Source organism: Bidens hawaiensis, unplaced genomic scaffold (genome assembly GCF_021521415.1).
Source record: "Bidens hawaiensis isolate Kalapana, Puna unplaced genomic scaffold, B.hawaiensis_p1.1 tig00014826_1, whole genome shotgun sequence".
NCBI classification, from domain to species: Eukaryota; Viridiplantae; Streptophyta; class Magnoliopsida; order Asterales; family Asteraceae; genus Bidens; species Bidens hawaiensis.
In genome coordinates this window covers 1-144,179 of record NW_027492308.1, presented here as the reverse complement: position 1 = coordinate 144,179, position 144,179 = coordinate 1, and the positions used below count along the sequence as shown (strand labels likewise).

The 144,179-nt window shown below is 35.9% G+C and overlaps 5 protein-coding genes, 1 long non-coding RNA gene and 6 pseudogenes across 9 annotated transcripts; 5 read left to right on the top strand and 7 right to left on the bottom strand.

Moving 5' to 3' along the window:
- Window positions 1–10,046: 10,046 nt before the first annotated feature.
- Window positions 10,047–11,756, bottom strand: LOC143547772 (salutaridine reductase-like; annotated as a pseudogene). The gene is made up of 5 exons (XR_013137841.1): window positions 11,740–11,756; window positions 11,414–11,657; window positions 10,937–11,007; window positions 10,638–10,826; window positions 10,047–10,565 (listed from the first exon to the last, which is right to left on the bottom strand). The product of XR_013137841.1 is annotated as a salutaridine reductase-like (transcript).
- A 4,850-nt stretch (window positions 11,757–16,606) lies between these two features.
- Window positions 16,607–27,690, top strand: LOC143547773 (uncharacterized). The gene is made up of 23 exons (XM_077039108.1): window positions 16,607–16,800; window positions 17,344–17,632; window positions 18,145–18,213; window positions 18,295–18,432; window positions 18,525–18,642; window positions 18,716–18,798; window positions 18,870–18,965; window positions 19,044–19,212; window positions 19,281–19,423; window positions 19,521–19,607; window positions 19,669–19,854; window positions 19,924–20,091; window positions 20,157–20,277; window positions 20,364–20,433; window positions 20,518–20,605; window positions 20,684–20,804; window positions 26,047–26,240; window positions 26,333–26,441; window positions 26,543–26,698; window positions 26,770–26,872; window positions 26,943–27,116; window positions 27,203–27,348; window positions 27,422–27,690. Exons 1-23 carry the CDS (start codon window positions 16,655–16,657, stop codon window positions 27,613–27,615), a joined length of 3,168 nt encoding a protein of 1,055 aa, XP_076895223.1. The 5' UTR covers window positions 16,607–16,654; the 3' UTR covers window positions 27,616–27,690.
- A 5,329-nt stretch (window positions 27,691–33,019) lies between these two features.
- LOC143547753 (uncharacterized) lies at window positions 33,020–35,539 on the bottom strand. The gene is made up of 8 exons (XM_077039096.1): window positions 35,393–35,539; window positions 34,506–34,916; window positions 34,296–34,416; window positions 33,897–34,206; window positions 33,742–33,814; window positions 33,569–33,659; window positions 33,405–33,484; window positions 33,020–33,323 (listed from the first exon to the last, which is right to left on the bottom strand). Exons 1-8 carry the CDS (start codon window positions 35,456–35,458, stop codon window positions 33,189–33,191), a joined length of 1,287 nt encoding a protein of 428 aa, XP_076895211.1. The 5' UTR covers window positions 35,459–35,539; the 3' UTR covers window positions 33,020–33,188.
- A 25,769-nt stretch (window positions 35,540–61,308) lies between these two features.
- On the bottom strand, window positions 61,309–65,978 carry LOC143547771 (uncharacterized). Its single transcript, XM_077039107.1, has 14 exons — window positions 65,918–65,978; window positions 65,703–65,751; window positions 64,942–65,185; window positions 64,810–64,851; window positions 64,653–64,724; window positions 64,421–64,556; window positions 64,168–64,325; window positions 63,996–64,080; window positions 63,747–63,916; window positions 63,061–63,222; window positions 62,791–62,940; window positions 62,435–62,695; window positions 62,082–62,354; window positions 61,309–61,990 (listed from the first exon to the last, which is right to left on the bottom strand). The coding sequence occupies exons 1-14, from the start codon at window positions 65,976–65,978 to the stop codon at window positions 61,760–61,762; spliced, it is 2,094 nt and encodes a 697-aa protein (XP_076895222.1). The 3' UTR covers window positions 61,309–61,759.
- A 1,397-nt stretch (window positions 65,979–67,375) lies between these two features.
- Window positions 67,376–70,648, bottom strand: LOC143547756 (pectin acetylesterase 8-like). Its single transcript, XM_077039100.1, has 12 exons — window positions 70,052–70,648; window positions 69,870–69,952; window positions 69,251–69,383; window positions 69,073–69,152; window positions 68,922–69,008; window positions 68,726–68,850; window positions 68,569–68,629; window positions 68,398–68,451; window positions 68,227–68,304; window positions 68,041–68,146; window positions 67,802–67,950; window positions 67,376–67,713 (listed from the first exon to the last, which is right to left on the bottom strand). Exons 1-12 carry the CDS (start codon window positions 70,191–70,193, stop codon window positions 67,615–67,617), a joined length of 1,197 nt encoding a protein of 398 aa, XP_076895215.1. The 5' UTR covers window positions 70,194–70,648; the 3' UTR covers window positions 67,376–67,614.
- Window positions 70,649–72,408: 1,760 nt separating this feature from the next.
- On the top strand, window positions 72,409–75,555 carry LOC143547752 (calcium uniporter protein 2, mitochondrial-like; annotated as a pseudogene).
- Window positions 75,556–105,421: 29,866 nt separating this feature from the next.
- On the top strand, window positions 105,422–106,921 carry LOC143547751 (uncharacterized). 2 transcript variants are annotated; one of them, XR_013137835.1, is made up of 3 exons: window positions 105,422–105,953; window positions 106,356–106,481; window positions 106,677–106,921. It is a non-coding gene; the product is annotated as an uncharacterized LOC143547751 (long non-coding RNA). The 2 variants fall into 2 exon arrangements; XR_013137836.1 differs by lacking the exon at window positions 105,422–105,953 and having other exon boundaries at window positions 106,030–106,595.
- A 6,509-nt stretch (window positions 106,922–113,430) lies between these two features.
- LOC143547770 (uncharacterized) lies at window positions 113,431–114,189 on the top strand. Its single transcript, XM_077039106.1, has one exon. It carries the CDS (start codon window positions 113,431–113,433, stop codon window positions 114,187–114,189), a length of 759 nt encoding a protein of 252 aa, XP_076895221.1.
- A 1,158-nt stretch (window positions 114,190–115,347) lies between these two features.
- On the bottom strand, window positions 115,348–119,856 carry LOC143547768 (LEAF RUST 10 DISEASE-RESISTANCE LOCUS RECEPTOR-LIKE PROTEIN KINASE-like 2.1; annotated as a pseudogene).
- Window positions 119,857–122,915: 3,059 nt separating this feature from the next.
- On the bottom strand, window positions 122,916–126,220 carry LOC143547767 (LEAF RUST 10 DISEASE-RESISTANCE LOCUS RECEPTOR-LIKE PROTEIN KINASE-like 2.1 pseudogene; annotated as a pseudogene). Its single transcript, XR_013137840.1, has 2 exons — window positions 125,440–126,220; window positions 122,916–124,138 (listed from the first exon to the last, which is right to left on the bottom strand). The product of XR_013137840.1 is annotated as an LEAF RUST 10 DISEASE-RESISTANCE LOCUS RECEPTOR-LIKE PROTEIN KINASE-like 2.1 pseudogene (transcript).
- A 616-nt stretch (window positions 126,221–126,836) lies between these two features.
- Window positions 126,837–128,366, bottom strand: LOC143547766 (uncharacterized; annotated as a pseudogene).
- A 14,788-nt stretch (window positions 128,367–143,154) lies between these two features.
- LOC143547750 (LEAF RUST 10 DISEASE-RESISTANCE LOCUS RECEPTOR-LIKE PROTEIN KINASE-like 2.1 pseudogene) lies at window positions 143,155–144,137 on the top strand (annotated as a pseudogene).
- The last annotated feature ends 42 nt before the right edge of the window (window positions 144,138–144,179 follow it).

The following is a 144,179-nucleotide window of genomic DNA, read 5'->3' as shown; positions in this document are numbered from 1 at the left end:
GAATTTCAAGATGTATTTCCTGATGAGCTACCAGGAGCCCCGCCTGATAGAGAGGTAGAGTTTAGAATTGACCTTATACCGAGAACTTCACCGATAGCCAAATCTCCTTATCGTCTGGCACCTACGGAAATGAAAGAGTTAAAGAAACAGTTAGATGAACTTTTGGAGAAAGGATTCATACGACCGAGTTCGTCACCGTGGGGAGCTCCAATTCTATTTGTAAAAAAGAAAGATGGATCGATGAGGATGTGTATAGATTATCGAGAACTTAACAAAGTCACAATCAAAAACAAGTACCCATTACCCAGAATCGACGATTTGTTCGATCAGCTTCAAGGAGCAAGTTGTTTTTCCAAGATTTACCTTAGATCGGGTTATCATCAATTGAAGGTACAAGAGGAAGATATACCTAAAACAGCATTCAGAACCCGATACGGACATTATGAGTTTACCGTTATGCCTTTCGGACTCACTAATGCTCCGGCAGCTTTCATGGACATGATGAATCGGATTTTCAAGCCTTATTTAGACAAGTTTGTTATTGTCTTTATAGATGACATTCTTGTTTACTCGAAATCCAAAGATGATCATCAAGTTCACCTTAAGATCATACTTGAAACCCTCAGGAACGAGAAATTGTACGCTAAATTCTCTAAGTGCGAATTTTGGTTGTCCGAAGTGCAATTTCTTGGTCATGTTATAAATGAAAAGGGTATTCAAGTAGATCCAGCAAAGATTGAAGCCATAAATAAGTGGGAGAAACCGAAAACGCCGAATCAAGTCTGAAGTTTCCTAGGCTTAGCCGGATATTACAGAAGATTCATTCAAGACTTTTCCCGAATAGCTGTTCCATTAACTTCACTCATAAGAAAAGCAATTAAGTTTGAATGGGGACAGAAGCAAGAGGAAGCATTCGAAACACTAAAACAAAAGTTAACCAATGCACCTATCTTGGCTTTGCCAGATGGACTAGAAAACTTTACCATTTACTGTGATGTTTCGCACACGGGAATGGGATGTGTTTTGATGCAAGGAAAGAAAGTGATTGCTTATGCTTCGAGACAATTGAAAGTTCATGAAAAGAATTACACCACGAACGATCTTGAACTAGGAGCTATAATTTTCGCCTTGAAGTTATGGCGACATTACTTGTATGGTGTAAGGTTCACAGTATATACTTATCACAAGAGTTTGAAGCATATATTTGACCAAAAAGAATTAAATATGAGGCAAAGGCGTTGGAGGGAAACACTTAATGATTACGACTGTGAGATTGTATATCATGAAGGAAAAGCCAACGTAGTGGCTGACGCCTTAAGTAGAAAAGAACATGAGAAACCAAAGAGAGTACGAGCTCTTAGATTGGAACTTAAAGTCGATTTATCAAGTCAAATCAAAGAAGCTCAGAAGTTGGCACTGGAAGAAGGAAACATTAAGGCCGAAAAAGAGAACGACACAATTGATCAATTAATTAAAGGAAGTGACGAAATTCTTAGACTTGGTACAAGAATTTGGGTACCAATGGTCGGAAATCTAAGAGATAAGATTCTCGAAGAAGCACACAAGTCAAAATACACGATGCATCCGGGTAGCGACAAGATGTATCACAATCTAAAAGACGATTACTGGTGGATCGGAATGAAGAAAGACATTGCTTTGTATGTAGCTAAATGTCTAACGTGTTCCAAAGTGAAAGCTGAACACCAAAAGCCGTTAGGACTACTACAACAACCCGAAATTCCAATATGAAAATGGGATATGATAACTATGGATTTCATTATTAAGTTACCTAAAACTTCACGCCAAAATGATGCAATCTGTGTTATTGAAGATAGACTTACCAAGTCTGCTCATTTCATTCCAATCCAAGAAACATTCAGCATGGATAAGTTAGCACACTTATATGTCGAAAACATTGTATCCTTACATGGTGTGCCGCTATCCATCATATCCGACAGAGATAGTCGTTTTACTTCAAATTTTTGGTCAAGCTTTCAAAAATCCATGGGGACACGACTAAACTTAAGTACTGCTTACCATCCCCAAACTGATGGCCATGGTGAACGCACGATTCAAACCTTAGAAGATATGCTTCGTTCTTGTGTTGTTGATTTAGGATGAAGTTGGGACCCCCATCTCGCGCTGATGGAATTCTCGTACAACAATAGTTATCATACGAGTATCCAAGCAGCACCATTTGAAGCATTGTATGGTCGTAAGTGTAGGACGCCTGTATGCAGGTCAGAAACAGGTGATAGTCAGTTGTCAGGACCTGAAATTGTTCAAAAGACTATTGATCAAATAATACAAATCCGTGAACGATTGAAAACGGCAAGGGATAAACAAAAGAGTTATGCGAACATTCGCCGCAAGCCATTGGAAAGAAAGGAAAATTGAGTCCACGATTTTTCGGACCATTCAAGATACTCGAAAGAATTGGACCAGTTGCATACTGACTGGAATTACCTGATGAAATGAAAGGTATTCACGACGTGTTTCACGTATCCAATCTTCGCAAGTGTTTAGCCGATGAAACTTTTGCTATGCCATTAAAAGATGTTAAGATCAATGAGAAGCTTAAATTTGTGGAACAACCAATTCAAATCGAAGATAGTATGATCAAGTTCCTCAAGCACAAGCAACTCAAACTCATAAAAGTTAAATGGGATTCAAGACGTGGGCCCGAGTACACATGGGAACTCGAGTCAGAAATGAAGAAGAAGTACCCCTATCTATTTCAATAAATCTCGAGGACGAGATTATTCAAAGGGTGGGGAGGATGTAACACCGCGTCTTTTACCCTTTACAATTAAGGCTTAAAAATAGTAACTTAGAAAGTACAGGGACCAAAAGTGTAAATTCTAAAACTCTTCTCCCATTGCGGTACGAGACGGGGTAACAATCAACCCATCGCGTAGCGCGATGGGCTTGCTGAGTCAGTGGACACGTTTCCAACAACGTGTCAACACGTGGCACGTTGTGACAGGCCGCGTGTTACCACCGCATAAGGCGGCGTCTTTTTGCGGCGCCACGATACGCGATAGGGCACAAGGAACCCATCGCGTACCGCAATGGGGTCCAATTTTGGCTATAAAAGGGGGGTGATGGGCATGGGCTCCATTCATCCCAAACACACCTCTCTTTACACACACACAGCATTGGAAAGCGTGCCCCATTGCCGTAGCGAGCTGACGTGCCATTTTCTCGAAGTTCGTGCAAGAAACGAAGTTATAATCAAGTAGCACTCATAGAAGCGAGTAAATCAAGATTCTGCCTTATTTTATTATCAATCTAAGTACCCTCATTGAGGTAGGAGTTACGTTTAAGTTATTTGAACTATTGCTTAGACTATCAATCGAGGCTATGGCCTTTAACCTTGATCGTATTTTACAAATCAATCACAATTATGTTTTCATAAACGTTACTTCCTGATGAAGTAATGTTAAACGAAAGATATATTTTGACACGCATGTAGTAACTGGAAGCGGGATATCACTAGTAATAAGTTTCTTGCCTAAGGAAAAGTAATTCGTACAAATCCCAATCAACCGAGGGACCCGTTTACTTACCTGGAGAAACTTACCAACGTGATAGAACCTATTAGGCCAAAGCATGCTATATCAAACGTCACATAAAACAAGTGTTTTCATTCACAATCAAAGATAAACGATTTCAAGGTTAAGCTTACAATCATAGCTTAACATCATTTAAAACATTCATACGAACCTCTTTATGTATAGGTTAATATCATTCACAATCACTCAATCAATCAGTCAAGGTTTTCAACACCGACGGTACAGGTGAATACGTTCAAACCTTTTATAACGTGAATACGTTAACCTTTTTAATCAGTCAAAACATATTTATACTCAATGAGACGAACGGGCGTTTGTCTTAACGAGTCATTCAACGTCTACATGAGATAATGAAATCTCTAAAACGTTATAATACAAAGTAGAGAATAATATCAACTCAGACCGAATACGCATGTGTATGGATCCAAACATAACTGTTAAAGCTCAAATCAATCAATCAAAGTCAATGAAGCCGCGAGCTTAAACGGTCATGACCAGTTCTCAGTTCAGGGCCGTTTGGCTCGGGGAATACCGTTGTGTGTGTAGGGCAGTGGTACATATACCGGAAGTAGAAATACTTCCGCTGAGGTTGTCAAGAAAACTATATTTGTATTATAATCGTCATTCAAAATGTTTTATCGAGTCATACGTGTTCACCAGCATATAGCCGACGTATTTTTCCAACCCATTGCAAGTAATTAAGCATTAGTAGCACTAGCAAGGATTGGAGTCTTTTGAATATAGAAGCGCGTACAAGATGGATCCGTTTTTTATAACTAAAATCCTTGTAATATGAAACATATGTAAACTGATACTCGGGTATTTAATTCCCGAGTAAATTTTCAAAATAAATTAATATTATATTCAACCTAAAGTCTTCCGCTAAAATTAAACCATAAACTCTTATATATTTACAAAACAGGTACCAACGTGTGGTCATACTCCTCGGCCCTAAGCCGGGGTGTGAAAATTCTAAATATACGTGCAAGCGTCAAAGTGCTGCCCGAGGGTCTAGAAAACAATAAGCCAAACAAGGTAGGGGTTCTGCCCAAATAAAATATTATTATTCCAAAGGCTTAGACCCTAGTCAGGGGTATAGCCTAGACATTGATCAAATCAAAAGATAACAATTAAATAAGAATTCTTTATAAAATACAAATATATAAACAAAGGTAATAACTAAAATATAATTTCTTCATAGTTAAGAAATGTAAGTATTCACATACATGAGGATATAGATAAAATAATAATTCTTCAAGAGTAAGAAAGATAAGCTTACAAGAGGTATACTAAAAAATAGTGTTTCTTTATGATTAAGAAACATAAGATTTTATATACAAAGGTAATAGACAAATAACGTTTCTTCTTGAAGAAGAAACATATCATAGACATTTCTTCTTGAAGAAGAAACATAATAGATGATTGGCAAATAAAGAGAAAGAAATCATGTCGGATTAAAAGACGATCAAGGTTTAAAGCTATCAAAACCAGATTAAAGGTCTGTAGTCGGATTAAGAGACGATCCGGGTATTTATAAACCTATTTTATTATAGGTCAATCATTCATTCATTCACAAAGGTTTTCAAACGAGATCACCACATCATTCAGAACAGACAGTCACAGGTGAATACGTTAAACCTTTTTCAATCAAGATAAACGGGTTGTTTATCTTAAAAAAAAGACAGTCAAATAAAGATTTATGGGATTACGTGATCCCTATTAAAATACAAGATAGAAAATAAAAACAAACTCAGACCGAGTGCATATGTGTCTGGATCCAAACATAATCAATCTAGTCTATCAATTAAGGCTACGTCGCCACAGACTAGAGATCATAATAAAAGTTCTCCAGAAAGGGCGTCAGTTCTCGAAGAACCGCAATTTGTGTGTGTATGGCAAGTGGTACAAATCCCAGAAATAAAAGACGTTTCTACTGAGATTGTTCAAGAAAATTATCTTGTCATTCAAAGAAAGATTTTATAAAATATTTTTAGAGTCAACGATTCAACAGCATATCGTTGACGTATTTTCCCCAACCTTACAGGAAATAAAGTTAAGCACATGTAGCAAGGAATTAGAGTAATTCAAGAAGATCGCAAGGTAGAGATGGCTTAGTTTTAAATTATTAAAATATTGCAAATATATTTAAACAAGTTTTATAAAATCAAACAAGGTTTATAAACCAAACCCTCGAATATCTATTATTCGAGAAGCTTTCTAATAAATCAAATATTTTATTATATTAAATAAAAGTTTACAAATAAACTAATGTTTAAAAATAAGACTTCCGCTAAAACTCTGATATATTTACAAAACATGTACCAACAATTGGTCACACGCCTAGGCCCTAAGTCCGGATTTGCAAGGGTCAAAAATTGAAAATTCCAACTTCAAATTACTATATCACCACTATACCACATGACAACACTACCAAGAGAATCTGGTTCAATATTCAGAACTTGGACAATTTAGTGGATGTTTACTTGGCCAAAAACAAGAAAAAGTTTGGTAGCACCTTTGGGTTTGCTAGACTTGTAAATCTAAAGGATTCGTTGATGCTAGAGGATCATCTAAATCGGTTTATCTTGGTAATACGATATTGGAGGCAAATCTGTCTAGGTTTGGTAGAAGGAAGACCTTTGTTATTGATATGAGATCTTAACAGCTCAGTAGTTCATATGTGTGCGTTGCTCCGATCTATCATGGGACTACCAATAATAGGTACTCTGTGGATGTCACGATAGGAAGGCCCGCAACACACGGAGAGACGCCTATAGGGTTGAGAAGAATTTATCTGCATATGACATCATCTACATACCAAATTCCATTACTCCTAAATATGCAGATTTGTTAGTTTTTTGTGTGGTGGCTGAAGTGAAGAATGTGGATTTACTTCCCAACATTAAGTAAAATGAGTATTTTGTTCGATTTAAACAATTAATTATTATATGAGCTTACTTGATTACGATTTGGGTTATGTAAAAGGCCAGTGTATAAAAATAGTATTAAGCATGTCTCAAATAAGACTAGAACCAACAACCTTTTGGTTGGAAGTCATACCTTTTGCCACTAGACCAAGTTAGTTGTTATGTAATTGAGTTTAAACATTAAATATACATATTTTTTTCATAAAAATAGACGTATATTTTAAAATTCCGCGCCTAGCGGGGTGTAGGGCCAGGGTTCGTTGACCCTCCCCCACCCCCTGCCTGGCCCTGGCTCTTGACCACCGAAACCCCATCAACCATAGAACTTGATTTAGGGAATTCGTTTAGAATGTAAAAATGAACAACTTTGATGTTCAACACTTACTTGGAAAATGAATGGAATGAGCAAAAACCGAAAAGTCAAAGGCTTTGTCTATAGAAAGCCAAACCTCCAAGAACTTGGAAACTAACAACCAACGAACGAAATTCAGGGTAAGTTAAGGTGGAGTAAACATTTAGTAGAAGACAAAGGGTCATTTATGTACGCTCAACTTGGCTTATTGATAAAGGATTCGTCAATGTTATGAATTAATTGAATATTGGATTAAAAATGGAAGAAATCAACAATCAACCAAACTTAGCACCATTTATTGTTCTTACTTCAATGAATTAATGGAATATGCTTAGGTATGATGCCAAATCATATTCCAATCGCTCCATAAGAAAGATACACGAAATTGGGCTTCCAAAATTAACGAAACCGACAGTTAAACGAAGGAAACACGTTTGTTGATCTGATGCTCCTTTGAGCTACGCGAAGAAGAAAGGGTGCTCCCCTAAGTACGAAAAAGAAAACTGACTCTTGTATATTGACATGTTTAGCCCATGGGCTTTCTAATGTGCAAATTTAAGCCATAATTAAATATTAAGCCCGAAAATGGAACTAAAAATACCCAAGTAATATAAAAAAATAATATTACCATAAATAACGAACCAAAAAATTAAATGGGTCAGGTTTCGATTTCTGAATTTGACGAATGTTACAGACATTGCTTGTCTGGGTGACGGAGGAGTAGGAAGAATGGGCTACTGTGTTCAGGGAGGATTTGTCAGTCTCCGATTGGAGTGGCTTCGTAAATAATAAGATCTAAGATTCTGACGAAGACGATGAGGATATCCTGGATTCAAATCGTACGAGAAAATCTTTGATCAGATAATGCAAAGTTGACGGCTGCTCTACGTCTCAGAAAAGTGTTGCGTAGGTAGGCGAGTCTGAAGTTTCGTCGATAGGCCCCAGGGTCTAGATGCACCTTGGGCTCAAAGACTAGGTCAATCTGACATGGGGATATATTAGTCTCAATATTCAGAGGTTAATCGTGCTCAGGTATGTCGGTTACCAATTATGGTAATGGAATTAATTTGATTGGACTGAATTCAAATGGGCCGATTTTGGGCTCTGATACATTAATGAATCTGTTGGGTATTAATCCAGACATGCCCTCTTTTTGCGGTGGGTTTGACTGGGTTTGGAAGCAAATAAAGTTGGGCCTACTATGGGTTGTAAGAATATAATGTTAGGTTGTTAGGTTGTTGTTGGCATGGAACAATATGCTTTTATCAAAGATCGATAGATCTAGGATAAACCTCTCATTATTAATGATTTGATTGATTGTAAAGAGGAAGAAACAACTTTCATAATTTGAAATCAACTTTGAAAAGACGTATGATTCTCTTAGTTGGGGTTATATTTTTTTTTGTTATTTTGTAATTGTGTTTTTTGTTTATTTTCATCATTAATTGTCTAGATATTGTATTATATTACTCAATATTGTGTTATATTTTGTTCGGAATTGCGTTATATTTTGCGATATATCGTGTCCTTTTTATTCATTATTGTGTTTTTTGTTTATTTTCATCAATGTGTCTTTTTTCTCGACGACACAATGTATTTTCATCAATTATTTTTTTAACGGAAATGACGTGGAACACGTTCTAGTTTTTTCTTTTTTATTTATATTTTGAGTTATGATTTTTTTATTATTTTGATGAATTTTGTTTTAAGAAACTTTTGTTTACCATAAATTCTTCTCACACTTCTAATTTTTATCTCCCTTTGCATTTTAACTTTTCCCTATGTTATATTGTTATAATAGCTACTATTTCAAATTTTATATTTGATTTAAATGTAGGAACTAAAAATAATGTAAATAAAACCACTAAAAAAATTAAGTGCTCTCACAATGTTGAAATATTCTTAAGACGTCATTCCCCTGTAATCAAAGCATCGTCAACATAACTCGGGTGAAACAGATAAAATTTTCCTTACCTACCTTTACTCCAATAATTAAACATTTTACTTTAATATATGGGAAAGCAACATGTCACCTTGTTTGAAGTCTCTCTCCAGTTAATACTCACATGAAGGACTACCATTCATTAGAACAAACTAGTTGGAAGACACCAAATACACCCTAATCATATGTTTCTAATTGATCCCAAAACAACTCCATCTCTTTTCTAGATAATCACAACTAAGAGAATCACGTCTTCCAAAATTCTGTCTTTAATAAAAGTTGTTTCTTCCTCTTTGCAATCAATCATCTCATCAATAATGAGAGGTCTATCCTAGATCAGTTAATCTTTGATAAAAGCATATTGATCCATGCTAACAACAACCTAACAAACTACATCAATCTATTTGCCAATAAATTTGAAATGACTTTGTACTGAAAACCAATCAAGTTAATCGGTCTAAACTCTATCACCAGCGTTAGACTAGCTAATTTAGGAATCTATGTAATAAAATATGAGTTTCTTAACAAAGGCCATAATTAATGTCTTCATTCGTTAAATCATTGTATCTTTTAAAAAACGCAAATGAAAACCTATTTGGACTCGACGACTTTACTTCTCCCACGTGACCAGATGACATTCTTCACTTCCAGGATAGAGGGATTATATCCCAACACAAATCTGGGAAATTACAGTAAAAGATCCTTTTAAAACTGAAACTAACCGAACAAGAATTATTGATTAATTCCTCCCCTAACTCTAGCTATGGAGAAACTAGAGTTAAACGAGTGTTGGTTCGCGTCCGACCTGGATGTCGGTATGAGACCGGATTCGGATCTAACATGCTATGTTCAACCCATAGAGATGGGAATAAAATGGAAAAGAGCCAGTAGCCCTACATTAAACTAACATAAATCCTAAATGAACCAATTAAGATGAAATTGACCACTAAAACCCAATCAATCATCGAAAGTGATTGAAGGCTTTCATTTAGAATGTAAAAAATGAACAAATTTGAAATCGTTATGAAATCAGTTTATTTTTTTTTTTTTACCCCTTTTGCATTTGCAAGTTTGATTTCATTTACAAAATGTATTAGCGAGGTAGTTTTGCATCTAAAATGAAAGCCGTCAAAATAGGAATTGGGGAAGATAACATAAACGATCTAATCCATGAAATGTATCAAGTCAATTACCGTAAATATAAGAGGGATGGGAAAATGATTGGGCAACCCTACATGCACACAATACTCAAAAAAATAAACATACCCCAATAATATCACAACTATCAAGTACCTCTCAAGGAGAATAAGATAACGATAAAGCTTACAGTATCAAATGAGACCCCTTACTTATAACTAAAACCAAAAATTCAAATTTTTACATGATTGGCTTTTCTTCTAATGTGAATGGAGCTATTTCCATTCTATCGAAGTAGGCACCAGAAGGTCCATCGTCCGGCAACAAAGCAGCCAATACCACAGGTTTAGCACCTTCTTCTACAGTAAGGAATCCTGTCTGATATGTCATATCTGTTACCACATATCCGGGATGCACGGCATTCACAAGAATATTTTGAAACTTTCGTGCCATTAATCTTGTGTAAGCATTAATAGCTACTTTCGAAACTTTGTAAGCAGAAGCTGTTAAAGGCCATCCATTCTCCCTCAACTTGCCATCCTTAAAAACCATTGAATGATCTCATTTATTCTTTCCTCGGTTAAGTTCTCGTTATCATGCAACTCTTGTTTCAACTCTTCATTATGAAACCACTAAAACAAAAAAGAACTTGTAAGTAAAAATTTCAACATTTTAAAATGGACATATGTGATTAATGAACTTACATGAAAGTCACCATAAGCAGAGCTAACATTCACAATTCTTGGTGATTTAGAGAGTTGAAGAAGAGAAACAAGTGCATCTGTAACTCTTTTGGTTCCATAATAATTTATGTTCAAACATTCTTCTCCCAAATCATAAGGTTCCTCCATAAAGGCTCTTACAAGGCCTACACTCTCATCGGTCACTTGCATCTAGTTATATCAAATTAACATTATATAACAATGTAACAAGTTTGGGGAGAAACAAGATGAGCGAAAAAAAGGATGACTATTTAAAGAATTGTATAGAGAGAAATAGTTACATATCCTCCTTTGTCTTTAAATTTTTTTTCTCATCAACAAAAACAACTCTGTTTATAGCTGCATTGTTGACCTGTATACAAGATTTATAACTTCTTTAAATTAAAAATGCATTGTATATATGTTGACGAGTATACAAGATGCATAACTTCTATAAATTAAAGAAAAGGAGATTATTTAAACAAGAGTATTGTTCAATATCTTTATTTTGTAGTTTAATTTACTAAACCTAAGATTAATTGTGAATCTTCTTATATGTCACAACAACACATGGGTGTTGATATCTTTTATAGTAATTAAGACACCAAGTTATGCAATTGGATTGTCACCTTTCCAAAGTAGCCTGGTTGGATTTTTCAGGTTCTATTATTTTTGTAAACGGATTCTATTAAGTTCATGTGTAATAGTGAAAAAACATGATTCATGGTTAAGATAAAAAGAGAGCTAGTTCACATGTCCATGTATGAGGTTTTACTTACCAAGATATCGAGTTTTTTGAAGCGTGTTTCAATGAATTTTATCAAATTTGCTATGCTTGTTGAATCTTCTATGTCAAGCTGATGAAAAACAACATTCAGGATGCCAGAAGCGTTGAGTTTTTCTACAGCTTGAACCCCTCGACTCTCGTTTCTAGCCTTTAATATGACTTCGACACCGTTTAAAGCTAGTTGCTGACATACTTCAAATCAAATTCCTTTATTTCCTCCTGTCACAACTGCGCATCTGAAATTTTAAAATGAACCAAAAAAGTTATTTCTTCAAGCCTTTTGAGCTTAGCTATTTTATGAAAAAAGATTAAATTTACCTTCCTGTCTCCTCCATATTTGCTCATATGAAGTGGGACAATAAGATGAAAACCTGTTTTATGTTGCATTAATAAAATTCGCAACCACATAAGTTTTATCTAGATGGGATAGGTGTGTATGTGGCTCATGAAAAAGCAAGACTAACTGAAAAACTTGGGTTGTTCATTGGTTGGTTACACATGTAGAGTGATGTGCATATAGTTTAATGTCTTGTTTGTTTGATGCGATGTGAGCTTTCAACGAGTGAGCTTTTTTACTTAAAACACAATTTGGATACATTCTAATTGGAGCACTCACGTTGGAAGCTTTATTATACTTAATTCTTTAAAATTAGAGTAATAAAGAATAGTTAAAAACTACCTAAATTATTCCCTCATCTCATTCTCTAAAATAAAAGGAAAATTTTAGAGACGCTATCTCTAGACATAGAGACTCACTATTCATTCTTGTTAGGATATCAATGTTTAAAGTTTTCTTAATGATCCAAAGTTTTGATGATGATTGAATTTATGCAATTTGTGTTATTAGTTATATATGTATTAAAAAGCAAGTTAGTTAATTCACAAAAGTTACTATTCATAAATACTAACCATCAAAGTTATCTTTTCACATGGATAGTTAAAACATTTATTTGTTTTGTACATATAAGTCTACAAAAAAATTTTGTACATATATGTCATTGTATGCGTGTTTAGTTTGTTCGTACTGTGTGATAATGGTTAGCAGCTTCTATTATTTTCTACTTCTCTAGGAGACGACAACAACCAGCCGTTTCCTATCAACCAGCAAGGCAGCATCATCTGGCGGTTCGCCGGTAACAACAAACAACACTAGTTTCGCAACTCCCTACCAAGTGTTTAATTCCTTTTTTATCCCTTTTCATTGCCTTCAAACCTGCTTCTCTTCTACAAGGCCCAATACTGATTGTCGTGCGTTGTTCACTTGTTTGGAGGTTAGACCATGTGTACTGCAAACGTTATGTTTGCGTTATGGGTTGAAAACGCGGGGGGTACACCGCCCCCCTGCGTTATGTGATGTTGTTTTTTTGGTGCGTTGTATACAAAACGCACAAATAGCACACAAATCAAAAAAATATTACCGTTAACCGTTGAGAATAAAAAAAATTATATTTCTTTATATATTAAACCAATTAATTCCCAATCAAAACTCATCAAATTTATAAAACTTCTCTTTTAACTCTACAACTCTATAATTCCTTTACACAAAATTTACTATATATGGATCCTCCATCTATATATAAACAGTTTTTCGGGCCCGACCAACAAGCCGAGGACGTGGAGGAGGAACAGGCGGTTACGAGTGCGATTATGCTCGCGACACAGTATATGAGTTCCGTTACGGGTAACAATGAAGACGATGATGAAGACGACGACGACGATGGCGAAGATGATGAAAACGACGACGAGGACGACGACGAAGAGGGCGAAAACGACGACGACAACAACGACGAATAGTTTTTTTTTTATTTTCTTGTAATATTTATTTAATAAAATATTATTGTTATTTGATTATTCTTATTAAAAATTAAAAACAAAAAACAAAAACTGTAAAAGTGACTGGGCGCCACGTGGCGCATAACCCCTGGATGTGGAGAGTTATGACTACAGCCTGTTTTTGTATAAAACCATAACTCTGACTGGGCGCCACGTGACTCATAACCTCTGGATGTGGAACTTTATGACTACACATGTTCTTAGTCTTTGTTTTTCTAAGGTGTTAATTGACTTCTACATCTCTCAACAATTTGGGTTAGAGTTCATATATGTTGTTTAGGCCTACTAAGTTACGTATATAGTAGCCACAATTATATTAACCATTCAACTCAAAAATAAAAATAAAACAAATTTTCTTTTCGATTGCTATTGTATACTTGATTTTTTATAATTCAAAGTCCTGTAAGTATCAAGCGGTTTGGTATACGGTTTTAGAATTTTTAAACCGCAACAAACAGTTTGATTTACGGTTTATATTATAAACCAGCCGTATAAAACCGGACTGGACCATTAGATTTGACCATATATATTTTAGTTTTTTATATATGTTTTATATTCAGTTGCTTGTTGTTTATAATGAGTTTAACTAAAATAAATCTAAGGCTAGTAGTTTATTTGGAATGTACTGGGATAAAATTTGGCAATATCTATTTTAGCTTTGCATGTGTATACATTGTGGTTACTTCAAGATTTATAATTAGTCATTACACTATTATTGTTTTTTTTCTTGTTTGATTCAAATAAAAAGATAGATGTAATGTTATGGCAGCTAGTTGACAATTGATTTTATATAAAAATACTAATGAGCTTAAACCGTGAAACCAAACCGTTAGTAACGGTGGTTAAGTTCGGTTTTAATTTTCAATTGTTCAGTTTCGGTTTTTGAAGATAAAAAACCGTCACTAATGGTTTGGTTACGGTTTGACCTAAAAACTGTAAAAACCAAAGTGTGAACACCCCTCCACTGATCATTTTTACATCTCATTTAAAAATTAAAAACAATTTTAAACATCATTTAGACATAATAATCTATAGTTTTGATTACGATTGAGATTATGTTATCTGTGTTATTATTTTTTTATTAAATATAAAATACATGTTCTTGTGCACTTAAACAATCATCACAAGTTAAAAAGATCAACAAAGTTCAAGTACGACAACTATCATATAATTCAAGTCTACAAAGCTCTGGCAATAATAACCGACATCGACAAGTATAGATCAAGACTTATCTGACAACATGAATATGCTATGGTATTAGAGATATTTCAAACTAACTCATAATAATATACCAATATTTATAAAAACAAGATTTTTATTAAAACTATGGTCACTTCCTAAAAACATTTTATTAACCGGGCTAAGTTTTATAAACTTAAATCTTTACTAAATGATTAACAAATAATAATGTTAATCTTTAGATAAATTTGATATATGAATCTAATCTATCTAATCTAATTAACTATATAATTGGCTATCATGAAATCCTACGTGTCACTCTCAGGTTGTTCCCCTCATTCTCTAGAGCCACTAGATTGTTTAGTTTCTAAATAGAGACTTCTCATGCATTTGACCCATATTTGCGAGTATGGATCTCACCAAACCCGGATAGTCTTTAAATGGGTTATAACATCTCATTTATTTGTGAAATTCTTTCATAATCAAACAATACTTTCTGCGGGTTATGGGTCTCACCAAACCCGGATAACCCTTAAACGGGTAATAACATTTCATTTATTTGTTAAATAACACCTTAATTATCAAAGAATAATTTCCACAGGTTATGGGTCTTACCAAACCCTAACAGCCCTCAAATGGGTTATAAGATCTCATTTATTGGTAAACACTTTCATCATTAAACCCTAACTTAATTTCTCCTTTACATGTTCTCTGTTGTTGGGTTATCATCTCCATCGCCGGTTAACTTTCGATATTACCCACCATCGCTAACTACATCAACAACTCCCCATTTTTCATTAGACAAATATTTGTGTTCATGTTTGTTCATTTAAAAAAATCAACATGCTCGTGTTAATTTATGTTTATTCGTTAAAAATACAAAAAACCTACACATCTCAATTGAAAAACCTAAACGCTAATAAATATAATAACAAACTAATATATATGTATTAAATTAAAACAAAACTTCATTAAATAATAAAATAAATCATCAAAAAATAGCAGAACGATTAAAACAAAAACTTGAATAAACTCCCGTAACACGGGATGATCAAACTAGTAACTTATATATTAGTATCCTAAGTTGTTTCCTCATCGGAAATACGACCTTGGACAACCCAAATTGTTTGGCTTTTGATCTACTTACGTGTCTATAAATTAAAACTGTGTCCTCCTATTTCAATCACTTACATTTTTTTTTCTCTTAACACTTCACTATACTTCTATAAAATATCTCCATCTAATTTCTTTGATCGATATACTAACATTATTTGAAAAGGGATAGATAATCAAGATCAAGCAAAGATCAAAAAGTAAAACTAAAAGTTGTTCTACAACTTACATCTTTTTAAGGGGAGTTTGATAGCCTCTTAATCTTAGAGGTAGGATGTGTTTGATAGACATGTTTTTTTCTAATTTTTCTAAAAGCTTGTGTTGGTGATCATTACCAATGTCTTATCCCTCGTTCATGTTAGCTTATAGACTCGTTAGCTAGTAAGCTTTATGCATTTTTATATACGTGGTGTTTATGAGCTTTATACACTTATATACGTTGTACGGTACTCACAACCTTGTGAATAATAGTTTGTGTTGGTTTATTCTATGTTATGCTTATACTAAAAGTATTTTTTAATCACCAACAATCTTGTGTTTTAGTTCTTATGTTTATGAACTAGTGATTTCGTTGTCACTATATGAGTATAAATTCGATGACTTTCCTATCACTCATGATGTATATGTTATAAATGCACGTCATGAATCAACTATGAATGATTAATGAATGTATTTAATCCAGTAAGCTTATGTAAACGCAACTATGACTCAATGTCACAGTATGAACGGTAATGTTTGGTAGCTTTCGTGAAGAGTAGATTCCAGGATGATGAATAGTCACCTGACAGTTTACAAGTCTTGTATACAACAAGAAACACAGCGGTTCCGACAATTTTCTGTCAACCAGTAGCCAGTTTTGACAAATTCACTTATAAGACGCATTTACCTAATTCATTAGTGAGAATAAAGTCCGCTACATTATATTCAACAAAGTTAATAATGAACATAGACACGACTTTTTTAATGTCTAAAAATAACAAATAAAAGAAAAAGAGTAGTAGATTCGTGATTCACTATAAACCAAACACTATAGTGTGTCTTGTACACGTGTGTATGTTACATCGTCCTGTCGTACAACGTCCGATTATAAATATTAATATTAGCACAAATGACAAGAACAACAGCAATCATCACACCCTCAATTCACATCTTTCCCACTTCAGTTTCCACTCATACTTGTGTCCTCAATAACCAATTCCCAAAATCTGTCAATAACACCATTTCAATCTCACCCAATTTCTATAATATTATCAGGTACCGGCCATTAATATCTTCATTTACATTACATGATCATTGTCCAAAACCTTTATTATTATTATTATTATTATTATTATTATTATTATTATTATTATTATTATCTATGTGATCGATATCATCCATACGTCAGTGATATATCGGTTATCAGTAACCATAATATTGGCAATATTGACCGATATTCCCAACATCTGTGTTTTAAGTCTTAATTATTAATTTTTAGCTGGTGTTTTAAGTCAGTTACTACTTGCTACAATTGTTAGTGTTTTTCAAGTTGTAAAAGGTTAATTAGTTAATGGTAGGAGAGTATACTGAACTATTAGTGTTAAATTGCTATATATTATATATATTAATTTTACATGATATTAAAATTGCCGATATCTCACTGTGATAATCGATATCTCAAATATCGGTCAAGGACCGGTATCCGATATTTTTCCGCATTAACTACTTAAACTGTTATTATGCATAAGAAAATCTTGAATCTTGATGTTTATAAAAGGCATAATTTGTGATCAATATAGTTTATTAACTGTTTTGTAGAAACAAGAAAATTAACAATAAGAAGACAGTTAAGAGAATATTATTAAGGGCTAAGATGGGAGAGAGTGCAGAGGTCAAAGGTGGTCAAATGGTGTTTGAGCCAGTTGTAGAAGAAGGTGTTTTCAGGTTTGATTGTTCTGCTGATGCAAGAAACTCATCATTTCCCAGTCTTTCTTTTATTAATCCTAAAGTTAGAGACACACCCCTTCTTAATAATAATAGTCATAAAACTCCATCATATATCCCAAGTTTTGTAGTTGTGGCACAACAACAAGCTGTGTGTTTTGAGGTTAGTCATATGTTATAGAAATTTGTTTATGTTTTGTTACACTTTTGTATTATTAGGGGTGTAAACGAGCCAAGCTACTCGAGATCGGATCAATAAAAAACTCAAGCTTTTTTGAGCCTGAGTTTCAAATAAAGCTCATATAGTTATTGAGCCTGAGCTCGAGCGTTGTGCGGAAGCTCGTTTAGGCTTGTTGAGCCTTAACGGGCCTTGAGAATTTTTAAGTTTTACCTCTTTTGGACTACTATGTATTAACTCACACTGCACACCCGAGCTCGAGCTGAGCTTTACCTTGTTTAAGGTACTACATGAGCTTGAACCGAGCTTAGGCTTATAAAGGTTTTTCTCAAAATATATAAGCATAATTAAAAACGTATATAAATTAGTTTATAAATAATAAAAATTAGCCAAGTCTTAATAAACGACTTACCAGTCGAGCTCGAGCTTGGCTCGTTTACACCCCTAGCATTTATGTAAGATTTATAAGCTAGTGAATAACTGAATATGCTTATTAGTTTCCAGCAGGAACTTCATTTTATGGAACAGGGGAAGTTAGTGGACAGCTTGAAAGAACAGGCAAAAGGGTTTGTTTTTTTAACCTTTTTTGTATCTGTCATTTGTTTATTTTAACTTTTTTCATAAATTAATGGATGCAATAAATTTAGGTTTTTACTTGGAATACTGATGCATGGGGATATGGAAGCGGAACAACATCCTTGTACCAGTCACATCCTTGGATTGTAGCTGTTCTTCCTAATGGAGATGCATTCGGGATTCTTGCGGATACAACTAAACGTTGTGAGGTGCTTAATATTAGTTTATTTTTTAATTATTTTGCTTAATACTTGTCATAATTCCTAAACATATATATAATATTATGAGTTATTGTCAACAGATTGATCTGCGTAAGGAGTCGACAGCAAAGCTGATTGCGCCTTCGCATTATCCTGTTATTACATTTGGTCCATTTGCTTCGGCATCCATTGTTTTGACAACACTGTCACGCGCAATTGGTAATTTTTTGAAATTTTTTTTTATAAACTTTATGGATGAAATTTGAATATGGTTTTGTTCTTTTTATTTTAGGAACTGTTTTCATGCCACCGAAGTGGTCACTAGGATATCAACAGTGTCGTTGGAGCTATGACTCTGATTCACGTGTCCGTGAGGTATGTTAGAAAGAATTTCTATTCATCACATTAATTTGATTTTTAATATATCTTTAGTTTGATTTATGCAGATTGCGAAGACTTTTAGAGATAAAGGTATTCCGTGTGATGTCGTATGGATGGATATTGACTACATGGATGGCTTTCGATGTTTCACGTTTGACAAGGTAAATATTGTTGATTATTAAAGCTGATGATTTATTAAACAACTTGTGATTATAATGACTATTGTTTTTGCTTTTTAGGAGCGTTTTCCTAATCCAAAGTCTCTAGCGGATGATCTTCATAATGCTGGTTTTAAAGCTATCTGGATGCTTGATCCCGGGATCAAGCATGAAAAAGGTTATTTTGTTTATGAAAGTGGATCAGAAAACGATATATGGGTTCAAACTGCAGATGGAAAGCCCTTTATTGGTACGTTTACTGAATTCATATTAAGTTGTTTTTATGTCAATTCTCATAAGTTACATTCATTTTTACAGGAGAGGTATGGCCCGGGCCGTGTGTTTTCCCTGATTTCACTCAAGAGAAAGCTCGCTCATGGTGGTCAAACTTAGTCAAAGATTTTATAACTAATGGTGTGGATGGCATATGGAATGATATGAATGAACCGGCTGTTTTCAAGGTTATATTTACATTACACCTATTTTAAAAGTTTTCTTTGTGGATTTATTATTATTATTATTATTATTATTGACTGGTTTTTGTTTTCAATTTGTCAGTCGATAACAAAAACAATGCCCGAGAGTAACATTCATCGAGGGGACGAAGAACTCGGTGGTCAACAGAATCATCTACACTATCACAATGTAAGCTAGTTCATTTGACCAACAAAATATCTCAATTTGACTAACATAATATCTTATTTAGGTATATGGCATGTTAATGGCAAGATCAACATACACAGGAATGAAGTTAGCTAACCCAAATAAACGCCCGTTTGTCCTTACACGAGCCGGGTTTATAGGTAGCCAAAGGTACGCTGCAACGTGGACCGGGGATAACCTTTCCACTTGGGAACATTTACATATGAGCATCTCCATGGTACTCCAACTGGTAAGGTTATATTATCAGTTTTAAATCAATTAATATTATTTGATTTACATTTGCTCGGTTGCTATTTAGGGGCTTAGTGGTCAACCGCTTTCCGGGCCTGACATTGGTGGCTTTGCTGGCGATGCAACGCCCAAATTATTTGGAAGATGGGTTGGTGTTGGAGCCATGTTTCCGTTTTGTCGCGGGCATTCTGAGAAGGGGACCGCTGATCATGAACCATGGTCTTTTGGGGAAGAGGTTGGACCCGTTTTTGAGTTTAGTTTGTTTTAAACATGTTTATTTAATTTGTGCACATTTTATAGTGTGAGGAAGTGTGTCGGTTGGCGTTAAAGAGGCGGTACCGACTCATACCGCATATATATACACTTTTCTACTTGGCACATACAAAAGGTTTACCTGTGGCGGCTCCTACATTTTTTGCTGGTATGTTTTAATTTGACAAAATGAACTTTACATTTATTATGTTTAATTTAGTTTCGGTTGCCTAATTTTTATATTTTATTTTGCAGATCCAAAAGAGTCTCAATTAAGAACAAACGAGAATGCCTTCCTGTTGGGACCTCTTCTTGTATATGCAAGGTTTTTATGTTATATAATTGTGCATTCGACTTTTGATTAATAGGTATGTAATGAACTTTATGATATAATATTGTAACGTGACAGCACCATGAGTCAACTCGGAGTGCATCAAATGAAGCATGTATTGCCTAATGGCACATGGAAGAGTTTTGATTTTGAAGATTCCCATCCAGTATGAAAAATGTCTTCTTTTGTCGGTTTAATTTGCATTATGTAAATAAACGGTTTCATAATTTTGTAAATTTTTCAGGATTTACCAGCACTATATCTACAAGGTGGATCAATTATCCCATTTGGTCCACCTCATCAACATGTCGGTGAAGCTAATATTAATGATGATCTCTCGTTGCTTGTTGCTTTGGATGGAAACGGTAACAGACTAGTAATAAGCTTATGGACTCAACCGCCACATGTAACAGACTTAACAGATTTCATAACTGAATTTGTTACTGTTGGATTAATTTCTATTCCGGGTCACAAGTCGGTAAACCGGGCCTAAGAGGTTTTAACAAGTCGATTAAAGTCTAAGGGGTATTATGAAACATTCCATATGCTTGGTGGCCAAGTTCACCTTGTTGGTCAAGTTGATCTTGTTGCCCAAGTTCACCTTGGTGGCCAAGTTGAGTGGTGACCACATATTATGTTTGGTGACCAAGTTGGGTTACTAGTATAAATAGATGTACAAAGTTAGTGTTAGATACAACAACACAACAATCACCACCAAAGATATTGTAATCAGTTTTTTGAGTTATATTTTCTGGTTATAATATAAGTCGGTTATTTATAAGTTGTGCGTTAATTATCGTTTATCATTCTTGAATTGGTATCAGAGCTCGGTTCAAGAACGCGATAATTAACGGCCAACAAAGAAGGTGTCTCAATCGAACAAGTTGGTTTGATTTCCTGAAGAAGTTGTTATCATGGTTGATCGAACAAGTTGGTTTGATCTCCCAAAGAAGTTGTTGTCATTGTCGATAGCATAGTTCGTTCAGTTGTTACTTTATTCAAACAAGTTGGGTTTGAGTAGCCATGGGTGACACGACTCCACCGCCGCCGCCAAAGGGGAAAGAGAACGGACCATCTTCCGTTCAATGTCCAATGTTAACTACAACAAACTATACCGTGTGGGCTATGAGGATGAAAGTCGTCCTAAGAGTTCACAAAGTTTGGGACACCATCAACTCGGGTGTCTCTGATGAAGACAAAAATGACATGGCTATGGCCTTGTTGTTTTAATCCATACCCGAAACCTTGATCATGCAAATTGGAGATCAAGAAACTGCTAAAGCCATGTGGGATTCAATTAAAACCCGACACTTAGGTGCCGAACGAGTTAGAGAAGCACGTCTCCAAACCTTGTCAATGGAATTTGACAATATGAAGATGAACGAGTCAGATTCCATAGATAACTTTGCGGGCAAGTTATCGAGCATTGCCTCGAAATCAGCAGCTCTCGGAGAAGTTATAGATGAAGCAAGGTTGGTAAAGAAGTTTCTCAAAAGCCTCCCAAGATCGAAGTATATTCAAATGGTTGCTTCGCTTGAGCAAATGTTGGATCTCAATAAAACGGGATTTGAAGATGTTGTAGGCCGACTCCGAGCCTATGAGGAGCGAATCCGAGAAGAAGAAATTCAAGGGGGTGACTAAGGTAAACTTTTATTCGGTAAATATGATTCATCAAGTCATAGAAGTTTTGAATCTAATGGGGGACAAGGACGAGGAGGTCGAGGTCGCGGTCGAGGCCGTTTCAATGGCCAATACCGAACCCCTAGTACCGAACAAGGGTCATCAAGTCGGGGAAAAGTAAGGGTGAAGAAAGATCGGTCAAAGATTTTATGTTACCGATGTGACCAGTTTGGTCACTTTGCATCAGGTTGCCAGGACCGAGTTCAAAAAGGTCAAGAAGCAAACAAAACCGAAGCCCGTGAAATTTTTGATGATGCGGCATATATGCATCAAGTTGTGTTCTTAAATGACCAAAACCTAATACCAAAGAAATACGAGACCGAGCGGGTCGAAGATGATATATGGTATTTGGATAATGGGGCAAGTAATCATATGACGGGAAACCGGTCGTATTTTTTAGAGTTAAACGAGAACATAACCGGGAGGGTTAAGTTCGGAGATGTGTCATTTGTTCAAATCAAGGGAAAAGGCTCAATTCTTTTCCAAAGAAAATCGGGTGACCAAGACTTGCTAACCGAGATTTATTATATTCCGGAGTTAAAAAATAATATTATAAGTCTCGGTCAAGCAACGGAGTCCGGATGAAACACGATCTTCTGACCATGTACGATGAGAACGGGAGGTTACTCATGAAGGTCAAGAGATCCGAAAACCGACTCTATAAAATACGAATGAAAATTGGAGCTCCCGTGTGTTTGCAATCAAAGATTGAAGATGATGCATGGCGTTGGCACGCAAGACTTGGGCACATCAATTTCGAGTTAATGAAATCGATGGCTAAGAGGGATCTTGTACGAGGTTTACCACATGTTAAACACGAAAGTCAGTTGTGTGAATCGTGTTTGGTGGGTAAACAAACGAGGCGTTCGTTTCCGGCTACATCCTCGTTTAGAGCATCCCAACCTTTGGAGTTAGTTCATGGTGACTTGTGCGGTCCAATAACCCCATCCACTATCTCGGGTAATAGGTATGTGTTTGTTATTATAGACGATTACTCACGATATATGTGGACATTTTTATTGAAAGAAAAAGGTGAAGCGTTTGAAAGTTTTAAGAGGTTTAAAGCCCTAATCGAGACGGAGGCGGGTTCACCAATGAAAACTCTCCGAACCGATAGGGGAGGAGAATTCACTTCACGTGATTTCAATCGATTCTGCGATGAAAGTGGAATTATTCGGCATTTAACCGCCCCGTACACGCCACAACAAAATGGCGTGGTAGAAAGGCGAAACCGGACATTAATGGGGATGGTTCGGAGTATTCTAAAGGCGATGCATGTACCGAATTATATGTGGGGAGAAGCGGTTCGGCATTCAACCTTTTTAATCAATCGGGTCCCAACCCGGGCCTTGGTTGATCAAACTCCATATGAACGGTTCAAGAAAAAGAAACCGATTATTGAACACGTTCGAGTATTTGGGTGCATGGCGTATGCTAAAGTTGATAGTGTACATCTAAAGAAACTTGATGATAGGTCAAGACAACTCGTTTATCTCAGGTCGGAGACGGGTTCAAAAGCATACCGTCTCTTCGATCCGAACACCCGGAAAATTGTTGTTAGTCGAGACGTTGTGTTTGACGAAAACAAAGGGTGGAATTGGGTAAAGAAAGTCGAGAAGAATGACTACGAGCCGGGTATGTTTTCTTTTGTTTTGGGGGGGGGGTGCGGTTGACAATGGAACTGGTCAAATCGAACCCACTATTGAAGAAACGTCTAGAAGCAACCCGGGTAGCCCAAGCTCTAAACCTACATCATCAGTTCAACCCGAGTCCAACGACTCAGCCGAACCAAGTCATATCGGGCCTAATTACTCAACCCGCTCTCAAGTTCAGTCGACGAGTAATGGGTCACAGGTCCATTCGGGTGAAAATGAGGCCCAAACAGGTCTTAAGATGTTCAACCCGAGTCTCGGTTTTACCAAGAAAATTACAAGAAGATTATGTGTTACATATTGACTCTGACTATGAGCAATTGCTTCTTACAGCAAGTGGTGAACCGAGTAGCTATTTTGAGGCTAAGTCGAACCAAGAATGGGTTCGTGCTATGAATATCGAGATCGATTCGATAAACAAGAATGAAACATGGAGGTTAGTCGAACTTCCAAAGGGTGCAAAATGTATCGGGTTGAAGTGGGTGTTCAAAATCAAACGAAATGCGGATGGAACGATAAATAAGTACAAAGCTCGGTTGGTTGCAAAGGGTTACGTGCAACAACCCGTGATTGACTTTGATGATGTTTTCGCTCCGGTAGCCCGAATCGAGACCGTTCGGCTACTAATCGCATTGGCTGCATCTAACGGGTGGGAAATCCACCATCTTGATGTAAAAACGGCATTTTTACATGGTGAATTGAAAGAAGTTGTGTTTGTTTCTCAACCCGAAGGATACGAGAAAAAAGGCGAGGAGGTAAAAGTTTACAAGTTGTCAAAGGCCTTGTACGGGTTAAGGCAAGCTCCCCGAGCTTGGAACACAAAGCTCGATAACATCCTACGAGACATGAAGTTTCAAAAATGTTCCAAGGAACAATCGGTTTACCGAAAGGCGGATGGGAAACATTTTTTGATCGTAGCCGTGTATATGGATGATTTATTTGTGATAGGTACAAGCTCGAGTATAATTTCCAATTTCAAAAAGGGTATGGCGACCAAGTTTGAGATGTCGGATCTCGGGAAGTTGACCTACTATCTCGGAATCGAAGTAGTCCAACAAGAGGACGGTATAGTAATTACACAAGAAGGATACACCAAAAGGATTCTAAAGGAGACCGGTATGCAAAACTGTAATCCGTCTCAAGTCCCGATGGATCATGGTGTGAAATACTCAAAAGTCGAGAATGAAGTCGAACTCGATGCAACCGAGTATCGAAAGGTAGTGGGTTGCTTACGGTATTTATTACACACTCGTCCGGATATGGCGTACTCTGTGGGTATTGTTAGTCGATATATGCAAAGCCCACGAGAATCTCATGGTATGGCAATACGACACCTATTGAGATACTTGAAGAACACGACGAGTTACGGGATCAAGTACGGGAAGAACGGGTCCAAAAGACTTGTAGGTTATAGTGATAGTAGTCACAACATAGATGAGGATGATGGTAGAAGTACCACGGGGCACGTGTTTTATTACGGGCAATCTCCAATTACATGGTGCTCACAAAAGCAAGCGACAGTTGCACTCTCATCGTGTGAAGCCGAGTACATGGCAGTTTCAGCAGCTGCATGTCAAGCTGTATGGCTCCGAGAGTTGTTGAGCGAGTTGACTGGAGAAGCATTGCAGAAAGTTATGTTGAAAGTTGATAACACGTCCGCAATAGCCCTTGTGAAAAATCCGGTTTTTCACAACCGAACAAAGCATATAAAGTCTCGCTTTCATTTTATCCGAGATTGCTACAACGACGGCGAGGTCGATGTTGAGCACATTAGCGGGAAAGAGCAACGAGCCGATATCCTCACTAAAGCACTCACAAGAATCAAGTTCACGGAGATGCGCGAGTTACTTGGAATTGAAGACCTTTCTAATCCGAATCAGAAATTAGGGGGGTGAATGTTGGATTAATTTCTATTCCGGGTCACAAGTCGGTGAACCGGGCCTAAGAGGTTTTAACAAGTCGGTTAAAGTCTAAGGGGTATTATGAAACATTCCATATGCTTGGTGGTCAAGTTCACCTTGTTGGCCAAGTTGACCTTGTTGCCCAAGTTCACCTTGGTGGCCAAGTTGAGTGGTGACCACATATTATGCTTGGTGACCAAGTTGGGTTACTAGTATAAATAGATGTACAAAGTTAGTGTTAGATACAACAACACAACAATCACCACCAAAGATATTGTAATCAGTTTTTTGAGTTATATTTTCTGGTTATAATATAAGTCGGTTATTTATAAGTTGTGCGTTAATTATCGTTTATCATTCTTGAGTTACTGCAGGTAAAGCTGAAGGTGTTCTGTTTGAAGATGACGGTGACGGCTATGAATATACTAATGGCGGTTATCTCCTAACGACATACATAGCCGAGCTCAAATCTTCAGTTATTACAGTTAGGGTTTCCAATGCTGAAGGATCGTGGGCCCGGCCAAAGCGTCGGTTACACGTACACATATTACTAGGTGAAGGAGCCATGGTATGTGTTTTATACTTTTATTTGTATCTAATTTGTCTATATTGTTATTTTATTTTTTTTTATTTTCCATTTTTTTTAATTTCTGTTTTCAGGTCGATGCGTGGGGTACTGACGTAGAAGATGTACAGATTATTATGCCATCAGAAAATGACGTGTCGAAACTAATTTCTGCTAGCAAGAATAATTACAAGATCCGAATGGGTAACATATAAAATAAAATCTGTTCAATAGATACAATACAAAGAGTGAAAGTTGGTTACATTCTGTTGTAGCAAACTCCTTATTTATAATTTAAAATGCAGAAACCGCGAAGGTTATTCCCGATGTGCAAAAGGAATCTGGAGATAAAGGGGTTGAGCTTTCGGGAACTCCTGTGGAAATTAAAAGCGGTGAGTGGGCCCTCAAAGTGGTCCCGTGGATCGGAGGCCGAATTATATCTATGGAACATCTTCCTACTGGTAAATTTAATCAACTCATAACACTTGATGCTCAAAACATTTTTTTATAAACTAAAAGATATAAAAAACAGGAACTCAATGGCTTCATAGTCGGGTTGATATTAATGGGTATGAAGAGTATAGTGGCACCGAGTACCGTTCTGCTGGCTGTACCGAACAGTATACTGTTCTCGAGTGAGTTAAATTTAAATCCTAAATCTTATATAATATTGAAAAAAATAATAATAATTTCATTGTTGTATAGTCGAGATCTTGAGCAAGCCGGAGAGACGGAATCTCTAATTATGAAAGGTGACATTGGAGGCGGTTTAGCTATCGAAAGAAATATATCAATTTCACAAAATAACCCTAAAGCTATTAATATTGACTCGAGCCTGGTAGCGGTCAACGTTGGTGCTGGTTCTGGAGGTTGTTCCAGGTTTGTTTTGTATTTTGACAGAATGGTTTACTTTTTTTAGTTTTCATTTTTACTAATTTTTGACAATTGTTATTATAATTTCCTAGGCTTGTTTGTTTAAGAATACATCCAACATTTAATCTATTGAACCCAAGCGTGTCATATATCACGTTTACTTCCATCAACGGGTCAAAACATGAAGTGTGGCCAGAATCTGGTGAGAAGATGTATGAAGAAGATATTCGTCCCAATGGTAATATTAATAAGTTGTTTTATTTTTTTAATTTAATTTTATATAGTGCTGATTAATATTATTATCTTTTCAGGTGAATGGATGCTTGTTGACAAATGCCTTGGGTTGGGTTTGGTCAACAAATTTAACGTTGACCAGGTTTACAAGTGTCTTATTCACTGGGATTTTGGGACTGTGAATTTAGAGCTTTGGTCAGAAGACCGACCCGTTTCGAAGCAATCTCCGCTTCGTGTTTCTCACAGTTATGAAGTTAGGCGGATTCCATAGTGGTCTGTTTTGTATGTTGCGTGTTTTACCAGTGTATGCTTGTTGCTTCTAGTGTTGTACTTGACTAGATACTGGATATGTTGCTTCCTAAAACAGTGCTTTATATCTCTTTGCATGCAATAATAATTGATGTTGAAGCATGTTACATGGTATAAAAATAATTACAGACAAATGAGACAACTACATGTTTTAAGGTCACTTGACAAAATAAAACCGACTTTTTCATTTATTTTTACTCAATATTTTTTTCTCTTTTAAGGTTAGGAAAGTGGAAGGTTTCATATGTCGTTCCACTCTGGTGGTGGCGATCGTGGCGGTGGTGTTCAAGTGGTGGCGGCTGCGGTGATAGTCAGGTAGGGCTGAGCACGGTTCGGTTACGTTATTAGGCGAAACCTACGTTATTAGGCGAAACCGAAACCGAAGTACTCGGTTATTTGAATATACAAACCTTTAGGTTTTCCAGTTTTCCAGTTATTTTCGGTTTCAGTTTGGTTATTTTCGTTTTTTTTCCAATTATGTGTAGACATTGCAAAAAAAAAATTTTAAAAATTGAAAATGCATATTTTAAGCTTGTATAAGAAAGTATTAGAGTGGTACATATATATTTAATTCAAAAAACAAAAATAGGCACGTGTTACGTGGAACTATACGAATAGATACTTGCTAAATATAGTTTAAAATTCAACATCAATCGGTTTGGGTTTTTAAAAATGGATAACCGAATCAAAACCGAAAATTCGGTTTTTTAAAAAAACAAAAAATTAAATGTTGGTTAATGCTTCGGTTCGGTTTTTTCAGTGCGGTTTTTCGATTAATTCGATTTCGATTCGGTTAATTCGGTTTTCTGCTCACCCCTAAGTCAGGTGGTGGTGTCGAGGAAATAGGGTGGAGGAATTGAATAAAAAAAATTCCATTAACCAATCAAATACCACCTTTTGGATTTCCTTCATAATAATTCATTTCATTCCGTATGTTATTTCAATATAGCAGACGCAACCTTAAAAAATCAGAAAGTGAATCCACATCCCTGTTACTCATAACCGGCTTAAACTTATTATATATTTCTACTATATATAAAGAGTGAGTGAAGGACCTCTTAAAAGTTAAGAGGTCCAACACATATTGCTAAGTTTACAATGCTTAATGCATGTCTTAACTTCTTTTTAAGGGTAAAGATGTCTTTCTATCAATACTTACATTTTGGCCCCTCAATTTTTATCAATTTTTACTATATAAACAATAATTATATTTTTGGCCCCTCAAGTAAAACCAACTACCCCTCACGATTTTTAAAAGATCATAACTATTTCATATGTTAATATTTAAAAAACGAAACTACACCATAAAAACGAGAATTTTGTTCTCTTTAATTTGAGTATAGTAATGTTATACTTTGTAATTTTAAATAATTCGCATGTTACACGAATACGATTTACGACCGACAACCGGGTTCTGGCAAGACATTTAACATCGTCGGGTTACACCGACACTAGTTAAGCGCTTGATGTCGGGTTACATGCGTACCGACATCGGTTACGAGTCAGATGTCGCGTTACACACGTGGCGACGTTAGATTTCATGCGTTCAAGCGCGGGTTACCCAGGTACCGAATCTGGTTACGCATCCGATGATGCATTATGCGTTTATGGTCGTCAAGTTACGCCCGTACCGGTAACAACTATGTGGTCGATGTGCCTTCGTTACATGTGTATCGACATTGATTACAAGTTTGATATTGCTTTATGCGACAGATGTGGGTTTGTGTTCGTTCCAATGTTGGTTGACACGCATAGCGAGCCTGACGCGCCTACTAATGTCGGGTTGTGCGTGCCATATCAACCTATTCTGATCAGTTAGAAAATAACACCACCTAATTCTAACCTGTTTGAAAATAAAACCAACCCATTTTAACACGTACATAATCACGCAATATATGTTGCAATTTTGCATGCACATAATTACGCATAAAGAAAGATAATTACACACTTTCTATGATAATTACACAACATATTTTCATTATTACGCATGACTATAATCACACTTATTATACGCACAACACACCTAGGTATAAAGAAAATCATTTTTTTTCTTTAAAAAAATAGTATAGGAAAAAAAAGTACGTAGTTTGTTTTTTTAGAAAAGAAAATACTTATGTAATTTTTTTTAAATGCTTGATTTTATGGTGTTGTTTTTTATATAATAATGTCGTGGAGAAAAGTTATCAATGTTTTAAAAGTTGAAAAATTATGCTTAATTTAGGTTCTCGTATAAGGATGAGAAAAATATAAATTCATGTAAAGTTCAATAGTTTAAGTAAATACAAGTGTTAAAACACATTAGAAATCTTATAAATAATTTATCTTTTTGTTTAACGTTAAACATTTATTATTGTTTCTCTGTCCATATGAATGGAGAAACAATATAGGAGAGACTATATATTCTATAAACACAAGTTCAGTTCTTATAACAAGCAACTGACTTACTCAACTTTTTGGTTAAGTAAAGTCTTAGAATTAATCCATCGACATGATTAAGTTATATATGTGATATTTATGATAATAAATTGTAAAGTTGAGCCAAATTGAGTCAATGAGAAAACGTATGGTCCTCTTGCAAGATCTAATCGCATAACATGATACGTACACGAGTCGATTACGTTAACAATATTTTATTGATACACGTTGTTGTTCATACATTACATAAGTTAAGCCTATAGAGAATTCTGCATGGTAATTTTACACGGAGAATAAATATGGCATAGATATATACGTATATTCATTAGGAAATGCCTATTTATAAGCTACCCTCATTCGTTAATCATCACAAATGAATGAGGTCTCTTATTCGTTAGACACACCTAACGAATAAGGTTTCCCATAGAGAATGACCTCCCATTCGTTAAACATCCTCAACGAATGGACATTACATTAACGAATGAGCCTTCATTTGCTAAATCCCTTAGCGAATGAGCTTAATCTATAATGAATGGACCTCATTCGCTAAACATGCCTAGCGAATGAGCCATATTACATTAAACATAAAGACTAAACTACCCTTAACTTATTCGATCAGCTGTAGACAACAAATCATACACTGACAGTCAAGCATACCATCTCAAGTTTAATTTGAAGCCTAGCCAATTCAGCTCGGAATAAAGTTCGAGTCCAGTTCGAGCTAGCCCTAGTTTGGATTATATTAGCTCGTTAACAACCTTTAACTATTGTTCGCCGCTGCATCGCGCGAGTTAGTTTACTCCCATATGCATACTATTCATCAAGAGTTCAAGTTTTGTTGCAAGTCGTATAAGCTGTTTGCTGCGTGACGGTTACAAGTCATTATGATTTCAACACGTGTATGATGCAGATCAGTTTGATAAATAGTTTTGCTTGATAGACTTTATGTGAAGGTGTAATCGCAACCCTTGGTGGTGTTAAACGGCGGAGGAGCAGTTACATAGGGTTCCGACAAAGGGGTTTAAGCGATGGCGGAGCAGTGGCCCAGGGTTTCTTCAACTTTCAACCAAGGGATTCGAGTGTTGCACGATGACCGAGACTGATTCTATTATTTGCTCTAAGTTGTTAAACATGACACAATTCTTTTGCATAAAAGTTGCCTACTTTGTAATGCCAAAATTCAAAACAAATATATGATAGGGCCTTCTGTGGTTCTTAATTGCATACATTTTTGAGGTTTGTAATAGTAAAATACTTGCAAAATAGCTATAATATGATTTCCGGTAGCATCAATACTAAATTTTCACCTAATTTAGAACACCAAATAAGACCAAACACTTAAAAGTTATGTTTTTAGCTCACTACATAAGAAAAAAAACTTGTAACAAAGAAATAATATATTACATCAATTAAACATGAACCACTAAGTAACAAATAGGTTAATAATCATATTACCTAATGATAATAATACGACACCGTCTCCTCAAAACACTTCTGATTTATGTTTCCCACTGTTAATAATTGTATCAATCTGTAATCTGTTGTTGCATGATTATCTTATTGCTGACCTTTGTAATTCTGATCAATTGATCGAGATGAAAACCAAGAAATTTAATATACGCACCACAACACATGAACTAAATGAGTAGATTCACACATCATATACGATTAAACATGTATGATTGTGTGTAAGTTAGTTAGGTTATAAATCTTAATTTTTTTTTCCCAAATCATTGATAATTTGTTCTGTTTGTGGAACGATAAATTTTATACAGATTGGGATTAGGCATACTCAAGTTTCAATAACGAGGCCATTACAGAAGCAGAGCTCATTTGTGAAGCCCAATATGTTGCCTCCTGATGTTATCAAAGACAAAATTCTGCAGTGGCCCGGAACGCATGTACATTAGTGCAACTTTCTTTTCCTTTATTAGTAAGTTGATTTGCCATTTTCATCTTCTATCGATATCCAGAATTCCAGGTTCGTTAGTTGGATCTTTAGTTATTTTTAATGCGGGTTTGGAGACATAAAATAGGCATAATGGTTGAGCGACTTTGGCATTATATGGCGTTGTCATCAATCGAGTTGTTTGGAATTTGAACAACAGAATGGCAATTATATTTTATATATTTTAAGTAAGTATACAAAGATTCAATTAATTGTTGTTTTGATGGCTTGCTTTTTTTTGACATGATTATAATGTAAGATGTCCAAAATGTTCAAACAAGGGGTGCACTATCACACACAACAGGTAATTCCAACACCTTTTTCCATTATTCATATAACTTTGGTGTATACAGGGTCATAAAAACAGAGTCGGTTTGTTGGTTTCGAGAGTAGCAATCACTGGCCAGGGTAGTTTGTAAGCGGGTCTGCTGCCAATTTAATAACGACTCAGATTTTTCATGAAGGAAATTTTGGTTGCATCTGCAGTTTGTTCTGATAACCAGATGTAGCATCCAAATCCATACACGTATGACCATACCGAAGGTGAGTTGTTATATGAACTTGAAACAACTTTAGATGAAAGAAAGTGACTCATGAGTGTCACATCAGCTAGACTTTATGGAAGAAATTGGAAAGACCGCAGAACTGGGTTGTTTTAAAGAGTTATCATTGCCATTTGTAATTTATTCGTTTTTGTATCTTTGATGCTTTTTATAAACAATGTAATTCAATACATATTTACTAAATTTAAATAGTTTAGTTAGTATTATACTTTTATATTAGTTAAGGTGGGTAGTGGGTAGACTAGAGATGAAAGAACTGAACCACAAGTCTAAGCATCGGCGCAACACACATAGGTCTGAGCACCAGCGCAATTCGATTCAATTTCTACCATGTTTTTATGTTCACTTCACAGTCCTACTTTTATATTCTGATGTTGACTAATTTAGAAGTAAACAAAATGCATATTTAAAAGTCATCTTCCAGTGAGCATCATATCTAGACACCACAACACGCAAAGCAACCCTCAAATGCATCTTCTTTTTAAAAGATAATAATTCATCTTGGATTCCTATCAACAAACACAACTAAGTACAAACACATTAACCTCTTAATAATCCGAGTGCCAATATATTTACAATGATACAAAATCTATAATATATTTCTCTTAATCAAACCGCGTTAGATCCCCGAGGCACTTGAACTCGCCAAACATAGTAGCGGATGTACAACGCGTTGAGAGTCATAGCCAATCCAAACCCCAAAACCGACGATAGCATTAATGCATAGATCGCCTTCAACTGAAGCTGCAACAAACAAAACAAAACTATTAATTAATATATTTTATTTTATGTATTATGTATTTTTTTATATATAGTGCAACTTACCCAAGAATAAAACAAGTGCAGAATTATAGCCACAAGTGCAAATTCAAGAGCTGCATATGTCCAGATATACTCCTTGATTGCTGCAATTGAACAAGCTCATAATAAGTATATATTATTGCAAGTTTGAAACATTTAATAAGGCGGAAATTATAAACAGATCATACCTAGAATAACCGCAAATGTAGATGATAAAAGACCAAATGTAAAAGCGAACGGCGCAGCTATCACCACAGCTTGAGTTTTGAGGTCATGAATCTGTAAAACAAATAAAAATTAAAAACACAAAACATGTTCGGTCAAATATTCAAGAACAGAATTGATAACTAAATAAACGCACCAGAAGCTGCTCGAGGAAAAAGAAGTAACAAACTGTACTAATCAAAACTAGCACCACAAAATCATGCCAAGCACTGTATAAAGTATAAACAAATAAATTAATATGATTTAATAAGTACATAAAAATCTTAAAACTTATGAACAAATCAAACCGACTTTACGGTTCCTGAATCCAAATTCTGATGATTTTGTGCGGTTACGTTTTGCCTTTGAACATGACTCGACATACGAAGCAAAGTAACCGGTAAATTTGAAACTTCCCGACCACAAACGTCACAATTTTTATTCCCTTTGACACTAAACCATTTGATCGCACATTCTTCGTGCACGAGTTTAAGTGCACCTTTGCAACTGCACTCCATTTTAAGCTGATTTCCTTCATCACACGTGTCAAAACAAATCCTGCAAACCGCTTCTTCCTCATCAATCTCCTCATCATTTTCCACTTGAACCGGACTGATTTCATCTTCATTTCAACATAGGATATTATCTCTAATAAGTTAAAAGCAAATTAAAAAGTAATAATTTTAATTCAAATACGAGAGTTGAACATACCATCATGATTATCAATTTGATCATCATCTTTACGGACTGTGAACGAAACCGATCTTACAATAACAATATTTCTCCCGGGCACAGAAAGCGACCTCGAAACCGAAGGTTGCACCGTCCTTGTCTGCAAACAGTCGTCGCAATTTATTAACTTTTAATAAATAAACGCGAGCATATCATATTATATTAAACGAATTGTAAGGAATATCTTACCTGTGTTTTTTGTTGTTCACTATATGTCCTAGCTGAAACGGGGGTAGTGGCGGAAGGGGAGGGGTTTGACCCGTGTTTGACCGGAAGAGACGTGCATCTTTTCCCATATAAACTCGACATAATATTGGTAACCGCAGGGCTGTCGGGTGGTTGTGCGTTTGTGTCGGGATGAAGAAGAGAACTACTTTCACCATCAGCAGGGTGTTTCTTTTTAAAGCTTAAACCTCTAAATATGCCCCGAGAGGTGGTCCCGCCATTGGATGAAATACCGGGAGAGTGAACTGAAGCCTTCCCATTTCTACTACCAAAATTCGAATGTCTCGGGGGTATGTTTAGGGACAAATCCGACCGACGTGTGGTTTTTTCGGCACTCTTCGTTTCGTTTGCGGGTTCTTTCACACTAATATCAATCTGCAAATACCAAAAGTTGTGTTTTTTATTGTTTGTAACATTCTAAACATATACATCTGGTGTTGTATTTGATATTATAGATTTTGTATTGTAACTAAGGAATGGTGACAAGGATGAAATAAAAAAATGTAACATTTGACTATTTAATTAAAATTTTAACATTTGACTATTTGCAGTATAAATTCAACAAATTTATACAGTTTAAACATATCATCAAAGAACCATAATCAAGGTACAAAAGGGTTTCTTTAAATATAAAAAAATCAAATAAATTATGAATTTTTTTTAAACCCTAAAAGATATAGGGTCAATCAAGATTCAACCCCAAAAAACATGCAAGCAAAGATCTCATAAATTTGAGCTAAATCTGAATCTGGGTAATTGATAATACTTCAAGATTTACCAAAAACATAAAACCCAGAAGCAAAAGTTGCAAATTTATAAGAAAAAGTAATAAGAAGAAGACAAAGAAAAACCTCTGAAGCATTTGTGTTATCGCCGTTAGCAACCTCGGTGATATTTTCATGGGATGTTTGCATCATCGGTAAGAGAAGAAGCTCTGGTGGTGGAGTGCTTGCTGGAATTAATGGTTTATTATTATTATTATTATTATTATTATTATTATTATTTATACTTACTCACTATGGGTGCAAACGAGCAGAGCCGAGCCCGAGCTCAATCATGCTCGAGCTCGGCTCGTTTAACTTACATAGAGCTCGAGCTCGTTTCGTTTCGAGCTCTATTTTCAAAGCTCGAGCTCGGCTCGTGAGTAGATTTTTTAAACTCGAGCTCGGCTCGGGCTCGACTCGTTTACATTTTATAAGTTATTTATTAAATAATATAATTATTATTATATATTTTTCTATTATAATTTTTTGTATAAAATAATATATAGTATTTACTTATATTTTTATAACATGATATATATATATATACATATATTAATAATTCTTAAATATATATTTTAAAAATTATATAAATAACAGGCTCGTTTAGGCTCGCGAGCCGGCTCGAGCTCGTTTATTAAACGAGCTTACTTTTAGGCTTGAGCTCGGGCTCAGGCTCGATTAAGCTCGGCTCGTTCGAGCTTTTTGACGAGCCGATCTCGAGTAGCTCACGAGCAGCTCGGCTCATTTGTACCCCTATTACTCACCGGCACCAAAGAAACTTAGAACCCCCTTTTTTTTTTGTTAAATAATTTAATGCTTTTAACTTTATGTTTTTTAAGAATATTTTTATCGGTCATTTTATCGTGTCATGATTATGGATGTGTACTAGGAACATGAAAAACAAGTGAAATGACAATGTTGTTTCGGAATAATATTCGATGTTCCCCAATTTTCTTTTTTATTTTTTTAATAGGGTGTTTACTATGGAGGGGCTTTAAAGCCCTTTCAATCACCGTCACATAAGAAAATTGGGCTTCGAAATCCTTTAAGTCTCTTTACCGTCCCATTATATAAATACACATATATGGAGAAAATATGGAGAAAAGAAGGATCCCAAAGAAGCAATCTTTCTTTTAGTTGTTGATCTCTCTTTAATTAAGCAATGTGTGGTATTTCGAATCCTTATTATTAATTGAATCAAAATGATCTCTAAATTGATCAGAAGATCCTTTCAATTGGCTTACGAGGCAACTCATAATGTTCATATCGATCTATTTTGCGCCTCAGCATCTAGCACTAGATAGACCTCATACAATAACTGTCCTAGCTTTACCATATCTTTTATTTCATTTCTTCTGCAATAATTACAAAAACTTCTTTTATTATGGATCAACTACCATAAATTCAATGCTTAATCTTAACATTCAATGTGTATTCCTGAATAATCTCATTTTTCTATTATTGAATCATTTCATTTTACCAAGTTCAATGTTAGCGAGAGTCAACATTTTTAGTTTTTTACGATCCTCCAAATGAGCTACTGGCTTGTAACATCACGTAAATTTCGGGCCAAAAATGTCAAGTTACAAAAGTCAAAGGACCAAATTCGTCAATTTCCAAACTCAAGGGGCTAAAATGTAAATTCTGATTTTCTGACCCATCGCGCTACGCGATGGATTAGAAGAAAGCCCCATCGCGTATCGCGATGGGTGTCTGACACGTTGTGACACGTGTGCCACGTGGCACACGGTGGCACCGTCTGCCACCACGTGGCAACACGTTCGCCACGTGGCGCGGCGCCTGCCACGTGGCAGGTCTAACCTGTGACACAGCAAGCCTACATTGCGCTACGCGATGGGCTTGCCAAGGGACCCATCGCGTAGCGCGATGGGATCCAAAATCAAGTCTATAAATAGCAAGGTCCGGGTTCTCCATTTCCACACACCAAAACTCACATACTACTCTCTCTCTAACATCTCTCTACACCTCGAAGTTCGTGCCCTCGATCCACCTCGATAAACGTGCCCGAATCCTCGTTTTCCGTGCCATACCTCAATATTCGTGCCACTCCCCGACGACATTCCAAACAAGAAGGAGGTGTTGTCCCGACGTCCCTACAATCATCTCGAAGTGCGTGCCGTGAAGAGTTGGTGTCTCGATTCGCGTGCCCAAGTGGAATATTGATCAAGAAAGGTTGATAAAGAAAATGGCGTCGAAGTGTTGTCCAAGTGTGTAGGGTTTATTAAGCCAAGAAAAGGTAGGCATAATGCCCGAATAATATAATAATAAAATATTATAAAGGCTTAATACCCCAAGTCGAAGTTATTCTCGATAAACAAAGAAATATATAACAAAGAAAATAAAGAAAAAGAAAAATGAAATATACATGTGAGTATATATATGTACATGATTATTCTTTGTTATAAAATATATTATTTAGGTATAATGAGTATACTTAAATAATAAAGAAATAAATACGTTTCTTAAAGAAGAAGAAACGTAGGGTTTCTTATAAATAAACTAAAGGTTTATAAAGATTACTTTTTAACTAAAGGTTTTAAAGTAAAAAGAGATAATGAACTAAAGGTTCATCGAGATAAATGAGACTAAAGGTCTTAATTCGGATCGTGTATCCGACTAACAAAAGTTATACTCGTACTATAGGTGTGAGATAGCAAGAGAAAGACTCACGGACGGTGTTGGAAGCCGATCCCATTGAAAAGGTGAATACGCCCCACTTTTACAAACTTGTTTTCAAACAAACAAATGTGTTATGTGTAAAACTTTACATGAGGCTACGTGTCTCTAAAAACATTATAAATAAGAGTATAAGCCTAGCCCTCAGGCTGTGGTATACGTTTGTCTGGATCCTTACATATGTGGTGTGACAACTGCCCAAATCCGACCCGACCCAGGTACCCGTTTTCGGATCCGTTTTTAAGATTTAAAATATGTTTATAATCTTTATAAATTTATAGTATATATATATTACTAATAATAATAATTCCTTGTCGCCGTCCCGCCCCTTTGTCTCTCTTGTCGCCGTCCCGCCCCTTTGTCTCTCTTGTCGCCGTCCCGCCCCTCTGCTTAACCCTTAAGCCTTGAACCCCTTTTTCTTTTAACTATTTGCTTGTCCTTTGGTTCTTCCCGCCTAAGGATGTCTGCGCAGCTCCACGCGCCAGACTCCTTACAAGGAAGCCTGCGTGAAGACCAGCTGTTCCTGCGATACGCGAGACGAACTGTTCCCGCGGCGCGCAAAGGATTGTAGTTCTTCCCGCGGCGCGCTAAGAATTGTAGTTCTTCCCGCGGCGCGCAAAGAATGGTAGTTCTTCCCGCGGCGCGCTAAGGATTGTAGTTCTTCCCGCGGCGCGCTAAGGATTGTAGTTCTTCCCGCGGCGCGCTAAGGATTTGTAGTTCTTCCCGCGGCGCGCTAAGGTTTGTTCTGTCTGCCTTCGCCCTCGCGCACTCAAGCCTTCTCGCGCTAGACACTTAAGTCTTTTCTCCGGTTTAAGCCAGCCTGTATGCTTTTGAAATATCTTATCTTCTGTGCTATACCTACCAAGGTATAGGCACAGTAGGCCAGATCTGACATCGGCCCGAAAGGTCACTTTCGGCGCAGCTTGCTTACCAACCCTCTTGGTTGTCAGAAAAAGTAACTGGCATAATCTTTTAAAATCTTCTTTTCCTTGTCTTGAACAGTACTTTGTCTGACCCCTCCCATGCTATGAACAGTAACCTGTCAGCCTTCCCCATCCCCTGCAGCTGCCACCATATCTTTTGCTTGTGATATCTTTTGCTTTTGATATCTTTTGCTTTGATTTGTTAAGATCTTTTTCCCCTTTTCAAGGGATGTGTTCCCTAGGGTTTTCCTATAAATAAAACTAATTTCTTTGTTAATTAAACACTACACTCAAACACTTAATCACTCCCCAAAATCTCTCCCTTACTCTCTGCCGAAGATCTTCAGCGACGCCTCCACTCCCCTCTTTGCAATCCGTCTTCTCTTCTTTCTGCCCAGAAATCTCGGTAAATATATATTTTGTTTAAGTAACTTGCATATATTCAAGACATAAAAACCAATCGTTAAACCAATAACCTCTTATTTATAGGTTAACTTTCGCTTGTTTAAAAGTTGGATCTTACGTTATCTTTCAACGCACCTTTTACAAGTGAGTAATCTCGTACCTAATCCCCTTTTATTTTTAACGTTTTGGGATGTTCATGTGTTCGTACAACTTGAGTCTTAAACTTGTTTATGAAATTATGTGCGCAAAACCCATGTGTTATGGACGTTTACTAGTGTTGTATATTTGTATGTGTTGATCATTAACCGCTTTGATCGGCCTATTCCGAAGTTTTCATGGATCCATTAGATGAACACGGGAGACCTATTGTTACGATTTTCTTGGTTTCTTTGCACATACACGAATGATTATTTGTTTTTGCTCGATTTGGAGCACGTTATGAACTATGAGCTATGATCTATTTAGGCTTGATCACAATCTGTTTACACACTATGTTGAACACCAGTTATACACATGTTGCGCGCAGTGCTTTGTTATTATCTATTTATATCTATTAATCTTGATTTCTCACCGACACGCAAGTGTTGACGTTTTATTTTAACACATGTTCAGGTTTGCTGTAGCTGCATTTGGAACTCGAGGACACGTAGGACGTTTTCTTTTACTTTGGACCTAGTTTAAAATATAAAGACAAATTTATGTATTTGAATATTATGATTTATGTTATGTGATTTATGTTACTTTATGGTGTGTTATGCGCATGCGCAATGAAATGTATTTATTAAATATTGACACCCATATAGTGTCACGAGTAATGAAACAATTGGTAGCGCCCCGATGTATAATCCGCCATCGGTCGGGGTGTTACAGATTGGTATCAGAGCTCCGTGACTTTAGGATTAGGTGGTTAGACGTAACGACCTAGAATACCTAAGAGTCCCTTCTCGCGCATGAGAAAAATCTCATGTTTGCGCGCTAATTGTTAATTACTCGATATTTATAAAATATGCTTGCGCATACGCAGCACATGATTTCATGTTTTATCCGCGATCTTTCGATTTTTATTGTTAAATTTCAGTTCGTTCTTTACTTACATATTCGTTTGTTGTTGGGACTTAACATTGAAAATCCGAAAAGTCATGGTGATACATGAATAGTTGATTTTCAATCCCCATTAACTTTATGTTCAAAAATTGAAGATTTGAAAAGTCATGGTGATACATGAATTGTCAACCTCCAATATTCATTTACTCGTATATTTTAAATTGAAGATTTGAAAAGTCATGGTGATACATGAATTGTCAATCTCCAATATTCATTTACTCGTATATTTTAAATTGAAGATTTGAAAAGTCATGGTGATGCATGAATTGTCGATTTTCAATTCGAATTCATTACCTGTATTAAGTTTGCATTTAAATTCATATTTTACTTCAAAATTTGATAGCATTTAACTCCGCGAAACAAGCTTTTCAATGATATACTTTGCGCTGAAACGATTTCCCATACCAAGATATTAACAAAAACTAAAACTTTTATAGAATGCCTCCGATATCAGCTCGCCGTCATCAGAGGAGAGAAGCCTCGCGCAGACGTATGCAGCGTCGTTCCCAGGAAATGGCCGCCGCGATAGCCCAAGCCTTAAATCAAAATAATACCAACCCCTCCGGATACAATATTAAGTCCTTTAATGCGGGTAACCCTCCGAAATTCACAGGGCTCGAAGGAGCCACCGTAATGCTCCAATGGCTCGAGAAAATTGAGAACACCTTCCTCCATACCCATTGCCCTCCAGACCGACGAACCTTATACGCCTCAAGTGTCCTGGAATCAAGGGCGCTTACATGGTGGAACGGAGTAGCTCACGCGCGTGGCGCAGAGGCTGCTTCTAGCATGCTCTGGGAGGAATTCAAGGATCTTTTGACTCGAGAATTCTGCCCTCCCAACGAAGTAAAGCGCCTTGAGGAGGAATTTTGGAACTTGAAACAGTACAGTGGCGAAGCCCGCGAGTACGCTACGCGCTTTCACGAACTTAGTTTGCTTGTCCCGCACCTAGTTACCCCTTCCCGCCGCGCCAACGAAAAGTTTCTTGGGGGTCTCCCCATGGAAATTCAAGATTCTGTATGGGCCAGGAACCCAGTAACCCTCTCTGACGCCATCGAGTTGGCCGCTGTGCTCAGCGACAACCATGTCAGGGCAGGAACCCTGTTCCTGCGTGGAGCCGAGAAGACCAAACTCACCAAGACTGTCACAGAACCAACAGAAACCAAGCCAGAACCCTCAAACCGTAACAACCTCAAACGCAGGCGCAAACCCAATCATCAAGCCTACGCGCTTACCAACCCGCTCATTGTCCAGCAACCCGCCTACCAACCTCCAGTATACGCTCCTAACCCACTGTCAACCTACCCAACACCCCCTGTAGTCCATAACTATGCCTTAACCAATTCTGCACTTCCTGCCCCGTCAACTAAGAAACCTTACACAGGAAACCAACCCTTTTGCCCAACCTGTAAACTTCATCACCCAACTCAAACCCCGTGTCGACAATGCAACCAATGTGGCCGTATTGGTCACACTGCTGAGTACTGTAGAGTCCTTCCCGCCAACCCAATCGCGCAAACACCACCAACCTACCCGCAAAACCCACAATCAACATACCATAATCCACGACCCAGGTCGTGCTATAACTGCGGTGACCCCAGCCATTTCCGGAACGCGTGCCCGAGACTGCAAGTACAAATTACACAAGCTAATCCGGTTAACCAAATTTCAAACCAAGTGGCGCGCGGACGAGCTTTTAATATAACCGCGCACCAAGCACAAGCGAATAATGACGTGGTTAATGGTACATTTTTACTTAACGGACAATATGCATCTATACTTTTTGATACTGGCGCCGATAGGAGTTTTATTTCTCGCGCATTTGAACAAAAACTTGCGCGACCGCGAATAAACTTAAACGAAAACTTTACAGTTGAAATGGCTAACGGTGAAACAATTATAATAAACTCCGTGATCAAAGATTGCACGCTTAACCTTAATGAACACGATTTTCTAATCAACCTCATTCTCATGCCTCTTGGAAGTTTTGATGTTATTATTGGTATGGACTGGCTCTCGCAAAATCGCGCCGAAGTAATCTGCACCAAGAAATTGATTCGCATTCCTCGGGAAAATGGTCAAGATCTTCATATCTACGGCGAGAAACCATCTAACGGTCTTAAACTTATGTCATGCACTGAAGCCCGAAGACTTTTGCGAAAGAAATGTGTCGCATTCTTAGCTCATGTGGTCAAACCCGATGAAGGAAAGAAGAAACTTCATGAAATCCCCATCGTGCGTGACTTTCCTGAAGTCTTTCCCGAAGATCTTTCTGGTTTACCTCCCGCTCGGGAAGTCGAGTTTCGTGTTGATCTTGTTCCTGGTGCATCCCCTGTAGCCAAATCTCCTTATCGACTTGCACCCACTGAAATGCAAGAATTAGCAAGTCAACTTCAAGAGTTGACCGATAAAGGATTCATTCGCCCTAGCTCTTCGCCGTGGGGTGCTCCGGTTTTGTTCGTTAAAAAGAAAGACGGTTCGTTTCGCATGTGTATCGATTACCGCGAGCTGAACAAGCTCACCATTAAGAACCGGTACCCCTTACCGCGTATTGACGACCTCTTTGACCAACTCCAAGGTGCCTCTTGTTTCTCCAAAATCGATCTCCGTTCTGGCTATCACCAGTTGCGTATCCGCGAAGAAGATATTCCCAAAACTGCCTTTCGAACCCGCTACGGTCATTTTGAATTCTTGGTCATGCCCTTCGGTTTAACCAACGCACCCGCTGTCTTCATGGATCTAATGAACCGGGTGTGTAGGCCTTTCTTGGACCAATTCGTGATCGTGTTTATCGATGACGTTCTGATATATTCCAAAACCAAGGCCGAGCATGAACAACATCTTCTGTTGGTGTTGCAAAAGCTTCGAACCGAACAACTCTATGCCAAACTCTCCAAGTGTGAGTTTTGGTCTGACGAAGTACAGTTTCTTGGTCATGTTGTAAACAAGATGGGTATTCATGTCGACCCATCCAAAGTTGAAGCAATCAAGCACTGGATTACACCGACCACTCCTACCGAAATCCGTTCCTTTTTGGGCTTAGCTGGTTACTACCGGCGATTCATTTCGAACTTCTCAAAAATCGCCTTGCCTTTAACCGCATTAACGTGCAAAGGCAAACCGTATATTTGGGGCTCGAAGCAAGAAGAAGCCTTTCAAACGCTCAAGCGAAAGTTGTGCGAAGCTCCTGTTCTAACGTTACCAGAGGGTACTGATGACCTTGTCGTTTATTGTGATGCCTCCAACCAAGGTCTCGGTTGTGTACTTATGCAACGAGGCAAGGTTATCGCTTACGCGTCAAGGCAACTCAAAATTCATGAAAAGAATTATACGACTCACGACCTCGAACTTGGTGCAGTTGTATTTGCCTTAAAAATCTGGAGACACTACCTTTATGGTACTAAGTGCATCATTTACACCGACCATAAAAGCCTTCAGCACATTTTTGATCAAAAGGAACTTAACATGAGACAACGCCGATGGAACGAACTCATCAGCGATTACGATTGTGAGATCCGATATCATCCTGGAAAGGCTAATGTGGTAGCCGATGCGCTCAGCCGTAAACCCAGTCAACTCAACTGTATTTTGCCGCACACGCAGCTTCACTTCGCGCCGATCCTAAGCAATCTTGAATCGCGCGTTCGCGACGCGCAGCGCGCATCGATCAGCCAAGGCAACCTACGCGCCGAGTTAGCGTGTGGTGCGGAAGCGCATCTAGTCCCTAACCTGAATGGAACTCTCTGTTATCTCAATCGCATCTGGATTCCCAATGATGAGATTCTTCGCGCTGACATACTGAGTGAAGCGCACAAAACCCGGTATTCCATTCATCCTGGCGCTGACAAAATGTACAAAGATTTGCGCCTTACTTTTTGGTGGCCCGGTATGAAAAAGGATATTGCAGTGTTCATAGCTAAATGCCTAACTTGTTCTAAGGTAAAAGCTGAACATCAACGCCCATCTGGTTTGCTCGAACAACCAGAAATTCCTACGTGGAAATGGGAAAGTATAGCAATGGACTTTATCACCAAGTTACCCTTGACCGCAAGCAAACATGATAGCATTTGGGTAATAGTGGATCGATTGACCAAGTCTGCCCACTTTCTGCCCATTCGTGAAACCTACCGTGTTGAACAACTTGCGCATCTTTATGTCAAAGAAATTGTCTGCCGTCATGGTACTCCCTTGAGCATAATATCCGATCGCGATGGCCGTTTTATATCTCACTTTTGGAAATCTCTCCAATCTGCGTTAGGAACTCGTTTGGACATGAGTACTGCATATCATCCTCAGACTGACGGACAGTCTGAGCGAACCATCCAAACCCTTGAGGATATGCTTCGATCTTGTGTTCTTGATTTTGGAGGTAATTGGGATTCACACCTACCTCTGATCGAGTTCTCTTATAATAACAGCTATCATTCCAGCATCGGTATGGCCCCATTTGAAGCACTTTACGGTCGAAAGTGCCGCTCACCGATTTGTTGGAACGAAGTGGGTGAAGTTCAAATCACAGGACCCGAACTAGTTCAAGAGACAACCGATAAAATCGCCAAGGTCCGTGATCATCTGCTGACTGCCAGAAGCCGACAGAAGAGTTACGCAGATCGCAGGCGGAAGCCTCTCGAATTTCTAGTTGGTGATCTTGTTCTCATCAAAGTGTCGCCCTGGAAGGGTGTTGTCCGCTTTGGGAAGAAAGGTAAGCTTGCACCTCGTTATGTTGGTCCGTTCAAGATTCTCGCAAGAGTGGGAAAGGTTGCCTACAAACTGGACCTGCCGCCCGCGCTCAGCAATGTGCATCCAACGTTCCATGTATCCAATCTCAAGAAATGTTTAGCTGACGAGAACCTCCACATACCACTTGATGAAGTTCAAGTTGATGAGTCTATGCATTTCGTTGAGAAGCCTGTTGAGATTATGGATCGCGAGGTGAAGCAAACCAAGCGCAGTCGCATCCCTATTGTCAAAGTTCGCTGGGAGTCAAAGCGCGGAGCCGAGTTCACTTGGGAAAGGGAAGATCAATTGAAGATCAAGTACCCACACCTTTTCTCTGCGCCTCCTACTTCGAGATAAATTTCGAGACGAAATTTCTTAAAGTAGGGAAGACTGTGACAACTGCCCAAATCCGACCCGACCCAGGTACCCGTTTTCGGATCCGTTTTTAAGATTTAAAATATGTTTATAATCTTTATAAATTTATAGTATATATATATTACTAATAATAATAATTCCTTTCCGCCGTCCCGCCCCTTTGTCTCTCTTGTCGCCGTCCCGCCCCTTTGTCTCTCTTGTCGCCGTCCCGCCCCTCTGCTTAACCCTTAAGCCCTGAACCCCTTTTTCTTTTAACTCTTTGCTTGTCCTTTGGTTCTTCCCGCCTAAGGATGTCTGCGCAGCTCCACGCGCCAGACTCCTTACAAGGAAGCCTGCGTGAAGACCAGCTGTTCCTGCGATACGCGAGACGAACTGTTCCCGCGGCGCGCAAAGGATTGTAGTTCTTCCCGCGGCGCGCTAAGAATTGTAGTTCTTCCCGCGGCGCGCAAAGAATGGTAGTTCTTCCCGCGGCGCGCTAAGGATTGTAGTTCTTCCCGCGGCGCGCTAAGGATTGTAGTTCTTCCCGCGGCGCGCTAAGGATTTGTAGTTCTTCCCGCGGCGCGCTAAGGTTTGTTCTGTCTGCCTTCGCCCTCGCGCACTCAAGCCTTCTCGCGCTAGACACTTAAGTCTTTTCTCCGGTTTAAGCCAGCCTGTATGCTTTTGAAATATCTTATCTTCTGTGCTATACCTACCAAGGTATAGGCACAGTAGACCAGATCTGACATCTGCCCGAAAGGTCACTTTCGGCGCAGCTTGCTTACCAACCCTCTTGGTTGTCAGAAAAAGTAACTGGCATAATCTTTTAAAATCTTCTTTTCCTTGTCTTGAACAGTACTTTGTCTGACCCCTCCCATGCTATGAACAGTAACCTGTCAGCCTTCCCCATCCCCTGCAGCTGCCACCATATCTTTTGCTTGTGATATCTTTTGCTTTTGATATCTTTTGCTTTGATTTGTTAAGATCTTTTTCCCCTTTTCAAGGGATGTGTTCCCTAGGGTTTTCCTATAAATAAAACTAATTTCTTTGTTAATTAAACACTACACTCAAACACTTAATCACTCCCCAAAATCTCTCCCTTACTCTCTGCCGAAGATCTTCAGCGACGCCTCCACTCCCCTCTTTGCAATCCGTCTTCTCTTCTTTCTGCCCAGAAATCTCGGTAAATATATATTTTGTTTAAGTAACTTGCATATATTCAAGACATAAAAACCAATCGTTAAACCAATAACCTCTTATTTATAGGTTAACTTTCGCTTGTTTAAAAGTTGGATCTTACGTTATCTTTCAACGCACCTTTTACAAGTGAGTAATCTCGTACCTAATCCCCTTTTATTTTTAACGTTTTGGGATGTTCATGTGTTCGTACAACTTGAGTCTTAAACTTGTTTATGAAATTATGTGCGCAAAACCCATGTGTTATGGACGTTTACTAGTGTTGTATATTTGTATGTGTTGATCATTAACCGCTTTGATCGGCCTATTCCGAAGTTTTCATGGATCCATTAGATGAACACGGGAGACCTATTGTTACGATTTTCTTGGTTTCTTTGCACATACACGAATGATTATTTGTTTTTGCTCGATTTGGAGCACGTTATGAACTATGAGCTATGATCTATTTAGGCTTGATCACAATCTGTTTACACACTATGTTGAACACCAGTTATACACATGTTGCGCGCAGTGCTTTGTTATTATCTATTTATATCTATTAATCTTGATTTCTCACCGACACGCAAGTGTTGACGTTTTATTTTAACACATGTTCAGGTTTGCTGTAGCTGCATTTGGAACTCGAGGACACGTAGGACGTTTTCTTTTACTTTGGACCTAGTTTAAAATATAAAGACAAATTTATGTATTTGAATATTATGATTTATGTTATGTGATTTATGTTACTTTATGGTGTGTTATGCGCATGCGCAATGAAATGTATTTATTAAATATTGACACCCATATAGTGTCACGAGTAATGAAACAATTGGTAGCGCCCCGATGTATAATCCGCCATCGGTCGGGGTGTTACATGTGGAACGCGGTGGGCACATCGTATCACGCTTGGTCACGACCTCCAGCCACGATAGGCCGGACCTAAGTTATGTCCGAGTAAGACTGACCATGTGTATATTTATGGTACCAAAGTTATGTCGAAACGCTGCGGTGTTTTGCGGAGGTGACCTAGTGTAGAGACTCGAGTTTATGATGATTGTTTAACTTGATTATTCCTAAGCCAAGATGGGCCGAGACTTACGTGGTCTCGAGGGGTGATTAAGTAAAGAAAATATTTTAGCGTCAGCATATTCACCAGTATTCGTTGCTGATGTATTTTATTAACATTTTGCAGGTAACCAAGATTAGAGCTTGAAAGACGAAGAAGCTCAAGAATCCGATGGCTCGGATAATTTTGTTTAAATATTAAAATATGATGGTTATGTAAAATACATAAACAAGTAAATACTAAACGAGACTTTCGTCTCGTCTTTTTGTAATGTAAATATTTACAAGTTTGATCCTTAAAGTCTTCCGCTATAACCCGTTACTCTGATTTATTTACAAACATGATACCAATTGTCGGTCACACTCCTAGGCCTGAGATGGGGGTGTGACATGGCTGAATTCATCATATCGGGATACACTCATATTTCGATCCGGGAAAAACTTACCTAAGGCCAGCGCCTATGAACACCCGCCCGAAGGCATGAGAGTGCGATGAGATAAAACCCGTTGAGTTAAGGATCTAACTAGTGAACGTCACCTACTTGCCCAACCTCTCATCATCACCCTGATATCTCTAAAATTAAATGCTGGGAACATGAATTAAGCTTGGATTACATGAATACTAAGGTGCTGTTTGTTTTTGAAGATAAAAATTTTCTGCAATTTGATTTCATCTGATTTAATGTCTGCAACTGAAGATGTGGTCTGAAGGTCTGCAATCTGAAAATATAATACTGTTTGTTTTATAAACTGGAAATCGTTTGCATAAGCTGAAAATTAGTTATCTATCATATATATTACAGTAGATAAAAGTCATTTAACGTTTGTAGACTACTAAAATAATTGGTAATGGTGTACGAACTATGGAATTGGGAGGTGGTAGACGATTGTTGTGACATTCATCAATTTCGGGTCTCGTTTGTATTCGTTTTTGTATTCGTTTATCATGTAAACCGATCCATTTTGTAAACCAAAGCTTATGATATAATCAAAATGATGGATTTTATGTTACAATATTGTTTTGCACTTGTTGGGTCTTGAAAACATTCTTTTTGGTCCTTAAAACTCTTTAAAAATGACTTAAACCAAACTTTGGGGACCATTATTGCCATTGAACAAAAACTTGTTTGGCCATTTCAACCATCACATGCATCTTTACCCTATTTGTATGAACCATACTCTTACCATTATAAAAGCAAGGCTTCATACACCATTTTGGTTGTTCATCTTCTCCAAATCTCTCTCAAATCCAAGTATTCATCTTCAACATTTTGTTATTTTGATTTCTTAAGGTCAACTAACTATAGTCTTTCATTTTAACTTGTTCATCTAATATTACTAACACTTGAATATGGTGGTACAACATATATATAATACACACCCCTTGTTTCCTTTATTTGTTACTTCACCGACTCCGGTTGGTTAAGTTTCGAATGTCATAAGGCAAGGCTTCATGAAGGACTTCGTATTCTTGATATATATTTACACACACATAACTTATTATACATATCACTTATGACTAACTTCTAACCCTTTTTAGTTTGTTCATCTTATTTACAAGTTCCATGGTGTGGGTTTGTATAAGACTAACCTCGGTTTAACCGAAACTAGTCCAAACCGGAAACCAAACTTTTGTTTACTAGTTTTGTAAAATAGTTGTTTAAACATGTTTATTGCTAGATTTGAGTTTCAAAAATCATTTTTACAAGTTCTTTGATATTAAGCATATGGAATCCATCTATGAACTCGTTGGGAGATGGAAACCGAACTAAACTGAAATTTTTGCTTAAAAGACTTGTAGTTAACTTTTTAGTTGTAAAATTTAAGTTTTCTTCATTTATAAACCAATATACAAGTTCTATGATATTTTGTAACATCCTACTTTCGGTTATTATAATAAAAATAAATTTCGTTATTTCATAGTGGGTCGTTATCGGTTTAGATAAATAGAATACGAGTTGGGCCAGTGCTGGGTAAATGAATATGGGTTATGGACTAGGGTTAGGAAAGAAAGAAGGAAAGACCATGGGCTTAAGCCCATGATCCATAAATATATAAACCCTTAATATCCATTTAATCCTCATTCACACATATTCCATACACCACCCAAAACACACACTTAAGATTTCTCTCTAGTTCTTCCTTATCTCTAGCCGAAATCAAGAAGGAAACCGAGCACCGATCCGAGGTAACGATAGTTTAATATTGTATGAGCTTAACCCGTTAGATAAAGTTGCGAAACAACGAGCCGACACCGTTAAACCTTTTAAATCACGAGATCCGGGTGGAATCGGGTATAAACCGAACCTATGATGAGCTTAGGGATCACCCTAGCTCAGATCTGGATCGAACGGGGCGAAAAAACAGTGAAAACCGAGTTAAAAATCGTTTTTCCGGTGAGTTCGCGTTTTTCCGGCGGCTTTCCGGCAATGACGGCGCCGGAAAGGCGGCGCCGGAAAAGTAATACGAGGTTAAGGGAATGTCAGGGAATGTTCTGACATTCCCTGACCTAACCCTAGTTCGTAAACGGGAATTTAGCGAATTAAGGGTGATTCGTTAAGTAGATTCGCTGAGGAAAGATAACGAACTAGCCTTAGTTCGCGTCCTGATTCGTTAAGGAAAAGATAACGAATTAACCCCCCCCCCCCCCCATTTCCTTATAGCCATTCGTTAAAGGAGATAACGAATTAGAAGGTCCAATTCGTTACTTGAACTGATTCGCTATGTGGACTGGTTCGTACAAGGACGGATTCGTCAGAGGTCCAGTTCGTTAGAGGGTTCAGTTCGTTACAAATGACCAGTTCGCTAAGATAAGTCAATTCGTTAAAGACTGAATAACGAACTAGGAAGTTTAATAAAATGACAGAACAGTCCCTGGACTTAGAAAAGAATGATTTAATTACAAATAAGCCCTTGAACTTTTAAGTAACATATTATTCAATGATTCAAAATGCTAATGGAAAATATGTTAAGACAGTTAATGGAAATAAAATTTTTCCAAGCTGACCTGGCAGCTCGACCCCAGCCAGGGGCTCTTCCCTTTGGACCCTGCTAGGGGTTGCCACCCCTAGACCCCGCTGCCAGGGGCGCTGCCCCCGGACCCCCGTTCGTTGTGGGTTATATAAAGATAGAAATATAACATGAGTAGTAGTAGTTAATTGATACATGTAAATATTATACAGTTAGCCGTGCACAGCTCAAGAAGGGAATAACGATTAACGGAGAGCGTAACAGGATTCAGGTGAGTTTCTAGCCCTATTATGTGTTATGTTTTCGGGGCTGTGTGTATACTCAATATGTTTGTTAATACGCTTATCCTAAGAGATAAGTGTATGCCTTATGTGAATAATGTGAATGTATGGATGATTGCTTGATGTTACGTGAACGATCTTCGGATATTGCACGTACTGTCAGGTTGTAACGCTATGTATAAGGTAAGTATGATACGTATGCATATGTGTATGAACGTGATAAAGTTAATAAAAGAAGGAAAGGATGGTTGTATGGTTGTATGGTTACGAAAAGGGTACCGAGCCCTAATAATACTCGAGGTATGATGTATGGTTGTATGGTAACGAAGAGGGAATCGAAACCTACTAATATTCGAGAACTAGGGAACCGAACCCTACTAATATTCGAGGAAGGAGGGTACCGAGCCCTAATAATACTCGAGGAAGGAGGGTACCGAGCCCTAATAATACTCGAGGAAGGAGGGTACCGAGCCCTAATATACTCGAGGAATGTAGGGCGTAATGCTCTTTATAATATAAGATATGAAAGCAAGTTAGTACAAAAGAAAGTATGAAAGTATGATTGAAAGGATATAAGTTTATGTGTATTGTATAATGTATGATTAACTAGAACTCACTCAGCGTAGCTGAGCGTAGCTGACTTTTAGTATGCACGCAGGTGAGTAGGATGAGGCAGCTCGCTTGAGGAGACACGTGGCACTGAATAAGAGGCTGGCATCGGAAGACTCAAGACGTTTAAGTTTAATGTTTTGTTTATTTTGAAAGACAAGATGTTGCTTTAAGACAAGATGTGTTGTGCTATGAAATGTTTTACGAAAGCTTTTATATTCCGCGAATGTTTTAATTAACTCTGATATTTAGAACTGTGTTTATGAGTAAATCAAGCACGAAAGTAGGGCTACCGGGAACGGGGCCTTACATATTTGGGCATCTAGAAACCAACTATGAACTATTTGTGAGATGGAGACCGAACCAAACCGAACTATACCGACTTTTACTCGCTTAAGACACACAAGTACGTTTTTAGCTATCAAGACTTGTATATTTCTTTAAAAATAGTTTACAAACTGATTTTAATTATTTTCTTAAGTACTTGGAATTGTTGGATCCAACTTGATCTCCTCACATAGTTTGGACTGACAAAACCAAACACATGCTTAACGTGTGTTGTTAGTTCTAAACAATAGATCTACATACTTGGTTAAGTGTTAGTATATTTTAATGAGTTATCTCATAACAATTAATATGTTGGAAAGTTGAATTTGGGTTTGACCATTTGTCAAGACCCGAATCGACAACCCGAACACTCGTTAAAGACCCGTTTTAGTATCTTTGTCCCAAAGGAACTTGCAATTTAGCATTTTTCCCACCTTATTACTTAACATTGGTTAAGTAAATATTAAGGTTAGATACTTTAACCCGGTTTCGAGCAAACTTACGTTTTTAAAGGATTGTTATTATAAATTCTTAAATAGTTACATTTTAAACCTTGAACTTTAATTGTTTACTTTTTGCAACAATTATTTTATTTAAAGATCTTCAAGACAACCATTCTAAATCCAAGATTTTATTGTCATTTAAGCCTTGCTCGTTAAACTTCATCCATCCGGTTATTCATCTTTTACCGATCAAGTTTTATACTTGAACGTGAGTAACTTCATACCCCGTTTTCTATCTTTTGTTTAGGGTTGACATTTCATATTTATTCAAATCAAATGCTTTATACCTGAGTCTTAAACCACAAACATTGTTGTATACTTTACTTGAATAATTGCTATGCTTATATGCCTATGTGTTCATCACTTTCGGTTGGTGGAATCTATAAATCCTAGGCTACTTGGCATACCCTTGTAGCAAGGTGTCGTTAACGTAATGCAATTAACGATATTCTATTAAATCCTAGACTACTTGGCAATCCCTTGTAGCTAGGTAGCGCTAACGTAATTCTATTAGCGATTGTCAATTTATCCAAGTTTATAGCTATTATTTATGGTTTTGTATACTAGTTTTGTGGCTTTTCATACTATATATCTATTGTTCAAACTTATGAATTGCTCACCAACCTTATTGTTGATAACTTTATTTTATGAAATGTTACAGGTTTGCATCTAGGTTGATTTTGGAGTTCGGTGAAGAAAACATCACAAATACCGTTAGGATATTAGCAAAAATGAACAATATTTGATTTGCTATATTTTCTTATATTTTTTTGTATTTGACTTATGAATATTTGGTTATGTGACATTTTCGATGTTGTGAAATGAAATGAGTTTGTTAAATATTGTCGCTTTAAATAGTGTCATGCGCTTATGAGCAATCGTTGCACCCCGGCATGTTCCGCCGCCTTTGGTCGGGGTGTGACAGATTGGTATCTGAGCCATGACAATTAAGATAGGTGGTTAGACGTAACGACCTAGAATTTTTATGCTTAGGGTCCTATACGTGTGTTCATACGTGTTTACTCTATTTAATTGTTCATATCGCATGTTTATTTATAAACTTGTTTAAAATTCACCAATATCCTAAATGTTCACATACACACACTTTCATAGTATTTCCAAGGTATCCTTACCTTACAACGCAAAAAGTAGATTTTCATTGTGTTTTATGGATTACAAGATTAACTTGGATCCCGTTGTTTCAAATCCCTTAAAGGTTGCGTTTATATCGGGTTTGTAGCCATCATAAAAAACGAGACATTATAAAATGACCATTTGACAAAAAGATTCCAAGGATCGAAGGTGATTTACTTACCTGGGATGGTTGAGTTATAATGCTCGTTTTCTAGGCCATAAACCGTGTTATAAATGTCAATTCTTTAAGTAGTCGAATGCGAGCGTTCCGGTCGCCATCCTAATTTTCGGTGTTAAAACAATAGTACTACGGTGGTTCGTGTGCTAGTGTTTTGACATGACGTTGTATCTCGATTTATTGTGTTATCATTGTTATTTGAGTCTAAAACATGAAAAAGTCGCAGTGATCTCGTGCACATGTTTAGACTCCAACGTGGTGTTTTATAAAACCTTTTACTTAGTGTTGGAATATCAAGTCGTGGTGATTTCACGCGCGATTTTTCCGACTCTATAAAATCTCAAATTTTCAAGCTTTAACTATCACAAAATCATTTACGTTTTGTTTACGGTTTTGTTATTTATAAACAAAGTTTTATATTTTATCTAACACTAACATCTTCTCCATACTAACTCTAGGATTCACAAAAATCAAAAAAATCGAAATCTTATTTGATTTTATACACCTTGGTATTCATTTCCTTTACCCAAAACTTATCCCATTTTCTTTATAAATTTTAGCATGCCTCCGCTAAGACGCCAACCGCGATGGGACTCCACCCGACGTATGGCCGTTCTTTTCGCCAAGCAAATGGCCGCTGTGATTCCCGAACTTATGACCCAAATACAAGCAAACCAACCCGCACCCGTTGTTGCACCTATTGAACCCAAACCCGCATTTTGGAACCAACTGTGCGACTACCTTGTTGCAATGGTTCGAATCTGTGGAGAATGTGTTTTTACACAGCGAATGCCCCGAAGCAAAAAAGACAAACTTCGCTTCAAGCATGTTTAGGGGAACCGCCCTAACAAGGTGGGGTAGTGTTATGCACCTCCAAGGTACGGATGTGGCCATGGCTCTTCCATGGGCCGAGCTAGAATTATGTCCCAAACACGAGCTCCAAAAGCTTGAGGAAGAATTTTGGAACCAAAAACAAGAAAGTGGTGATAACGCCGCTTACTCGCTCAGTTTCCACGAGCTAAGCGTTCTTGTATCTCACTTGGTTACCCCACCCGAATGTGAAATTGACAAATATATTGGGGGTTTACCGATGAAAATCCGGGACTCGGTCATGAGTAGCAAACCCGCGAACCTTGAGGAAGCCATCACGTTAGCCGGTTGGCAATCGGAAAATCACGTGAAGGCGGGTACCCTAACCCTCAAGAAAGCAAGTGAGAAAGACAAGCCCGAGCCCGCACCGCAAGCCAAGGTTGAACCCGCACCACAAGCCATAAACTACTCAAACTCTTCCCGACACAACAACAACAACAACAAAAAGAAACCCAAAACCAACTACCGAAATTATGCCGTCACCCAACCTCAACCACCACAACAAACCCAAACCCTCCCTCAAAACCGAAAACCTTATGTTGGGAACTCCCCGCTATGTAACACTTGCCAACTTCACCACCCAACAAACTCGCCTTGTCGTCAATGTACCATTTGTAACCGACTTGGCCATCTCAACACCACATGCCGATTCCCACTAAGAACCCAACCCAACCAACCAAACCAACCAAGAACTTTTCCCCAAAATTCCCAAAACCGATATGCACCCTACCCACCAAACCAACCCCAACCACCCCGAGCTTGTTACAATTGTGGAGATCCAAACCATTTCTGCAACAATTGCCCTCGCCTCACCTTTGCTAACCAAACCGTGACCGTACCTTACTACCAAACCCAAGCTTACCAAGTTCAAACCTACCAACCCCAAATTCCCCAACTCAATGCATCACTCATCCAACCCATCCAAGCAATCCAAGCACCACCTCCACCTCCACAACAAGCACCTCAAGTCAACCATGGTAATCAAGGGCGAGCTTTTATGATGAATGCAAATCAAGCTCAAGTGGCAAACGATGTTGTGAACGGTATGTTTTTGGTGAACTATCATTTGGCTTCTATTTTATTTGACACCGGTGCCGATAGAAGTGTTATTTCTTTGAAATTTGAGTCAAAACTTGCGATGCCTCGAACTAAACTTTCCTGACCGTTCTCTGTTGAAGTTGCCAATGGAAATTCTATTACCATCAATTCCATCGTACGCGATTGTTCTCTTATTCTTTCTAAGCATAAATTCTCCATTGATCTCATCCCGATGCAAATGGGTAGCTTCGATGTCATAGTAGGCATGGATTGGTTATCTTTGCACCGTGCCGAAGTCGTTTGTTTAGATAAATTCATTCGCATCCCGCTCGTCAACGGTAAAATTCTTAAGGTCTTTGGTAACACAACGTCACAAAGACTAAACCTTATGTCGTGTGCTCAATCGCAAAAGTACTTACGCCAAAAGTACGTTCCGTTTCTAGCTGTCTTGGTGACAAAAGACAAAAAGGAAAGGAAGATCCAAGATATTACTATTGTTCGTGATTTCCTTGATGTCTTTCCCGATGATGTTACCGGTCTTCCTCCCGTTCGTCCGATTGAATTCAAAATCGATCTTGTGCCCGGCGCGATGCCCGTGGCCAAGGCTCCTTATCGTCTAGCCCCGTCGGAAATGCAAGAACTATCAAACCAACTCGAAGAACTTTCCGATAAAGGCTTCATTCGTCCAAGCTCTTCTCCTTGGGGCGCTCCCGTTCTCTTCGTGAAAAAGAAGGATGGTTCGTTTCGTATGTGCATTGATTATCGTGAACTCAACAAGCTTACTATTAAAAATCGTTATCCATTGCCACGTATCGACGACTTATTCGACCAACTTCAAGGCGCAACTTGTTTCTTCAAAATTGATCTTCGATCGGGTTATCATCAATTGCGTGTTCGCGAAGAAGACATTCTAAAACCGCTTTCCGTACTCGATATGGACATTTTGAATTTTTGGTTATGCCCTTCGGGTTAACAAATGCACCCGCGGTATTTATGGACCTCATGAACCGCGTTTGCAAACCATTCCTTGATAAATTCGTTATTGTCTTTATTGATGACATCCTTATCTTTTCAAAATCCAAAGCCGAACATGAACATCATTTGCGTTCCATTCTCGAACTCCTTAGAAACGAGCAACTCTATGCCAAATTCCACAAATGTGAATTTTGACTCGAGGAAGTTCAATTTTTGGGACATATCTTAAACGACAAAGGTATTCATGTTGATCCCGCTAAAATTGAGGCTGTTAAGGATTGGAAAACTCCAACGACTCCCACGGAAATTCGATCCTTCCTCGGTTTGGCCAGATATATCGGCGTTTCATTCGGAATTTTTCCAAGATCTCTTTCCCTCTTACCTCTCTCACTCATAAGGGACAACCCTTCGATTGGGGTTCGAAGCAAGAGGAAGCCTTTTGTACTCTCAAGGACATGCTTTGCAATGCTCCTATTTTAACTCTTCCCGATGGAAACGAAGATTTTGTTGTATTTTGCGATGCCTCCCATCAAGGCCTTGGTTGTGTTCTCATGCAACGAGGTCAGGTAATCGCATACGCATCAAGGCAACTTAAGGTCAACGAGAAGAACTATACGACTCACGATCTCGAACTTGGTGCCGTCGTTTTCGCTCTCAAAATTTGGAGACATTACCTTTATGGTACAAAATATGTGGTTTTTACCGATCATAAAAGCCTTCAACACATTTTCGACCAAAAAGATCTCAACATGAGACAACGACGATGGGCCGGATTACTTAGTGATTACGATTGCGGATTCGCTACCACCCCGGTAAAGCGAATGTTGTCGCTGACGCCCTAAGTCGAAAGGTTAATGTTAAATCCGTTCTACTTCTAAGCGTCATTGTTCAAACCGATCTTCAAATTCGTATCTTTCAAGCTCAACGCACCTCCGTCGAAGAAGGTAATATGTACGACGAAATGTCATGTGGAGCCGAACTTCAACTCAAAACCAAACCCGATGGCCTTTCGTATTTTCTCAATCGTTTGTGGGTTCCCGATAGCGATGACCTTCGTACTTGTATTCTCGACGAAGCTCATAATTCGCATTATTCAGTTCATCCCGGTGCGGATAAGATGTATTTCGATCTTCGTGCTACCTTTTGGTGGCCGGGTATGAAAAAGGACGTAGCGTTGTTTGTATCTAAATGTCTTACTTGCTCGAAAGTCAAAGCCGAACAACAATGACCTTTTGGTCTACTCGAGCAACCACTGATTCCCGTTTGGAAATAGGAAGACATTGCTATGTACTTTATTACCAAATTACCCATAACCCAAAAAGGCAAAGATAGCATTTGGGTGATCATCGATCGATTAACCAAATCTGCTCATTTCATTCCGATCCGCGATAAGTATTCTGTCGAGTAGCTTGCTCAAATCTGTGTTCGGGAAATCGTATGTCGACACGGTTTGCCATTGTCTATCATCTCCGACCGCGATGCCAGTTTTACCTCTCATTTTTTGCGTTCACTTCAAGAAGCTTTGAGAACACGTCTCGATCTTAGCACCGCTTATCATCCTCAAACGGACGGTCAATCCGAACGTACAATCCAAACACTCGAGGATATGCTATGAGCATGTGTTCTTGATTTCGGTGGGAATTGGGATTCTCATCTTCCGTTCATCGAGTTCTCCTACAACAATAGCTACCACTCTAGCATTGATGTGGCTCCTTTTCAAGCTCTTTACGGTCGTAAATGTCGTTCCCCGATTTGTTGGAACGAAATCGGTGAAGCTCAAATCACGGGACCCGAAATGGTCCAAGAAGCCACCGATGTTATTAATCAAATCCGTAAGAATCTCCTAGCCGCTAGAGATCATCAGAAGAGTTACGCCGACAAACGGCGAAAACCGATCGAATTTAATGTTGACTATCTTGTCCTTCTAAAAGTATCCCCTTGGAAGATGGTAGTTCGTTTTGGAAAGAAGGGTAAACTAGCTCCTCGTTTCGTTGGTCCTTTCAAAATTCTTGAGCGTGTTGGGAAAGTAGCGTATCGACTTGAACTACCTCAAGAACTTTCCGGTGTTCATCCGACATTTCATGTTTCGAATCTTAAAAAGTGCCTAGCCGAGGGTAATCTCCATATACCTCTCGACGAAGTTCATGTTAATAAGTCTATGATTATGGTTGAACGACCCGTTGAGATTTTGGATCACAACGAGAAGAAAACCAAGCGTAGTCGTATTCGGTTAGTAAAAGTTCGATGGGAATCACGGCGTGGCGCGGAGTTTACTTGGGAACGAGAAGACGCAATGAAAGAGAAGTATCCACATTTGTTTGCATCATCATCTTCATCTTAATTTCGGGACGAAATTTCCTAAAGTAGTAGATACTGGCAAAAATGAACAATATTTGATTTTAGAGTTCGGTGAAGAAAACGTCACAAATACCGTTAGGATATTAGCAAAAATGAACAATATTTGATTTTCTATATTTTGTTATATTTTGTTGTATTTGATTTATGAATATTTGGTTATGTGACATTTTCGATGTTGTGAAATGAAATGAGTTTGTTAAATATTGTCGCTTTAAATAGTGTCATGCGCTTATGAGCAATCGTTGCATCCCGGCATGTTCCGCCGCCTTTGGTCGGGGTGTGACAATTGTGGTACGCGATGAACGGTGGGTGGTGGTGATGGACGGTTGTGGTGGTGGGTGGTGGACGGTGATGGTGGCCGACAATGGGTGGCGGTGGTGATGAACGGTGGTGGTGGTTGGTTGTGGCGGGTGGTGGTGGTGGTGGCGGATGGTGGGTGGTGGCGGTGGATGGTGGTGGCGGGTGGTGGTGGTGATGAACGGTGGGTGGTGGATGGTGGTGGTAGTTGTGGCCGACGGGGTGGGGGGGTGAGTGGTTAACGGTGAGTGGTTAACGGTGAGTGGTTGACGGTGGTGGTGGCGGAGGGTGGGTGGTGGTGGACGGTGGGTGGTGGTGGCGGCAAACGGTGGATGGTGGTGGTGGTGGGTGGTGGTCGCGGCAGACTGTGGATGGTGGTGGTGGTGGCGGACGGTGGGTGGTGGTGGTGTTGGACATTGGGTGTAGGGATGGCAATGAAACCCGAACCCGATGGGAAAACCCGAAACCCGACATAAATGGGATGGGTAATACCCGACCCATTAGGGTTTGGGACGGGTTTGGTATTAGTTTTAAAATTTTTCGCGGGTTTGGGATTTATAATATACCCGATTACCCGACCCAATTACCCGATAACATAAACCCATTTACCCGATTATATACCCGATGTACCCAATATAGCTTATTATATTGTATATATACTATATTCCAAATATATTATTTGTCAAAACTTGTTTTTGTCAATTATTTGAGATATCTTATCTTTATGGTAGCTATCTTTATAATGAATTAGTTATATTTTGTCAAAACCCAGCGGGTTTTGAGCCGGGTATACCCGACGGGTATTTTATCAAAACCTGATAGGAAACCCGAAACCCGATGGAAAAACCCGAAACCCGACGGGTAATTACCCGATAAAAACCCGACGGGTTTGGGACGAGTTTGGTATGGGTTTAATAATCGGGTATGGGTTTGGGAATACCTAAACCCGTCCCAAACCCGACCCATTGGCGATGAACGGTGGGTGGTGGATGGTGGTGGTAGTGGACGGTAGTTGTGGCCGACGGGGGTGGTGGGTGGTTAACGGTGGTGGTGGTGAGTGGTTGACGGTGGTGGTGGCGGACGGTGGGTGGTGGTGGTGGTGGCCGGTGGTGGTCGCGACAGACGGTGGATGGTGGTGGTGGTGGCGGACGGTGGGTGGTGGTGGTGTTGGACATTGGGTGTTAGTACTTGGCATGATGTTAAGAAGTGTGAAGATGGTGAAAAAAACTTATTTTTTAAAACAATAAAAGCAGTTTTCAGATTTTTTTTTAAAACAAACAGTCTTTAAGAGCTTATGTCTGCGCGCCCGCAGACATAGGCTCCTTACAGACCTTATAAGCAAAAACAAACAAGACCTTAAGTCTCTCCATTCTCTGGATTTTACTAAAAGTATTTTTTTCTTTTAAAGTGAGTCATTTCACTTTGTATATGAACGTATAAATCTGATACAACATTTATAGCTTTGTTATATAGAGACATAGGGGGTGTTTGGGATTGCTTCTTTAAAATATTTATTGCTTTTTGGATAGGCAAAATGTTCAAAATGCCCCTACAAAAGCACCTAAAGCACCAATTTGATGCTTTTAGGTGCTTTTGGAGGGGTATTTTGGACATTTTGTCTCTCCAAAAAGCAATAAGCATTTTAAAGAAACAATCCTAAACATGCCCATAGATCTTGAATACCCTACGGTATATGGGCGTATAATAGTTTTCAAATCAATAGTAACTAATAAGCAGAGTGAGGATGTGTGTATAATCTATTAATCTCTCATAAATAATTTTATGAAAAATTAATAAACCAGTTATTTTATATTTTAAGTATGATCAATTTTGCATTTATTTAAAAATAAATGCTATATATCTTGAAAGTTCTTATAATAAATTTTATGAAAAATTAATAAACTAGTTATTTTATATTTTAAATATGATCAATTTTGCATTTATTTAAAAATAAAGCATATACAAAGTTGAATAAACTCCACCATAGAATTCAAAAAAAGAATAACAATAATTTCGTGTAGCCTACTACGAAAACAATATGAGATAGATGCGAAAATCAAAGGAAATTACTCATACCTCTCAATTCTCATAATAACTTACTAAAAAGTCACACTGGGCCCAAAGGGAACCCTCCCTACAATTTAAATGTTATGACCTGGATATTAAAGAAAAACAAATCTTGAAATAGTGGTTTTGTTTTTATCATATATAATGGCCAAGCATATAGCTCACATGATGTAACGTTACCAAACAAGTCAATTTTAAACATCAACACTTCTACAAAACAAAATTTTAATTATCTTATTATCTCAGTTATTTGTTTCTCAACACAAAAAGCTGTCTCTAACTAGTCTTTACATATTGAAATGACTAACTTACCATCAATCTCTATAAAACCTCATTTCATCATAATGGTCAGTTGACTCCTATAAAAATGTACCATAATCATCAACATGTACACACTTTCATAATCGCTAAGATCTCGCTAATTTGTGAAGAAATCTGGATAAACAAATCCACATTGTGTCGGGAATCCTACGGTTAGAATGCAAGAACAAGGCCGAAACTACATCAAAATAAAATCTATGAATCTCGGGGTTTAATGACATCCGAATGATCATAGCCATCCATGCATCCGGTGCCATTTTCACCGCTTGCCAAAAGTAGAAAAATCCATTAACCGCCCTTTTCAGAGTAGCATGCCCCTGTAAAACATTTATAATAATAATAATCAAAATGCAGCAAAATATATGAACAAATACATTATACATATATTATTCAAAAGTCAAAACTAACCTCAGATTCCACTGTAAACCTTGGCTCAAGATTCTCATCAAACATGCAAGATGTAACTTGATCTTGAAGAAATATATCCGCCACTTTGACTATATCGCGTATGATAAAAAGACGCACACGAAACGCCTTATCAGATAAGATAAACTTTATAAGATCTTCAGTAGCAGCAACAACCGAATGCATATCGAATGAATTCCCCTCAAGTGGACTCGTAGACGGTTTCTTGGCATCTTTATCAGATTCATTATTCGACTGTTTAGATATTGCCGCCACCTGAACCGACCAAAATGAAAACATTACACATGTTTAGATAAAAATTTAGGTGTTTCGACTCTTGGGATTAAAGAAGTTACCAGGCGTTCTAGGCGGTTCCATCTTACGGAACCATCATTACGGATGAGAAGTTCTCTTAATATTTTCCGCATGTCGGGACTGGGGTCCACCAGAAGGCGTCCAATGACAAAAGGGTATGCACTTTCAACAACCTTAAATTTAGGGTCCAGTGTTTTTGCGGTCCCTTCGAGTGAGCCGAGTGCCCTAATTACCAGTGCGTAATCAGGAGGAAGCGCGAAGTTGAACTCGTACATAACGTCATAAAGTTGGTTCATTATCGCCTGCCAAAACAAAAAAGTAAACCTTTAGATCATTAGCTAAATTTCACAAACACAAACAAATACTATCAGAATATAATATAATATATAATTGGAACCTGGAAATCTTGGGACTGTCGGGTGCCATCACCAAACGATACTTTAAGTGCATCAGAAACCAACTGCATATCGACACCTTCCGGAAGAAACCCCAAAGATAGAAAATCATTGGCCAAACCAAGAGAGTCACGATTCACGAAGTGTACAAGCTGATCATAGATAATTAAATAAAAAAAAGTAACAGGAACTGAAACAGCGAAACTTGCCAAGAAGACAATAATAATAATAATAATAATAATAATAATAATAATAATGACAATAATAATTACCACTTGAATAAGACCAACACGGTAATGACGTGGAATATCCCCCATCATCCCAAAGTCAAAGTAAGCAAGAGCACCCTCTTTTGTAGCAACAAGGTTTCCCGGATGCGGGTCCGCATGAAAAAATCCCACCTCGAGTAATTGCATCAGCGAGCAGTACAAACCCTATAAGGCTAAATTCAGTGAACAAAATAAACATTCGGGTTCAACTGAACCTTCATGAAATAATGCACTTAACCAAACACAACATCAATTTGCACACAATAGAAACAAAACTTTGTACCTTTTCCCTGATGTTAGCAACAAAATTTGAATTGAGAATAAAACAAAAACTAAGCTACAACCGATCCCTAGTTGTTTTTACCATCTTATACTTGTGGATTGCTGACATGGCACTAGTTCGCAAAAATGCTTAGTGAAAAAATAAATTTGTTTACAAATTCTAAAATATGATCCTTTTCTAACTTATATTCAAAAAATATATATTAGATGCCATATCAATTGCCATGTCCATATATACACTAAAATAACAAATAAGATGCCATGTCAGCATGTTAAACAGGTCATCCATTGCTTCAATCTTAACGAACTAGAACCTGGTTTCTAAATTCGGTAATAGACTTTTAAGTTAGTATTTTATGCCTTATTTACAGCTGGTTGCTAAAAACAGGAAAATGTATTAAGTTTACCTTATCTATTAATTCTTTTCGGTTTAAAGAGGCCGCCTTCAACGCAGCATCATTATTAAGCTTGATACCATCCAACCATTCCATTGTAAGCACAGCTTTTCGTGTATAGTTCCAATATATCTTTGGAACTTTAACCCATTTTTCTTGAGGGTAGGTGTCTTCCTGTTGAGCTGCAATAATCATCACAAAACTAGCTTTTATTATAATGGCACATAAGATGCTGCAATATTATAATTAGAAATCACTTACAGTCACGAAAACCGTAGAGAGAAGCAAACCGCTCAGCATTTTGTCCCTCGAGTATGTAATCAATTTCTTCAAACATATGTCTGACCTATTTAATCAAAATCTTAAGTCACGAAAATTAACATGAATTTATTGAAGTAAACTTGTTGCATTTGCATACGACTCACTCACTCACCGTCTCATTAACTGCGACAATTATGTCCTTTCTTGCTTTCGCAAACCGCTTTAACTGACCCCCGATCATGTTAAATAACAAGGCGTCAAGGGTCAAAGAAAGCGACATACCGGGCCTTTGCACTTTCACAGCTACTAACTCCCCTGTATGCAAATGAGCTGCAAACTTGAAGTAATCACAAAAGCCTATTAGATCAACAAATACAACCGCAGAGTATCTAACTACTTCATTTCACAACCTCAAATTATCTAACCTTTATACACTTGCCCTAAAGATGCCGCAGCAACCGGCTCTGGGCTGATGTCAGCAAAGATTTCTGATATTGGAGCACCTAACTGAGTTTCAATAGATCGAATTGCAACCTTTGTTGAAAATGGAGGTATTTGATCCTGATAGACAATCAATTTATTTGGCAACTGTAATTTGTAAACCTAAAAGCAAGAAAATTAAAATTCTTAAAAATGTTACAGTTTTAAGGTACATACCTGTAGTTTAGCGAGCTCGTTACGGTATACGGATGGTAATATATCTGGTCTTGTGCTAAGAGCCTGTCCTAGCTGGCAGTCAAAACGCAAGTAAACAATTGATATAAGTACACGTAACTGCCAAACTGCATAATAACTAACATTACAGAGTACTTACTTTGATATAAAAAGGACCCAACCGAATAAGGGTATCACAAAACTGCATCAAACACCGCTCACACGCGTAAGGATACATGAAATGTTATGTTATCTAACTGCTAAATACAACATCTAGATCAACTATTCATACCTTTGCTGAACGTTTTTTAATATCATGAATGAAAAAATGGCCCAAAGTAAGCTTGAAGACCTCATATGAAATATACGCAGCCCTATACAATGCCAAAAATGGGCCAAAACTGTAGTACATCGAGAGACGTTTGGACCGAGACGTAAGTGCATTTCCAAATTCACTTTCAAGTGATTCCTTTCTTAACTTGGCATACTCTGCTGAGGGTTTTTCCCCATGTACACTAGAGAATCTTGTTGAATAACTGTAACAGAAGCTAAAATATAAATCAATATGAACTTAGCAGTTAACACAATCCATACTAGGGGTGTCCAAAGTCGGTTCAGTTCAGTTATGTGACCTTAACCATAACCAAATGGTCATTTAACCGTCGGTTTCGGTTAAGTTTGGTGAAATTTCCAATGCATTTTAAAAAAAAAATTATTTTATTCCGGTCAAAAATGGTTTAGTTATGGTGTTCCAAGGTCAATTATGAAGTTTGGAAGCAGATATATGCCGGTTCCAAGCTTGGTTATAGACAATTGCAGCATAATTTAACTATTCAAAGTTGGCAATGGAGGTATGAAAGATGGAAACAGAGGTATTTAAATTGGAAAAAAAAAACAAACATACAAGGTTCGGTTTCGGTTAATCAGATTCACTTAATGCATAACTGATCAGTTTGTCCGGTGATGGTTAATTTCGGTTAAGTTCTTTTTTTTATCACTTAACGGTTCCCTAAATAAAATTACAAAGACAAAAAGAATGAATCAACATCTGACCTTGTGTGGTGAGGATGAGTCCCAAATGAATGTGCATTATGTAAAGCTGCTGCAAATTCAATTAAGCATTCGACATAAAAAAAGTTTTCCCCAAATGAATTAACTAATTAGACGTATCTATCTATCTATGCACCGACTATATAATCCAGCACTGTCAAAAGGAATTGCCAATTATACATTGATGGATTAAAAAAGAAATGGAAGCCTAAGCATACCTGTTGTTCTTTTTGTAATTGCTGCAGCAATTTGACGGTTAAAGCGATTATTGTTTCTCATGAGTGGGAATTGGGTAGAAACTACAAAGGATCGATGATCTGCGGGCGGGCGGATAAAGGAGTTGGGTTGGGCGGTTAAGTTCTAATACATTATTTATAAGAATTGAAATTAAAATTGAAGTCAACTGATCGGTTAATCTTTGAAATCGATTCAATTAATCATCAATTTGAAACTTCAATCGATCAATTTTGAGTGATGGGTATTAACCTTGGATTTATCAGGATTTAAGCCTGAACGTTTTAAGGTTGGGAATCTGGCTTGACTTTTTTTAACCTTGATCATATTTCGCGTACCTAATGTATGTTAAGCAATTATTGCACATTAACGCACCCCAAGTTAGTCATACATATGGTAGGACTTTTAGCAATTAATGTCAGTTATTTTTTTGTCAAAAATCTATGGCATCCAGTCCATGTGATACATCAGTGATGTTTGTACAGCTTGTCATTGATGTTTGTTTTATTTTCTCTTGTTTAAAATGTGTTTTTTTATAGATGAGTCATTTACTTATTGAAGTATTTTAAAAGGAATTTATTGTTTTATGATATTATAGTTTTTTTTTTGTTATGAAAGAAACCAGATTAATACTTTATGTTTGTTAAAAAAATTTCTATGTTTAATAATTAACTAAAACAATTTTCAATCATGAGTTTATGTTTAATATAGTTAATTTTTTTGAGTTGTTGAATCATTTTGGTAATAGTTATATCATGTCCAAGAAAAACAAATAATAACTAAATAATGTATTAGAATGAACAAATGTATACACTTGCTTTATCATCATCATCGTCCGTCAACATGATCACATATGTAGTCGTTATCACCTTCGTTAGGCTCACCTATCAGTCGCGTCAGTGTCGCTCACCACCACCTCCCAATCGCTACAACCACTTCCACCCGACACCAACATAAAATAAATATATATAGATAGGGGTGCAAACGAGCCGAGCCGAGCCCGGGCTCGAGCTCGGCTCGTTTAACTTACACAGAGCTCGAGCTCGAGCTCGGCTCGTGAATGGATTTTGAAGCTCGAGCTCGGCTCGGGCTTTACTATTTATCAATTATTTTTTTATATAATTATAATTATTTTATATATTTTTTCTATTATAATTTTATGTATAAAAGAATATATATTATTTAGTTATTTTTATTTATTTTTTCATAACATTATATTTATTAATTAATAATTATTAAATATATATTTTAAAAAAAATTATATAAATGGCAGGCTCGTTTAGGCTCGCGAGCCGGCTCGAGCTCGATAAGTAAAGCTCGGGCTCGTTTATTAAACGAGCTTATTTTTAGGCTTGAGCTCGGGCTCGATAAAGCTCGGCTCAAACGAGCCGATCTCGAGTAGCTCACGAGCAGCTCGGCTCATTTGCACCCCTATATATAGACGGTGTCTTGGTGATTTTGTTATGACCAACCGGCCCTTTTGACATGTTTAAAAGCAGCTTATTTTGAGCCAAGGCTAATTTGTATTCTTTAAAATAGTTACTTGGATGGTAACTTCAACTAAAATTAACAACTTAAAGCATAACACGTGCATTAGTCATGATCAATAATAAGTACATCATCACATATGTGATTTTCAACTCCGCTCATCACAATAAAACTATACATAAATCATTGATCACTAATTGATGCAATAGTGTGGCAACACATTTTGGTTATCAAGCAGTTGGACTGCCGAATTTCTATCATAAAACCAATCACCAACCGCCTCCGCAATAGCCTGTGAAAAAGTGCATGCTACAAGATAATATATCGATTGAGATAGAAGCTAGCTAGAACAATGATGCATCAAAGATAGCCATCTTTACCTTATGATTCAGTTTTGAAGAAGGATTTCCTAACCACTTTGTTTGATATTCACATTGACCATGAGTAAAACAGTTGTTAACAAACCATCCTCTTCTTGATGTACCATTTTGAGCCACCAAAAACGCTTCTAAGAACTCAGATCTAAAATCTATACGACAAACAAAACAAGCTAGCTAGCATGTTCTATGAAGTAACCAAATAAGAAAAAAAAAGTGAAACAAATGAGAATGATATTGACCTTGTAGCTTTTGAATTTGGTCAGCTGAACACTCGTTTATATCTTGCTTGCACTTAGCGAATTGTCCACTAGGATCGGCTTGTGGCGTGGCAGAGATGTTTTGTACCTTCAAATCAAAGAGTCACAAGCGCATATAAGATGTAATCCGGTGATCTCAAATCGTGATATAACATTGAAGCTAATTACCTGGAATGTATCATAGGTTGAGTGCGATATAAATACAGGTGTTTGGACATATGGCATGGTAAACTGTGGGTAGAAGCACTGTGTGCACAATGACATTCGGATTTCAACATATATATTAGTAAACTATGATTAGTGTTCCTCTTTAAGAGTTATTATAGTACCAATGCTTACCAAACTGGGCTTCATTATTGAAGTACATTCGCGATACAAGTTCTTTGATGATCCCTATAATTAAACATAACTTTCTCTTAATTTGCATGATTGCCAGTTTTATTACAACAAACATCTTAATTATGCAAAATGGGGGGGGGGGGGGTACTAAGAAAGAGTTGAGGGTTGTACATGTAACGTAACCACTTGATCATAGTATCCCTCGAACTTATATTCTCCGTAGAGGTCTTTTCTGTTATCGATAATTACTATTTAGCATGAGAACAATTAACGTTTGATATGAGACTTATGTGTCTCGATCAATATGGACATTAGAGGGTCGACTTACACATGAGCAAAATAGCCGGCATCAGAAAAACATTTGACTCGGGTGCTAGACGGAAATAATGCTTTGAACTTATCACAATGGAGTATGGAAGCCAATCCACCTGCAAAAGACCCTGACAAAAGAGCCTTTTCGCAACGACTCTTTAAGTCTGGTAAACTAGAAACAAAGAGCTAATAAGTTAAAGGATTTTACTTACATTTGATGCAGATTTCATTCCTTTGCCAAGTAACTCTTCTATAATGACATTGAACACCCTTGCACCCCTAAAGTGAAGATTTGTAGCCTTCAAAACAAAGATAAAAGTCGTTCCTTCATTACATAATTTGACTAATACATGCTTGACTTACAGGATCAACTGCTTCTATATCTCCGGTAAAAGACGACCCATCACAATACCTCATAGCCACCCTATTCCAGTTGTAAAAGCCTATTCAAAACAAACAATAACCTTTTGTTATCAGGATATATCATCCATCTTACATACATGGACGAAAATTAATAATTAATCGTAAAAATAGTTCCTACTTGGATTTAGTTCTTGCTTATTGCTCAAAATCCCTGTGAAGTTATAGTCGGAACTCTTCATCCTCTTCGACGAACCATATAGACTATATGTCCGCGTACGACAGTCACTTACCGAATTGCACCATCCTCCACCCTAATATTATAATTTACGCATAATATTATTATATCATATACATTAGTCATATTAGCCCTGCTTGCGGTGCGCACATATGATGTATATATGTGTGAACCCTCGGGTGGGCAAAAGTGAAATTGCACTAATTTTGACGTTATTTAACTAATCTCGTGAAAATAACGTTAAAAGTGACGGACGGTTAATCAGGCATCATGTAGTGGCGTTGATAGCCGAAAGACAAGGGTACATGCACCGATCAGCCGGTGTCCCGATGATTGAGTGCTATGTGCCTTATGTCCAAGGCTTGATGCAAAACTACTATCGAACCGGGGGTCTCACTGGAAGCAGCCTCTCTATCCTTATGGGGTAGAGGTAAGGCTGTCTACATCTTACCCTCCTCAGACCCTACTATAGCTTTGCTATTGATGAGATATACTGAGTACGATGATGATGATGATACATTAGTCATATATATGTATATAGAATACATGTACTGATGACAACCTGTATGTGAACCAACCAATTGTTAACACCTTCACCAAAACCTGCATCAAACTGGTATGCAGGTGGACTTCCATCCAAACAAACTTCACAACACCATAACAAAGCAATCAAGAACAATACTTTCTATTAATATTAATATTAATATAATAAAACTCTTAAAAGAATCAATAATATTAATCAACCTGCTCCTTTGGCAACAGCTCCTTCAATGGTGGTTATAGCCACTTGATCACTTGCACCTTCTACTTTTAGATATATGATCAATACACAATATACTAATGTGTGTAGTAGCCATAGGTTTGATCTTACTTTTATGAACATCATGTATAAGTATTGAAATGAATTCTTGATCAAGGTTGGATGTATCAAACATCATGCATGTGTGCACTATATATATTATGTTCATTAGTATTATCCAACTAAAAGAAAAACATAAATTGTATTGTGGTCCACTGCCCATACCACATTACATCACACTCCACTGAACGTTGCACCAGCAGTGGTTTGGTAAAAAAACGGACGTGGCACGTGCGGTTTGGTTAATAATGGGTTAGTGTTGTAAGCACCTCAAAAATATGCACGATAGACTGCCCATAAATGTGAATGTGATAATATTATTTATTCTTTTAAGTGGTAACCAATGTATGGATATATAGGTATTAGGTGCATAAAATACAAATTTTGAAAGAGTTGGGAAGCTTTTTATAGATGTTGGACAATATATACCGTTTCAAGTCTTTCTCATATTAAACTAACTTTTGACAAAGTATAATTTAACAAATATATATGAAGTCAATTAATTAAGAATTTTCAAGTTGAAGCTTATATACGACAAGAAGTCTATGTTCTTTCACACACAATTTATTCTAAAACAACAATATTGTCTTTTGTTTTAGAAAAAAAATGATTGTTATTAATCCAACGTTTTTAAGATTGACCGATAATAATCTCACCTTAGAAAATTATTGTCATCAATCTCACTTTTCACACTATTTGTTTTCAATGGAGTACTGTTAATAAAATTAACCCCATTAAGTTTTTGTAAATTTCAAACTGATATTTAGGGCTTTTATCTGAATGAGAATACGAGTCAATTGATGTAAAACTTACCTCGAAACGCTGCTCCAGACGACGAAACAGTACTTCAATTCGGGTGTTTAATCTTTCAATTAACAAAATCAAGCCGTTTGAAGCAACGTTTTAATATAAGTCTTACATTAGTTGACTCGTAACCTCTTTTCAATCTTAGTTTAAAATTAGGAACAAACTTATCAGAGTTAAGTTTTTTTTTTAATGGAGTCAATGAAAACAAATCGCGTGGAAGGTGAGACCGAAATCAACAACTTTCCGGTGTGAGATTGTTATTGGTCAAAAACAAAAATATGAGATACTTAAAATTTAATTTTTCATTATTTTATTTTTTCTTGTAGTATTTCATGTATTATGCGTCTTGCATTTGCTTACTTTTTAAATAAATTATCCTTTACACAATAAATTAATGTTGCATAGGTATGAACCTAGCTAGGACCTTCCCTTTAACATACGTTATTATATATGCCTCTACTAAGTGAAGGATAGAGGTAGGATATCCATAAATTTTAATTAATATTAATAAGATGTTGTAAATTGTAAAGCAATCTTTAAACCCATATTTACTTATTTTACCATAATTTAATCGTATTTCTTAATTTAGTTTTATACCTGCTTCTCTCTTTTTCTCAATCAAACTAATCAAATCAAGCATTTTAAAAATAGTTTTTCATTTAAAAAATCATTATATTAAGAAGAATACGAACCCCATAATTGAGAGCAAAAACTGTCGTGAATGGTTATTTCACAATTCACAAGTAATACAAATATGTACTAAATCCGATACGTTTCTATTGAATTTTCGAATTACCACAATTGAGAACCGCATATAATACAAGATAACCGATAAAGAAGGGGATGATAAGCTTAGATTGGAGTTCATAGAGTAGGAGATGGGAAGAAGAAAACAACCATTCTGAAAAATAGTCATTTTCGGTTATGTTTGTTCGCTCTCACTCTGTTATATCTTCTGATCATTCTTTTATATGCCCTTCAGCTTGTTGGGCTGCTTGATTGGGCCAGGCTTTATGAATCTTATGTGAGCTAGGACCGGATTCATAACAAAAACATTAAAAAAACTTTTTTAAAACAATAAATAATTAACTACGTAAATTATAATTTAACCCGTGTTTCTTATACTCACTACAAAACATGTCTTCTCCATCATATTCATTTCAATACCTAAAGAGGAAAAAAACAATATTTGTGCTTTGAGGAATTGTGCCAAATATCATAAGAAATAGACTTCTTTAAGGTAAATTCGAAATTTTAAGAATGAGCCTAGCTATTGATATCAATTATATATGTAAATTTAAAGACACTTTGCATGTACATTGTTATAAATTTATATGTTCTTATTTTATAGTCAGTGTGTTCTCGCTTTTACACCCTTAATTCCCAGACTCTACCATTAACTTTTAATATTTGTGAGATTTACTCTGTTTTGTTGTTTATTCTTTTATAGCAACTAGTTATTATATATCATCATTATATTCTTAGTATTATTTTATTACAATGCAGTTATGATTGCAGTGACTATAAGTCCATAACGTAATGGTTCAGTAGAAGCCTTCATATATATTCTCCTTCTTCATCACCACAACTACTCTCTAAAATCCCTTATAAACAATGTGGAGATCATCCTATTTGTTACTGAAGCAGCTGAGCGTTTCATCAACGATTGTCAGGTCAAATCCGGTGCCATTCGGATGCAGAAAAACCGGTTTCATTGAACCTAATCACAGATTACGTGCCTGTCTGTTCTCTAGTCCGATCGGGGATAAGCGAGAGGACGATGACAACGGTATAACGTATGCGGAAGCCAAGAAGCTGATGAAACTGGTGAATGTGGAGGCGTTGAAGAGTGTAGATGGGAAGGAGACCATCCGTTATTCGGATCTTCTGGATGCGTGTTAGAGTATGGGCGTCACCAAATCCGTCGAGGAAGCGAAGCGGTTCGTTAAAGTTCTTGATGAGGCTGGTGTTGTTCTTATGTTTAGAGATAAAGTTTATCTTCATCCAGATAAGGTACATTCTTCTGTTCATGTTCATATGTGAATTATTTGATTAAACATTTGAGTTAGTATATTTGTTCAATAGAAGTAGAAGAGAATTGATGTCATGAGAATCATATAGGGTTTCAAATTTATAATAAATAAATTTGAAAACTTCAAATGCCTTAGTTTTTTTGTTTCTACGTACTCAACATTTGACAATTAGTAACAGTTAATGTTTAATTTTTCTTTGTGGACAAAACTCTAAAGAATATGCATTGCTAATACTTAATGTTTTGTTAATGAGAATACTACTTGTTCATCAATAGTTTTGCCATTAGGTAATTAATTGTTTCAGGAGTATAATGTGATTGCTTTAAACTGCTTAGAATATGAATTAAAGTACAAAAAGAACACAGATTTTCTCAAGTAATTCTTATACCCTCTTAGAAGTAAAGTTTGCTTTTTAATTTTCTCAAGTAATTCTTGTACCCTCTTAGAAGTAAAGCTTTGATTCTTTTATATGCAGACCACTTTGATTTGATGTTATATGGCATTTAAAAAATGTACTCCCTCCGTCCCATCAAAAGTGTCATATTTTGAATTTTCAAAGTCTTTATTTATAAACTTTGACCTTAATTATATACTTTTTGTGTTATATAAAACTTGATAAAAATTATACCGATAAAAACAATTTTTAAAACATACTCAAATCATATAACTTTCATCAAGTGTTATCTAACGCAAACAAAATTATTTAAGGTCAAAGTTTATAAATAAAGACTTTGAAATTCAAAACATGACACTTTTAATGGGACGGAGGGAGTAACTCTTAACAGTTTAATATCTGCATATTTGGGAATATCTCTAAAACGTTTTAAGTGGAATTTTGGAAACTAAGAACATTCACATCTCATCCTCTAAATTTATGTGAGGAGAGTATGTAAATTATAGGGTGAGGTTTTGAGTGTAAATTATAGGGTGGGGAGAAAATGTAGTGATTTTTTGTAAATTTAAGGAAACATTTGGAGAACATTGTTTGCCCCTACTGATTTTTAATATTTGTTGGATTGCTTGTGAGTAGAGGTGAGAGAAAACTGTAATGATAAAGGTATAAAAAATATTATTTAATTGAGCAGGAGAGAGAAATGTAGTGTTTTCTAGTGTAATTATAGAGATAAGGATCGGGAATGGGATAAGAATGCTCTAAATGCACTTTTAACCGGATGTGTTGTGAATGATGATTAGGCCATATGGTATACTATAACCCCTACATGGGTTAAAGTGACATGACACTTTAAAGATGGATTAAACCACTCCCCACTTGTGTTAAGTGTGTTAAAATAGCTCATGGGTTATGCTTTTAACGGGTTAAAAGAAACAATATGTATTAATTATGTATTAATTACTAACTGATTTCTTATATTAATTATGTGTTAAATGGGTTAAACCATTTTCTTTGAATGACATATAGTGAAAGAGAAAAAAATGAATGATGTGGAGGTTATATATAATTAAGATGGGTTAGAGTATATCACATGACCTTAGTAATCAAAAGTTATGTCATGTCATGTCATGTCATGATCATATAAGCAATGAGACATTAATTAACTAACTAATCAAACACACATAATAGTTTAATAAGTAAGACAAAATTATTATTTAATGTTTTTAAATATAAAAAAGGAAGTGTAAAGAATGTGATTAGTTGGATTTGTAACTGCACATTGGAGCTCCTTATCTCGTTAATTTGGTGGAGCCAAAGTTAATTTGGTGGAGCCAAAATGGGCAAAGATAACAAGTTTATGAATATATATTTTTAAATTCTAATGAACATTAATAAATTGATTATAACTCAGTTTAAAATTCTAGTTAACATTACTAAATTGATTATAAATACGGTAAATTATGTAGTTTTTATGCCATGTCATCATTGACCAGGTGGTTGACCTAGTTAGAAGGGCGGTCCCTCTAGCCTTGACCCGAGAAGGGAAGAACTGCAGGTCCTACAAGCAAAACAACAAGAAATCAACGCCCTTGCCAACAAACAGGTGCGTACATCCTGTGGACGGGACTCGGGTTCTCATTAGCTCAAATTAGCCTCTTTTTCCGTCTTACATTTTGGAATTCTCATGGGACGTTTTGGAGCCTATTGCGTTTTTCACCACCACATCGGGTTTGATAATTGGTTATGCTTACTTTTTATTTACTTCGCGGGAGCCCACATATCAAGATTTTATGAAACGGCTATTTCTTTCGCGTAGAAGGATCTTAGTTAAGAAACATAACTTTAATATCGAGCGGCTTAAGGAGCTACAAAATAAATGTAAATCGCCATTAGATGCACATCCTTCGGCTAAACATCACGTATCAGAGGATGAACTTGAAAATTGAAACAAGGGATCTCTAGCATTGACATGGAAGATTTGACTTTTAGAGTTGAGTGGTGGTGTTGATTTATTTTGGAAGGTTATAAATGTTATCCTTTTTAAGAGTTGGTAAAGAAAAGAAAAGTAAAAGGTGTGTTACTGAAAATTACAGGTTTGTAAAGTGGAGTTTTAACGTTGTGCAACTGGACTGATCAATAAACAAGTTTTTCTTTTCTTTTTTCTTTTAATTTATATAAACTAGTTTTGTATCTGTCACAAAGCAACGATGTATTAACATGCGCTTGATTACTACATGTTAACTCTGTTACGATATCGGCACTTTTATAGCTAATAATAAAAATTCATATACAAGTAAAACAAAATAAGAAAACCCGTATTGCTTATGATAAAAATGTAACATATTTAAAAGAAAAACAAATACTGTAATGCTAAATTAAAAATAACGTATTTAAAAAAAAGCGCGCACACTGTACCAAGTACAACATAAAAAATGAAATAAAGAAGTTGGTAAATGTTCAAAACAATATTGACAATCGTATGTCTTATTATATAAATAAATAACCGACGATGAGGTGTTGATTAGCTTGTTACGATGCTAACACTAAACCGACCTGGTGAAAATGTAGTCGACCAGTTCCAGGATACCCGCCAACCGAAAATATTAATCTTCCCCGGGAGCCATTTATAATATTCCAAGAAAAAATAAACTGACTTGTACGTGTGCAGTCCTGGCTGAAAACTCTGTTCATGTCAGTGACTGTCACCATTCAAACTCCGCGTGTCATTTCGTTTAGACAAGTTTACATCATGCACCAGCTCTAAGACTGAGGGGTGTGGGGGCTTTAGTGGGGGCTCCAGCAGAGCCAAGAACCAATAATATTATGACGTGTGGCAGAGAGAGAAACTGGATAAGGGGGGTGTTGGAGCCCCTGGTGGAGCCCCTGGCCCCTGGTGTGGAGGGGCTCCAGTGAAATTTTTTTTTAATTTTTTTATAAATATATTCAAACAGCGTATTATTAAAAAAACTCATAAATTATTAAAAAAAACACACATTAATAAAAAAACACATTAATATCTAAAAATAAAATAAAAATTAAAGTACTAAAAAGAAACATTCTTCTTATTCTTCGGCTTGGTCTTCTTCGATCAACCTCTTTCGGATACGTTCCTTTTGCTTTTCCATTAGCATTTGATCGATCGGATTTAGGTTACTGAAGTCTCTAGTAAGAAAGTCTAAATCTCTCATTCGAGTTTTTTCCTTTTTGTCATAAGAGACCACCTCCATGGTTTTGTTGAATTTATTGAGGGATTCAACAAGATTGGCGATGTTTACGGCTTCCCCCTCAGCCGGTTTTTCCCCTTGGTGTCCCTTTCCAATGGCCGCCTCCTCGGTGGTGAAGACATTTCCTCCTACGCAATGTTTAGGTCGAATCTAACGCGGCAATCCGACCCGGTTGAAATGCTATACGCTCCAGACGAACTAGTTTTAGTCCGTTTCGGCCCTACTTCCGCATCAAAGTCCGGCGCCACCAGCTCAACCCACTTGGAACACCTTTTCAACCTGTCCCACAACTTTAAATCGTCCCACGTCTTCACCATCCCATACCTCCGCAAACACTCCTGCTTCCACTTTTCGACCATGAAATTGTAAACCGCCAAATCATCACTGCCACTTGGTCTCATACAACCGCTGTTCCTGTTGAAAAGATTAGTAAACAAGCCGACAAATTTTCTGATTTCGGACCACCGACCCGAAATCATATCGGCGTTCCGCTCTGTACTCCCAACGAGCATGTAGAACGTCTCCCTAACCTTTGTCCAAAAAATCTTTCTCTTTGGTAGTCGGCTGCAAAATGAATAAATAAATTAGATTTCCATTTAACGTTTTTATTTAACTTTTTTATTAAAAATCTTTTTTAAAAACGTTAAAACAATTACCGCAACGCCGATCCTCAGAAATGACTATCCAAGCCCGACACAAGGCTTCCTTCTCATCTGATGACCACGGAGTGGTTTTCCGTTTCGTCCTCGGAGTCAAAGCCGGTTCCGACCCGTCCGTTGCAACTGGTTTTTTCCGGTTGACGCGTCTTTTTGGTCCCGTAGCTTCACCTTGTGATTCTTGTGTCTCCGGAACAACAAAGTTAGGAGACGATTGTGTGTTGGATGGTTGAAAGCCGGATGATTCTTGCGGCTCCGAATAAAACATCGGTTGGTGCGGTGACGACCATAAATCGTCGTCAAGATAATCTGAATCAAGGTTTGGGAACCAATTTCTAGCCATTTTTTTAAAAAAAAGTTGAGAAGATGAATTGATTTTGGGTGAAGGTTTGAAGTTTTGGTATAAAAATGGGTGAAATGGAGTATAATTATATAAAAAATATATTTTTTTTTGTTTTTTTCGGCTCCCCAACGGTCCCAAAAACATCAAAAGGTGTGCCTCCTCTCTCTCTTCTCCCGCTAACCAACTCACGCCTGCATTTATTTGGCCGCTAGCGCCCCTGGTGGTGTGGTGTTAGCGCCTGGGGGCGCGAGCGAAGGGCCTCTAACGCCCCCGTTGAAGCCCCCACACCCCTCAGTCTAAGCAATAATTTTCTTTCATTTTTTTTAATGATATTTTTCTTTGCACAAAAGCCAATTCTTCACTAATTATGTTCCATTAAAAGACCATGTAGGGGTGAACATTTTTAAACTAATATGAATTTAATTAACTTCTTAAACAAAAGTGAAAATATGAAGAAATATATTTGCATGCTTTGACTTTTGATTTCAAATTTAAACAGATAGTTTCCTCAAACTCTATGATCTAAAACATTTTTGATACAAATGTTGGGTTTAATGTGGAGGCTCGATTGTTTTGGGTCCAGTTCAAGAGAACTATGGAGCAGAAAATTAGAGATCAAATGAGTTGGCCCGCTTTATTTTAATTAAAGCCCATATTAGTTTTCATGGTGAACAAGTTGTAAACCCTAATAATGTATCTATATATTTAGACTTGTACTTGTAATTCCTCATCACGAGTGAGTCAGTAGCAATAATAAAATACCCTGGTTGCAGCCTGTGGACGTAGGTCAGTTTAGACCGAACCACGTTAAATCTCGCGTGTTCATCTTCGTTTCTATTTTCTCTTGCAGATTATTTGTGTTTGTGTATGTGTTGAAATACCCGAATCCCTAACAGTGGTATCAAGAGCCGAGGTTACGGTTACACACGAGCGAAACACAACGCGAGAGAAGTTGTTTGGATCAATCTAGGGTTTGAGGTTATCCTGTTTGGCGGATTATAGCTGAAAAAAAAAGACCTAGTGAGTCTTCTGTTTTCTTTGTTTGGCCTGATAATATTATAATATTATTATCGTTTCTTTTGTTTGCTCGTTGAGAACTGAGATCTGGCATCACATCATATAGTCCAAGAATTGCAAATATAGAATTGATTTTTTTGCAATATTATATTCAACCACAACAGCCAAGTAAATCAAAAGTTAACAAAAAAATTTTGTTGTGATCACTCCAAAGAAAAGTAGTTCTTTTTTATTGCGTAGATCCAGGAAAAAAAGGCAATTACTTTGCTTTGGTTTAAACCATCTCTGATCAGAAAGAAACGTCAGAACTGGTTCGTGTTTCTAGTTCGTTTCAGTTTCTGATTATCATTTAGGTTTGGGGTTGGTTCGTGAGCTTGAAGTGGGTTTTGATTATTGGGCGGCTGGCGTTTATCGGGCAGGTTAGCCGAGTGGTTTTGGTGTGGCTGTAGTTTAGTGGTTTCGTTTAGTCATTGTCATGGCAGAAGATGGAAAGGTTATGATACAGAAGTTTGATGGGCAAAAGTTTGGTTGGTGGAAGATGCAGGTTGAAGCGCTACTTTGTCAGAAAGACTTGGATGTAATGCTAAAAGATGAAAAGCCAGAAAAGATGTCAGAAGCAGATTGGAAGAAGTTAGACAAGAAGGCTCGGGCATGTACTACTTTGTCGTTGTCGGAAGATGTGGCATTTAACATCATGAAGGAAACCACAGCGCGTGGTATGATGGATGCACTATCCAACATGTATGAGAAGCCCTCTGCAACAAATAAGGTCTATCTTATCCGAGAGCTAGTGACTACAAGAATGAAAGAGGGTGGGTCTATTGCAACGCATATTAATAATCTTAATTCGATCATGTCCCGCTTAGTGTCAGTCGACATTAAGTTTGATGATGAAGTTCAAGGTATTTTGTTGTTATCATCTCTGCCCGACAGTTGGTAGCAAACAGTGACTACGGTTTGTAGTTCGTCTACAAAAATTACTTTTGATGGGATTCGGGATTTGATTCTTGGAGAAGATTCAACACGCAAAAGTTCAGGTGAATCACCGAGTAATATATTAGTCACAGAAGGTAGAGGTAGGGGAAAACAACGAGGCAGTGGGAGCAGGAAGAGGAGTCAGTCTAGGACTCGTAAAGATATTGAATGTTGGGGTTGTAAAGAGAATAGACACTTTAGGAATCAGTGTCCGAATGATAAGAATGAAAAGAAAGAAGTCAACACTGCAGAAGAACGTTCAGAGGATGAGTTTTTAGTTCTTAGTGTTGAGGATAATGTTGATTCCTGGATCATGGATTCTGGTGCTTCATTTCTTGCTACCCACAGAAGTGAAGCATTGCAGAATTTGAAGGAATGTGATTTTGGTAAGGTTAAACTAGCGAACAATGATGTTCTTGATGTTACGGGCATGGGTGACATGAATTTAGTTACTTCAGCCGGTTCATGGACCTTGAAGGATGTCAGAGTGATTAAGCTTAAAGAAAAAATTGATTTCTGTTGGGCAGTTGGATGAACAGGGATATGAGGTTAAATTTAGGAACGAACAGTGAAAAGTTGTTAAGGGAAATATTGTCATAGCTCGAGGAAGAAAGAGGGGTTCGTTGTATATGGTTAGTTTATCGTCTGAGGGAGTGACCGACCCAGTTCAGAAGAAGACCAAAGTCCGGTTCACAGAGTCTAGTGGGCAGAAGAATGTTTGTTTTGCAAGAGACAAATCCAGAGCCACGGGTCAAATTCAGATTGAACGTGCTAGAAGAGGTTCTAAAAACCAGTCAGAGGTTTTCGCGGCAGTGGGAGCACTAGCAGTCAGTCAGTCAAAGCTTTAGCCAGAGTTACCAGACAGTGGGTTAAGAGAACCAGTATTTCAGCGGTGAAAGTCTCTCCAGAAGATTACCTGCTTAATATGGAGAGTGTTGTTTGTTCTCAAGGTATTCCAAGATTCGACAGTTCGTGTAAGTGGGAGCCGGTAGGGACAGAGAATGAGTCAGTGGCAGTTGGAGCCGTGACTGATGTGTTGAAGCTTGGGGGAGCTTCAACGGGTGTTCAGGTTAACTGATGAGAAGGCAGATGCAACCAGGAAGACGAGGAAGATTACAAGAGGTACAAGCAATCATCAGTAGGCAGTTTGAAGATTATCAAGCCTTCAAGTGGGAGATTGTTGGGTTTAATGTGGAGGCTCGATTGTTTTGGGTCCGGTTCAAGAGAACTATGGAGCAGAAAATTAGAGATCAAATGGGTTGGCCCGCTTTGTTTTAATTAAAGCCCATATTAGTTTTCTTGGTGAACAAGTTGTAAACCCTAATCATGTATCTATATATTTAGACTTGTACTTGTAATTCCCCATCACGAGTGAGGCAGTAGCAATAATAAAATACTCTGGTTGCAGCCTGTGGACGTAGGTCAGTTTAGACCGAACCACGTTAAATCTCGCGTGTTTATCTTCGTTTCTATTTTCTCTTGCAGATTATTTGTGTTTGTGTATGTGTTGAAATACCCGAATCCCTAACAACAAAAACAAAATTTGAAAATCTAAAAAAGAAAAATATTTCACCTATTATTACTTATTGGCCAACGAAAGTGAAAGATGGTTAGATATTTTTTTTTCTTTTATGCGGTGAGTTAAAGCCTAATGGTCGAAGTCAACTTCCTAAAAACACCCTCTACGTCTTCCTTTGTTAGGTGCTCTCGATAGTAATGGGATGGGTAGACACGTGTGGTACCGATGGGGATCATACCGAATTCATATAGGCATGGATGGTGAAACCATGGTGTGCCATGTCAAAAGTGTTAGTATAACATGACTATGTTTGGAAGTCTTAATTTTGTGTGGTTGTATGCTTTATGCATGGCTTTTGACCATTCGTGCATGGAAATGAATATTATTGCAATAGCGTTTCAGTAATATTGTGCAATTGAATGGATCTGCTTGACCATGTTTGTGCATGTAATAGTGCTTTAGTGCATTGTGTGGTTGAACGGATCAGAATTTTAACCATGTTTTGTGTATATATTTTTGTGCATGACTGCCTTTTGATTATGTTTGTACCGGATGGTAATGGTTTTGACAATGTTTTATGGATTTCTATTAAATTATGGGTTGTGGATGATGGCTAGTTAATAATCAAAAGTGATGTTACGTCACTATGAAGGGCGTTCACTAATTAACTAAATCTTTAAGTAACAACACAATTATTATTTAATGGTTAGCTAATGTTATTTTGATAGTCTGATAAATTGTAAAGTGTAAACTATTTATAATGGCACCAAAGTTACCTAAGTATATTTGATTTAACGGACTTTATAGTGTTGTTTATAAAATAGTTTGCCAATTTTTTTTATTTGTTGAAAATTTCATAAAACCAAAAAATCACAACTTTTCATTTTTCAAAATTATACGTGATATGCAACTTCAGTGATAAGAATTATCTTGATTTTATGAATTATAACATTTTCATTATTCAATCCGTGTATAACATGAGATTTTAATCTAGTGGATATATATTGTATGATCAAGATACATTTTAATCAATTTAACGCTTTGCTAGAATTTTATAGCATCTGGTGTACATTTTTATAATTATGATATGTTTTACATAGTCACTCCCGAACTGCCGGATCGGACATACAAATGGCTTTGTTCTTGATAATCGGTCGAGACGGGTGCAGTGAAATCAAACAACCGTATAAATAATATAAAGATAGTATGGATAATAAACGATCTCGTTATCGGTTTAAAGATTGAAAATACTATAAACGAACCGACCCCACCCAAGGTGAGCTCCCCTTGGGTGGGTGATTTACACCATACAACACACACACATAAATAAATAAAACAATAAGGTCTTAATTATAGCTAAAACTAAACATTCTAGAAAATCTCCTTACCGTTGAAGCTAAACTTGTAACACCCCGACCAAAGGCGGCGGAACATGCCGGGGTGCAACGTGATTGGACAAATACACAAGACACTATTTAAAGTGACAATATTTATTCAACTGATTTTATTTCAACAAATCACTAATAACACATCTCGTTCATATAAACAAATAGCAATCATATTGTTCATTTCACTAATACCCTAATAGTCTTGATAACGATTTCCGTCAAGCACTCGAGTCAACAAAGGTCAAACCTGTAACATTTCATAAAATAAAGTTTGTCAACACAAAGGTTGGTGAGCAATTCATAAGTTTGAGCCTATAAGTATATAGTAATAAAAAGCCACAAACTTGTATACAAAACAATAAATAAAAGCTATAAACTTGGATAAACTGACAATCGCTAATAGTTTTACGTTAGCGCCACCTAGCTACAAGGGGTTGCCAAGTAGTCTAGGATTTTATAGTTATCGTTAATTGCATTACGTTAACGACACCTTGCCATGAGGGGTTGCCAAATGGTCTAGGATTTATAGTTCCACCATCCAAAAGCGATAAACACATAGACAAATAAGCATAGAACACCAAATCGAGCAATTATTCAAGTAAGGTATACAATCACGTTTGTGGGTTTAAGATGCAAGTAATTAAAGCATTTAGTTTGATAAGTATGAAATGTCACCCCAAAACGAAAGATGGAAAAAGGGGTATGAAAGTACTCACCTCGATTGATGAACCGAGAAATAAATAGATAAATAAATGAAGCTCGAATGGTAAACGAACAGATCCAACTTGAAACGATAAACACCGTAGCTAAAATAAATAATGTAATATATGTTAATGAACTGAAACCATAATCAAACTATATTGGAAACATTGGACGAGAAGGTTCGGTTGTAAATCGGATTACCGGTTAATTTGTTAATGATTAAGGACTCGTACTTAATTGATAATTTAAAATAAAATATTATTATTTTATTGGACTTTTAAATAACTAAAACAATATTAAAATAGAAACAAGACGTGCTTAATTTAAGAGTTCGGGTTTTATAAAAATGAATTAGCAATAAAGATTATAAAAGTATTATTAATGATGATGATAGTAATGATAGTAATAATTCAAAAAAAAGATAGGTTGTATATATATATATATAGATATAAGATAAAGATAATAGTAATAATAACAATAATAATTATTATTAATAATACTAATATAGTATAATACTAATAATAATAGTTATAAAATAAAGATCTTAGTATTAATTAAAATGTTGTTGATAAAAAAATGATAATGATAATAATAATAATAAATTATATTGATAGTAAATTATGATACCATACGCGATGTTAGTTCGATTTCTAAACGAGTTCGCAAAATAACTATACTAATATTATTGATAGTAAGTAATGATAAAATATGATTTTAATAGATAATAATAATTGTTTTGTTAAATGATAATAATAACAATAATAATAGTAAATATTATCTTGTTAATAATAAAAATAATAATATTAATAATAATAAATATTATCTTGTTAATAATAATAATAATAATCTTTATGTATTTATGTTAATACTAAATAGAAATAATAAATTTATTAAGTATAAAAAAAACCAAAACCGATCTAGGATGAGACCCGAACCCGAGACCTCTCGTTCAACAACTTATGTACTAACCAACCGAAACAAAATATCAATTGTTAACTTAAACCCATAAGAAAATAACATATCCATTTCTCGGGTGTTCTTCTTTACCCAAAATCAAACCAACTCGTTTCCAAAAATTATAACCGATAAATAAAACCGATTACGAACAATTTAAATCTAAAATTCGATATATGAAATTTAATAATACCAACACCCAAATTTTATACCTTTTTCGTGTTCAAAGAGTCGTGGCTCGATACCGGGGAATGAACCCGAGCTAAACCTGCCGGAGACGAGGGCAACGGCAAGGGAGAGAGAGAGAAACGGAGGGAGAGAAACAGAGAGAAAGAGAAACGACGCGAGAGAGAGAGAGAGAGATAGAGAGACAGTGAGAGAGAGAGAGACACGGCGGGCCGAAGGTCGTCGGAAAAACGGGAAAAAGGGAAATGACGGTGTCGGGTTGAAGGTGCGAGAAGGGAGGAGGGTGGTGCTGCGTCGGAGGTGGTGGCCGGAGGCGGCGGCTCATCGCCAGAAACCCGAGCTCGTCGGATCGGAGAAAGAGAGGGAAAGTGGCTGAGGTTGATGGTGTTACGGACCAGAGGGAGAAGTGGGGAGTGGTGATGTCTGGAATGGTGGTGACGGCAGTGGCGGAGGTCGCCGGTCGCCGGTCGCCGGAAATCATCGCCGGAAAATCGGCAGAGAAGAGAGGGCGGCTGGTAGTGTTTGGGTGTTAGGTTTAGGGTTTTGTGAGTTTATATATGTATTGCATATTTACAGAAACACCCCCTTAAGTTTAAACCAAGTTAAAATGTGAGTCTAAAGGTTTGTAAAACTCATAACGAGTTTTCGATAATCATTTTGAATTCCTTATGTTTTTTTTTCTTAGCGCCACTATAATAAGGTAAACATCGGTTTATTGGTGATAGAGATATATAATAATATTATATAATAAATAGATAAGGAAAACAAAAATGTTGAGTCGGTTTTATAAAATAAAAGTTTACATAACGAATACATACTCGAGACTCAAATTTGACAAATGTCACAAAACTCGTGCACCGAAGCTTTCGTATCCGGATTTCTCGCCCACTACAATTATTTTCTTGACCATAATATATTTAAGTACGGGTTTCGTATTTTGATATCGCAAGACATTAATTATTGGCCTTATAGTCACAATATTTGTGCTGCTGTAGTATAATTGGTACATTATTATTGATAAAAGATGTCTAATTATAGTCGTGTATTACTATGTTAATTAAAATTAGTGCATATCTAACTATACTATTAAAGCAATAGGTTTTAAGTCCATTTCTCCCCTTCCTATTGGTTGATTCTCATAGTTTCCATGTATATCAATGGCTTCTCTAATTTTCATCTTAATAAAATAAATCAATAATATATTAAAATAAGATTCATCAATGCTATTAAAATATTATCTTTAATCTTTCATTTAATGTTTAATTTTTCATTTTGAATATTCTAATTAATGTAATATTTTAAAATCGTAGTTATAGTTTTGAAAACCAAATATTCAAAATTTCATTTTGAATATTTTATTATTTTTGGTTGATTTCATTCACCACCTTTGTTAATTTTTTAGATAATATGTAATTTATAATTTAGATAATTATTTGATATTTCACCAATAGAAGATATTACGGATTTAATATAGAGCTTACGGATAATATATATATATATATATAATATAGTGAGATTACCGATTTAAAATATTAAAATTTTGTTAAAATATTATATTTATTTAAATTTATCAAATTCATAAAGTTGTAAAGGTTTGTACCAATCATGTTAAATTTATGAAAGGATGACCCATTTGATTAAGGAAATGGTTTAATTACAGAATTTGTAAATTTGAATTAATTATTATATATTCTTTGAATGTAATTAATTTGTAATTTTGAATTAATTATTGTATAAATTATGGTGTAAATTTGAATGTAAATTTGAATTAATTAACAATTATTAAGTTATACTATAATTATGGATGTTGACCCATTGACCCATTGACTAATTACGGTCATTAAGTTTTAACAATCATAATACAAATCCATTGTTGACCCATTGACTTATTATTGTAAACATTGACTTATAGTTATGATTTACTAATTAACAATTGAGTTACATATATAAAACAAAATTAGTAACTTTTATTTTCACACCTTATATGAATTACATTACATAATATATGGTGTTATAATTGATGATTAATTATATTATTGTAAGTAATATAATTAGAAACTTATATTTTTATATTAATAAATTTATTTCCGTATGTTTAAATATAGTCAACATTTAAATTAAATAATATTACATTTATACTAATCTAATTATGTAACATTGCATTTTAGAAAATTCAAAATTTGAAAACCCATTAATTACGATTTCCCTTCTATTCGTTCTTACTATAACTTTTTTGAAAATTTTTGAAATTTCCTAAATTTATGTTTCTAATCAATTACATGTATACCTTCCTTCTATAATTTAGTCTAGCCTAATTCATTTCGTATAAATACGTACATTTGATATGCTAATTCTTACACCATCAAAGCCTCTTTAGTAAAAACGATTAGCTTTGTGTCAAGGTTTTTACTTTTTGTTGTTTTTATATATTCCATTTTCTTATTATTTTTTTTGCTTAAAAGTGTTATTGTTCCTAAATGATTTTTTTTTTTGTTTTTTAAAATTTTTCACCACTAGCAAGATGGAGCCAACAAATATCATCATGTTGAACCAATTGGATGTTTTTAATAGCGAGTGTATCCTAAATGTGCGTATTTTGAAACTTTGGCGGCTGAAGGACAACTCAAAGCCCGGGCAAGATTTGTCCATCGAAATGATTGTTCAAGACGAAATGGTATTGTTAACACATTCATTAATTTACTATATTATTAATACAACTTTTTACTAATCTTAATAATAATTTGCAGGGCAATAGAATGCAAGCCTATGTAAGGAAGCCTTGCATTCCTAAACTGATTTAGGTGCTATTTACAATTATTCTCTTAGATATGGTTGATTTAGGTGGTCATTATAATTATTATCTTACATATTCCGGTTAAATCCATTGTTAGTTCTTGCTAAACCAAAATATGTGTTTTTAATTTTTAATTTAGTATATATAAATTATAAAATTATTATGTAACATTAATTTAATTTTATTCATTTCAGCTTCTGGTGGTCCAATATTGTGAATTAGCAAATTGTCTCAAATGAGTGTGGATGTTATTTAAAATTTCTACTAATTGTAACCATGTTTTGATTGTTAATATGCGTGGATGTTATAGAAAATTTGTATCAATTTTAAACATGTTTGTTATTATTTTTATAATATGCATTTTACATAAAAAATTTTCCAGCTTTATTACAGAATTACCTTTTAAAATACAAATTAATGACTTCAATTGATATTTAAATTTCAAATGAAGATAGTCATTTGACTTTTGTTTAAAATCTTACTTAAAATACAAGTCTTTGTTTCTTAAATTTTGTTTAATATTCATGACATAATTAATCAAGATTAAATATGTATAAAATTAAAGCATTTTTTATGCCTAAAATATGTTCCAGCATTATTACCGAATTCCAGCATTAATGATTTTAAATACATAGCTCGACCAAAATATAAGTATTCTCTTTGTTGCTTAATTTATTCTTAACTAATAAATAATTAATATTCATTAAATATTTATTTCCAATTGAATACTAAATTTTACTAATTACTGGCAAACTTTTAAAGCTTTTCATATTCTTCAATGTCAACAAACTTTCCATTTGTTTATATTTGACCATTTTTAATTACGCATAAATGTTAAAATTAATGTCTAAAAATAAACCCCCAAATTAATAATTCCAATTTTCTATTCGAAATTCAAATTAGAATCATTATTATAACTTACTTTTAATTTTAATGTTACTGAAAAATATAGTAAGCGTTGCTTAAATACGGAATTTGAGATAAATCATTTCGAATTTATATTTTAAATTTTAAATGGTCACTATAATTGCTTAATTTATGGTTAATAGTCATAACATATTTAAACCCGATTAAATACGGAATTTTACAAATTAAATACAAGCTTTTAAAGTTTTCAATAGTCTTCAATCTCAACAAACTTTCCATTCTTTTTTATTTGACAATTTTTATTATGCCTAAATGTAAAAAATAATGTCTAAAATAAACCCCCGATTATAATGCTTCAAAAATCAAAAACCTTTCCATAATTTTTTGAAGTTGACTAATTAACCATTTTTTTATATTTTGTAATTATTTTGAAACAGGTTGTTTTAATTTTAAAAGAATATCAAATTTGTTCGGTATGAATTCGTGTCATCACAAGTTATTTTTAAGTTATACTATTATTTTTAACTAAAAAGACATATTCAATTTTCATATATAAATCATTTCGTAACCAAATTTGACAAAATATGAATATTCAAATTAAACCGAAACTGATACATGTTAATATTCAAATTTAATATTCATATTTAGACAAAAACTGACATCATAATTAATTATATCACATCCTTACAAAATTTATCTAAATCATCTATAAATAAAAACCGTATAATAATTTTGTCAAACAACTTCTATTAAAGCGTATGATAATATGATGACTATCTCACTACAACAAAAATGACTTTTTAGGACCTTTTGTGTGGGACGCATGTAAAATAGGGTCCTAAAATCTATTTATTAGGACAAATGAACATTTGGGGTCCTTTTACAATGTACGCCCCAGAACCGATGTCCTAAAAAGTTATTTAATAGGATGGATGATTCTTTAGGGTCGTATTATCATATAACTTAATAAGACACTTAAAATATAAATCTTAATAAAGTAACCTATAAGACATGTAGTTGTTGGTGTCTCATTATGTAGTAATGTAATAGGACACTTGATGATTGAAGGTCTTATTATAACATAAGTTAATAGGACATTTGTAGTTAAGTCATAAATGTTTGGTGTTATAGGACCATTTCTAGTCGATGTCATATAAAAACATAACTTAATATGGCATTTCTAGTCGATGTTATAAGACGCTTAATTATTATAAGGACATTTGATATTTCTCCTCAAATATTTTTAAAAACTTCCCCCTAAAAGATTTTCATCACCTTTCCCTCCTTAGAACCTAATTTCCTCTCCCTTCCCATCAGCATCTCAAAACAGCCGTCATAAAAACGATTTGTGACTGCGGTAGTGGGTACCCTGATATTTGACGAAACTCTCTCTGACGATTACTAATTTGATTTAGGGTTCTACAGTTCCGTATTGGGTGTAGTGGCTCCATATTTACTTATGAATGGTGGGCTTACGGTTTGAAAATCTGGTAAGATTTTAAATCAATTTACTTATTTTTATTTACAACGGTCATTGTAATTGACTAGGATGCAAGTTTTCAAATTACAATTTGGGCGTGGCTCTTGTCATCGACCACTAATGATTCTATTTTTGTGGATGGTATGTTTTGTTGTATTAAGTGTATAGCTAATAATCACTTAATCATTAGAATTCAAACTCATTGAGGTTGAATGCCATCTATTTAACTCATTAATTCATATTTTTTTTAGATATTGATAATTTAGACATGGAACTTGTTCCTTTTCAATCTGCACATGTATGAGCTAAACAGACAATGTGAATTTTACAGATCTTATTAGGGGTGTGAAACCGCCCGAAACGGTCATCGGTTCGGTTTCATGGTTGGTTTTCTTACTTAATTTTTGGTTGGTCGGTTTCAATATTTTCAAACCGTAGCGAAAGTTTGGTTTACGATTTACACCGAAAACCAACCGTATAAAACCAAACCGGACCGTAAAGCTTATTATTAAAGTTTTTAAGTATTTCATGTTGTATATACATGATATATCATTAGATATAATTAAAATTAAATCTATTTTAAGTCAAAATAAACTAGAGTAAATGAAAAGTGGCTAAGCCCATTTTCACATTTTGGTTCTGGATAGCATTGTTATGTTTTTCAGAGTTGGTCATAACTTGTTGAACTTTGCAAATTCTAAGCAACTTTACTTATATATGACATACCTTATTTTGGACCATTTTGTACAACGGTCCAATGAACCAAACCGCGAAACCAAACCGAAACCAAACCATTACTAAAGGTTTAGTTTGGTTCGGGTTAAGAGTTCTACGGTTCGGTTTTGGTTCACAAAAATAAAAATCCGTTACTAACGGTTTGGTTCACGGTTTGACGTAAAAACCGCGAAAACCGGACCATGAACACCCCTAGATCTTATAAGTCTTTTTTCTCTTAAAGTTGAAGAATTTTATTGCAAATGGTGATATTTTTCTGGTGTAGTTTTTACTTTAGTTTCTAAAGAGTGGAGAATGTGGACTTGATGGGTTTATAACTAAAATGAGGGATGGAAGCATTAAATTTATTTAAAAAAATAACTCTTAAAGTGAGATTTGCATATGCTCCGCATCCTACAATATTACTGACGATAGAAGACAGGACAAACCTTCTACTATTCATAATCATTAGTATATATCTGTAAGCATATCTAATTACCTTTTTTAATGCTCAATAATACTTACGCATATATAGTCACACACAATGTTGATATGATTTTACAGTGGATATTCCTAGTATATTGCTTATGGCTGCAATGTGCAGCATCTAAATTGTATGTTCAACAATTTAGAGTCTACAGTTCCTTTTTTTTAATGTATTTGAGTGTGTCATGTAAAAGTTGAAAAGTGTGTGCGTTATAGGCCATGCCAAATATGGTAGTGTACTAGTGTAGTGATGGTGGTTACGGATAAATTGAGATGCAAGGTAAGTTGAGTGTTGATTTCTTGCACTTTTCACAACTGTTGGATATGTTTAACTTGCGTTATAAATCATTAGTGTGTGAAAATATAAACCAAATCAAATAGGCTGACAACTTTAACTATAGTGACATGCATTGAAATATATATTCATTCATGTCAGAAAAACGAGCATTTTAAATTGGCATATGGTGAGTACATAAAGCTTATGAGAAAATTGAGAATATATACCATGTACAAATTTGTGGCACAATCCTTTATTTATGGCTGGAAACAAACATACTCCTTCCTATTATTAAAGTACTTTAACTTGGTTGTTTTTGTTGATGGTTTCATCTTTCTTATTTATATAATTTTTGGTTAAAATTACTTAGAGCATTCCTATCTCATCCCCTAAACTCATCCCCATCCTTATAATTTAAGAAAATTAGTTAAAAAGCTACTCCATCCTATTCTCTATCCCTTTACCCCATTTCTAAAATTTAAGAAAATACCAAACTTGACCCCATATTTAGGAACAAGAAAGCTTTCCCCTATTTCCAACTCCCGCTCGTCTTTCCCGCCTATTTCCTCTCTTTTATCTTCTCCACCTCAATCTTTTTACATTACCTCACCAAATTGTCTTCTGATAGGACTTCACCAAATGGGATAGTGTTAATCGAATTCACACCTTCGTTCTTTGGCCAGTGATCGATCAAACAGTCCACTCTCTCAAAAAAATGTCTTCATTCACGGGTAATTCATCTTGAGTTTCATATATCCTTTGTAATTAATTCGTATTCTTGGTTTATATATTCCCAATTCGATGCAAGCCCTATAGTACAATTTCTAGGGTTTTGTATAGGGCAATGTTGTCCACTGAAAATTATATATAGCATAATACTTTGATGCCCACCAGGTGTTTGATATATTAATCGTGAATCAAACCGTTAGTAATGGTTTTTGATAATTATAAACCAAAACTGAACCGTTGATATGTAAAACCGAACCAAACCAAACCAAATCGCTACCAACCGAAATGACTGTTCAGTTATGGTTACGCTTAATGTGATTTCGTTACTCGACTTTAACCGAAACTGAACCGAATCTTATATGTTTGTATTTTACCAAATTTGAATTCATGCTGCAACTGCATATGCCTGAGCTTTAAAGTAACCAAGAGTTAACTGAACCAAACATTGTTGACTATCATGCCATGAAGTATGATTCTGTTTGTTGTATTATTGCATTATGAAGAATGAGTATGTTTGTTGAATTATTTCATTATGCTTGTGACTTGAGTGTAAATATATGTGAATTCAGTTATGGTTAATGTGTCTTCGTTGCTCGACTTTAACTGAAACTGAACCGAACCTTGTATGATTATGTGTAAATATACTGTCACTAAAGTTTTCTTAACTTACCAGTATATGAAGTTCGTGGACTTGTAAGTTGTAAGTAGATATACCACTTTTAGCTTGCACTCTTCCACTTTATTCCCTGAATCCTTGGTAAATTGAAAGACAAGTAAGCACCTTTCAACTAATCCAAAACTTACTACAGGAAAATATCAATAAATAGCAACTAACTTCATATAGTTTCCACATTTATACACCGGACATCAAAAGATAGTTTTTAAAACCACTTTACATTAAACAAATGGGCCAAAATTACAAATTTATAAACATATTATATGAAAATGAAAATGATATAGGTCCTTATTATACTTATATAGTTATATGTCACCTGTTGGAGTAACATGAAAATGATAAAATGGCTGTCTGCTGTTCATGTTATAAACTATAAACTAATTTAAACATGTCAATTAGGTAGCCTGCTAAACAATATAGTCTTATCTTTTCATTTCATATATATTGTGTGTGAATCTTTTAGATATGGAAAGTCAAGATATGGACTCACAAAGCCAATACTACACCAACCTTCTTACTGGAAACTCTCATATGACCCTAGATGACTCTCCTCCCTTGCCTCTTACTTATCCAACCAACGTCAAGAGATCAGTGAGGGGTACTAACTTCGTCTCTGAAGAAGACAAGTTGCTTGTCTCTGCATGGCTAAATTGTAGCATTGATGCCATTCAAGGTACTGATCAAAAGCAATCTCAATTTTGGGAAAAAGTCTTGGAATACTTTGACCAATATAAAAAAACCACAACCGAGCGGTCATTGAAGTCTTTAACACATCGATGGTCATGTATTCAAAAGGCCACAAATTACTTTTGTTCGTACCTAGATCAAGTTGAACGGTTAAATCAAAGTGGCTTGACTGACCATGATAAGGTAGAAATTTCGTTCTTACTTGTGTTGAGAGTATTTTAATTTATATTTTGTTTTTTCTGACATGAATTTTATTGGTTTAAATGAAAGTTTGACAGGGCAAAGATTATGTACCAATCAATACGTAAAAAAATCTATCCGTTCGAGCATTGTTGGCACCTATTAAAGGACCAACCTAAGTGGATTTCATATACCACAAAAGATGACACAATTAAAAAGAAGACGACGGTACCATCCCCGACCCCGACCACAACCTCATCCCCCACAGAGAATGTTATTGAGTTGGACCGACCAATGGGTAGGAAAACTGAAAAAGCAAAACGAAAGGCCCAAAGCATTCAATCGGAGGAAATAATCCAACTTAGAAAGATGAAGTATACCCTTTTAGAGGAGTCGAGTGCTCAAGAGAATGAGTATTATCGTCTTAAGGCTGAGAAGATGGAGCATGACAACGCAAATGAGCAAAAAAAGTTACATCTTGAAGATGAAAGGTTGAAGTTAAAGAAAGAAAAGTTGAGGATTGAAGCTGAGAAAGCGGAGCTTGCAAAGAAGGATTCAGATCAAAGAATTATGATGATGGATGTGAGTGTCATGTCTAAAATTCAACGACTATATTTTGAGGGACTTCAAAGGGAAATCATAATGAGGCGTCACCATGATTTAGATAATCAACTTTGAAGACCGAAGACTATTTTTTGAATGTTTAGTAATTACTTGATACTAACTATTTTTTGGTGGTTTTTTAAGCGTCATCAAGTGAAGCGTTAATCGATGTTGACGAATTTAGATAACCGTAAGTTAAAAAGGCAGTCTTTCTTTTGGTGAAGTTATAATATGTTGTCGAATTTAAGTTTTTGAGTATTAATGCTTTGTTATGATCTAATTGTTTGCGTTATGTGATATAGTTTTACTTTAATTGTATGGTTTTGAATGATTAGCCTTTCAATGATCCGTTTTCCTATTTATATAGAAATTTTAATAGCAAGTATAATATCTTTTTTTTATGAGTAGCGCAAGTCGGTTTCATGGGTTTGATTGTTTGACAAAATAGACAATAAGACAAAATAGATAGTGGTTAAGGTTGTGAATGAAAAAAGAAGAAACAAATAATAAAAAAATAATATAGAGATAGGAAATGGGGGATTGGATGTGGAAGGTTTTTTAAAAGTGAGAAATAAATTTAAGGAATATGAGTTTTTAGCTAAATTATAGGGATGGGGAAAGAGATGGGATGAGAATGCTCTTAGGTGAACACTTCAAATTTTGTCACGGAGATGTAAATATGCCAAATTGTATTGCAAAGCTCATTATTTCTATTCGTGAGGGTTGGTATGATACAACTTATATACACGTTTTATATGTGATTACCTTATAATTTTTCATGGTGCAGGACCTGTAGGTTCACAAGAGCTCATCATTTGGTACTGGTACATGTTTTCATATTGCAGAACGTCTATTGTGCTTTTTTTCATATTATTTTTTATATAAAATGTTAGTCTGCTAGTGTAAAACCTTTTTTTTTGTGAAATGATTTTTGCACTATAATGACTCAAGTTTAATATATAATTGTTTGTTGAAAACTAAAATCTAGGTCGAAGATGAAGTTTTCCTCAAAAGTATTCTAAACCCTACAGAGCCTGTAGCAAGAGGATGGGTGAAGAGCTTGGACCCAAATGAGATAGTTGGTATGGTAGTACAGAGATTGGACCAAAATGGTGTGAGGTAAATGTTCAAGTACCAATAAAAATAGATGAAAAGTTGGTGAGATCTTATGGGTTATTTTTCACAATTCAAAATTGTATTCTTGCATCCATCGCATGGCCTTGTCCATTCATCTCGGTATGTATTTGTTAAACTTGTGATACGATTAATTTTAATAACATGGAACTTAATACTTATACCACTACAACAAAAAGGGCTTTTTAAGACCTTTTGTGTGGGATACTTGTAAAATAAGGTCCTAAAATCTATTTAATAGGACAAATGAACATTTGGGGCCCTTTTACAATATAAGCTACAGAACCGGTGTCCTAAAAAGTTATATAATAGGATGGATGATTCTTTGGGGTCGTATTATTATATAACTTGATAAGACACTTAAAATGTAAATCCTAATAAAGTAATTTATAAGACATGTAATTGTTGGTGTCCCATTATGTGGTAATGTAATATGACACTTTATCACTGGAGGTCTTATTATAACATAACTTAATATGAAACTTTGTAGTTAAGTCATAAATGTTCAGTGTTATAGGACCCTTTCTAGTCGAAGTCATATAAAAACATAACTTAATAGGACATTTACACTATGGTCATATAACTTTAACCTTTATAAGATACATAACCATTGTGGTGTTATTATAATACACCGTAATAGGACATTTGATATTTTAGTCATAAAACATATGGTTTATAGGACGCTTATTCGCTAGAATTTTATTATAACATAACTTAACAGGACACTTGACACTTGAGTCTTATAACTTTAACCTTTATAGGACGCTTAATCATTGTGGTGTTATTATAATACACCGAAATAGGACACTTGATATTGTAATCATAAAACATATGTTTTATAGAACGCTTATTCGCTAGAGTTTATTATAACATAACTTAATATGACACTTGACACTTGGGTCTTATAATTTTAACCTTTACATGACGTTTAACAATTTTGGTGTTATTGTAATACACCATAATATGAAACTTGATATATGAGTTATAAAACATCAGTTTTATAGTATGCTTATTCGCTAGAATTTCATTATAGCATAACTTATTGTTATACTTGACACTTGAGTTTTATAGCACTACAAAAAAAAAATGCCATTTAGTGGCACACGTTTTTAACGACATTTTGCTTTTGTGCCACTATTTTATGTTTTAGTGACACTTTGCGTATGCCACATTTGCTTGGCATACACTTTTAGTGTCATTAGCATTAGTGCACTAAATTTAGGCTTAAGTGGCACTTTATGTATGCAACTACTAGAAAATGAGGCTAATATAACTTTTTTTTTAATTTTGTTGTATTTTTACTTTAATATAACTTCATCAACATAAAAAACTACATTATAAGATCTAATATACCCTCAAGAAGTTCTAAACAACTTTTATATTCTCATTGGTGCTACTGATTTTACCAGTAGTAGGCGGTCTTGTATATCGACTAGGCGGTGTCTTGTATGTCGACTGTGTATAGTATGCCTATTATTATCTTTGCTACAAGTTTGTTGTGCATTTTGTCACTAGCAATTTTTCTTTGTGTTAAATTCAATACATTGCCCTGTTTACAAAGTATTTTCTGCAATAATATTTTTATAGTCTTGTTTTATTTTAATTTTGAGCTTTGCCTTCTAAAAATATAGTATTTGAAAAATGTATAAAAGTTTAAACAAATATAACGTCTGTGAGTCCATAATTTAATTATACACATTTTCTTACACCAAAATATGTAATTGATTGTATAAGCAGAAGGTCATCTTAATTTATCAAAATGCTTAAAACCACTTAAATTTTTAACATTTCATAAAGACAATAGACTGATAGAGTGTCAATGTAGGTTGTGAATTGAACTTGCAGAATTGCAAACTTTCCCATCAAACTGTAATTAAAAGATTGATTTCAAGAGCCATCTTAATATGAATTGTTGTAGAATTCAGATTAGCCACATTTATTTTTGGCGCAAGCGTATTTTTGGAAATTACAAAGAATAAAAGTGACTTGCAGATTACAACTATTGTTGTTGGTAGAATATTGAACTACAAATTCGCAACTCAGTTGGAACTAATATGGTTCTTGTTCTAAAGTCTAAATCTAACACAATGACCTTTGTTTCATGGTATTTTTTTAATAAGTATAACCTGGCTGGGATTTTTTCCAAGTGTAAATTAATTCATCAAAAGTTGAATTTGACCACAAGGTGTCACCATGAACTGCAAGTAAAACTCTCCATAGTGTCCATACATGAATTTTCACCAACGATCTATGCCACTCGCAAGCTACCGGAGCTCAAATCAATAAAAAGCTTAGAACAGACTCAAGCCTTTTCAAGTTGGAACTCAAATAAAGCTAATTTAGTTATCGAGCCCGAGCTTTAGCCTTGTATTAGAAGCTCGTTTGAGCTCGCCAAACCTTGTGTATTTATAACTTTGACCTCTTTTGGAATTTCTTTGTATTTATTTCACACTTCAAAAACGAGCTCGAGCATAGATATGGCTCGTAACACGATTTTGAGCCGAGCTTAGACTCGTTTAATGGTTTTCTCAAAATATATAAAAATAATTAAAAACATATAAATTATATAATAAATGATATACATGTCGACACCAATCTTGAAAAAACAACTCACAAACAGAGCTCAAACTTGAGTCCAACTAGTTTACAACCCTACATTGGTAATTAATTTTCATCATTAGGATCTCTAAACTCAATAACAATATAAAATCTTTGGCATACATATGATGACAAAATCCCTATCGTTTTACCCTTAACTAAATCATGATTATTTTATATCTTGAAAATCCCTATACGAAGTTACATAGCAAACCTTTCTAGTTGATTGCCCATAGCCAGATTAATTGGATCTGCACATATGTAAAAGAATAGTGTAGACACCAGTTTATATTAGATATTAGAGAAACTTTATCATAACCTCAGTTCTAGAAGTTCAATAGGGAATAAAAAAAATATACAATACGTAACTAAACTTCATATGAGATACTTCCTTTGATTAATTACCAGTACAATTGTAATTCCATAACAAGCTTAAAGATCAGTACGGAGAGTCACGAGAAAAGCAAAACAAGGAGGCTGGCTACATACCAATTAGAAAAAAAAAAAGAAAAGTGGGAGTATGATCATATTTGAAGGAGGTGTGGGATATGGCAGAGGTTTAGAATTAGGTTTGGGAGAGATTCAATTTTGGAGGGTATTTTAGGTAGGAGTTCTATCTTTGATATGGAGGGAAAACTGAAAAAGAGATTTTATAGCGGGAAAATTAAAATAAATAAAAAACTAAAAGTATTTGTAGAATAATAAGTAACAAAACTTTTATTAATAAATCTTTAAAAAAAGACATTTGTATAAGACAAATTTATTTTCTTTTACTAATTAAAACACATTGATAGTATGGGCAATTAATGTGGGGTTTAGAAGTTAAATGAGTTTTCCTCACCTATCATACTAGCATGGGCGGGTCTAGGTATTCGAGTGCGGGTTCACGGGAACCCACTGAGTTTCGGATTTTATATATAATACATATATAAACTATGAAAGTGAACCCACATATAAATTGTGAGTGAATCCATATACAAACATAAATCATGGTCTAGTGGTAAACACATTCCCCTATTATCATTTGAACCAAGGTTCGATTCCTCTTGCAATTTTATTTTTACCTTTTTTTAGCTGGTATCCATTAGAAGAGTGACAGTAAATTTTATAATACATTGTAAATCGGTTTAGTTATTAATTTATTATGAAGGAATTTTGGTTGAGATTTGATCACTGGAGATGGAAAATTTAGTTATGTGATACATGGGATGTTAAATTGAAGACTATAATATTCCCATTGAAATAATAGGAGTTGTAGTTTATTTTGCAAATAATATGTGTTTATTTTCTGTGCTTATTGTTTATTTGTAACTTGGGTGTCTAGTCTCTAACACTATGGCTAAACATGTTTCGTTCACTTAACCAGTTTTATTTGGTCGTTTAAAAAAAATAGTGATGTTAAAATTTTAATTTGTTGAACCTTACTTAGCTCGTATCGTCGAACCGGCCCGAATATTAGTGAACGTTACCCGACCTTAAAATTAGTGAAGCTTTCCCGACCCGAACCGTCTAGCCGACCCGAATTTTTATTTTTATTTTTTATGTTCGACTTTATTAAACTGGAGCGTTTAAAAAAAGTGAACCCATTGGAAAAATATCCTGGGTCTGTCACTGCATACTAGTCTTTTGGGTTGAGTTCTCCTGTTTGACTTGTAACACAGTTGAATCTAATTTCATTCATTTTTCAAATATACAATAATGGGTCATACGTAGAGGTGCACAAATCGGTTTTTTTTGAAAAAACCGGTTCGGTTATTAACCGGACCGGTTTTTTTTTATCCAGAAAAAAACCGGTTCGGTTAATAACCGGACCGGTTATTAACCGGTTTTTATTGCTGAAAACTCAAACCGGCCAAACCGGTTTGGACCGGTTTAAAAACCGGTTAGAACCGGTTATTAAACCGGTTTTTTATAACCGGTTTTTAATAACCGGTCTAACCGGTTAACCGGTTTTTTTTTTTTTTTTTTTTTTTTTTTTTTTTTTTTTTTTTTTTTTTTTCTTTAGGGTTTAGGGTTTAGGGTTTCGTTGTTAGCATTCTTTGCTTGGAAGATTAAAAACACATAACTTTCATTTATAGCTTTTACATTAAAAATACAAACATTAAATCGTTATCGCATATTCGTAACTCAAAAATACAAACATTAAAGAATGCTTAGACACGATTACATTAACAAGTTGATGTTTGTTACTCATTTTCTTCGCTACCCGATCCCGAGCTATTCCTTAGGTAATCGTCGTACGCGGCTTCTTCATCGGTCATTGGTTGAATGTGTCCTTGATTGACCTCGTCTTCATACAAGGCCGCCTCATAGTCCATTTCCCCCTCGAGTGAGCGTTGATGTTGTGCCCTGTCTAAAGAGTCCAAGTAATCCTTGTAGCAAATCGACATCTCTACAGCTGCTGGAGTGAGTCGAGTCCTCCTAATCGATATAACCCTGCCAGAAACAGAAAAAGCAGACTCCGAAGCTACCGTGGAAGCTTGGACCGTTAGTAAATCTTTGGCCATGGCGGCGAGGATCGGAAACTCATCCTCCTTACCTCTCCACCAAGCCAGCAAATCAAGACTTCTAAATTCATCCGGAGTCATGTGTTTCACAAAGTTGGTACCACCATACCTTCCAAGTTCACTGCTTGGGGTGTTTACCCTTTGACGTTTACCGGCGTCTTCCCAAATCATGTAGTACATCCCCATTTCAAGGTCGGTTTGGGATTGGGATTGGGCAACAGCTCTTAACGAGTCATGAATTTGGGAAGACGACCCGTGTTTTGTAAGGTAAACATCATACATGTTTGCCAATGTGGTGTTGAAATCATTCTTTAAAGTTTGGCTATAATAGGGGTTTTGATCGTCGTTTAACCCTAGCTCATCACAAATTTTTTCTATTAAAGCTTCAACACCACCAACATTGATGCAAGGGTTTAACGCAGCCGCACAGGTCAAAACAGCGGGTAGTTGTTGAAAATATTTTATAAATTTTTCTTTCATTTTTGCACCCATATCAAAATAAGGTGCACCCCTACAATGAATTTCAGTCAACTTTGTGCACATGACAGCAATTTTTGGTAAAGCAATGGGGCTTGTTGGATAGTAAACCCCGGATAAACTAGTTGTGCAAGATTTAAAAATTTGAAGAACCTCCGTAACGATCTCAATCAATAACCAGTTTCTAGGATCGTACGGTGCACATTTACCCCTACTTGACATTATTTGATGAAACGCAACTAGTGATTCTTTTTGTTGGATGGCTTTCTCAAACATATCACAAGTCGAGTTCCATCTTGTTGGACAATCCCAATTGGGCCCCAACCATTGACAATTAGCTTCATCACAAAATTTTTTGTATCTTGAAAATGTTTTATTGTTGCTAAAAACATCTCGTAACATTCTTTTAAAATTGTTTCTTTGCGTTTCGATCACGTTTAACCCATCTTGCACGGCCAAGTTGATAATATGTGCAATGCATCGGCTATGAAAAAACGCTCCATCACAAATAGGTTTATACTTTAATTTTAAATGGCCAACCGCGGCCGTATTGTTGGACGCGTTATCAAACGATATTGAAAAGATTTTATCTTCAATCTTGTATTGTCGAATGACTTTATCCAAGAGTTTAAAAATATTTCTACCCGTGTGCGGGTAATCAAACAATTGAAACGCAACGGTTCGTTTCATCATTTGCCACGACCGGGGGTCAACCCAATGAGCCGTCACACAAATGTATGAGTCGGGCGAACCATTAGGTACCGACCACACATCCGTTGTTAAGTTCACACCAGTTTGTAAGTTTGAAAAGTATGAAATTAGTTCGGATTTAGCGTTTTTCCATGCTTTAAGCATATCTCTTCTAAGGGTCGAACGACTTACGTGTTGGTAGCGTGGTTGAACATACTTTTGCATCATCTCCGTGAATTGAGGGTTGTCGAAGTGGTTGAAAGGAAGTGATTGTTGAATCACAAAGTTGCCAAACTGTTGACGTACCGCTTCAAGGTCGTACGTAAACACCGTTCCTTGATTCGTCATCTCCGGCTGCGAACTACTTCCGGATTCGTCCTTCAAGACCTTGCAAGAGGGCCTTTCTACATGAGCTCTTAAACTGGAGTTTGCTTCTTTGTTATAAAACTTCAAACAATGTTTGCATCTAGCTTTTTGGGTTCCGTTAGACATTTCGCATAGGTCGAAATGTTGCCAAATATCTTGGTTTCGTTTCGTGGGGATGACCCGAACGACGGTTTCTCCCGTGTTCGAGGCACCCATGTTGACCGATGAAGCAGCACTTTGGGAGGCCATGATAATCGACTACGAATTAAGAGTGGTATACTCGAGTATGAAATAAACGACTACGAAAGAAGAGCGTTTGGAGTTATAATCGCGTATGAAATAAACGTTTAGAGCTTTTGGAGTTGTATAATCAAGTGTGATCTAACCAATACCCAACCTAAACTATATATAGATGTTTGTGGGGGTAAAAAAACCAAAAAAACGGCTAAAAAAACGGGCAAAAAAAAAAAAAACGGCTATAAAGCCGTTTGGTAACGTTCGAAAACCGGTTTAACCGGTTAACCGGTTATTAAAAAACCGGTTAACCGGTTTTTTTATAACGGCTATAAACCGGTTATTTTAAAAACCGGTTAACCGGTTTTTTAATAACCGGTTATTAAAAAAAACCGGTTTTTTTTATAACCGGTTATAAAACCGGTTTTGGCTCCAAAAAGTATAACCGATACGTAAACCGGTTACGTAAACCGGTCAAACCGGTTTTTAAAAAAACCGGTTTTTAAAAAACCGGTTTTCCGGTTAACCGCCCAAACCGGTTCCGTAACCGGTTTTTTTGAACACCTCTAGTCATACGTATCATATCGAGTTTTAATATATAATCTTTTCTTGTAATTGATTTGAAGAAGGTTGTATCAAGTTATAATTAGTAATAATAATATCATCATGACTTTAACGAGTCATGCATGGTTGGTAAACGAGTACACTTGAGGGTCATTGACCCTAGGCGACCATTATTAACCTTAATTTATGTATTTTTTTAATAGTGTTTGGAACCACCCTTAATGTCTGAGTGAGTCTTTACACGAGTCCATACTGATTTTGACGCTTCAAGTCTGACTCACTTAAGAACACCATCAAAAAGGAAACTCACCATTGTGAGAAAGACCAATTGATTCAAGTTTCGAACTTAAGACCTTAACACCCCAAACCTTAGGCATCACCCCAGGGCCGTCTCCAAAAATTTATATGCCTCGGTTGACCCGAAATAAAAAGGCACGTAAACTCTAACGAATAACGAAATAAGCTTACTTAGTTATGATTTAAATTGTGTAAAAAACTTTTTGTATAAAAATAAGCTTAGAAATGTCTAAAGTACGACTAGACCTACAACCTTTTGATTGAAAATCAAACTCATTTGTAACTAAACCAAGCTAGTTATTGTACAATTAGAGTAAAACCTTAAATATACATATTTTTTTTTCTAAATATATATATATATATATTTGTGCCCCCGAAAATTATGTGTCCTGGCCGGTCGCCCACATTGCCCTATGCCCGAGGCGCCCCTGCATCACCCCATACACCATGCCATTGAACTAGAATACCAACTTCAAGTTAATTTATTATAAGCCTCAAAACATGGTTTGTAATAAGATTTATGATTTTGAGTTTATAATATTTTTTTAGCAACAAATTATTTTCATCATAAAATCTTCTAAACCTTACATTTGCAAGAATTTGAATACACCACTTTATATCAGGACCGAATCTTAAGGAGGACATGTTGGTCGATGGATCATGGCCCAACACCCTGGTAGGCTTGAATTTTTTTAATATATATATATATATATATAAATAAATAATATGCATATTTAATGTTTAAACTCAATTACACAACCATTATCTAGGTTTAGTGGCAAAAGAGAATGACTAAGGTTGTGGGTTCGAGCCTTATCGTAACATGTTTAAGGTTTCTTTTATACAAAACAGTTGTTTACACAACCCAAATTATCACTAAATAAACTCATTCAAAAGTGAAACTGTTTAAACCCAACAAAAATTCCTTTTTACTGAAGGCCTTATTAATTTATTATTATTATTATTATTTTTGCCTTAGGCCCAAAAAAATAACAATCTGCAGAGACGCTCATGCCTTATATTTGTAAAAGACAACAACATATCACTAAATCAATAGCTCATTAGTGTTTTTGACTTTTGACATGAAAATAATTTTTTTTCACTAATAAGCGAATTTTAATTTTAACGTGAAAATATTTTTTTCCCACAAATAAGCGATTTTTAATTTTGTGGATTTTCTAAAAGTAAATCTTATAAGTTTATTAAAATTTTCCTATTAGTATAATTTAATCTCCCTCATAGTATTTCAGTATCCCCTTTCCAATTGTTAATCGTCTACCAACATAACCAATATCCTCCCCCTATCAATATCATAGACCAGTCAGATAAGAACGATGCTTACGGACTAGGACGGAACCTCTTGTCGTTGTAATTGCTTTCGATTAGGGTTCAAAAGGTAAATATCACACACCTCCAACCGTTTTTCTTTTTGGATTTTTGAATTTAGAGATGCAAACGGATGTGATTTTTGCTTCTAAATGCATTGGTTGATTAGTTAGGGTTTGGGAAAAAAACCAAAGCACATATGCTTACGACGTTCGATATAAAGAAAATTGAGTGAGCGATTAACCTTTTTCTTTATCAGGTTTGTTGGATCGCATCATGTACGTTCTTTTAATTTCAGAACTACTTGGTTTCATTTGATTCCAATTTTATGGTTTTTTTTTAATGTAGTCGATTCAAAACTCTACTCTGATATTGGAATCAAAACAACATAATTGAACCAATTTTAAATCTTCAAATGAATAGCTTGAGACCCAACTCAATTTTCCTTGCAAACTTCTTCATTATCATTGCCAAATCTTTATCCATTTGTTAAAAAAAATAACATGGGTTTCAATTAAATCACAATAAAAACACAAACTTAAGATTTAAAATAAAAGTCAATTTTCTTTTCATACAACAACTCAGATTATTAATGGAGCAGTAACAATGATATGAAGCATGGAATTTGCAAAACATTTTAACTAGATCACAAATATTTTTTTTTTATTATTTGCTGTTTTTCGTATATTACGTTTCTTACAACTCATCAAGATTAGTTTCTAATTATTAATTACCAGCTTAATATTGTTTGTTCATTATTTGTTAATGGGTCAGATGAGCAGGTTGGATCACCAGGTCAAGTGGGTACGGGTGAAAAGGATCGGGTTAGTTTAACCACTATATTTTTATATTTTGTGTATCTTTAGTTATGTAAAGTAGAATTTTTAATAAACGATTGTGGCATTTTAGGTATGTAACGAAGAATGATGGAAAATCATTAAATAGCCGTAGATGTCATATGTAGTTTGTTTTCTACCAAAATCGTTTTTTCATGGTTTTACCCCTCTGCAATGTGAGGGGTTAATATACTAGTTACATTATAAATTGAAGTGAATTCCTTACACAGTGAATAAAAATGTGTAAAATAAAAGATATAGCGTTGCAGTGGCACTCACAGTAGTTATAACAAAGATTGTTAATGTTGGTTTCTATATTGATCCAATGTAATATATTTGTGTATATTAAAATGATTAATTTTTTTTATTAATAAATAGAATAATTATTTATAAACCATGAAATAAGGTTAAAGATGCTAAAAAAACAAGTGTTGCTTAAACTCCTAAAGGTACTAATTAAAAATCTATATGTTAATGACTAAAGTATTTGTTTTCTCATGTGACTTGTTCCATTTGTAGACAAACTTTGATATTGCAGAAGATGTTGAAGGCTAGATATTAAAATCATTTGGGCAGAAGGTGAAGAACTGGAGGGCAAGAGTTAAAGAACTATACCATGATCCGTCTTTGTCACTTCAGGAACAAATAAGTTCTAGGCCAAAACAAGTGCAAAAAAAACAATGGAGGAGACTAGTGAAGTATTGGAATAAAGAAATGTCAAGGTATGAAATAGCCTTCCACTTCAAATAACATTAGTTTATTTTCCATTATAATATTTCACTTTCCTACTGAAGATGGTAAGTGAAAAAAACAAGGTGAATCGGGCAAAGAAGAATATGGTGCAAGTAGCGAGTAAAATAAGTTATGCTCGAGTCCGTGAAGAGCCAAAGGTGATTGTATAAGATGGTTCAATTGTTAATGTAGCATGTCGATATCCGTTGTTAATACTCATTTTATTTTTGTTCAAAAAGACATCTATGGGACAAGATCCAAGTCGATTGGAAATGTTTCGTGCATGCTTCTCCAAACATGGAACTACAAAAAATGAGGAAGCTGTAAATGCAATTGTAAGTAATATGCTTATATATTCATATACATATATTTTCTATGCGTTCTTGATGGTGTTAAAAACAATAGGCACGTCACTATAATTTGCACAAAGTACATGGTCAAAAAGAGGATTAGTATGTAATTTGGATACTTTGTTAGACTTAGGTTATGTAGAAGCTGCGAAATAGAGGTAAATCTTTAGCTTGTAGACTCATCCAAAAATTGATTGTAAGTTGGTGATTAAATAACGGTTACATTGGGCTACACTAGAAAACAACGTCTATTGATGTTTTTTTTCAAATTATTTTTTCAATAAATTGTTAACCTGCTAGTGTAAAACCTTCTTTTTTGTAAAATGATTTTTTCACTATAATGACTCGAGTTTAATATATAACTGTTTTTTGAAAACTAAAATCTAGGTCGGAGATGAAGTTTTCCTCAAAAGCATTCTAAAACCTAATGAGCCTGTAGCAAGAGGATGGGTGAAGAGCCTGGACCCAAATGAGCTAGTTGGTGGTACAGAGATTAGACCAAAATGGTGTGAGGTAAATGTTTAAGTACCAATAAAAGATGAAAAGTTGGTGAGACCATATGGGTTATTTTCCACAATTCAAGATTGTATTGGTGCATCTATCGCATGGCCTTGTCCATTCATCTCGGTATGTATTTGTTAAACTTGTGATACGAATAATTTTAATAACATGGAACTTAATGCTTATACTTAGATGATTTATTTGTAGGTAGTCCGTGAGGATTGAGGACGCATGATGACTCGGGATTTTATGGTGCTTGTTTTTTATTGCTTTTAATTTTTTTTGTTGAATGTTACAAGAGTTTATGTTAGATAATGTTATAACTTATTTATGTTTAGTTTTTTCGTTATGAACAAGCTTATTTAATATAATAAAGTTTTATTTCTTTCAATATTTAGATGTCCATAAACGTATCGTAAAACTGTGTGTGTGGACGTTTAAAAAAGGGTTGCATAATATGATTTGTTAGGACTTCGAATTTTTGTCCTATTAAACGTTAGAACATTGTAAAAGTGTTATAATATGTTTTTTTAGGACGTTGTTTAAGTTGTTCTTAGACATATTATGCGACCATAAAATATAGTTTCATCATCTTTTTTGAGATATTAGGATCCTTTTCTTGGTACTATAATGTTCCATTATAAGGGTCCTATAAATAAATTTTTAAGGACACACATTAGGTAAACACATGTCAAAACATTGTAAACGTGTCATAATATGTTTTTATTGGGACGCTTTTTGGTTTGTTAATGAATATATTATGTGACCATAAAATTGGTTTCATAATCTTATTTGACATATTAAGACTTTGTTTCTTGGTACTAAAGTACCTATAATGTTACATCATAAGGGTCTTATAAATTAATTTTTAAGGACGTTTGTATGCATATCAAAATATTAAAGGTGGGCAAGCACATGTTAAAACATTGTAAAAGTGTCATAATATGTTTTTATTGTGACGCTTTTTGTGTTGTTAATGGATATTTTATGCGACCATAAAATTGGTTTCATAATCTTATTTGGGATATCAAGACGCTTTTTGAGTTCCAAGACTTATTACGACCCCTTTACATGAAACGCTTTTCTCGTTGGTCCTATTAAATGAAATGTCCTATAAAATAGATTTTTAGGACGCTTTTGTGCGTACTAAAAAGCCTTTTTTGTTGTAGTGTACTTGGATGGTTTATTTGTAGGTAGTCTGTGAGGATTGAGGACGTACGCATGATGAGTCGGGATTTTATGGTGTTGGTTTCTTTTATTGATTTTACTTTTTTTTTTGTTGAATGTTACAAGAGTTTATGTTGGATAATGCTATAACTTATCTATGTTTTGCTTTTTTGTTAATTATAATGAAGTTTTATTTCTTTCAATATTTAGATGTCTATAACCGTATAGTAAAATTGTGTGTCTGGACGTTTAAAAAATGGTTGTATAATATGATTTGTTAGGACTTCTATTTTTTTTTTCTTAAACGTTAGAACATTGTAAAAGTGTCATAATATGTTTTTTAAGACATTTAAGTTGTTCATAAATATATTATGCAACCATAAAATTTAGTTTCATAAAATTCCATCATCAAGGTCCTATAAATTAATTTTTAAGGACGCTTGTATGTGTATCAAAAGTTTACAATTAGGTAAGCTCATGTCAAAACATAGTAAAAATGTCCTAATATGTTAATATTGGGACGTTTTTTTGGTTGTTAATGGATATATTATGCGACCATAAAATTGGTTTCATAATTTTATGTGAGATATCAGGACGCTTTTTGAGTTCCGAGACTTATTACGACCCCTTTACATGAAACGCTTTTCTCGTTGGTCCTATTAAATGAATGGTCCTATAAAATAGCATTTTAGGACGCTTTTGTGCGTACTAAAAAGCCCTTTTTGTTGTAGTGTCTCTATATAATTATTATCATAAAATTCATTCTTTCCCAAGGATATATATAAAGATTTATGATTTGTTTATAAGCTTGTGAATTGTATTTGTACCTTTATTTCTCTTATTAATAATACACTAAATTTGATTTTGTGGTGATTTTAGTTTTCTTCTTTGCAAGTATAAAAATTACAACATATATCTTTCTATTTCGATGATTGTTTAATAAACCTCATGGTTTAAGTTAGAAAAATGTTTTAAGTTGGCAATTTACTTTATATGTTATTTTGTTTTACTAAAAACAACATTGTAATACCTCCTAATGAATGTAAAATTATTTGTTCTTATAAATATTACACTATCAATTTATTATTATTATTATTATCATCATCATCATCATCATCGTCATCATCATCAATGTCGTTATATATATTTATATACAATTTTCACGCGTATAACACACATGTTACTAGCCATTGAAAGATATTGAAATTGTTTATTATTGTTTGAGTCTTCGTCTCCAATTCTTCCAACGTTATAGAAAGACATTTTTTTAATATGTGACAACATTTTTTTTTCTAAAAATTATTTTTATACACATAAAATGTATAATAATATCGATATGAATGTTTTGTTTTAAAATAAATCAAACACTAAGGTTGCAAATTAAAATTATAATTAATAGTATATAAATATATCAAAAACTTATTATACAAGTCATAAATAAAACTAATTATATAATATAACTCAATTTACATATTATATGTAATATTTTTTTACTTTTATTATAACTTTCATCCGTGTGTAACACGAGATTTCATTATTAAACATGTTATTTGTGACATCCCAAAATTTTGATCTAAATTTGACAACTTAGGAAAGTTAAGAGATTAAAAATAATATCAAGACAAGTTATGAGAAAATATTAAATAAGGAATTATGAGAAAAATAAGGAAATAAAAATATTTCCTAAGTTAAAGTTTACTTACATGAAAGAAATTCCATCCCACATTAGAAGATGTAAGAAAGTGGAAGCATTCCACTAAGATATAAATAAGGAAGATGGAATCCATCCCACATGGAAAGTGGTAAAGAAATGGAAGCTCTTTATAAGGAAGTGATTTTCCAAAGTAATTTCTATGAATATCATGCACCAAGTGGTCCTAGAGGAGGGTGCGCAGCACCCGACGCGCTCGCGCTCAGGCTCGGGAGAGGACGATGGCGATGGCGATGGCGATGGCGAAGGGCGTTGGGCGCAATGTGGCGCTTTGATGGCGCACTTCGCACGCTCGCATCTCCGCGAGCCGCTTTAAGAGCCGCCTTAGTATTTTTGGACAACGAGAATTAGAGTAGAAATGACAAGCTATCAAAGATGAGGGACTAAAACTGAAAAATAATATCCAGGGACCCATCGCGCTACGCGATGAGTCCAAGAGGACGGCCATCGCGTACCGCGATGGGCCGTGATGACTCACGGACACGTGGCAGATGTGTCAGACCACCTGGCAAGACGTGTCAGGCCACGTGGCACGATCTCAGAAGTGTACCCGTCGCGCTACGCGACGGTGTTGGAGAAGGGGCCCATCGCGTACCGCGATGGGACCCGAAATCAGCTATCAAAGGGGAGGCCATTGGCTCATTCCATCACTCCTCCCACACACTCTCTCTAGAATCTCACTCTCTCTACCTCGGTTTGCGAGCCGAACACCGTTTTGCATGCCACCGACCCGACAATCATAACCTCGTAATCCGTGCCAAATACCGGCGTTGCCTCGAAGTGTGTGCCACCCAAATAACCCGACATTTTGTCTCGAAGTTCGTGCACGACCCGACGATATCTAAACATCGTCTCGATTTGCGTGCCAAGAAAGGTAGATCAAGAACGCCTCGATAAACGTGCATATAGAGTAGAAGTGCTGTCCGCATAAATTTAGGAATATCTAACTCTGAATACCGTGCGAGGTAAGGGTTTCTACCTAAGTTATTATATTATTATTATTAATGACTTAGACCATAAGTCGGAAGTATAGCCAAATCTTGATTATGATTAAGAGTTATATATATTTTCTTAAGCAAAGATTATAGTTAAAAATATAGTTTCTTCTTGACTAAAAAACATAAGTAATTATATACCAAGGGTATAATAAATAGTATTCCTTTATTATCAAGAAATATGATATTCAAATAATAATGTGTAGACGTTTGTTTTATAAACAAATGCTTTTTTATCAAGGTTAAAGCTATACGAAACGGACTAAAGGTCTGAAGCTAGATCGTTGATCTAGTTATTTATATAAATGTTATTCTCGTACTATAGGTCCGAGGTAACAAAACAAGAAGAAGGAAACAGAAAACAGGAATTAGTAACAGAAACTGATTATAAATAGAAAAGGTGAATACGCCCCAAACCTTTTTTATACTGAGTCTGACTGTTTAAAACTTTGTGTACAATAATAAGAAATGGACACTCTGATTAAGAGTATACATGTGTCTGGATCCAAACATGCATGGTGACTCGGCATTTCCCCGAGGCCATGCATATCATCAACATGCCTCTGAAGGTCTACGGGACTGTTTAGAGAAATGATATTGTGTATATAATTAATTGTACATGGTACTTAGGGTATTTTGATTCCAAAAATATAGTTGGGTGCCTAATGAGTAGTCACAAAGGTATTATTGTTGGTTTCACAAAGGTATTGAAAAGAAATTTTTGAGTCAGCGTTATTCACCAGCTTTGTGCTGACGTATTTTCCCCCATGTTACAGGGAAACAAGAAAGGTTAGACAAGCCAGACGAAATAGAAGATTGGAGTTATAGTCATTAGATGCTATCTGATGGCTCAGATATTTTATTTGAAAATATCATAAAAGAGTTATGTTTTATAAAGAAATGTATTTGAAATATCAAATGGGTATCTGAACCCGAGAGTTTAATAAGTTTTAAATATAATAATATTTTATTAAAGATTTCCGCTGAAATAAAACCCGCAACTCTGATGTATTTACAAAACCGAAACCAACTATTGGTCACACGCCTAGGCCCTAAGTCGGGGTGTGACATTATTATATTAATGGTATATTTAATTTGGATGATATTGGTTTTTTAAAGTTTCAGATGGTGAAGCAAAATGAGTTTCTTTTGTTAGAATATTTATAGAAGTTGATGGTGGTTTAATATGAAAGAACATGTTTAGGTCTTTTGTTGATTTTTTTGGGTGTTTTGGTGCACACTAACTTATTGTAATTTTAAACTTTTAATATCTAGACATTGTAAATGGTTAACGTTTTGGTCTGAAAGTTGAAGAAATTTTGTGTTGCTTAATTTGTTGTTTAAATTTATTATGTTTGTTGACATGTTTTTCCACCTGTGTGTAACACGGGTCTACACCCAAACTGGCCCGAAATCAAACGATTTTTACAAAAGAAAAATCGCAAGTCCGAAGACAGGCCAGATATATTGTGTAGGTTGTTCAAGATGAAGCTTGATTCGTTAATGAAAGACTTAAAGGATAGAGCTTTGCTTGGAAAGCTTCAAGCAGGTAATTGTGTGGTTTTAGTTCGTTATCATAATTTTTAAAATGTTAATATTCATTACCATTGTCAAAATTATGTTAGTATACCATATATCGTTAACATATATTATATTGGTATTCAATAACTTATATAATCTACTACTACTTGTCATGTGCAGTTGTTTACACAATTGAATTTTAGAAACGCGGATTGCCCCATGCACATATATGCCTGTTTTTGCATTCCGATCACAAAATTTATAATCCGGAGAATGTAGAAAAATTTATCTCAGCCAAAATTCCAGATAAGAATGAAGACCTGTAGTTTTATTCGCTTGTAAGCGACCACATGATGCATGGTCCTTGTGGTATTGCTAACCCTAAATGCTCTTGCATGGTCGATAACTCATGTTCTAAATAATTTCCAAAAAATTTCAGAATGAGACGTCAATTGATTATAATGGGTTTCCTGTTTATCGAAGAAGAGATTTGGGTAATGTTGTTGTGAAGTCTGCGGTCAATTTAGACAACAGACATGTTGTTCCATATAACAAGAAATTGTTAAAAAAAATATCAGGCCCATATCAATGTTGAATGGTGTAATCAAGAGGGTTCGATAAAGTATTTGTTTAAGTACATTAATAAAGGCCCGGATCGTGCTACTATATTACTTGTACAAGAAAAGGCTGACAATCAAGATGAAGTGGTAGACGAAGCTAAGGCGTTTTATAATTGCAGATATGCATGAAGAATTTTTTTCTTTTGACGTCCGTTATAGAGTTCCTTCTGTTACCCGGCTTCCGTTTCATTTACCTGGACAACAAACAGTTGTGTTCGTAGATGATGATGATGATGTGGAAGATGTTTTAAACAAGCCGACTGTTGGTTCTTCAAGATTCACTTTTTGGATGGAGTGTAATGAGAAATAAGGTCTTGCTCGAACTCTAACTTGCATTGAGTTTCCAAAAAAAAATGTTTGGAAACAAGATGAACGACATTGGGAACTACATAAACGAGGTTTCTCTATTGGTCGTGTTCATCATGTTCCTCCAGCTTTCAATGAAGCATACTATCTAAGAATTTTGTTAAACAAGGTTAGAGACCCTACGTGCTTTAAAGATATTCGTACTGTTGATGGTGAAGTGTGTGCTACTTATAGAGATGCTTGTTATAAAAGAGATCTTTTAGACGATGACAATGAGTATATAGAAGCTATTGAAGAAGCAAGTCATACTGCAAGTGGTTATTATTTACGAAGTTTATTTGCTACAATGTTAATCACCAATAGTTTATCTAGACCGGATGATGTATGGGAAAAGACTTGGCCGTATTTAATTGATGGCATTCTTTATAAACAACAAAATGAGCAAAATAATCCAGGTATCAAATAATTAGAATTTCTTATCTTTTTAAATACTTTAAGACATTACCAAATATGTTTAGTTAAAAACTCAGTTTTATTCTGTTGTGATTCGTTATAGATTTTGGTGCTTTTAGAGGCACAACTAAAGAAATTCGCGTTACTTCCTACTCCGAAATAATTATACTCTGCGTTATTTTCCTACAATGCCTTTCCCTGATGAGGATTCTATTGTTGCATCAACAAATCGTTTTATGAACGAGGAGCTAGCTTATGATACACAAGTCATGACTGATGAGTTTCAACGACTTTTTATTTCATTAACGGCTGAGCAACGAGATGTGTATAATGAAATGATGAAAGCAAATGATCCAAAGAAGGGGGTATTTTCTTTGTGTACAATTATGGAGGGACGGGGAAAACTTTTTATTTGGAAGACATTATCGGTTTCCATAAGATCTAAAGCTAAAATAGTTTTAAACGCTGCCTCCAACGGTATATCTTTGTTACTTGAGGGAGGTAGAACCGCTCACTTTAGATTTTTAATTCCTATAAATCTAACTGAGGATTCTACCTGTTCAATAACAAGGAATCCAGATATTTGCAACATAATGAGTAAAACGGATCTGATTATTTGGGACGAGGCTCATATGATACATAAACATGCTTTTGAAGCCTTGGATAGGACTTTAAAAGATGTTTTAAAAAGTGGTAACCGTAACACTTATGAACATCCATTTATGGGGAAAGTTATTGTTTTTGGAGGTGATTTTAGACAAATCCTACCAGTAGTACAAAACGGATCACGTAGTGACATTGTTAATGCTTCACTTAGTTCATCCCACATTTGGTCCAAATGCAAGGTTCTTAGGTTAACAAAAAACATGAGGTTAATGGTCGGATGTCAGGCATCAGATTGGGAAGAGACCAGTAGATTTTGCCGAATGGTTGTTGGAGCTTGGTGAAGGAAAACTTGGCGGTGACAATGACGGTAACGCCATTATAGATATACCAGATGATCTTTTGATTAGTGATTCATCCGATTATTATTGGAAAATTTTAATGATATTTCATCTTTTCAAGAGAGGGCCATACTTGCACCTTTAAATGAGGTTGTCCAAGACATTAATGACATATTTTTGTCTTTGTTTCCTGATAGTATAGAAAAGTCTGATGGTGTTGGTCCTGGTTTCTATCCAGCATTACACTAACCGAATTTTCTAAATGGTTTAAAGATGTCTGGTATGCCTAATCATATGGTTCTAAAAGTTGGTGTGCCAATAATATTACTAAGGAATATAGATCAGAAGAACGGTTTATGCAACGAAACTAGATTACAAGTAATTAACTTAGGGAGGCGTTTTATCGAAGTAAAGGTTATTTCAGGTACAAACATTGGGTTTCGCACTTATATAACTCGTAGTGGTCTAAATCCTTCAGATAAGAAACTGCCATTCAAATTGAAACGAAGACAGTTTCCTGTTGCGGTTTGTTTTGCAATGACCATTAATAAAAGTCAAGGCCAATCACTAGCAAGAGTTGGCATATACCTGCGAGAACCGGTTTTTACACATGGTCAACTATATATGACTTTATCACGAGTGAAGAGTAGAGACGGTGTTAAAATGCTTATATTAGACAAGGAAGATAAGTTACAAATAAAACTACAAATGTGGTTTATAAGGAACTATTTACTAATTTGTAATTGTAAAATGGATGTTATTTTAGTTGAATGTTATGTTTTTACATTATTTATATTTCACTTGATGCAAGAAAAAGTGTGGATATTATATTATTTATATTTTTCCACCCGTGGGCGCCACGGGTCAATAACCTAGTATGCTATATAGTTGTTAAAGATGTGTGGTGTCTTAATGAGTTAATGGTATGCATACTGTAAGTATATGTCAAATTAATGTGTGCATCAATAGTAAACTGTGTGTATCAACGTTGACTTTGACTATGTTTCTGTAATCTATAATCGTGATGCAAAAATTCGCAAACCTATGATGCATAATTATATGTCTACTTATACACATTGCAACTTTCTAGTAAAACACAAGCAATAACTTGACATGAGACTTACAATAATTATTTAGCAAAAGTAATATAACACACCAACAATAGGATCACGGGAAACATATCCTTATTCAGTTCTTGTCTTGCACCACAAATCTAGCAATACAAGTTAAAACAAAATCATAAGTCATACGAATTTTGCAGACCACTGCTCTCTTGCTCACTTTGTGATGTGCTATATATGATAACCGGTGCTTCAAAAGACGGTTTTTGTGGAACTTCCAACGCATCCGTGCTTCCCTCTAACATTTCAATAACTTCATTGATTGATGGTCTTTGTGTTGGATCGGTTTGTATGCACCACAAACCGACTATCGTCATTTTTCTACCGTATTCGTTTTCTTCAGCACTCGATATACCATCGAACACATATTCCTCCCTTCTCAAGACATTTGTAAATCCAGTAAGGAAAGTACGAATCACTTGTACTTTTAGAACCTACCCCAACATCCATATCTTTATTGGCTCCAATCATTTCTAGAATAAGCATCCCGTAACTATCAACATCCGATTTGTGGGACACACCTCCAATGCTTCTGTCGAATACTTCAGGGGCAATCTATCCAATGGTGCCCCTAGCCTCCAACATCGAAACAGTACTCTCGTCCTAGAGTACAACTTTGCAAGCCCGAAATCAGCTATCTTGGGACAAAATTTTTTATCAAGGAGAATGTTAGGTGGCTTTATGTCCAAGTGGAGGACACGAGGGTTGCATTCGCGATGCAAGTAGTCGAGACCGCGTGCTATTCCAAGTGCCACCTCATAGAGTTTCATTACTCCTAATTCTATGCTTGATTTTTGAGGATCGTGATCGTTGTGTATAAACTTCTCTAATGATCCATTAGGCATGAGCTCGTATATGAGAGTTCGTTTATGATTGTCGGAACAAAACCCTAATAGAGAAACAATGTTGATGTGAGAAACCTTGCCAATGCTCGCGACTTCGTTAATGAACTCTTTTCCAGTTGCTTTAGACGAGTTCAAAACTTTAACAGCCACAAGACGACCATTTGATAGTTTCCCTTGATATACAGTTCCAAACCCGCCTCCACCTAATCTAACTTGGAATGAGTTTGTCATTTTCTTGACATCGGCATAAGTGTACCTCTTGGTAGTTAGGGAGCCGTATTGCTTGATAAAGGCCTCAACACTCATATCATCCTCACATTTCAATTTTATTGCGGCTAGGTAGCCGATCATTGAGAACTTCGTGATGTAACATGTAATACATGTTAGGACAATTGAGAATAGAGGTGCTCCAACTCCAATAACTGTTATGATAATATATTTGAAGCTCGTATTACAATACTTAACATGCATTATATATTTTTAAGCTAAAGTTGATCAACCATTTAAAGATACAAAACTTACCGACTTTCAATATCTGGTTATTAATTATGCCACCTGCAATACCATTTACATAAGTATCATTTAAATATAAAGTCAAAGAAAAAAAAAAGTAAAAGATTAAAACGAAACTTGAAAAATCATCAAAACCTGAAAGTTAGGGTATGTTTGGGACCGAGTTTGAAAAATGCTTATTGGTTTTTTAAAAAAATCATTTTGAAAAGCTTTGATTTGGACTTTTAGAAAACTGTTTTTTAACCATTTCAAAAAAATAAAAAAAAGGATTTTTGTGATTGCAAAACACATTTTAACTTATTGGCTTTTTGAAAATATAAAAAACAATAAGCATTTTTCAAAATCAATCCCAAACATGTCAAGAAAATAATAAAAAAATAAAAAAAAAGCTAGTTAAGAAATAGATAACTAGCCATTTTATATTTTCAATAAGAATATTAGTAAAAAAGTCATTTTATAAGTTATCTTTCATAAAGTATATTGAAATGATTAAATGTGTACTATTTATAATCGTCGTTGAGTTTTAATCACATGGTTACTTTTATCAAAATAGGTAAACAAATGGATATGACGTTGACTTAACGTTAACGTATACACAAAGTAAAATGGAAGAAAATGACAATATTCAAAAACCTTAAAAGAACTAATGTAAAAAATAATAAAATAAAATATTACAGTTGCGTAAGTGACCAAATCCTAGTAACGAAAATAACAATTTACTTCTGGTACAATTTGCAAACTTTTTTGTTTTTACCTTATATGTATTTTTATAATATTTTTACCGATACATATATTATCCTGTATATAAAGGGAAATCGAATGCTACACAGTTTTGTGTGTGTATATTCAACCCGACTTAATTCGAAAGCTTGCAAAGTCAATCCCTGTAGTTGTTTATCTTCCGTATCCCCATTTTCTTTAACTTATTTGGGTATGAATAGGATTTAGACTAGAAACTAACAATAATCATAGTTATTGTGTTGGTAAGTCGTGCATTTCTGTCTTAGAGTTTTTAGTTATCATTATAATAATACACATTAAATTAAACTGGTTAAGTTAAAATATAAATGATGATAAAATTGAGAAGTGTGAAAAAGATTTGTGACAAAAAAAAACTCCGTAAAAATAAATTCAAAAAAAAATATCAAAAAATAATAACTTAAAATATAAATAAAAAACGAAAAAATCTAAAAAACTAAAATGTTTCCCCTATCATTTCCGTTCAAAAAAAGTAAAAAAAATACAAAATTTGACAAAGACACAATTCCGAAATGAAAGACACAATGACAAAAATAAACAAAAAAACACAATTATAACTAAAAAAAGACACAATAAATCAAAAAAATATAACACAATGTCGAACAAAATATAACACAAAGTTAAGTAATATAAAATAATAAAAAGAAAAAAAACAAAATATCATGAAAAAAAAGATCCTATCAATAACGAAAATAAACACAAAAAGCAATGATAAAAAAAAGACATAATGGTCTGTTTCACTCACCAATGTGTCTTTTTGGATAGAACAAGAAAGACGGTTGAAATATTTTTGTGTTTTAACTTTTTTCGTTTTTTATTAAATTTTGAATTATAAATTTTTTACTTGTTTGTGAATGGTGTTTTTGTGTGGATATAAATTCTTCTCATTCTTCTTATTTTTGTTTCCTTTTATAGAATAACTTGACCTTAAGTTAAATGGTATTAGTTTAAAATAATAATTAAACAAAAAACTCTGATAATTAATTGTTATATATTGAGTGTCTCTGTCTGACGAACCAAATCAAACAATATTGATACCGGTGTTAGTATTAATGGAACCAGTACCGTCATGTAAAACATGTTTCGAATATCTACCAGGCATATCACGATTTTATTTTTTTGGCTTTTCTTTAATTAATTAGTTGTTATACAGAATGTCGATGTCATACATACAACGTAACGAATCCAACTAATATCCACCCAGTCCCACGACATAGAATCGTCTAGTTATGTTGTGAACGGAGTCAAGACAAGATAACAATTAGAGACAAATCACTAAAGTTTGACCAAGTCATTATTAATTTCTTCAACTATTAATCAAGAAACATCTACGAGTAAACATCTACGAGTTTCTGACTATTAAGACTTATCAATCGATCATTTCTAAAGGAAAAATAATATGCATTTCACAAAAGTCTATCGATTTAAAAATCTAAGAAAGAGGTTTCGACATTTGTGTCATTAGTTTTAATTTTTTCTCCAAAACAATTACATGTTATATAGTTTTTCAAACATATCCTTAATCCTTTCATATTCACATTAATTATTTCCTTTTTAATTTACTCTTTAGAGTCAAATTATTTTACAATACCCTATTTTTTAAATGTCATATTATCTAAAACTATAAAATACAGTCTAAATTTAAATATACACGTTAATGCACAGTATTAATGTACAAAACATCGTTAAATTTTTTTTAAACGTAACAATAAAATATCAATCTAAGTCTAGAAGTCGTGATGAAACGTACCTTTGTTACACTGATTTGTCCCGTAGGAACAAAAACAAACCAACTCACTATAGTTTCGACCGCACCGCCCTTTCGACTCTTCACACTTCTGGAAATCTTCCGCAACCCACCATTTTAGCTCAAATCCCCTCCTCAAACCTCTCACATAATCTATCACCTTATTATTATGATCATAGACATACACCGCCTCAGGCAACACAGGCGTGACCACTTCCTCATCCCACGAATACACACTCCAATCAAACTTCTCCGTTTCCGAATCCATGATATTAACCGACGCCTTTCTTCCGTTACTAGAAACCAAACACGGTATTGCATTTTCAAAACTAGGGTATCCAGTACAGTTATAATGAAAACTTAGATTAACGTTAGACGTCGAGAAATTAAAAGGTAACGTTCCAAGATCAATCGCATGGCGCACTCTAGGACAATCATTTGGGACATGAATAATATTTGAAACATCATAGTCCACGAGAGAAACAATAGAAGTGTCGTAGTTTATGCCCCGGACATGATAAAGAGCGCCACCTAGATTAATGTTTGGAATATTCGTTCCGTTGATGGTGGAGCAGGTGATTCCGAAGCCTTTATAGCCGCAAAACTGGGAAGTTGATTCACTGTCAAGCCTCCAAAACGGGTAGCTAATGTTTATGTTACCGCAGTTGTATGAAGGGCAATTTGGGTAACACCATGGAAAAGATGATGGGAGAGAGAATAAGACATGGGGAAATTTGTTGTAGAATATTTGACATGGTACGTAATGTCGAAGATTGGAGATGTTGGAGGAGGAGAACCGGTGTAACAATAGAAGCAAAATTGATTTTGCATTTTTTGTTAATCATTAGATTTGACTATTTTCCTTTGAATGCTTAATTGCTTGAAACTATTGGATTAATAACGGTTGATTAAAAGTTGAAGGTTTCACTTACATAATTTTTATTTTCTCTCAAGAAGTTAGGTTTTTGGATTGTTTGCACAACTATATTCCTATTCCTGATCTTGATCTTGGCGGGTTCGCTAATAAGGACCCGCCTCCCCTAAAGCCCAAAATGCTTTATAGTAAAACCGTCCAAAGTTTGGGAGAAAAGTTTGGCCTGTCCTCTCGGCAAAGAGCGGTATTAGAATGTCTTCAGGCTCCTCATGCTCAAGACTTTTTTACTGTCACCCCCATCGAAGGGTTAGGCCAGCACATGTCAGCAGTGAAGTACCGAGTCATTCTTAAGTATCGTTTAATGATCCCCATGTTCCCAGTTGATGAGCCATGCCCGGTCTGCCATAAAGTTTGTTTAGATAATTTTGGTGAACATGCGGTACATTGCAAAGAACTCCCGGGGTTTAAATATAGATATGATTTGGTCAGGGATGTCCTTTGTGATGTGTTAAAACGTGCGGGAATCTCGGCAAAAAAAGAGACTCCTGTGAATTTCTTGTCGGATCCGCGTGAAGGAAGGTCCACTCTCCGACCAGTGGACATTATTGTGTTTGGATGGGTGGGGGAAGCATGCTTGTGTGGACCTTACTGGGTGTCCCCTCTCGTCGGGCTTAGGGACACCAGGTTTGTTGCTAGGCAAGCGGTGCTAAAGGCTGAAGCAGGAAAAATTACTAAGCACGATAAGGCGTGTGCTGAGAATCAACATGCCTTCATCTCTTTTGCTTTTGATACATTTGGGTCTCTCGCCCCCGATGCTGCTTCGTTTTTAAAAAGAGTTCAGCGGGTCGTGCACAGTAACTCAGCGACGCTGAAGAACGATAACTATGTCTTCAGTAGGATCGGGTTTGCCATTTAAAAGAGGTGGCGGCGTAGATTGTTACCCGCTTACCTGCCTCTCTGTTCTAACTGGATCCTTTTTTTATTATTAAAGATATATATATGTTTGATTCAATAATCAATTAAAAAGAGGGAAAATAATATCTGACTTGTCAAAATCACTATTTCGTTCATCACGGTCGGTTCTCTCCATAATTATCCACCCTAAATTTCATAGGCATATCAAATTAATAAACATTATCCCACTAGATTTCAACCATTTAGGTCACGTCATGTGTTAATAATACCGTTGAAACTGTTAGAACTAATTCCTCCCATGTAAAGTTTAAGGTTAGATTTGTCAAAGTGTTAAAGTATGTTTAGTTAGTAGTTGTCAATTATGTATTTTAGAAGGGTTAAAGTTGTAAAGTCATTTAGGGTTAAACCATCAATCGGTGTGATGAACCGAAGCGTCGTTTCCATCGTACCCCATCAACATGTATAAATACTTGACAATATCAATGGGAATTAATAACCTTTTGCAAATTCAATTGTTGTTATTCTCAATCTTCATCTCGATTTCTTATATTCATGGCAATAGAGTCACCCGGATGATTTTGATTATGTAAGTATAAGCATAAATAAAACATTATCTGATGCTGATTATTTAAGTTGAGAATCCACAACCGACGCCAATGGGACACTAAATGAATAGTCATTGAAGTTTAAGAGCCAAAATTACGACTTAGAAGTATAAAAAAGTGTTAACACTATAGCTTTTACATAATCCTGTCCAAAAATCTAACTAGAAAACTTCTAATGTGTTGGTTCAGGCCCACTTCACACACACAAACACACACTCAAACTCACGAATTTGTTTTAAGTGAATATGCAGAAGTAAAATGAAAGACTTCTCTATTAATAAAGTGGGGGTACATGAACAAATAATTCTACTACTATTTATAATAAACAAAGCAACAATTTACATGCTAAATATGACCACGTATTCCACTATTTCGGCAACAAACTTCAATGTTCACTTGTTCCCCAAGCTCACACGTTTACCTCCATGAGACCATTTCTACCGCTCACATCCCATAAAACTCGGTAAGTTATTTATTGACCCATTTAACTACCGAAACGTAACCCGCTGACCCATGAACAAACCCGATTAACACAACACAATGAAGCACTAAAATTAAAAATTTTAATGGCCGTGTTCAGGTCAACCATTTATTAAACGGTTTGGGTTTGATTGACTCGTTTAATAAACGAGTAATATTACCAAAACATGATTATTTTCGTATGTTGTTTAAAGATATCACAACATGCTATCTATGCAGTGATTGAGCACCGTAAGTAGGTTATTTATAAAACTGAATTACAACTTTTTGGACATTAGTTATTTGAAAACTTTGGATTATTTTGACCATGATATTGATAAGAGTCGATAGAGTCAAGATGGCGATAGAGACACTGATTTATTGGTTGACCAAGCTCATGGGTGGTAGCTGTGAAATTTCCACACTGTGTTATTCAAGAAACTTAAGCAAATTTATGGCAGTCTATGACAAAATCAACTAAATCTAGGAGTTGTAATAAACAAACCTTTGTCAGTGTTAAACTGATTTGTTCTGCCAGAACAAAAACACGTCAACACCCAAAATTAGGCCCCCCAAAATGTTATATATTCACTTTTATTAGAATTTAAACATATAGTTTTCATCAAACTTAATAATCTCAAATAACATAAATATACAAACTACTCCGTATAATATAAATTGTAACAAAACAAAGTTTCACAATTTGATTACAATATTACATACAATAAGAGCGTAGAGGTTAAGGGGTCACCTCTAGAACTAAACAGTAGTTGACGTATTGATTTGTAACAATGTATCAAAACTCATTATAATCCATCAAACTTATAAATTTTGATTGTACGTAGATTATAATGAGTTTTAATGCATATGTTTTTTATAAAAGATGGTAACGCGATTAACTCAATGCGTCAGCCATCGCAAGCTTGAAACATCATTGTAAAGCAAAAGAGCTAAATCATAATTCATAATCTCATATTAATTTTTAAGGCCACTACTCTCTTGCTCACTTTGTGAGGTGCTATATGTGTCAACCTCCGGTGCTTTATAAGAAGGAAAGGATGGTTTTTGTGGAACTTCCAATTCTCCTGTGTTCCCCTCTAACATTTCAATAACTTCATCAATCGACGGTCTTTGAGATGGAACTGTTTGTATGCACCACAAACCGACTATCGTCATTTTTCTAACATATTCGTTTTCTTCCACACTCGATACACCCTCAAATACAAATTCCTCATCCTCAAGACGATTGTAAATCCAGTAAGGAAAATATGAATCACTTGTACTCTTAGAACCAACCCCCTTTTTATTCCCGCCAACCATTTCCAGAATCAACATCCCATAACTATAAACATCAGATTTATGGGACACTCCTCCAATGTTTCTGTTGAAAACTTCAGGCGCAATATACCCGATGGTGCCTCTAGTCTCCAACATAGAAACGATACTCTCGTTCCTAGGGTACAACTTTGCAAGCCCGAAATCTGCTATCTTGGGACAAAACTGGTCATCAAGGAGAATGTTAGGAGGCTTTATGTCCAGATGGAGTATACGAGGATTGCACCCGCGATGCAAGTAGTCAAGACCCCGTGCTATTCCAAGTGCCACCTCATACAACTTCATCACTTCTAACCGTAAGTTTGAGCTATGTGTATCATGACTGGATATAAACTTCTCTAATGATCCATTCGGCATGAATTCGTATATGAGTGCCCTTTTATTCTTGTCTGAACAAAATCCTAGTAGAGAAACAATGTTAACATGAGAAATCCTACCAATGCTCGCAACTTCGTTAATGAACTCTTTTCCACTTGCTTTAGACGAGTTTAGAACTTTAACTGCCACAAGACGACCATCTGATAATTCCCCTTGATATACAGTTCCAAACCCGCCACCGCCTAATTTAACTTGGAATGAGTTGGTCATTTTCTTGACATTAGCATAACTGTACCTCTTGGTAATTAAGGATCCGTATTGCTTGATAAAGGCCTCAACACTTATATCATCCTCACTTTTATATTTGAATGTGGCTATGTAGTTGACGAGTGAGAACTTCATGATGTAGCATATTATCCATATCAACAAAAATGATAATAGAGGAGCTCCAACTCCAGCAACTGTTAAGATTAAAAGGTTTTAAGCTCAAATTGGAACACCTAAAAACATTCTATGTAGTTATTTAGATTATAATTGATCAACCAGACTTACCTAGTTTTAATATCCAATTACTTCCACGTCCTGCATTACAATTTAAACAACAGAGTTTATTAATCAAGAATATTACAAACGGTTTAATATAGACAACACGCGTTGCAATAACATGTGGTACACGAAGTTATATTGTGATATATAAATCATATCCTATTTGAAGTAACTGATCACTGATAGTAGAAAATATATACGCTATCAAGCTTAATTTACAGCATAGCTTTAATCATGTATTGAAACTCAAAAAATCATAGTTCCTAGATGATGTACAGACATAAATGGCTTGTGAGTGAGACAGTAAAAACAAGTTAGGGTTTTAGACCCATACTTAATTAAGGCATTCAAATAAAAAAAACATTATATATAGATATATTATAATGGGTAAAGTAAACTCGAAGTAATGTATTGGTGTGGTGGCATGCTTGGCTGTTACTAAAGTATATGCTATGAGTTCAAAACTCTGTAATAAGCAAAAAAAAATTTCTTAACAATTGTCATGAAAAGACCACAAAATTTTGTTTCGATTTAGGCCTCCACATTCGTTGTTGAGTCGGCCTTGTGTACAAATTCACTTCATTTCAGCTCAAATTTGGTTTAGCAACTTTAAACCATAAAACTTGAAAACAAAAATTAAAAAATTCTATGTAATTGAACTATTTCTCTATGGTTTGATGAAAGTATTACAATCATTTCTAATATATAAAATATATTTTAAAGTAGATACTCTGAAGTAACATATAAGTGCAAAATGCAACTATACATTAAAATGAATATTTATAACTTGTTTTAGATTTTGATGGACCCTCCCTCTTTTCGATAGTACAAAAGTAGGTACATAGATAAAATTGAAGGTTGACCAAGCTCCTGGGAGGTGGCTTTGAAACTTCTAACACTCAAGAAAAAGTTGCAACTCATCTGGAAGCCTGAATAGTTTATAAGGCAAGATGATACTTAAAGAACACAAATCTTGCAAGTCTATCAAATCATATGAGTCGTATAAACCAAACTTTTGCATCGGCATCTGACACAACACCATAGTGTCGCGTCAATCAATTTTAGTAAAGTCATACGAGCTGCATAGCAGCTCATATGACATGTATAAGTTATAAAGCCTGTATATACAATTTCACCATTCATTATTGTTTGTATGAGGTTATTTATACAACTCTTGTAAAATGTCAAGTAAATCTAGGACTCGTGTTGAACGTACCTTTGTTACACTGATTTGTCCCGTCCGAACAAAAACAAAACAACTTCATCGTATTGGAATTCCGACCACACCGCCCTTTAGACTCTTCACACTTCCGGCAATCTTCCACAGCCCACCAGTTTAGCTCAAATCCCCTCCTCAGCCCTCTCACGTAATCTATCCCCCCATTAGAATCAGAAACAGATATCGCCTCACGCAACACTGTCGTTACCACTTCCTCGTCGCACAAGTACACACTCCAATCGAAATTCTCCGTTTCTGAATTCAAGACATTAACCGACGCCTTACTTTCATTGTAATCCAAACACGGTATTGCTGCGTTCACAAAACTAGGATATCCGGTGCAATTATAATGAAAACTTAGATTAACGTTAGACGTCGAGAAATTAAAAGGTAAAGTTCCTAGATCAATCGCGTGGCGCACTCTAGGACAATCATTTGGGACATGAATAATATTTGAAACATCGTAGTCCACGAGAGAAACAATAGACGTGTTGTAGTTTATGTCCTGGACATGGTAAAGAGCGCCGCCAAGATTAATGTTTGGAATATTGGTTTCGTTGATGGCGGAGCAGTTGATTCCGAAGCCTTGGTAACCGCAAAACTGGGAAGTTGATTCACTGTCTAGCCTCCAAAACGGGTAGGTAATGTTTATGTTACCGCAGTTGTATGAAGGGCAATTTGGGTAACTTGAATCATTGAACTGGGCCGACACAGTCGAGATGACGATGAAGAGAAAGAGGAGAAGACATGGAATAATTTGTCGTAGAATTTTGGACATGGTAATGGAGATGTTGGAGAAGATGAACCAGTTCTTGCAACTTGTATATATATTGGTTACAAGTGCATTTATTGGCACTTGTTACATATAAAGAAATATTAACTTGGTCTTACTTGTGAAATTAATACTTAGACTATTTTTTCGTTGAATGCACAATTGCGTAAACATGTTCAATTATACTTCCAAATTATAAAATGAATCACACTTTATAGCATTCACAATCGTCCATAAATTTAGTGAGGGTTTTTTTATAATATAAAAAGTGATTTAGGGTGTTAGCTATGCATAGTGGAGGGGCTATAAATGGGGGCGAATTGTGACACGTGACGTCCAGTCAGCAAAGGGTTGAAATATGTTTTTTGGGTGTAATGGTGTATGGGCTACAATTTGTACCCACAGTATATTTTTTATTATTTTCTTTTATAATTAAACTAATTAAATAAAAACCAATTTATTTAAATAATTAAATAAAAATGTATTAAAATTAAAAAAATAAATACAAAAAAATACATAAAACTAAAAAAACACTCCAATAATAAAAATAAATTATAATAAAAAAACACACCACAACAAAATACATATAAAAATACAAATAAAAAAACTAATCTATTCGTCTTTATCCGTCTTCGTCCCCGTCCTCCTCGTCTTCGTCCTCCTTAACGGTACGATTATCCCACACATGTTGAACCAAATCCGCCTTCAGTTGGTTATGTATATCACTTGATGTGAGCTGGTGAATGTTATACGTTCGTTGGTCTTGGGTTGGTTCAGGGAACTGTTCTGGAACGCTTCCTGGTATATAGTGTTGACATATTGCATTTCCATCATCTTCTAAAATCATATGCAATATGATACACGTATACATGGCATCGCTAATTTTTGCCAACGTCCATACACGACATGGATTTTTCACATAATGCCAACGTTTTTTTAGAACCCCGAAACACCTCTCGATATCCTTTCTCGCGGACTCTTGCTTCTTCTTAAAATAATATCTTTTTTCTTCGATCGGGTCTTGAAACGTCTTGACAATGATCGAGTACTCAGGATATATCCCATCTCCCAAATAGTATCCGTGACGATAGAAGGTATCGTTGGCATAAAACGGTAAGACCGGTATGCTACGGCTGATGTAATACTCTAACACGGGTGACGCGTTGAGAACGTTTATGTCGTTGTTGGACCCGACTGAGCCAAAGTAGGCTGACCAAATCCAGAGGTCGTGTGAACAAATGGCTTGAAGACTAACCGTTGACACTCCATGGTCACCACGAGTGTATTGACCTCGCCATGAGGTTGGACAGTTGGCCCACTCCCAATGTATGCAATCTATACTCCCGATCATACCTGGAAAAGAATGTTTGCTTTCGTGTACATCGTATATGCGAGTCAGGTCGTTTGAAGTAGGAATCCTCAGATAACGACGAGAGTATAATTGTATTATTCCTATACAAATGAATTATTAAAAAATATTTATATTAAAAACAATAGTTAATACAAACAATTTAAATTTTACCGATGCAAAAATTCTCCAACGCATCTCTCGTTGTTTTCTCAGCCATCTTTAAATACTCGTCATTGATATCGGTCGTGTTGCCGTATGCGAGGATGAGTAGAGACGAAGTACACTTTTGGATGGCGGAGAATCCTAAATATCCTCTTGCGTCGGGTTTCTGTTGAAAATACTCATACTCCCGCTCCATATCTCCAACGATGCGCTAAAATAAACGCTTGGACATCCGAAAACGACGACGAAACATAGCGTCGTTATATGTAGGTGTGTCGTTGAAGTAGTCCTTCATCAAACGCTTGTTCGCTTGCTTACGATCCCGAAGGATATATGACCGTCTACGTGGTGCCGTAGACGGAGCAGAGCCGGACACCATGTTATTGGCGACGGCCCGAATCGCGTTCGTGACCTCTAAATGATCTTCCGCCACTAGTCGATGAATCTGATGAATTCTTCGACTTTCGTTGATTAATTGATCCCAAATCTCGGCAGAATTCGTGGAATCCGGGGAACTCATTGAGTTTGAAGAAGTATGAAATGATGAAAATGATTGGTATTTTTATGTTTAAGTTTGTATATGATATGGTGAAAATGGTTTAATTGGTTTGATATTTATATTAAGTTTTTAATTTAATTCTTTTTTTTATTTATCCGTTACCTAAAGGTAACATTATTATTATATTATTATTTTCATATTTAATCGGAGACAATAATACCCCGCCCCTGCCCCTTTTCGCCCACTTATCGCCGGGGGGGGGGGGGTGTTTGCGCACTATATCGCCCCAATTCGCCCAAGCCCAAGCCCCACTACATATTGCCTAAGTAAAAGAGAGACAAAATACATTGATTTTTCTTTATATTAGAAAAATTCATGTAGCACATTATAATTTTTTTAATATATTTTGAAAATGGTTGTGAATGAACGAGAGAGAAAAAGTAATAATAAATATATAAAAAATATTATTTTATTGAGAATGAGAGAAAATATATTATGTTTTAGTGTAATTTTAAATTTTAATATAGAGAAAGGGATGAGAATGCTCTTAGGACATGAACAAGATACAAGCCGTTTTACCCGCCATCGGTTGAGATTGGTTTCAAAAATCATCACAATTTAATTAGTTAAAATGTTTTAAAGTATCAAACTCAAACAAAATAAAAATATATAGTATTTTATCTTCTTAATATATACTTATAAAGTTTAATTACACGTATGTTTTGTGGTTTGTACTAATTTCATGTTTTGTCTCTAACTTTAATAAATTACAATCATGATCCCTGAAACTTTGATATGGGTAACACTCATGGTCCTTTGGACTCAAAAGGATTAAGATGAAGATGTTGGAGATGATGGGTGGGGTCTTGTGCATTTGATTTTACATTTTACTTATCTATATCTGTTCTATTATTAAGGGTAAGAAAAAGTAATCTCATATGCACTTAACTAAAAAATATATGATGTCATTGATTCAAAGGACCACAAGTGTTATCCGCATCAAAGTTTTAGGGATCATGATTGTAATTTATCAAAGTTAGGGATCAAACATGAAAACGGTGCAAACCACAGGGAACATTCGTGTAATTAACTCAATACATATATTAGCAAAGTTAGTAAGAAATAAATAAAATCTGAAAACAAAAATAGTAAATAAATATGTAAATAATAAGATTGTGAAAGAAACCATATATACTTGTTCGGTTGGCTAATCTGACTGGTAGCCTGCCAAATGAAGACAGTTCAAAAGCGCTCATTCGAACTGGAACCGGTTGTGTGAGCGTCAACAGTCAGATCCAATCAAGTTTATTAGAATAAACCATATGTATAATTTAGAAGATGCATTTGTGAGTTGGAGGAGATAAATTGTGGAAAAATCCTTCCCCAAGGGTATCCATTTGTTGTTACACTTGAAATGAGAGTGAATGAGTGGAAGGAAAGAAAAACAACAATGTTGATGATGTGACATACATTTAGGTATCTTGTATGAGAGATGGACTTATTAAACTGCAATGTATACATAAATATTTACAGGTTGCATCAATAGGACCAAACCCAATATAATACATTTAGTTGTACATGGATGATAAGTTTGAGAAGAAAGATGGAAAAAAAAAACTTTGATCAAGGGAAAACATTTGTATGTTGTGAGAGAGAAAAAGAAGAAACATGATGATTATACCCCTCTTCAATTCTTTGCCTCTCTATCCTTTTAGTACACCCCTACATGTCTCTTTTTGTTAGGGACATGCGTTTTTGGTACTGTTGGTATTGAATCGGTATCAAATTTTAGTTTTTGGTATCGGTACGTACCGGTATTTCTCGAATTTTGCACGAAATATCGGTATTGAACCGAACATTTTGGTATCGGTACCAAATATTTCGAATTTTCGCGATCAGTACCGGTACCATCCCGAGCTCATCCTTACTTTATGTTCCAATAGCATTCACTACAAAAGGTGCATACCGTCACGACCCGCCTAAAACTGGTTCGGGACAGCTCGTTTTTCCGGAGATTTCCAGCAAGTTCAAGGCCTTCAAGACTTAGAAAATATCTTGAATATTTTCTAAGAAAAAGCCTAGTGATTACTTAGAAAATTCTGGACCAAAGTTACTAGAAAGGTCCTTGTAAATATCATAGATATTTACTTGTAAAATATCTTAGATATTTGTAATATTTTAATAATAGAAGGACCAAGAATGGAAGGTCCTAGAAGTATGGGGAGCAAGTATAAATAGATGTAGGGCTGCTCATTTGTAATCACCAATCAAGTTTGAAATACAAAGTTTCCATTACAAAGCTCTCTTGTTCAATCTAAGTTCCCTTAAGCATTCTCAAACAATCTTGTGTTCCCTTTCAAGTCTAAGAATCGTTGCTGCGTTTTGGTGATCAAGGCTGAACTTAGAAGGAGTCTAAGTGCCGCACGAGAGTCTAAGGGTAACTCCATGACAAGTGGTATCAGAGTACGTCGATTCGATTGGGAAATGGCTGATTCAGGAAAGGATGTAGGCTTGAGAATTGCTGCTGGGGAAGGAGATCGTGGGCGAGACGAGACTTCGCACCATGGAGGCAAGAAGAGTCGTGGTTCGTCTAAGGATAAGTCCTTAGACAAACGGGTGGCTGAATTGGAGAATTCAACATTCGGGCTGGAGGCTAAGTTCGATGACGCTGTCCAACGAGTGGAAGCGTTGGAGACCGATCTAAGTAACCTTCGTGTGGACATGAAGGCTACTTTCGATGCCATGAGGGAAGAGATGCAGCTGATGATAAAGGATGCTATCATTCAGATGCGCCAAGACATGGATAGACAATCGGTGGACGTTCGTCGAACTATTCTTGGGCTGGAAACCAAGATAAACAATTGCACCAATGCTATGGTGAACGCTGCTACTGGAGGAAACGTCTTAGCTTTGGGGCCAAAGATAGACGTTCCTAAACCATCTCCCTTTATGGGCAAACGAGAAGCAAAGGCTGTGGAGAACTTCTTATGGGAGATGGCGCAATACTTTAAAGGGATCAGAATCATTGATGATCAAGTAAAGATCAACACGGCTTCGGCCTACTTGAAGGATACCGCGGCATTATGGTGGAGACGTAAGACGGTAGAAATCGAAGAAGGTACGTGTCTTATGAATACGTGGGCTGATTTTTGAATACACTTCAATAATCCTTGAGATACCGGACCTGACGGAGAAAGACCGTCTCTTCAACTTTCTCGCTGGCCTACAAGCTTGGGCTAGAGTGGAACTTAAACGAAGGGGTGTCCAAGATCTTTCTTCAGCCATTGCTATAGCTGAAGGGCTCAACGACTACCCTCGAAAAGATATGGAGAATAAGAAGCCCAAGGATCGGAAGCCTAGCCACGAGAAAGGTGGGGGAGCAAAGCCACATCAGCCCAACGACCATAAGGCTACGCCGCAATGGAAAGCTCGCGATAAGAAGCCCATGAAGACGGATGATCATTGCTTTATTTGTGACGGGCTTGGACATCGAGCTACGGAATGTCCAAAGAAGGCCAGCCTACATGCCATGATCGCCCGAGAAGAATGTTGTAAGGAGGACAATGATACTTGCATGGGGTTGATGCAAGTGTTTAATGCGATCAAGTCACAAGTCGATGCCGATCCACGCCGAACAAAGGGCTACAATTTGTTCGTGCGAAGATAAGGGGAAGTGAGGTCCGTGCCATGGTTGACACGGGTGCCACTCACAATTTCATGGCCGTTGAAGAGGCTAAGCGGCTAGGTGTTAACATAGTTCAAGGGAATGATGCCATCAAGATTGTCAACACCACCGCTAAGCCAATACGTGGGGAAGCCAAGAACATCCACGTTCATATTGGAGATTGGGCTGGGCAGATTAACTTCACCATTGTTGAAATGAACGATTTCAAGGTGGTGCTAGGCATGGAGTTCTTTGATCAAGTAAGGGCCATTCTATTGCCATCCGCCAACTCTATTTGCATTCCTTGTGAAGGGAAGACTTGTATGGTGAATACGGAACGTGGGTCGAAGGAAGGTCCGAATACCATTTCAGCCATACAATTCAGAAAGGGATGCAACAAAAAGGAGTTATGCTACTTGGCTGTAGCAAAGGTGGAGGCTCAAGTAGATAAGCCGGTTGCCGTGCCAACCAAGATCAAAGAAGTTTTGGAGGACTTTAAGGATGTTATGCCCGTAGAGCTGCCCAAGAGACTTCCTCCACGTCGAGAGGTCGATCATGAGATCGAATTGGAACAAGGTGCAAAGCCCCCGTCCAAGGCACCTTACCGAATGCCACCACTCGAGTTGGAGGAGTTACGTAGACAACTAAAGGAGTTGCTGGATGCCGGGTACATACGTCCCTCCAAAGCCCCATATGGTGCTCCGGTTCTATTTCAAAGGAAGAAGGATGGAACGTTGCGCATGTGTATTGACTACCGGGCGCTTAACAAAATAACGGTGAAAAACAAGTACCCGATACCGCTAATTGCTGACTTGTTCGATCAACTTGGCAATGCTAAGTACTTTTCGAAGCTGGATTTGCGGTCGGGCTACTATCAAGTAAGAATCACCGAGGGGGACGAGGCCAAGACACCTTGCATCACAAGGTATGGATCGTATGAATTTCTCATGATGCCGTTTGGCCTTAAAAATTCTCCAGCAACGTTTTGTACCTTGATGAACAAGCTCTTCCATCCATTATTGGATAAGTTTGTGGTGGTGTACTTGGACGACATTGTAGTATATAGCCGCACCATGGAGGATCATGTGGCGCACTTGCGGCAAGTATTCCAAGTACTACGAGAGAACGAGCTTTATGTCAAGTTGGAGAAATGCTCGTTCGCCCAAGATGAGGTGGAGTTCTTGGGCCACCCGATCAAAGAAGGTAAACTCATGATGGATGAAGCGAAGATTAAAGCTATTCAAGAATGGGAGGCACCAACCAAGGTTCCGGAGTTACGCTCATTCCTTGGGTTGGTTAACTATTATCGTCGCTTAATCATGGGGTATTCCACGAAGGCTGCTCCGTTGACGGATCTACTCAAGAAAAACAGGCCGTGGGTATGGGACGAGCGATGCCAAGAAACTTTCAAGGAGTTAAAGGAGGCGGTCATGTCGGAGCCTGTCTTGGCCCTCCCCGACATAACAAAGCCTTTTGAGGTACACACCGACGCATCGGATTTTGTTGTTGGAGGGGTCCTTATGCAAGAAGGACATCTGATTGCGTACGAGAGGCGGAAGCTTAATGACACCGAGAGGAAGTACACGGTTCAAGAAAAGGAGATGACGGCCGTAGTACACTGCTTGGTACTTGGAGGCATTATCTTCTCGGGTCCAGGTTCGTTATCATAACTGATAACGTTGCCACTAGCTACTTCCAAACGCAAAAGAAGTTAAGTCCTAAACAAGCTAGATGGCAAGACTTCCTTGCGGAGTTTGACTATGTCTTGGAGTATAAGCCGGGAAAAGCAAATGTGGTAGCCGATGCACTAAGGTCGAAAAGCCGAACTTGCTGCCATCACTAGACCCACATTTGAACTCCAAGACCAAATCAAAGAAGGGCTAAAGGAAGATTCTTTTGCAAAGCATCTCTTCACCTTAGCCCAAGAAGGCAAGACAACTCGTTTTTGGGTGAAAGGCGAGTTGTTATTCACCAAAGGAAACCGACGGTTTATACCAAGATGGGGTGATCTTAGGCGCAAAGTCATGAAGGAGTGTCATGATTCATTATGGGCTGGTCATCCTGGAGTAAAGAGAACGGTGGCACTCATCGAAGGTACATTCTATTGGCCACGTTTAAAGGATGATGTCGAGACGTATGTTCGAACTTGCCTAGTGTGCCAACAAGACAAGATCAAACAACGTCAACCAGGAGGTTTGTTGGAGCCTTTACCCATTCCAAAGGGGCCATGGGAAAGCATTTCCATGGACTTCATTACTTGCCTGCCGAAGTCTGAAGGCTCCGGGAGTATTATTGTGGTGGTTGATAGATTCTCAAAATATGGAACCTTTATCCCCGCACCTGCCGATCTAACTGTTGCTGAAACGGCAAGGCTGTTTTTCAAGCATGTAGTCAAGTATTGGGGGATTCCGCACGTCATCGTTAGTGATCGAGACCCACGATTCACTAGGAAGTTCTGGTGTGAGCTGTTCAAGATTATGGGGACTTACTTAAACTTCTCAACCAGCTCCACCCCCAAACGGATGGGCAAACCGAAAGGGTTAATGCCTTGCTGGAGTGATATCTCCGACACTATGTAAGTGCAAATCAAAAGGATTGGGCAAAGCTCCTTGATGTTGCATAATTTTCTTACAATATGCAGAGGAGTGAAGCTACGGGGAAAAGTCCTTTTGAGCTGGTCACGAGACGCCAGCCACTTACCCCAAATGCCTTAGCGGCATCATACAAAGGAAATAGTCCAGCTTCTTACAAGAGCATGAAGGAATGGCATGAGCAAGCTGATCTTGCACGAACTTCTCTTGACAAAGTAGCCAAGAAGATGAAGAAATGGGCCGACAATAAACGAAGGCACGTAGAGTTTCAAGTTGGAGACCAAGTTATGGTGAAACTCGTACCAAATCAGTTCAAGTCTCTAAGGAAGGTTCACAAAGGACTTGTTCGTAGGTACGAAGGTCCATTTCCGGTGGTTGCCCGAGTTGGTAAAGATTCCTATAAACTTCAACTACCATCAAAGTTGAAGATTCATCCTGTATTCCAAGTAAGTTTCCTCAAGCCTTATCATGAATACTTGGAAGACCCATATCGTGGTGTGTCTAAGCGGGCGCCAACCGCTTAGGTAACATCATTCGATCGGGAGGTTTCTGAGATTCTGTCCGATCGAACTGTTAGTCGAAGGGGTGTGCCAAAGCACAAAGAATACTTGGTCAAGTGGAAGAACTTGCCGGGCACCGAAGCAAGTTGGGAAGCCGAGGATACGCTGTGGCAGTTCCGAGACAAGATCAAGGAATACCATGAAGCCGGCACGATGAGGACGTCGCGAGTTTAGGTGGGGGAGAATGTCACGACCCGCCTAAAACGGGTTCGGGGCAGCTCGTTTTTCCGGAGATTTCCAGCAAGTTCAAGGCCTTCAAGACTTAGAAAATATCTTGGATATTGGATATTTTCTAAGGAAAATCCTTGAGATTACTTAGAAAAATCTGAACCAAAGTTACTAGAAAGGTCCTTGTAAATATCACAAATATTTACTTGTAAAATATCTTAGATATTTGTAATATTTTAATAATAGAAGGACCTAGAGTGGAAGGTCCTAGAAGTAGGGAGAGCAAGTATAAATAGATGTAGGGCTGCTCATTTGTAATCACCAATCAAGTTTGCAATACAAAGTTTCCTTTACAAAGCTCTCTTGTACAATCTAAGTTCCCTTAAGCATTCTCAAACAATCTTGTGTTCCCTTTCAAGTCTAAGAATCGTTGCTGCGTTTTGGTGATCAAGGCTGAACTTAGAAGGAGTCTAAGTGCCGCACGAGAGTCTAAGGGTTAACTCCGTAACAATACGCTAACATCCATAATCAAAACTGAAACATCATGCTCATTTTCACATTATTAATATTTCATCATTATTTGGTAAAAAGATATGCCTTAAACTTGAGTTTATCATCAAATAGTTGAATATATGACTAAATCAAAATGAAATAAATGATATCACCTCCTAACTAGAACTGGGTCAAAATAACTATAACCGATATATTAAATGTGCCTTTCATGTCTATTATTTATTAATGAAAATTATAATGGATGGTAACATCAAAAGTACTCAACACGTACGCTATAATAATCATGTACCAAGTCAAAAGTATTAAATGTTTGCGTCCTAAATTGTTTTAAGTTCACAAGAAATGCATTTAGTTTGTAACTTGTAAGTTTATAAAACTCAAAGCAAAATGATGAAAAAGAACCGTTATTCATAATTTAAAAATAAAAATAATTACTATTCAACTCAAAGCACTTTGACGTAAATATCATTTAAAGGTTTAGAATAGGGCTTTTCTAACCACACCGGAGGTGTGGTTAGAAAACCTCCCAAACCGCCGCGTATAGCTCTCTATCCATGGCATATACATGTTTTTAAAAAAAACGTGTTTTTTGTCTTTTGTCTAATTACCGCGTATAGCTCGATCAAGCATATAGATGTTTTTTAAAAAACGTGTTTTTTTGTTTTTTTATGTTTAATGTATATTTTTAGTTTTAATTTAATTTTATTTGTTTTGATTATTGTTTTTTATTTTGTTGTCTTATTAAAAATATTTTTATTGATTTTCTTTATCAAGAATTACAAAAATTATAACGAAGCAACGTAAATAAATGATATATATATACACACACACAACCATTACAACAAATTTGTACAAATAATAACCAAATGTAGAAATCTATCTAAATGGCAGCGACACTAGCGTGGTAACAGGCGACGCTTAAATCGTAGGATTATGTGATGATAATAAAACACAAAACCACCACCACGTTCTGACCATGAAGCGATCACATCGAGCATTAGGCTTGGTCGCGAGGACAACGACGACGTTGTACAATAAAAAACACAAAAACCACTACCAATACAATGAGTTTGTGCAAATAATAGCATCGTTTCGTTATAATTTTTATAATTGTTGATAAAGAAAATAAAAAAATCTATTTTTATTAAAACAACAAAATAAAAAAACAATAATTAAAAGAAAAATAAAATTAACACAAAAGGACAAAAAAAACATCTTTTTAGAAAAGTATCCTTATATGCCACAGATAACACTATCCCTGGCATATAAGGCGGTGTGGAGTGTGGTTAGCAAGACCCAACAGAATATCGGAAGGGCTATTGAAGTGTTTTTAGATGAATTTATGAAATTCACTATGAAAGTATGAATAATTAATGGATTCATTAAAAATTATGTAACTTTTATGTATTCAAGCTTTACTTGAGATTGGCTAGTTAAAAGTTTTATCGAGCTGAGCTTAAACAAGTTCAGACCTAAAAATTAGTTCATTTAATAAATGAGTTGAATCACAAGTTTTATTTATCAAACTCGAGTAGCTCGCAAGTCTAAACGAGTCAATTAGATGTATAGTTTTTATTAGCATATCAAACGTATTCATAAAATAAATATTAGTTTATATAAAGTTATGATAAAATAACTAAATAAACATATTATGTTATATTAAACAATAAAATAATTATATGTCAAAAAATGATACATGCATTATTTTTTATCTAAGACTCGGGTCATGCCTTCTATTCAATAAAAAATAGTGCAATATAATAAAACCATTTATGTGTTATGTAACGGCTCTCGTGTTGATTCAATAAGAAATATAAAAGCCAACTACTCCTGACTCGTGTTTTTGGTGAAATAAAAATAGTAAAGGCTAAGTAAGTTTTTTTTTTATCTGTTATGAGACGGTTCCCAAATGAGCTCGCAAGGTGAACTTAGACGTGATTCAAAGAAACAAAACAAATTTTGCAATGAGACATTTCGTTACCATCGGACACAAGACATAAATCAAATTTTGTGAAGACTTCGAAATTTCTCGACTTACATGTATGAAAACAGTGCTTTTTTTTTTTCATTTGATATGTGAGCTTCTTAAGTTGAGACTTGAGAGGGTTGAGCGGCTTTGCGTTTTAGAGAGTTTCTAAGTAGGGATGAGCAAACCGGTTTCAAAAATGTATAATCAGTTCCTAACTATCAGTTACAGTGGCCTACTAACCGGTTTCATCAATACTAGTTATTAACCTGTTTGGAGTCTGTTTCGGTTTCGGTCTGGTTAGGACTTGCACCCCGAGCCTCAGACTCTTAGGTTGTACATGTAGCTTCTAATGCCATACAATATGTTAGGAAACGAAAAACAAAGCTGTGAACTTGTGGGGGGAAAGGCGGACAATATTAGTTCGGCAAGAGCATCTAAGATAGATGTGCGTTTGTGACACCTTAGGTAAACCCCACATTAAATTTCATGTTAATATGTTTATTGTTCATACGGTTAGTATGCAAAACATCAAAGTAATGAGCATTATGATAACCATTACACCAATACAACTAGCACACAAAACCTCACTGACTTGTTCAAAGATAAAAAAAAGCAATCACATAACATGTAACAAAATAAACAAAATAGTAATTGCTTTTTTTCACATGGCTCCTCCTTATTCTTTTTCCTCTTACTCTTTCATTTGGTCGTTATGGTGATTCCAATTCCCGAGCAAACCCCGCCGGTAACCTCACATGCACCAACGACCGTGCAGCGACGGCAAGTATCATCCCCACATACGTGCAAGCAATGGAAAGTCTCTATAATAACCTTAACGCTTCTAACAGCAACTTTACCGTCATAAACATCACGGATACTTCACCTCCTTTTTACGCATTAACTCAATGCTACAGGGATCTTTCCCACGCGAGTGTCTTCCATCAGCCGTACCGCCATTCCAGGATGCCTTCCCAGAATTTCCGGTCGAGTTTTCTTTGATGGGTGCTTTGTTCGTTATAATAGTTCCATGAAGCTGTTGATCCTGCAACCGATGCTACAGACTGTAATCCGAGCGGGATAAGTCAATACTTGGGACCGAGAGAAGGTGAGAAGGTTGTTGAATTTAGTCGAAGTGTTGTGGAGTTGGTTGGAAACATTACCCAGTTAGCAGTGAGTAATGGTGGATTTGCTACTATATATGGAGTTAAAAGGGAGTTTATTATGGATTAGCACAGTGTTGGGAAAGTTTGATCAGTGAAGAGTGTATAGTTTGTTTGGATAAAGCAAGAACGGAAGCAATAGGTTGTTTGCCAAGTCAGGAAGGCAGGCTGTTTCTTGAGGTATTCTGCATACAAATTTTTCAACGGTGTTTCACAAACAGATAAGGATGATATGGATGGAGAAGTAGGATTCTCCGCCCAACTCTCTGGATAGGTCGTTAAGATGCATTATGGGAAAACCGTTAGTACGTATTTGTAAATTAATTGATAACTATGGTCCGGAACATAATTGTGAATGTCTTTACAAAGGTGTGTTATGGATTTCCTATTATGCATATTAGTGTCCATCTGAATGTTTTGATTCGTTAGTTCGCTAAGGTTTTGTGGGAGGACCATTAGGGCATGCTTGTATAGTAATCGACAATTATGGTCTAGAACGTAATTGTAAATTACTGTACGTATATGTCCCTTTTGGAATCTTATGTGTAAATTAGTTCTAATTGAGTCATTGAATCTCTAGTCCAAATTTTTAATGAAAAAGTCACTATGACATGGGAGAAGCTGAAATTTGAAGAAGCTCGGGATGACAAAAGAGTTATGCGTATCAACATAGACGAAAACTCGAATTCAAAGTTGGTGACCATGTATTTTAAAAGTCTCACTTTGGTGTGGCATCCGCAGATTTGGAACTAAAGAAAAATTTTGCTTCATTGATCCCTTTGAAATTCTCAAAAGAATCGGAGAAGTTTCATACCAACTAGCGTTACCACCACCAACTCTCTCACGTTTTATAACGTTTTTCATTTGCAATTCACGAAGACATGACTTACGAAGAAGAACCAGAAGCAATTCACGAAGACATGACTTAAGAGGATACAACAACTATTATCCTCTTCACGTCATTAGTTATCCGTCATTTGCAATTCACGAAGACATGACTTACGAAGAAGAACCAGAAGCCATCTTAGAACAAGAAGAACAAATTATGCGTAAGAAAGTGATACCCTTTGTTAAATTTCTCTAGAAAAAAACCACTCTTAACGTGAAGCCACGTGGAAAAATTGTAGAGTCTACTCATTAACTCTATTAGCGCAATAGAATTTAGTCCATGTAACTCTAAAGCATTATTTTATCTACATTATGTCACTTCCGTTTATATTAGTTTTGATCAATAAATTTTGAGGACGAAATTTTTTTTAAGATGGTAAGATTTGTAATAATCAGAAAAAATAAATAAATAAATAAATCATGAACTTAAAGTCAGTGAACTCTAAATATGTATATAAATAACGAAAGAAAACTTTTGTATAATAATAATAATAATAATAATAATATATTGAGCAGATAAGATTGTGAGTCATATTAGAATAAAATTAGTCACTATAGAATCATTCAGTGAAGGTAAAGTTGAGCTGGAAGTTTCACGTAACACCTCATCCATATCTCTTACCTTTTTTTTTTTTTTTAAAATAATCGAAGTTTTATATAATTTACTATAAAACGATTACAATAAAGTGGCAGGCAAACGGGCAACAAGCTGCGCCGCAACCCCCTTTTGAACAGCAAAGCCAATCCTGCTAAAAACGAAGCTTTGAGACCTAGAAGCTGAAGAGGTTCCGTGTACGACGCGCTGAACCCTACTCAAAAATTTCACAGCCTCTGGAGCCAGAAAACCAAATGTATTAAAGGCAAAATGGTAGAACAGACATGTTCGATTATCTAAACAAGCTTTCTCGTGTTTAACAACTTTGCCCGATTCAGCCTTCAACGCAGCCTGACCCACAACAAACCCCACGGTCCCTGAGCCCCAATAAGAGGAGACACTCCTGTAAGATCCACACAAGCGTGTTTCCCCCCCTGCCCACACCGAACACAAGAATATCAGCTGGTCGTAAAGTAGACCTCCCCTTCAATAGGATCCGTGAGAAAGTTAACAGGGCCTCATTTTTAGCAGAAATCCCTACCCGTTTAAGAACATCACACAGAACTGCTAACAACCATATTATAAATAGATGTTTGAAAACTGCTAACAACCATACTTTCTGATACTAAATTCCGGTGAAGTTAACGTTTCCGGCAAAACCAAAACAAACCCACCCACATAACGAATAGATATCTTAGTACTTATCTCCATGGAGATGTGACAAACTCGTAAAGGTTAAATATTCAAAAAAAAGCATCGTTCCAAACTCAAACCAACTTTCCGGCCAAACCGTACTTTTCGGCAAACCGATATGAACCTGAACAACAAAACAATAACCCCTGAACAACAAAAACATCTTCACTCCATAACCAGCCCCTACCATCTTTGAACCACCGCGATCGACCGTAACCGGCAATTCTTATTATAACCACCTATAGTTCATCTCTATTGTAAGGTAGTCTAGAACACTTAATTTTCACTTAATTAGATGTGTTATGTTAATATAAGAACCTAATACATGGATCAAAATATGAGAATTTGTGTTTTTTTTTATCTTCATCCTTGATGTGATGAAGAAGATGAACTAGTTTATTATTATTTAAAATAACACACTATCTTTATGAATATATGAATTTTCTTTTTATTACTTATACTTAATATATTAAATATATATACACGTCAAGTTTAGTTTACTTGTAAATTTGTGATGATTAATTTAATAATAAAGCCATTTTACTATTAATTTAGTGAGTAATTTTCATAACAATGTTATCTATTATGATTATTATTTTATTTTATATAAAACAAGTAAGACGATCACTCGATCAGTTTATTTCTAATGGTTTAAAAATTTAAAAAGTGTCAAACATATATAATACAATAAGTATTAGTTATGAACTAAAACTTAATTGGTGAATGAACATATGTGTGCGTGTGTATATATATATTCAAAACCAATACAAAAATTCCAAATATAACTCTAATTAAAATATAGCTCGTATATGTAGATAATCTTGAACACTCATAATCAAGTTAGTGTGACTTCGGAACATTAAAGGTACGGATCATTACCTCCACTCTTCATTGCTTTCATATTTAATTGATATAAACCATTGAGTTAATATATATTTTATAACTCCTCACGTCATTTAATGATCAATTCGCTTGGATGCCCGTTGGATTCCAATTCTGATTAAACATTGGATTTAAGCTTCAGGCCATGCGATATTATTATTTTTGATTATACCAATTATCGCATTTTCCGATATATGTTACGAATATATATTTGTTATGAGTTATATGAATAAGATCATTTGTATTCTGATACCCTGAGTGCCGCTTCACGTGGAGTGTTCCACGAGCATGTTGTTGCGGCATCGACAACATGTGCACCACCCGTGACGGTGAGATCAGTTCACAGCGTCTCTTAAGTACAAGTGTGGTACATATGGCTATTTGGAGGTGTATGGATTGATCCTATGATTAATATTAAGGAGATGGATAGCGGGTATGCCAACTCGCCATCTCGTCTAATAAATATGCAGGTGTAGCTACCTGTATATTGTCATGTTTTATGTTCGCTTCATGGGTACATCCTTATGATATGTTTTAATTTATTTTAATAAGGTTACTTTGCATCGTATAATCAATAGTAAGTTCAATCTATATTATGTTTTGTTAAATCATTAATTGTTTGAGCTTATTATTTCGTACTGAGCATTCGGCTCATTCCGTTATTTTTATTTCTATATATACAGGTCCCACAGGTTACTTTGGGCGGGATTAAGAGTGAGAAATAAAACATCAGGATCCTAATAAAATATCTTTTCAACCGTGCTACTAGTGTGTAAATTAACCTTAAATTTGCCTTGTCTAATGTGTTATACCTTTAACAAGTAAATATATAAAATTATGTCTTATGTTCAGGAACCATATTATTGTGACACGTCCAGCCCTTACGGGCCAGGGTGTTACACACCGACTTGTGACCCAGAATAGAAATTAATCCAACAAACACATGTTTTGTGTGGAGTACTTAGAAAATATTCAAACCACATTCCTTTTTATAGAATACCCTTTTGTTGAATTCTTGATTAACATCTTTAATATAAATGTTTTTAAATTGTAATGCAGGCGATGAAAAAAGCTGGATACTCAAAGTAGGTAAGTTTCACTAAAAGATCACTTTTAATGTAAACATCTGTAAAAAAATGTTTTTAGGTGTTCTAACTCTAGCTTCATGTTTTTTATCCATAATAGTTGTCGGAGTTGGAGCTTGTCTATTTTTTAGGTGTGCTGATATGCATACTATGTTACTTCATGAAGTTTTCACCAACTAGTTATATAGCCGCATTCATATATAAAAGTGAGGATGATACAAGTGTTGAGGACTTTATCAAACAATATGGATCCTTAACTACCAAGAGGTACAAGTATTCTGATGTCAAAAAAATGACAAATTCATTCCAAGTTGAGTTAGGCGGTGGAGGTTTTGGAACTGTGTTTCGAGGGAAACTATCAGATGGCCGTCTTGTAGCGGTCAAAGTTTTGAACTCATCTAGAGCAAGTGGAAAAGACTTCATTAATGAAGTAGCGAGCATCGGTAGGATTTCCCACATTACATTGTTTCTCTATTAGGGTTTTGTTCAGACAATAATAAGAGAGCTCTTATATATGAGTTCATGCCAAATGGATCATTAGAGAAGTTTATACATAAAAATCATGATTCTCAAAAACCAAGCATACGATTAAAAGTGCTAAAGTTGTACGATGTGGCACTTGGAATAGCACGAGGTCTCGACTACTTGCATCGTGGATGTAACCCTCGTATCCTCCACCTCGACATAAAGCCGCATAACATTCTCCTTAATGACAAGTTTTGTCCCAAAATAGCAGATTTTGGGCTTGCAAAGTTGTACTCTAGGGACAAGAGTATTGTTTCTATGTTAGAGGCTAGAGGCACCATTGGCCCAACTGATGTTTATAGCACCTGAAGTTTTCAGCAGAAATATTGGAGGAGTCTCCCATAAATCTGATGTTTATAGTTACGGGATGTTAATTCTAGAAATGGTTGAAGGAAATAAATATTTGGATGTTGAGGTAGGTTCAAAGAGTACAAGTGATTCATATTTTCCTTATTGGATTTACAAACGCCTTGAGGATGAGGAATATGTATTCGATGGTGTATCGAGTGTGGAAGAAAAACATATATGTTAGAAAGATGACGATAGTCGGTTTGCAGTGCATACAAACAGTTCCAACACAAAGACCGTCGATTGGTGAAGTTATTGAAATGCTAGAAGGTAACACTTGAGCGTTGGAAATTCCACAAAAACCATCCTTTT

Coding starts and splice junctions, on each gene's coding strand:
- LOC143547773 (XM_077039108.1), top strand. CDS start 16,655: ATGACAAGAACAACAGCAATCATCACACCCTCAATTCACATCTTTCCC. Junction 19,855..19,923: donor TCTCCATGGTACTCCAACTG/GTAAGGTTATAT, acceptor GTTGCTATTTAG/GGGCTTAGTGGTCAACCGCT. Junction 20,434..20,517: donor CCTCTTCTTGTATATGCAAG/GTTTTTATGTTA, acceptor GTAACGTGACAG/CACCATGAGTCAACTCGGAG.
- LOC143547753 (XM_077039096.1), bottom strand. CDS start 35,458: ATGATGCAAACATCCCATGAAAATATCACCGAGGTTGCTAACGGCGAT. Junction 34,207..34,295: donor TCAAATTGATAATCATGATG/GTATGTTCAACT, acceptor GTTGAAATGAAG/ATGAAATCAGTCCGGTTCAA. Junction 33,815..33,896: donor TTGGATTCAGGAACCGTAAA/GTCGGTTTGATT, acceptor TACTTTATACAG/TGCTTGGCATGATTTTGTGG.
- LOC143547771 (XM_077039107.1), bottom strand. CDS start 65,978: ATGAGAAACAATAATCGCTTTAACCGTCAAATTGCTGCAGCAATTACA. Junction 65,752..65,917: donor AATTACAAAAAGAACAACAG/GTATGCTTAGGC, acceptor TTGAATTTGCAG/CAGCTTTACATAATGCACAT. Junction 64,081..64,167: donor TTGTCGCAGTTAATGAGACG/GTGAGTGAGTGA, acceptor TTGATTAAATAG/GTCAGACATATGTTTGAAGA.
- LOC143547756 (XM_077039100.1), bottom strand. CDS start 70,193: ATGATGTTCATAAAAGTAAGATCAAACCTATGGCTACTACACACATTA. Junction 69,384..69,869: donor ATTGGTTGGTTCACATACAG/GTTGTCATCAGT, acceptor TTATAATATTAG/GGTGGAGGATGGTGCAATTC. Junction 68,147..68,226: donor CAACCTATGATACATTCCAG/GTAATTAGCTTC, acceptor TTTGATTTGAAG/GTACAAAACATCTCTGCCAC.
- LOC143547770 (XM_077039106.1), top strand. CDS start 113,431: ATGCCTTTCCCTGATGAGGATTCTATTGTTGCATCAACAAATCGTTTT.